At 35.3% G+C, this 144,179-nt stretch overlaps 5 protein-coding genes across 5 annotated transcripts; 3 read left to right on the plus strand and 2 right to left on the minus strand.

Moving 5' to 3' along the window:
* The first annotated feature begins 1,846 nt into the window (after positions 1-1,846).
* Positions 1,847-12,188, plus strand: LOC132545934 (ras-related protein Rab-5C-like). Its single transcript, XM_060209612.1, has 6 exons — positions 1,847-1,960; positions 4,446-4,739; positions 6,957-7,108; positions 7,368-7,490; positions 8,056-8,149; positions 8,857-12,188. Exons 2-6 carry the CDS (start codon positions 4,577-4,579, stop codon positions 8,967-8,969), a joined length of 645 nt encoding a protein of 214 aa, XP_060065595.1. The 5' UTR covers positions 1,847-1,960; positions 4,446-4,576; the 3' UTR covers positions 8,970-12,188.
* A 7,322-nt stretch (positions 12,189-19,510) lies between these two features.
* Positions 19,511-29,971, plus strand: LOC132545943 (uncharacterized). The gene is made up of 6 exons (XM_060209625.1): positions 19,511-19,706; positions 21,695-21,889; positions 24,080-24,231; positions 24,522-24,644; positions 27,098-27,191; positions 29,759-29,971. The coding sequence occupies exons 2-6, from the start codon at positions 21,697-21,699 to the stop codon at positions 29,860-29,862; spliced, it is 666 nt and encodes a 221-aa protein (XP_060065608.1). The 5' UTR covers positions 19,511-19,706; positions 21,695-21,696; the 3' UTR covers positions 29,863-29,971.
* Positions 29,972-38,831: 8,860 nt separating this feature from the next.
* LOC132545944 (uncharacterized) lies at positions 38,832-44,492 on the plus strand. The gene is made up of 5 exons (XM_060209626.1): positions 38,832-39,059; positions 39,413-39,564; positions 40,000-40,122; positions 43,129-43,222; positions 43,724-44,492. The coding sequence occupies exons 1-5, from the start codon at positions 38,885-38,887 to the stop codon at positions 43,855-43,857; spliced, it is 678 nt and encodes a 225-aa protein (XP_060065609.1). The 5' UTR covers positions 38,832-38,884; the 3' UTR covers positions 43,858-44,492.
* A 4,457-nt stretch (positions 44,493-48,949) lies between these two features.
* LOC132545948 (cardioacceleratory peptide receptor-like) lies at positions 48,950-100,372 on the minus strand. Its single transcript, XM_060209629.1, has 7 exons — positions 100,262-100,372; positions 66,717-66,852; positions 58,528-58,725; positions 56,871-57,028; positions 49,985-50,153; positions 49,491-49,631; positions 48,950-49,188 (listed from the first exon to the last, which is right to left on the minus strand). The coding sequence occupies exons 1-7, from the start codon at positions 100,370-100,372 to the stop codon at positions 48,950-48,952; spliced, it is 1,152 nt and encodes a 383-aa protein (XP_060065612.1).
* A 32,648-nt stretch (positions 100,373-133,020) lies between these two features.
* Positions 133,021-141,768, minus strand: LOC132545958 (uncharacterized). The gene is made up of 7 exons (XM_060209639.1): positions 141,654-141,768; positions 138,498-138,634; positions 137,882-138,014; positions 137,280-137,419; positions 135,248-135,322; positions 134,847-134,968; positions 133,021-133,651 (listed from the first exon to the last, which is right to left on the minus strand). Exons 1-7 carry the CDS (start codon positions 141,766-141,768, stop codon positions 133,456-133,458), a joined length of 918 nt encoding a protein of 305 aa, XP_060065622.1. The 3' UTR covers positions 133,021-133,455.
* Between the last annotated feature and the right edge of the window lie 2,411 nt (positions 141,769-144,179).

Here is a 144,179-nt window from a genome sequence, read left to right on the forward strand (position 1 = left end):
TAAAATGTGAACAAGTTTTGTATTACATGTGATGAAATGTGAACAAGTTGTGCATTAGATAACACATTAGAAGATGACCGCATTGTGCATTAGATTGACGCGTCACAATGGGAACATGTCGTGTATTAGATTGTCGCATTAAAATTTGAACATGTTGTGTATTAAATGCTATAAAATATGGACACGTTGTGTATTGCACTGACGCGTTAAAGTGCGTGAAATTGATTTGTATTAGATGTGATTAAATGTGAACAGGTTGTTTATTAAATTAAAAATTCAAAATGCGAGCACGTGTCGGTGTCATGACAATGGTCACATTGAGGATTCACCGTTTTGTGCTCTCATTTACAATGATCACGACTATTGATGTACCAGAATGGCGCGTTAAAAGTGAACACGTTATAGTCCATGCAGACATACTTGAAAAAATAAGAATGACCTATTAAAATGATTGAAACGTGTTTTTCAATACTCGTTAAAAATAAACACAAAAACACACGACTGATACAGTAATAGCAACTTATATGTACAATACCAGAGACGTACATATACGTCTCTGACAATACTGAGGCGTTCAAACGAGTTTACTTTAAATGTTAACACGTCATCAAGTTTGCGAAAGTCTGACGCGATAAAACGCGTGAACATGAAAAGTCAGTCATTATGTTCACACGCCAAGTTGTTCACATGAAACATTTAGTTTTGCATACCGTTGAACATTGAAAGTTCATTTTAACTTCTTTATTAACGAATTTCGCTTTATATTGGTAATTGTGCCCGAATTATTCTAACGGTCTATCGATTTTTTTTTCGTATGTCGGTCTAGAGTCGATGAACTCCGGACCGATATAAAAAGTCGATAGATCGTCAGAATAATTCCTAGGGGCTAACGGGGAAACGGGAATTATAAGCAAAGAGCAGAACATACTGTAATTAACTAAATTCGGCAACATTCATATTACAGACTATTTTGAGCATGATTTAGGTTGGATAAAAGACTGCTAGAAGTACAATAAGTCTATTTAAATTAAGTTTTGATAAACAAATAAGAGAGAGTTAGAATATGTGTTTTTTTTATTAATAAGTAACAGTAGAATATATATCTTGTGAACCTAGGGCTAAGAAGTTTGGGTACTCCGTGTAAAAACCCGTCTCTAATCACTACTGAATTCGTTGTATATAAATGATGAACTGATTAAAATTTTGTTAAAATCTTATGTCCATTACTACGAATGTGCAAATAAAAATGTTAAAGCTGAATGAAATTTCACTGTAGCTCATCGCCGAAAAATACGCATGCCTATAAATAGTGTTCGACATTTCAATGGTTTAACACTATGCAGAACTTAGTAATCTAATTTGCATGTTTTGATACGGTAGACTTACCAGATTTTTAAGTGTCTAGTTACAATTCTAGACGTGGGTATCTATATCAAGCACACGAGGAAAGCCTATGACCTTAACATGAAACATGCATTGAACTCTACATAAAAAGACTTTATCATCGTCAGACAACACAGGAGCTGTTGGTAAGGAGCCCGAGAAATCAATATACGGTAGAACGAGAAAAAAAGAAGCAGAAGAAACATTGACTTCCGACATGACGTCATTTCTATGGGGTGTCTTTTTGCTGCACATGGTAATTGTATTACTACGCATAAATACAATCTTAGAATGTAAATAATTCTGTCCTTTTGAGATGAAAGACGTTGGCAAATATCTTGTTATAATACATTCTGTGTCTCATATGATTGAAGTCTGTTAATTGTTTGATATTAAGGTTGATAATTTTGCACTAATTTTTGCAACGGAAGCGTATCCGATTTGTCATACAGCGGCTGCAACGACAAGAGGGTGTTTCTGCGTATATTTTTGACAGATAGAGGGATTGAGAGGACATTTTTAACCCTCTACATAATTATACGTCACAATTTGAAAGAATACTCTCTTGTCACTTGTGGTAAGGCATAGATAATTTATAACATTTTGAAACAATACAGATATTCCCCCAATGAATGGCACACTTACGATTTGACGTCAATGTAATGGCCGACAGTTTGGTCTTCCTTGTTTACAAAGTTGTCTCGGTTCGTTTGTTATGTGTATTGGTTTTCGCTTAACAGTTGTAATAAAAACGGTGTCGCCATCTATAATTTAAAAGATGTGTGGATTGTAAAGAAAATTATCAGAATTTAATTAAATCGCATCTATGTTAGCCTAATTATGAGAATTTCATTCTGCCCCAATTTCAAAAGACATGCCAGGTTTTCAGCTGACTGTGACTCATCTAAATTATTTTATGTAACTTTCGTGTCTTTGTTTACATTGTTTATTTTGTTTCAGGGTTGAAATGTTTTGAGCATGGTTTAAACATTTGGAATACATGTGAAATATTTTTAATGGTGTCGAGGAAATGTTACAGGCGTATCAAAGTAAATTGATTTTCTTATGTTTGTAAATGTCGTTGGAAACGAGATATAGTTTTATTTATACTGCTAAAGGTACCATCTCAATATTCATTTTCTTACTTCTATAACCCAGAAATGAAATAATTTGGCATCTAAAGACGTTCCATCATAATCATAGCAGTTGTGGGCTTGTAATATAGGTCATTATGTATTTCTTTGCTTACATTAAGATTCGAACCAGGGAACTCTGGCTTAGGTCTAGTCTTACGCTCAGTAGATTGAGCTAAAGAGATAATATGTCTAGCTGATCGCATGTTATTTATTACTTCTACCTCCCAGAAAGAACTTGTTCTCGGGTTACCAGGGACTACAGCAATGTCTGTGGGACAAAGCAAAGTTTTAATCTCGGGTCCCTGCATGTGTGCTTTTGGAAGAGAAGTTACTATTTTTTTCTCCACTAGGATTGGAACCCAGAAATTCTGGCTGACTGGCACTCAGCTGATCAAGATAAAGAAAGTATCTCACTTTTCAGACAGTATGTTGTGGCCAGTGTTTGTTGGCCAATGACATTTCAACACTTACATTACATGTATAGGTAAAGGCATTGATGCATGTTTGAGGTCTGAAAGTACACCACATGTATGTTGTTGATACTTGTGTTTGTTCTCTGTAATCGGGATCCTATCAATTTATAAGGAATGTTTTCAGAGCTGCATCACCTATGATAGTACACGTACATTAAACATTATGCCTGATATAATTCTTCACCTGTATTACTTATAGGTTAAAAGAAATAAAAAAATATATTCTGCCCCAATCAGACATGTACATCTTATCACTAGGCTAAACTGCTCCCAACTCTTATGCTACTTTGCCTCATTTAATGATATCAACTACAATCAAGATCGATGTTCTAAAGTTTCAACTTATCTGTGGCCACACAATTCCCTGTAGGCTACACTTGGTTTGGGAAATGGCTCCAAATTTGTAAGAAAGAAAAATAGAGAAAAAGGTTGCTCTCGGCTCAAACCTTTATCATATATCTTCCAGTACTTATTTTCAGAAAAAGTGAACTTGCTACTATCTGAAGCTGGTAAGACAGAAAAATAAGTGTAATTTTTGAACAGCATCTGGTAAAGAAAAAAGAGTAATGAAAAGAAATCTACTCCTGCTAGGTTGCATTTGTGAACCTTTTGTAGCAATTTGTAGTTTTGTTTTGAAGCAAACAGTCTTACTGCTATCAATATTTGAGCTAATTGACAGTTTATTGGTATTTCTCACAGAGATGATGTAACAAGAATCTAACTACAAGTTAAACATAACAAAGGTACAAAACAAAAATACAAAATTTACTTGTCTTGGCCTAATGACATTAGGAAAAGGGATTCAAACTATCAGATCTACACAATGCTGTATGTGATGCAAGAAAATCCAGACTGTGACATTGCTACACAGAAAAAAAATGACCCAGCCAATCCTTCTTCACCTGACCACTGAACAAATGGAGTATTGCGTTTGTTTCAATACTTCATTCGTTGTAGAGTTTAGCCTCCATTGAATTTGCATCCTTGAAATAGGGGAAGGCTTCCTTATCAGATAGACTTTGTTAAGACAGGCACTTTTTATGCATTATCATCATCTTAATCAATACACAGGTAGCTATAATTTGGTGTACCAGCAGCTGTTACTTTTAAGTTTTTTTGCATCAAGAGTTATATACACTGCTTTGCCTACAAGTGAAAAGCAAAGCCTCTGTTATTATAAAAACATTGCAATTACAATGATAGTTAAGAATTTCTTATTAAATACATAACTATGATAATGTAACTATTCGATTTATTGTGTTGAAGCCTAAAAGTTCACCTGCATCATTATCACCTACAGGCAGCATTAATATTCTGTACATTAATTTTAGGTAAGAAATGTGTGGTCATGTCCTTCACATCTAAATTCATATCCCACAAAATTTATATTCATGTGTATTGTATATTTCAGATTAACTCCAATGATTTTATATCAAATCTTTTTATTTTTCAGAAAAGGGGCAATAACGAATAATCCAGAGTGAATATCGTCCTATAAGGAAGACTATTTTGTTGTCAGTCTCTGGTCCACCAAGGGCCAGGTGTATACAGTAACAATACTGAAAACTCACACAGAACTCTGATATGGCCAACCGTGCTGGTGCACAGAGACCCAATGGGGCCACCCAGGGGAAAATTTGTCAATTCAAACTGGTTTTGCTTGGAGAATCCGCTGTGGGAAAATCAAGTTTGGTATTAAGATTTGTGAAAGGACAATTTCATGAATATCAAGAAAGTACAATTGGAGGTAATTGTTCTACTTTATTAAAGATATTCATATTCTGAGAGCAATGCTTTTTATGAGTGAATATTACAACACCATGTGGGGGCACATTTTGGGAAAAAGAATATTGTTTTCTTTAAAAAAAGAGACGGGCAAATATTTTTTTTCTTTTTAAAGAAAAAAGAAGGGCAAATGTCTAGCTTGGAACATTGTTTAGATATAATTCTATTAACATTGAAAAAGACATCTGCATTTTATGCAATGTTCTGATAATGATAAGCATATACAGGTTAATATAACATGTCTCTATAGATGTCAAACTAAATAATGCCCTTGTTACACCAAATAAAACATCTAGAATGTAGAATTTAATATATTGGAATTTGATTAACAAATTGTTTAAGATAACTACAGAAACTTAATGTATGGGTCTGAAAGTACATAATGATCATTGATGGTCTAATAATTTGTTCCTGGATAGGACTACGAATTGTAGACTGTACTAAAAACATGAAAGACACTGGAGATGAATGTCAGGGATTAATTTGACATCTTTTACTTCAAAAAGGGGGTAGTATTTCTGAGTGTTTTCCCCTCTTAATATTATTTTGACTGGAAATTTGTTTATAAACTGAAAACAATGGGAAGATTTTCTCAAAATAGAGCAAATTAGTATATTTTAACTGAATAACATAGCTTGAAATGATGCAGCCATGAAAAAAAACTATTGATCTAACATCAAAGTTGTTATATTTTGTCCATGTAATCTTCTTGAATGTCATATATTTTAACTCTATCCCTCTTTAAAATTCTGACTAAAAAGGCTCTCCGAAGTATTTCTCCATTTTTCAAAATAGACCAAAAAATTTGCTTTTTTACAGGATGGGTGATATTTGATATTGATATTCATCATTAGTTGGATGTTCCAGTGATTTTGGAGACTTGGATAATTGAGTCCTGAATACATGCTTTTCCTGTGGGACTCCCTCAAAATTTAAGCACTCACTATGTCTCTGTATTGTGACTCATCATAATTTCTAAATTGGTGTTCTAGACTCACCTGAAAAAATCTTATAAAAATGACCATATTCAATATTAATATTTATAGTTAGTTTGATATTCAAAATTGACGCATACAACTGCTTATAATAGCTATACATGTAATCTACGGACATTGACTTTAGAATACTGAGTAACATGCATGTAATGATAGCTTGGATATCTGAAGTAGAGAAAATTACGTTGTGATTCTATGTGTGTGTTGCAGTGTTTGATTTCATACACATGGGTATTTTAGTCGCTTACATCGGTCACAAATGTGAAAGGTTATCATGTTGACATTTGAAATTTATTGGACACTTCAAATCTGTTTCAATTTAGGTGATGGAAAATGGTAGTATATTGTACTAAACGTATATCTATACATAGTGTATATTGTAGATATTTTTACAACATTCTTTCAGATATAGTTAAATAATTGACATGATCTATTAGACAAGATGTACATCATTATAGTCCTGTTTTAGGAAACTTCTTCTATATGTTTTATGTAGAAAGATTCTCACTTATTTATATTTTTTGCTACAAATTTTAAAAAAAAAATAGTTAAAATCCTCTTAGATCTTTGTCAATTAAAAATCTTTTTCAATTCAAATCCTTGACTGAAGCTTTCTCACATGAATATTTTTACAAAAGATTTTTAGTCCATTGAAATCTTCTGTTAAGCTTTTATCACTTAAAATATTCATTTTTTTTTATGTCAGTTACATTCTTCTACTGAAGCTTTTATCAATTCAAATCTGTTACTGAAATTTTTCTCAGTTAAAATCTTCTGATATCAATTGCAAATTCACCCATTAATAAAAATGAAAGCCTTTGTCAATTGATATTTTGCTAGAAACATGGACTTAAAATTTACACTATAACACAATCTTCTGCTATAACATGTCTTTTGAAATCTTACAGTAGAGTCTTTGTCAGGAAAATTTGTCCAGTGTTGACTCATTGAGTGGATGGTATATACATCAGGTGTATTTTTTGTGGTTGGACGGTCACCATTCATGAGTCGAAGTCCCGATGTGTCAAAGTTTTCTCGACGATCCCTTGAACTTCGACACATCGAAGTTTTACTGTACTAAACAATGTTCTAGTTGTAATGCTTCAAGATGTAGTAATTATAGAAACTTGTCCGACTGTATAGATATATGATAAACAATGATGGTTATTTTCTATCTTTGACAGCTGCATTTCTAACACAGACAGTGTGTTTAGATGATACAACAGTAAAGTTTGAAATCTGGGACACAGCAGGACAGGAACGCTATCACAGTTTGGCCCCAATGTACTACAGAGGAGCACAGGCCGCCATTGTTGTATATGATATTACGAACCAAGTGAGTTATAAGTGACATATTGTCTTATTTACTAGATTCATAACCAATAGACTAATATTTCTGATTTATCACTTGCATTTGTGCAATTGTGTTGTTCATTTGTGAAAAATTTGTATTGATGAAAGGAACCAAATTATGAAAGAAATGTGAATATAACACAGTGACTTTTTTCAAAAATGTATTTATAGCATTTAAAGGAATACTTACTGCAGGACTGATAAAAGACATCCATAATTTGATGAGATTTGTTTGTTTGAAGGACACATTTGGAAGAGCAAAGACCTGGGTGAAAGAACTACAAAGGCAAGCCAGTCCAAATATTGTGATAGCTCTAGCTGGCAACAAATCTGATCTATCAAACAAACGAATGGTTGAATATGAGGTAAAACTTTTGTACTTTGTGTTTTTGTAGCATATTCCATGTTAAGAGATATTAATTCTATCATCAGCAACTTTCTACAATTTCTTAAACCTTCCTCGATTCCCACACCCACCCACTTATATATCCAGGAAGTGATGGGTGTATACATTTCTGTGCCTATCATTGTAACCTTGTCTACCCTGTATCTCTCATGTCAAGGTCAGAGGTCACACTTGACCATAGGTTTAGATCAGAAGAAAGGCTGTTGAAAATATGATGGAGTATTAAGTTGAGGCTGTATTCTGCTGAATGTATGAAAATGAAATTGTACTCGCTTTTACAATTACAAAACGTCTAACAGTGCTCTAGGTTTAGTAAACTCACTCTAACAATGAAGTTGTACACACTTTGTAAAAAAAAAAACCTGAACTGTTCTATCTTTGCTGAATAAAGTTGTATGAACTTTAATAAAAACCAAATACTGGTAATTTAAATCTTTATATACAACCTATCAATCTTCCAGAAAGTCTTAGATAATGCAAATAGTTGTCTGTGATGTATTTAAAAAGATTTCTTGGTATTTCAGGAAGCCCAAGCATACGCAGAAGAAAATAGTCTGTTGTTCATGGAGACATCTGCTAAAACTGCCATGAATGTGAATGATATTTTTTTGGCAATAGGTGAGTGATTTTCATTCATTATACACCAATTTGTAGAGATGATGTGGGGTCTGTATTTTATCCTTTTGTGTCAAACAATCTTGTGTAAAAGATTCATCATGAAAATCTTAAGATTTCATTCATACTGACACAAGATTGTACTATCAGGATTTTACACCGAAGTAGAAAGTTCAATGGTGAATTCAAATATGAACATATTGACTACCCATGCATTTTTTCATGATAGCATTTCAGAATTTACAGATCATATAACAGTATTAGAAAGATCAACACACTGAACTCTAGAAACCTGTCATTTTTGTTGATGTTGATTCCTGAAATTTGTATATACTATGAGTATGATCCTATATTTTACTCTGATGCATATGTACATTATTTTCTTGAACCTCTTACTCTCCACAACTTGTTTCTAATTCAAAGTATCACTAACATTTGTTACTAAAAACCACTTCAAGATTAGTGTGATGGAACTGCTGAACAGAATCAATTTCCACCTGTTATTTGTTTGAATCCTTTCCATGTTTCTATGTCAAGCAGACTACGAAAGAAATGGTATGTGTTGATATTGATTTAAGAAACCGAAAAGAGCAGAATTTGTATTCCTGGGTGGTAAACAGTAACATCAGAGTCAAAATAGAAAATGTCAACCTGGTCTACACTAACATTTTATCACTTTATTTTACATGATTGGTCATTAAATGTTACAGCCAAGAAATTACCTAAAAATGAAGGTGGGGGAGCAGCACAGCCGCGACAACAAGGGATGAAGCTAAACAATAGCGAAACGAGTCAAGCGTCAGAAGGTGGATGCTGCAAGTAACAAGCAATGTGATTGGACAATGCAATGGGACTAGACATATGGTCCAGTGGAATAACGGACTCCCAATGGGCTTTTTATTGAAGAATTATTTCAAATAAGATAAAGCTAAATGTGACCAAGACATAATGTCTGTGTAGCAGGGGCTTGTCTGTACCATGCTACGTGTTCAGGATTTTCAAGGTTGTCACGTTGTATTTGTAGGACAACAGATTGTCGAGAGGTCTACATTTAATTGAAGAAGCAGGATTTGTCACATGTTTTGAACTTAAATTTACGTTCGATTTTTGACAGTCTGCGGTTCTCAATCTGATAATTCAAATAAATTATGAGAAAATATCACATTTCTGGGTCTAGAAGATAAAAAAAAATTTCAAGATTGCCATTATTCATTCTATGATATATATCAAAGAAATTTTGTAGCATATTAAGAATTTCAGAGATGGAGGAGATGATGTGACCCTGATTTAAACTAGGGGATAGCTTAATAGAATCAAAGATTTTTAGAGGCATGTCCTATTAAGTTTTTCCTTTTCTGCTTTAACAGCAGTGATTATGAAAGGACATTTTTGTTAGGAAATAGTTTTGTGGCAGAATGTTGTTTCTGAAGCTGTTTTGTTGGCAGTTCTTCATTGTTGATATTTTTTCTCCCATTCTTTATCCAAAGTAATAGCATATGAAAGTCTAAATAAATATTTAAAAGAACAAATTATCATCAAAAAATCTTCTAGATGTACAGAACATAAATTTTTTCTCATCTCTTCCAAAATGGATTTTGTTGGTCTTGGCTTCTTCTTTAAGGCAGATAACCATAACTTGATTGGCAGAACTTGAAAAAGAAATCCATTAAACTTCTGAAAGTTTGTACTAAGATTTACCAGGTTAAGTATTTCTTTAAAAAAAATCCTGATATGTTTAAATTCCAGGTTTGGTGTGAAGGAATTGGTGTATGTAATATTGAAAAAATAAAATACTACTATGTGATTAGGTAAGATATTTGCATAAAATCCAAGGTTAACTGACTAAGAGAAAAGTCTGCTAGAATGATATGTTACATCATTTTGTATGAGAATTTTGCTTTGTATGGTCATATTTGCTAGCTTAAAAAGGTGTTATTCTTAGTCGGGAGATTGAATTCCTCAATAAGGAACAGTCTACAAAATGTCTATGTAGACCAGTAAAAGTGCATAAGACATTTTAACATCATATAGAAAGGTAATTCAACATGATGTTACTACACCTAGAACAAAGGGCATCATTGTAGAACATTTAGATAGATTTTACTGTTGTGTTTCGACATATTTATTTCAAAAATAATACATGTACAGCTGATTATTTGTCTGTTATAAAACCTGCACTTATTGTAGTGCATTAGTCTGGTTGGTCTGATAACTACAACACAAGGCACGGATTGCAGAGCGATCAATCTTTTTTCTATTAATGAGCTAAAGCATGTGGCACTGGTTGCAGTGCGATTGTTGGTGTATGTTATCCATTAATAAATTACAGCATGTTGCACCAATGGTCGTGCAATCATATGTGACGTTGACATAGATCATTGGTAGACTTTGATAGAGGGATTTAGGGGTGGGGAATGGTATGGATGATAGATGTTTTCACACTTGTTTGCACACATGCTGTATTTTTGTGTTTTTCTTGTTTGTGCTTCTACTCGTGTAAACATTGTTTTGAAAGGAAGAAATGTTTAAATGTGTATTTGTTCACAAAATAGTAATAGAATGATGTACTTTTCCTGGGACCCTGTTTTTGACAACACAAAAAAATGTAAACTTGTCAAGTCCTGAAATAATGTGCACTATTTGTTTTTTTCGGGAGAAAAGACTAGATGAGTGAGTTATAGAAATGATACTTGGCTGTGTGTATTTACAGAGTGCTTGTGAGAGTGGAATGATTTGTAAATTGTGTATATTCGGGAATGTATAGTAAATACACATTTAATTGGTTTAACTGTACCATAATATATTTATAACCATTCAAGTAAAAGTAGACTTAGTGATTTTTAATGAAGTAACCTACCCTCAATGCTACTGTCATTCACAAGTCCAGACTGGGATCAGTGTATTTTCATTGTTTTCTGTGTCTGTTTATCTACTGCAGTATTTTAAAAGCATGTGTAGTTAACTCTTCAAGATTTTTCCATCAAAATAATAAACAGTCTGCTTTGTGATTGATGCAAAGACCTTATTCTTTTGCCAAGTTTCCATTCTAAGTGTATACTGGAAAGGAAGATCAGATTTGTGAATTGTTTTGTATTTATTCAGAAAAAGGCATTTTTCACATTGTGTTCATTCTTTGGAAGCTTTCCGATAAGAACAATCTGCTATTTCACATGTTATCAGTGTGCATGTTTGAGGACAGGCTCTGTTTTCATGTCTATTTGTAAATCTTGGAGAGGCAACTGCTATGCTTTTGTACTATTTATGTGTAAATTCTTTGTCCATAAGGTTAAGCATTTGACCAGAAAGATAGTGATCATTCACATATTATCTCACTCCCATAATTTTCTGTTGAGGATCGAAGGTTTTTTGTAAACGATGGGATCTTATTAATCTGTACTTCAGTAATTCTTCAGGTTCTAAAATTTCAGCAAGTATCGCCAATAAATCATTGGATGTAAGGCTTAGAGAATGTACAAATGGTAACTACAGTTCTTTATTCTTAAATGTGTAAAGGAGACAGCAGGCTTTGCAGACAGTCAAACATCTGTATACATTTGCATTTGAAGTGTGTGTCTTAAAAACAGACAGTCTTGATTAAAAAAGCCTGGGATTATCCATAATTTATGCAGAACTACCACTGCACTATGAGTGTTTGTTTATTTCTGGTTGATTACAAGATCCACAGTGACTTAATAAAACAAAGGGTAGTTAATCTCCTCGACTAATGTACATAAGAAAAACTAAGTCAACATTTTATCTGATTATGGCTTCTATATATAGTGTAAACATTGACTCGTCATTGTATTTGTAAGAATACAGGTAGAATTTGTAAAAAGGTATTATAAAGATACATTGATGAAACACTTAAAATCATTTGTTGTTGTTAATTATCTAGATTTTTTTTTTAAACAAAACCATGCTGATATGTGACACCTTTCTTCTCCCAATGTTTGTGATAATGCTGTGTATGACTTTATGTTCCATAGAGAAATTATCATGATACAAATAATACTGAAATAAAAAATCTGATAATGAAAACCAATCTTGAGTTCAAAATTTAATCCTTGATTAATTGATAAATTGATGTTTGTTTTATGAAATAGCATACAGGTTTTCTTTCTTCTGCTGGGATGACTTAAGGAATAGCATTCAATCAGGTTTCCCCGGAGAAATAGTACAGTGAAAAATATCATTACATAAGTCATTCTTTGAAGACTTATCTGTGGAAGATGTCACCTTTACATCTATCAGCAGAGAATGAGATGTAAATGTTCTGTAATATTTCACCTATTTTGCTAGTTTCAACCTTTTACAGAATTTTTAATAATCCAACTGTTTTTTATCCATACACAAATATTTGTGGTGGGAGGTGGGGTTCAGCCAATATGTCAATGCTCATCAGTCACTTGTTTAGTAGAAAATGAAAGTTGATTTTCACTGATCTGACAAAAACTTATTTCCTGTCAATTACTAATTAATTAGCAGTAAATAGATAAACGTAATTTGAGGCTTTAGAGAGATACTGACACACAAAAGAAACGTATCCTCCATTTTTTATGTCTGTCAAAAATATATACGTGATGATTACGATATGGCGTTGTCAGTCCGTCCATTGTTAATTTTATTTGAATGCAAATCTTCCAGAAAATACAACAGACCTTTTTTTAACTCGGTGGGCTTTATCTCCATGACATAATATTCTGTTTTGCCAGAATGATAGTTTGATTCAAATATTTTGAAGAGTTACTGCCCCTCGTTTGAACTTGTCTGAAGATGTCCTTTCCTAATTTCCAATCTATTCCATTTAAACTCGGTAGGCTCAATCACCATGTCATGAAGTTATCTTTTATGCACAGTAGCTTGGTTCATCAGTTCTTTTAATGAGTTATTGTACTTTGATACAGAATTTGTCGCAATTTCTCTTCGTTGATTTAAATTCATTACATGAAATTCTATAAATTTGAGAAGAGTTACTGCCCTTTGTTTTTTCAGCACTATGTCAAGCATATAGCGCAGTTTTCCCTTTTGACATTTTGACACTTTGGCATGGGACGGGGGTTTATTGTTCTGCCCGCAGTACTCTTTGTTTGTAATATTTTTAGCTCACCTGGCCCGTCCGTTCGGCGTCCGTCAACTTTTCATTTGAACAATACCGAAAGGCGTAGAGATATCATATTTGGCTGGAAGGTTCCTTTGATGAAGCCAAACAAAGTTTGCAAAAAGAAATTACCTTGACCCATAATCAAGGTCACAGAGGTCAAATGTGATAAAACATTTAAACGACTTCTTCCAATATACCAGAAGGCCTAGAATCATTACATATGGCTGGAAGATTCCTTTAATGAAGCCAAACAAAGTTTGCGAAAAAAATTACCTCGACCCATATTCAAGGTCACAGAGGTCAAATGTGTTAAAACATTTCAACAACTTCTTCCAAAATATCAGAAGGCCTAGAATCATTATATATGGCTGAAAGGTTCCTTTGATGAAGCCCAACAAAGTTTGCGAAAAAATGACCTTGACCCATATTCAAGGTCAAAGAGGTCAAATGTGTTAAAACATTTAAACAACTTCTTCCAAAATACCAGAAGGCCTAGAATCATTAAATATGGCTGGAAGGTTCCTTTGATGAAGCCAAACAAAGTTTGCAAAAAGAAATGACCTTGACCCATATTCAATGTCACAGATGTCAAATGTGTTAAAAAATTTAAGCCACTTCTTTCAAAATACCGGAAGGCCTAGAATCATTATATATGGCTAAAAGGTTCCTTTGATGAAGCCCAACAAAGTTTGCGAAAAAATGACCTTGACCCATATTCATGGTCACAGAGGTCAAATGTTTTAAAACATTTAAACAACTTCTTCCAAAATACTGAAAGGCGTAGAGTTATCATATTTTGCTGGAAGGTTCCTTTGATGAAGCCCAACAAAGTTTGCAAAAAGAAATGACCCTGACCCATATTCATGGTCACAGAGGTCAAATGTGATTAAACATTTAAACGACTTCTTCCAATATACCAGAAGGCCTAGAATCATTACATATGGCTGGAAGATTCCTTTAATGAAGCCAAACAAAGTTTGCGAAAAAAATTACCTTGACCCATATTCAAGGTCACAGAGGTCAAATGTGTTAAAACAAAAACTTCTTCCAAAATATCAGAAGGCCTAGAATCATTATATATGGCTGAAAGGTTCCTTTGATGAAGCCCAACAAAGTTTGCGAAAAAATGACCTTGACCCATATTCATGGTCACAGAGGTCAAATGTTTTAAAACATTTAAACAACTTCTTCCAAAATACTGAAAGGCGTAGAGTTATCATATTTTGCTGGAAGGTTCCTTTGATGAAGCCCAACAAAGTTTGCAAAAAGAAATGACCCTGACCCATATTCAAGGTCACAGAGGTCAAATGTGATAAAACATTTAAACGACTTCTTCCAAAATACCCGAAGGCCTAGAATCATTACATATGGCTGGAAGGTTCCTTTGATGAAGCCCAGCAAAGTTTGCGAAAAAAATAACCTTGACCCATATTCAAGGTCACAGAGGTCAAATGTGTTAAAAAAATTTAGCAACTTCTTTCAAAATACCGGAAGGCCTAGAATAATTATATTAGGCTACTATGTTCCTGTTATGGTATCCTACAAAGTTGCTAAAAGAAATTACCTTGACCCATATTCAAGGTCACAGAAGTCAAATGTGTTAAAACATTTCAACAACTTCTTCCAAAATATCAGAAGGCCTAGAATCATTATATATGGCTGAAAGGTTCCTTTGATGAAGCCCAACAAAGTTTGCGAAAAAAATGACCTTGATCCATCTTCATGGTCACAGAGGTCAAATGTTTTAAAACATTTAAACGACTTCTTCCAAAATACTAAAAGGCGTAGAGTTATCATATTTTGCTGGCAGGTTCCTTTGATGAAGCCAAACAAAGTTTATAAAAAGAAATGACCTTGACCCATATTCAAGGTCACAGAGGTCAAATGTGTTAAAACATTTAAACGACTTCTTCCAAAATACCAGAAGGCCTAGAATCATTATATATGGCTGGAAGGTTCCTTTGATGAAGCCAAACAAAGTTTGCAAAAAGAAATGACCTTGACCCATATTCAATGTCACAGATGTCAAATGTGTTAAAAAATTTAAGCGACTTCTTTCAAAATACCGGAAGGCCTAGAATTATTATATTAGGCTACTATGTTCCTCTTGTATCCTACGAAGCTTGATAAAAGAAATGACCTTGACCAATCTTCATGGTCACAGGAGTCTAAACAATTTCTTCTGAAATATCGAAAAGCCTAGAATCATTAAATTTGGCCAGTATGTTCCTTTTATGAAGTCAAAGAAAGTAAAAGAAGTGACCTTGACCCATAGCCAAGGTCACAGGGGTCAAATATGTTAAATGTGGAACATATGTTGGTCATAAAGATCCATGTGAGCGATACAGGTTCTCTGGGCCTCTTGTTAATATTTCATTCAAATATATCGCTTAATTTACACAACGAATTGGAGATACTGTTGGTATCCCTTTTCTAGTGAATGTAGAATGTTGCGGTTACCATTGGAATTTTCCTACTTCAAAAATGAGTATGCAAAATTCTGCTATTCATCGAGATTTTAGTGGATTTGGGTGGTACCAAATGTGTTGGATATGTTCCACACGTGCTCTGCTGACCAGAGATTGGGACCGTACAGGTGCCAAGGTAACGTGTCCACAATGATCTGGCAATGATAGTCCATTTCACGTCACAAAACATGACACCGAGCATTGTCTTGATACGTCATGCTGAGGGATAAACAGTATGACACCTGACCCAGTTGCTCGAAATGATACAGAGTGTTTTCAATTTTATTTAATTCATGTTTGAAAATTTTCACTAACAACTGGTTATCTCTAATTGGTCTTGAACAATCGGGACCAGAATGCAGAACATTGTGAATGTATCGTTGAGCCGTCAAGATTATCGTCATTACCCTTTCTCAAAGGGGGAAGGGGGGGAAGGGGGGTGAAGGGGGTAATCGTCACACGGACAACTATGGACATTTGAGACAGGATATCCTAGTTTCATTAGTTACCTCTGATGTATTGAAATAACGTCCTTTTCTTCAGACACATTTCTATGATTTTGAATTCAAAACTAATTGATATTATTTCATTGTGTATGCTGATACATATAATGTATGTATGTGTAGTCGGCGGTGTTTACTACCTCAATGAAAACATACTGCAGGCCAATTTCATTTCATCCAAAAAAAATAAGGATGAAAAATCTTACCCAGAAACACAAAGCACGAGTACAGAAACTGGTCCGCTTTTCCTCTTCCTAAGATACACGAACTGTCAAGGTCAGAAGCGTTAACCAAGTTCCTTAGATCTTCACCCGAGGCAACGTAGGCTGAAAATTTACCAACTGAACTCAGCTATCACTGCCTCTCACCACTGGTCAAGTGATTTTTCATTGCCGTTTAGTTTTATAATGAAATTTCTACTATCAAAAATATAAAATTGACTTTGAGCTTCCGACCTAACGACATTAACATGTTATCAGATGACTTTCAATTTCATAATTGTTCAAACGGCATGGACTGAAAGAATGCACTTACTTATTTGACCTTGATGTGAAGGCCACAATGCATTGCGCATCGCCTGTTGGCAATGCAGCCAGATCAATTAATAATCAAGATATTTAACAATCCAAAAGTTACAGCTCGCACAAGGGTGTAGGAGAAGACTGACAGTAATGACCATGGCGAGAAAAACAAACTAAATACTTTGGAAGGGTAGAACCGTTTCCGGGCATATTATTACATAAAGATTCCGTTAGGAATATCATTACAAGTGTTTGTCACCGAAGAGGGGTGTTTTTTTATTTTATTTTTTAGTTCTTAAATTACGCCAATGATTTTCCTGAGGTAATAAAGAAAAGTATTAGACCCGGCAAACAAACGGTATGAAGATTTGAACACGAGAAACTGTTTCGGGGTCGGGATAACTGCATTTGATGAATGTAGAAAATGGTTGTTGAAAATGTGAAGAGGTCAAAGTGAGAACAGAGATAGAGACAATAAAATATGTGATATATTCAGTATCAAAAATAAACGACTTAGATAAAGCAAAATGGAGTGAAATAATGAAAGCGATGAACATTATTTCGAGTCTTCCTCAATCAGTAATTCAAAGCATAACTAACTTTGGAACGTCGATCATCGACACTTACACAGTAGAATCTACAGAGAAATGAGACAATAACGTTACTACAACCAAGGCCTTTATATAGTTCAAAATGAAATTCGTTACCGTGCCACATTCAAGATGGTCGACATGGCCACCAACTTCAAAATTTTGTTACCGATATTTCTACTGGTACACAGATATACATGAAACCTGTTAATACTGCATGCAAAATAAAAATTATCTCGTTATTCCGAGTTACGTTATCTCGTTTTTCAGTAACACGTTAAAACGAAGTAACGTAACTCGTAATAACGAGACCATTTTTAATGGTATTTATCGGCTTACACATTGTTCATTCGGCGATTCCGGGTAGTATACAGAGCCAAACGACCTAGTTCAGAATATAACTCAAAAGAAGGTGTACTCTTTTTAATATTCAAGATTTTGTTCAAAAGAAATCGGTGTGTACTTTTTCTATCTGATCAGCTGGGAGAAAACCCTAGACTTCACAGCTATGATTAATTTCGTAAGTACGCCTAGGCTACAGATCAGCTCACACGATACTCTTCAGTGAGCATATATACTTGCGTGCAGTTGAACTGATCACGTGATGTGTTTACGATCAGTCAATCATGTATAATAGTTGTGTAGTAAACACATGCACTTTTAGATATCTTAAAAATAACTTTTATGTAAGGAAGTTTGTTATTTTCAACGCCTCTGGATCTGCTAAGGATCGGAAGTGAGCGCAAATGACTTGGTTTTAACTATGGACCGATTCAGCTAGATATGTAACAGTTACAACTATATACATATTAGAATATTTGGATTTGCCACAAAGTCCCAACCCAAGGTCAATATAATTGTTGATATATATATATATATATGTATGGACCGTGGGTTGGGAATGCGTGACAAGTCCCCCATACCCCCGCCCCCTCCTCTCTCTCTCTCTCTATATATATATATATATAAATATCTCGATTTTATTTGCCATGTCAAGTGTTTGATTTCTTTATATACGATAAACAAAGTTTTTATCTTTTTTAACTTTATATCTATATATATGTAAGGACCGTGGTTTGGGACTTAATTTCAGGTCCCTGTGGATATTTTTATTCAATTCAATTCTTTTATTACTCTTGACATTACGACATATCAGTCAAATAATAAAATGAAATAAATTAAACAGTTTACAGCCTGCATGGTGTATACAAAACATATAGACCATATTGATATACTTTTAAGGACAATCGCGGTTTATAGAAAAACAAAAACAGGGGTAATTACTATTTTCATTCATTAATGATGTATTCCTGACCAAACACAGTTATTCATTCGCAGCTTTAATTGAAATATCATAACCCATCATTAACATATAACTCGAATATTACTTTGAGCGATCTGACAAGTAGATGAAGTGGTTGATCGGAGCCTGATAACATCGACATTACCTTCACTTTTCGGAGTTCGAAACTGTTTTATCAGAGGTAGAATATATTTCACTGTCAAATAGTACTTGTACGGTGTTTTATTTTTTTTCTTTTTTTTTTTAAAAGAATTTGCGTTTTATATTTTGAGCTCCTGTCTGAGACCATCTCTGAGTGGTGCTGTTAAACTCAAAAGGGATAAGAAAATACATCCGCAACGAATTTTTTCTATCTTTACACCTGTACTAAGGCTATTATTTGATATCACTGTTTATAGATCTGACGGCGGTTACACGTATGGGGAAATGACACTGATTAACACAGTAATATAACCCAGGATAGTCTGTGTAACTAACAAAAATATTTTTAAAAATCACTACTAAAGCATGACGACAAATATCACGCGAGTCGAGTTATCGTATGGTGTGGGTACTTTAAACATATATATGACACATATTAGTCTTATTCTCACGAGATAGGACGGTAATGTTTAAACTTAGCGTGTAAGTTAAGGTCGTAAAACGTTTTGAGACGACCCCTACAGAGCTGCAGATAACCAGAGACGACATCCGAGGTCATGAAACCGGAAGTGTGACAGTTTACCAAAGATCAAAGTTTTAATCGTCTTCTACATCTAAATGTGGATGAAGTGAAATTTACCATGGAATGAAGAAAAATTACACGTCACATGCTTTGATATTTATTACAAATTTGATCTTTTAAAGATATTTATATAATTCGCCGATTATCGAACAAGAGACTGAGGGGGCGTTTCCGCATCACACTGTACAGAGAGACGGAGGATAAATGTTACTGCATATATTTGCTATTTATGGATTCTAACTTTGTGCCGATAAAAACAGACGTTTTTAAACTGAATAACGCATGGATATGAATATCGACAAATATTTGGATTTGTGCTGCACTTGAATCTGAAGGAGATCGATCTTTGAGTAAGTATTAAACAAATTATCAGTTTATCTATACATTGTCTCATACTTAGGTTTATTCGGGTATGCGATCTAACAAGGGCAAACGTTATCGATTCTTTAATTTCCAGATCATGTTAAAAAGTGTATTTGGAATATAAGGATGCACAATGAAAGTAGATCTTTCATTTTGTTGTGATATTTATGTTACTAAGTGATGAATTCAACAGGCGTGTCAAACACTCATATAGGACCTTGGACAAATATTTCTGATTGTCTTGGAGAACCCCGTTAGTTACCAGGAAAATTTCTAGCGGTGTCAATCAAGGGGCTCAGTCTAGATATTTTAACATTTCGTTTTCAATGGATATAAATGAAACAAGAAAAGCAAATATTAAAAAACAACAACTCGTAATTCAATGATTTGTTAGTAAAGGCAGGTCGGACCTGCCTGTCTGCAACTGTTTCTTTCACCAGGAAATGTTTAAGTCTAGATAGTCCAGCAATAACTGGACAGATGTCTGCGTAACATGAGTGTTGACATAAAATGAAATTCATTAAACGAATTCAAATGTTGATTTGTCACGACTCTTTCGCCGGCGAGTGGCATAGCAAAATATTTAACGGGTTTAATATATTCCATGTCACATCGACACGAGTGTAAGATTCTATTTATCATATTTCTGAAAAACAAACAAAAAATAATTAAGTTTCGTTTAAAGACAATACTTATTTCGACTTGGACGGTATATTATCACTATCGCAATATTCAAGTGACGTCATGCCGGCATGACTTATTCATGACGTCATAATAGTGTTATTACACGTGTATCCAACAATTAATTCAAGACATGACACAACATGTCAGTTATGTGATGATGTCAATATTAACTACATGTAGACACTTTCGAGGATGTGTGTAAATGTTCTAGATTGGAAACAAGCTTACCTGAATCTCGATTTTATATATTAAACTTTAAGCATACCAGTCCTGTAATACATCAGATCAGTCATTCTCGGATCACTATCGGTCCATGTGAGGACGATAACACAGTTAAAGGTAACAATAGGGTATTGTCCGAGTGAAGATAACAAACACCTTGTAGCGTTATTACATATTAAAAAAACTGTTTACAATGTCACTATACGTACAGACACTATAAATATAGACACAGGAGTCTATATTCACGTAAGTTGATAAATTGATCAAGAACCTGAGGATCACATAATATCGGATGAAATCTTTGATAGGTTGGGTAATTATCACAGATTCTATTCTTCAATATACAGATTTTTGACTCCTATCATCTGTACACATACGGAATGAATGATCTGGTTGTACTTTTTCCCATTCTGATTGATATGTGCTGTTCACTTTTCAGTGACCAATGCCTCTTGTCATTTGGACAATCCTTATTTAATAAAGATAGAATACTCTGATAGTACTAACAGATGATACGACTGATCAGATCAGTCAGGGGCTTGCAGTGATAGACATTGGATACTAAGTAAACAAACACACGATCACATTTCAGTAACTCATTGGTAAGCTTGTTTATTTACTTCTCGTTGCCTCTGTAGCTGACCACTCTGTGTACTGGCAGGAATCAGTGACACAATGTGCATGTTCATATAATATATTAAAATTTAAAAAAAAAACTTATTTAGTGAAGCTTATGTAAAATTGTAATATTTTTTGTGAGTCAGGAAAAATTGTAATTTTTTTTGTGAGTCAGGACTCTAATGAGCCGGAAGTTTGGTTAAGTTTTTATTTTATTTTCTGCGTCGCTTTTAGAAATTTTGTATTTTCTTTCTTTCTTTCTTTCCAGAGATGTTTAAAAAAATCCTTACAGTGTACATCTGTAACATAACTTAAGAAGAAGGTGAATGCCGCATTCCGCATGATCACTAAACAATGCAAGGGTCATAATACAAAATCTGTCTTTTAAAACCGTCGTATATTGTATCAAAATGTTGTGAGTTGTGTTCAAATTAGTTATTTTTGTTTTCAGAAATGAACGACTGGAACACTTCATCTCCACCCAACAGTAGACCCGGAAGTAGTGGCGGTGGCGTTGGTGGAGGCGGAAGTAAAGCGAAACAAATAAAACTGGTGTTGCTAGGGGAATCGGGCGTAGGAAAGTCTAGCATAGCCCTGAGATTTGTACGTGGAGAGTTCAACGAGAACGGGGAGACAACTATTGGGGGTCAGTGAAAAAATATGTTCATGTTGTAAATATAAACTGATCCAAGCAATGACGAAAAGACCATAGGTTTATGAAAGTTATGTTATTGAATCCACAAATCAATGTAACATTAATTAAGTTTTACAGGAATACATGAATGAGAGAGAGAGAGAGACTGGCGTTTTTTTTGTAATTAGAGACAATGTAAAAAAAATATTAGATTTATATTGACAATTCATCTCACATGTCAAAGAACAAACGATTTCTTTATGTCATATTAAAATTTTTCTTTTGGAAAGAAAATGGAAAAATACCATATGATATCCCTTAGTAAAAGTCGACAGGGGCGTTTGCTCCGAGAAGTTTGGAGCTGAGAGTAAGGATCTGTCCTTTTCCGATTAGATGCTCAACGTTTCCTTGGGTCAGGTTATTATGAAGCCTAGGATACTCCCCACCATCCACTTCCTTATTTTGGAACGTAATGGCCTTGTTCCGGTTATGACAGAGCCTGGGACACTCCCCACCATCTTTTTTGGAGCTTTAAAGGCCTTGGTTCTGTTTTAACTGAGCCTAACACACTCCCACCGTCCACCCTTTTGTATATTTCTTATATCGGGTCCATAAAGTCGTATGTGTTGGTAAGCACTCATTTGCATACATGGTACACAGTTTCACTTGAAATCCAACGCACCTAGAAAAACCAACCAGTTGAGAGGTATTCGTGTTTAAAATAGCAAATTACGTTGCAATATTTTCACAAAAAAGTTTAAATATTATGAGATTTTGAAGCTATTGGGTTCATTTGCAACTAGATTTATTTCTACGGGATACCATGGGTTATGTCCCCTTAGCGCTTATCGAGTCGTAAGCTCGTGAGCGCACAGGTAGAATTGGGTCAGTCATGGATGAGTGATTTTATCAGATTTAGACTCGGAGAACCTTGCAGCCATGGTTATATAGAGTCAAGGAGACGAGAAACCTTCATCATCATCACCTACATAGCGGTTACACATCTACAACTCCGTAATAGTACGCTACATAACATGTCGATTTAGAATTTGAATCCGTGACAGCATAAATATTAATGCTCAAAATCACAAACAAATATAACCACTTTAAATGATTATTATAAAAATCAGAGTGTTACAATTCAGTTCAACAATATCTTATGAATAAAAACCTCATATTTTATCATGTGAGTGCAGATGGTCAGTTATTTCGTAGAACGCGCCAGTAAAACCCCAACTGAGAAGTCACGTGGTTTACCTGGACATGGGCTAATTTCTCATCGTCTGACTCTATGTCCTATATGATTGCACATTACTACAGTCAATATACGAAGAAGTCAGCTGATTTGGTCGCGGACGTATGATAAGCACCCCTGAATTTGGTTTTGAACAAATAAGACTGCGAAAAGATCTAGAATTTGAAAATATATTTGAATAGAAAAAATATATATTACAGTAGCAATTAAAACTTGAAGATTAACAACTCTTAATCAAATATCGGATTGGACGTGATCAACAACATCTACCGTTAACTATCACACTAAGGAAAGGAGGACAATGATTAGAAAGTGATAAACAACATTTTTAAAAGACATTTTTTCTCTACGTTGGCAATGATTCTATCTTGTATAAATACATAGTAGAGAGCAAATCTCGAATTCATTGAACTCGAACATTTTATTTATGATTTATATTATAAACAGCGATCATGTTCTTAATTTTCAAGCAACAAGTCCGTGATGCTTTTGCAAGTCCAATATAATGATATACAATGTGCTAAATGTGATACTAGCCCGCCAACATAATTAAATCTTTTAACCGAGTCTTGAAAGTCAACTATGTAAGGTAAAACAGAAACGTATTTCTACTTTTCTTAGTTGTTTCAATTGCTTGAAAATACATTTTGTATCTATTTTGATATTTGATTATTATGATTGTGAAGTAAAATGCTAATTATAACGTATACATTATATTTTCTGTACTATGATTGTATTGTGAGAGTGATAGAGGGGTGGGGGTGTTATAAACAGTAGTTATGTATGTAGGTGACAGTTACTTAAGGCATGACTAATTCCATAACTTTAGGTCACTAAGGAATTCCTCTCAAAAAAAAAAAGTTTTCTTTTAATAAAATGAAGACATGTAATGAATCAAATTCTGCTGTTTGATTCAGCTCTGATAATTTCTTATATTTGTACTCTAGCCGCATACTTGACGAAGACTATCAACTGTCAGGGTTGTCCTATAAAGTTCGATATCTGGGACACTGCTGGTCAGGAGAGATATCACAGCCTCGCTCCAATGTACTACAGGGGCGCTCCCGCTGCCGTCGTCGTGTATGACGTCACCAGCGTAGTAGGTGTTTGCTTTTTCTCATATCAAAACCAGTGTTCCTGGGCTTATTGATTGATTCGTCAATTATTGTTTTTTATCCTGTTAATTCTGTATTGTCAGCTGCATTGTTGTCTTTAGCCCAATTGAATGATAATTTTAAAAAATCATTTGACATGTGTGAAGGTTTTTATATCAGCATTAAAAATTGCATTTCTCGATTCCCAGTCAAGCATTTTCCGTTGGGATAAATGCGTTTAATTCAGCACATAGAAAAGATATTTCATGCAGTTAATCTTGACATGTTTCAACAGAATTCCTTCAACAAAGCCATACTTTGGGTAAAAGAACTTCTACAGCAAGCCAACGCCATGATGGTGATCGTTTTGGCGGGAAACAAAGCCGACATGGTAACGGAAACGAAAAGTACAAATGAGGTAAGTGTATAATGATGAATAATGATAATGATAACGTACTCGATCTCATAGGCGAGCGGAAATTGATTGGAATTCGATAGCACTTGCGATTCCAGGGGTTTTGAAAGGGGACAGGTTCAAAAACATGCTTACCAGAAAGACCCATTCCCGGAAAAAAGGGGACATGGGTTGTGGAGTATAGCATGTTCCTGGTTTGGCGAGAAAAGTCTATATCCTGTGGTTAAGCCGAGGTAAAGCCCGGTAGAGGGAAAGAAGAAAGTTACTGTATCCATATAGCCCTTGCCCACCCACCCCTTACCCTTTTCCCAGGAACTAACTAAATATATCGATTTTTATCGGTATATGATTTTTACAACATAGGCTTCGATCAGGAGAGAACGTGTCATACGTTCGGTGACAAACTCCATCCAGCTGTCATCTTAGCTTAGGCTGACACCAATGACTGAAACAGAGCTAGGCGAAGTTAAAACTGAGGAATAATCGAGATAAACCTTTATTTTTATATAGAGTTGATAAAGTGCAGATACTATATTCTGTTGACACGGATGATCAATTTTCTACACTGTCCTGTGTACTTGTTCATGCTATTTTACTTTCGTGTAAATGAAGTTAATATGCTGCAGTGAATCAATAACATTTCAATCGTCTGTATAATACAGTAAACACAGTAAGTAATGAAATCTAAGTATACAAACAAACACGGATATGGAACTACTTTCGATTTATCTACATATTGTCTTCCCTTATACTCTCTGGATCAGGTCAAGTACATCATCCTTTACTTCCAATAGGGGCCCTGATGCACGCGAGACTGATTAAATAATATACTAAGGTTTGCAAAAGTTATTTCACATTAAATGAATTTTACGGTTTTTAATGGAGAGTTGACAGAAGCAGGCTTTTTATGATCCCAATATGGCTGATAGTATAATTATTATAAGAGTCGCTTCGGGATTTTGAACATCTCAAGCTGAGACTAAGATCCATCACACGATTTCCGGTACGTCCTGAGACTGAGATCTATCACATGATTTCCGGTAAGTCCTTAGACTGAGATATATCACATGATTTCCGGTACGTCCTGAGATCTATCACACGATTTCCGGAACGTCCTTAGACTGAGATCTTTCACACGATTTCCGGTACGTCCTGAGACTGAGATCTATCACATGACTTCCGGTACGTCCTGAGACTGAGATTTATCACACGATTTCCGGTACGTCCTGAGACTGAGATCTATCACACGATTTCCGGTACGTCCTGAGTCTGAGATCTATCACATAATTTTCGGTACGTCCGGAGACTGAGATCTATCACACGATTTCCGGTACGTCCTGAGTCATGGAATAGATAACATCAACATCAAATATAGCTAGAATGCTGAACAAAATCTACTTACACGATTCAACGTACGAAGTTTTTATTATTGGAAACTTAAGGGATTTCTAACTTGACCCGAATCCGTGGCTGAGGTTCGCTGGTTACACACACCTTGGTCATAATAATGAATGCTTTATCTATATCATTGCACCGATACATTTAGAAATAAATATCGTTTTTATTGTTTGTCAAAATAATCTTTCTGATATATGGTGAGTCACTGAAGCCATATTTACGTTACTATATCTACCAAGTGTACCGTAGGGTCCCCACATCGCAAGTAACATATTTTCAAAACGATCAAAATAGCTACAGTAAAGCGGACAGTGATGTAAATCTAAGTATCTATTAGCGTTTCATTGCGTTTACGGTGGTATAAATGCAACTGGATAGACATTCAAATATGCAGCACATTAGAATATGCCAGTATCCCATTGCGTTCATTCTCCCGTGAACAATACATATATCTACATTGTTTTCACCGCATTGTATCTCATTGGCTCCATAAAATCTTGTTGATAGTGGCATGTCATCTACAAGTTTATCAGCTTCTTACTAAAACCATTACCTTGAATATATCGACATCTTTATACTCAAAGCCATTAAAACTCTGTTTGCGCTGCTTAGTAAAAATCTAAACCAATTTGTCCATCGGTCTATACTTTATCGTCACACAGTGAAACAGATAATGACGAAAAAACAGATATATTTCGACAAGCTCCTAATATAAACTATTCTTTTGTTCAAAGTCGACATTAGTATCATCAGTGCTGTGTTTAGTTTTGGTTTCACCTATAGGATTGAAGTCTAAAAGTCATTACCGATAAACCAGAATATTCCTGAAACAAACCATAGCCTTGTTTATTAAAGGACATGTGGTGTTATGGTTAGTTTCGGTTTCGTTTACAAAATACTTGATTCTTATTCGTTTGAAGTGTTGGAAATCTCATTTTATATTGTAATAGATGATATTTTACTGTAAGTCAAAGTCATGTTGTATTTCTTTAATCTTCTGTTCAATGATGGCAACAGGTTCAATCTTTACTATTTCCTCTGTTTTTTTCTTTTAACAGGAAGCTCGTAAATTTGCTGCCGAAAATAAGCTTATTTTTGCTGAAACGTCCGCAAAAACGGGGATGAATGTGGATGATATATTCTCACAGATAGGTAAGTGATAAGTACGAGAAAATAGTATTCACGTTTTCAGACCCCAATGGGTAGGCGGTAGATTGCACCTGATGTCACCAATGAATAGCTGTAAGAGACGATCTAGTTTACTGTAAAAGGCGATCTAGTTTACTGTAAAAGGCGATCTAGTTTACTGTAAAAGGCGATCTAGTTTACTGTAAAAGACGATCTAGTTTACTGTAAGAGACGATCTAGTTTACTGTAAGAGACGATCTAGTTTACTGTAAAAGGCGATCTAGTTTACTGTAAAAGGCGATCTAGTTTACTGTAAAAGACGATCTAGTTTACTGTATAAAGCGATCTATATTACTGTAAAAGGCAATCTAGTTTACTGTAAAAGGCGATCTAATTTACTGTAAGAGGCGATCTAGTTAACTGTACAGTGACACGTGTAGAATGGTAGTTGATGCTCTGTGCTGGGCATTCACTCGTTAATTAACTGTTTCATGCTCAGTGTTATTACAATTTCACCGGACGTCATGTCACCATAGTTCAGTGTGATAACACTTAAAAGGCAAAAATGAATTACCCCCACGACATCGTTCCCTTATGGCCTTAGCTGTTGCAGGGACGTAAATCTTCTACCGAACAATCGTTAACAATGTTTTGTCAGTAAAGTTTGGACAGTTAGATGACATCGCTTCGTAAATGTAGGAGGTGTTTACAGTAACTATCTTTGTCCGTTGATATCTTGAACCAGGATGGATATGGGGAAAATATGGCCTAAGCTGTTGCAGGGACGTAAATCTTCTACCGAACAATCGTTAACAATGTTTTGTCAGTAAAGTTTGGACAGTTAGATGACATCGCTTCGTAAATGTAGGAGGTGTTTACAGTAACTATCTTTGTCCGTTGATATCTTGAACCAGGATGGATATGGGGAATATGAATTTCAAGATATTGATGAAAATACTATTGGAATGATACTACAGACAACAGACGAATGCTTTCTCAGTTGGATTGTACGAAAGATATACAATAAGATCAAGATAAAGTGAAGCCAAATAATGAATTCAACTACGTCATGCAGCTGTTTCGTCATTCACGGCCTCTTCAGTGGTGTTAATCAACCTAATTCGAAAGCTACAAATATAAAGGGCGACAGAGGGGAACCAAAATTAAACGGAAGAAATGTTACGATGAAGTTGAGTTTTAAGGAAGAAATACCAACATATCAACATTTTTTTTTTATCCAAATTCAAACAATGATGAGACGAGGGTACATACGAACAAAAGAATGCTTTATTTAGAGACTTAAAAAAATACAACTATAATACATTAAATATTAAAGAATTGGTAGTGCATTCTGCTTTTGTGTCGATCCTCGTTAGTTTGCCTGATGGTTACGTTGTTGTATAAACTTTGTTCTCATTCGAGCACGTGACGTCATTTACTTATATTGATCAAGATTTACATGGCGGGTATCGTCGATGAAGAAGACGCTTACTCATCCGTGACCATTGGTCTTATTCTCCTTGTACTTTTTCAAGAGTCTCCATGTAAATCTTTATTCTTACACATTTTGCCCTAGTTTTATTGAATTTGAGTTTGGATTAGGCATATGTTGACATATTGGTATTTTTTTGTTATTTTATTCATAACGCACAAAGAAGTTTACTATTACTTCTTCAGGAAACCTGTCAATTGTTCTGCATTGTGAAATAAAAATAGAATGTTATGTTGTGATCAGGATGACAAACCTAAACATAGTGATCTACTGAAGTATGTGGATGTGAAGCTAGACATATGATTTATGTACTTAATCCTTTTCTTCCAATAAGTGGATTGTTTTCAGTAGCCACGTAGAATTTATACATACCCTAGACATTTTGTCCCGAAAGGTAAAACCCATGCTAATATACAACAGGGCTTGAAACTTCACAAGAATCCTTCTAAAGTGCGTTGAATCTTGAAGCCACTATATAAATTTTAGGAACATATTTTGGTTGCAGTATTTTTTGTTTGAAACTATATCTGATGTAATGTGCAAGAAAGAATTTAAGTTACCTTATTTTAGCTAAACTATAATAAACTTCTGACATTAGCAACAAGGACAAATATACCATCAGTATTTTTATTTATACTAAAGTGGCAGGAAAATAAACCCAGGCGTTCCGGAAAAGTAAGCATTTTCACTTTCATCGACAAAACAACTCGTGCAACAACATGGCGCTTCGACAGATGCAGCTTGAGGATGTTTTAGATCTTTACTTTAAGAAATTGTTCTAATTATAGGGTTGCTGTACCCGATTAATTTTTTACCTTTCTTTCGATCACTTTGGACTTTCCTCAATCCCCTCCTAGGCTTCAAATCTTAGGACTTTAGCAGCACTGATGAATCCGAGAAGTACGAAACATCTGTATGATGCAATTTAATTCATTGTTTGGCGCTACTTTTCTAACTCTAAATCATTAAAATGTGCTATTATCTTGTGTGACTTTTGTACCATCTTTATGATGGTGTTAATTATATCTTTGATATATGAAGTCCCATTCAAGAAACTATCAACAATTAACATCGCTCACTAATATGCTCTTTTGTACAGGAAATGTTATAGCGAGGCAGCAAGCACCGGTTAGTGATCGTGAGGGGCGTGGCAACGTGAAGCTCACCAATAAGAAAGAATCCAAGGAGAAGGGATGTTGCTGACGTCAACAGCACCAAGCACTCAGCTTTTGAACTCCAGTCTAATATTAAAGAAAATAACTGTGCAAAGCACTTTCAATGAATCTGAATCAAATCGGTTCATAAAAAATGATACAGAGGGCTTGTTTCATTCTTCTGTATCAGATTTAGAGAAGGTCACCGCGAAATTTGACCTAAATCACATCCTGTCACCTATTCAAAGCAGTTTCATTTCCTTTTTTGTTTGTTTTTTCCTGTTTTTGTTTTTGTTCTGTTTTTAACTAGATTATGAAGGATATGTTGATAACGATAAAATCACACTTTTAAATAAAATTTTAGGTTTGGACATAATTAAGTAAATCAATATTTACGCTTAACAATTTAATATTTGTCCGGAAAGGAAATTTATGTATTTCTATATCCATCAAAAGTTCTTGAACTATTTTAGTTTAATGATGCGTGTATTGTACATAATAGTTTTAGGAAATACAATATGTAATACTACCTTTTAAGATAACGATTATGACGTCATTCAAACATTTTTATGATGACATCAGCAATTTAGAAATGGTTCATAGACCAGAGAGTTCTATAGAACGTAAACTTAAGGTAATTATACTTGATGGTGACATCAGATAAAAATATCGGATGGAACAAACTAAATGACGGTACAGCCTTAAATGCCTTGTCCTTGTAGGGTCACATTGGGACTTTACTACTTCCGCAAATAAGTTATGATAAATGCCTGCAGGTTTGGGCTAAGTTTGGTAGGTGTCACAGAAAAAAAACATTGTTTGAAGATTTTGACTGAAAATAAAGAATTGTAAATAATAAGTCAACGTAGCGATGTAAGTGGTATTTTTTTTCATTGAATTTATTCCCTTTTTTATTTATGCTGTAGACTTAGTCAATTCCAAAGCCTTATATAAAGTCAGTAGGTCTGGATTTGATGTAATAGATTGATCATTTGGTAGACAAATATGCTATAGTTCACATTAAATTTCGGTTAATGAGGGATTTACACTGAAGTGAGTAATGAGGGATTTACACTGAGGCGAGTAACGAGGGATTTATACTGAAGTGAGTAATGAGGGATTTACACTGAAGCGAGTAATGAGGAATTTACACTGAAGTGAGTAATGAGGGATTTACACTGAAGTGAGTAATGAGGAATTTACACTGGTGCGAGTAATGAGGGATTTACACTGAAATGAGTAATGAGGAATTTACACTGGTGCGAGTAATGAGGAATTTACACTGAAGTGAGTAATGAGGGATTTACACTGAAGTGAGTAATGAGGAATTTACACTGAAGTGAGTAATGAGGGATTTACACTGAAGTGATTAATGAGGAATTTACACTGGTGCGAGTAATGAGGAATTTACACTGAAGTGAGTAATGAGGAATTTTTATACTGAAGTGAGTAATGAGGAATTTACACTGAAGTGAGTAATGAGGAATTTACACTGAAGTGAGTAATGAGGGATTTACACTGAAGTGAGTAATGAGGAATTTGCACTGAAGCGAGTAATGAGGGATTTACAATGAAGTGAGTAATGAGGAATTTACACTGAAGCGAGGGATTTACACTGAAGTGAGTAATGAGGAATTTACACTGAAGTGAGTAATGAGGGATTTACACTGAAGTGAGTAATGAGGAATTTACACTGAAGTGAGTAATGAGGAATTTACACTGAAGTGAGTAATGAGGGATTTACACTGAAGCGAGTAATGAGGAATTTACACTGAAGCGAGTAATGAGGGATTTACACTGAAGTGAGTAATGAGGGATTTACACTGAAGTGAGTAATGAGGAATTTACACTGAAGTGAGTAATGAGGGATTTACACTGATGTGAGTAATGAGGAATTTACACTGAAGCGAGTAACGAGGGATTTACACTGAAGTGAGTAATGAGGGATTTACACTGAAGTGAGTAATGAGGGATTTACACTGAAGCGAGTAATTAGGGATTTACACTGAAGCGATTGTGAATGGTGTGAAATATAAAGTAATGTTTCACCATGTTTGTAAAAAATTATTTATCATACTGAAAAATATTAAAATCTTTATTAAGACATATGTAAAACAATTCAAGGGATTATTTTTTCATGTTATGAATTTCATGGTTTTGTTTTAAGCTTATATTTTGATTCTATATGAACCACGTGTAATACTCATATCCTGAAACAACTTAGTATCACAAGCATGTCATCATATTATATTGTACATTGTGTATGTAGGGTACTCATTAGAATAAAGATGTTACATTATTGGGCGTGTATTATATTTCACTCCGTATCTATGGTAACTACCAAATTCACACATTTTCCATTTTAGGCCATTTTAGGATACCAACATGTCAACATTAATACAAACCAAACTCAACTTCAATAAAACTAGGGCAAAATGTGACCAAAAGAAAGATTTACACAGAGACTGTTGAAAAAATTACAAGGCAAGGTGTTCGGACAACCGCCAGATAAATGTTGGTCAATCCAAGTATATTATGTCAATTATATCGCGCAAAGAAATAGAATGTTTCTCAGTGAAATCACCGAAGCCACCGTAAGACTAGGCTCAAAAGTTTCATCATTCTGTATGTTTTTACACGCTGTGTCACGGGGTTTCCGTCAGTTGACGACTTATTTCACGAAAACCGTGATAATGGGAATAAGTTTTTAAATATCGAATCAACAGCGACATGTCAACACCATAGAAACTTCCTTAACAAGAGAACGTTCTCTCAGTCTAGAAAGAAACAAATGTTATTATTGAAGAATTGTTTTTTAGAAGAAGTTGTTGAAGATTGGTCAAAAGCTCTTTTGAGTTCCTAATGTCCACATACTATTCATTCTACTTCTTGAGTAAACAGTATCACTTATCTAAATTAAATTACTTTAACTTGAATTGTTTCATTTTTCATTGTACAGTTTTATCTTTTTGATGATTAGAAAAATATTTTAATGAGATGTAAATTAGGAAACTATATCTGTCACCAAGTTCTTAGTAACGTTTCATTGATAACATTTGACGGAATGAGAAAGCACCAGTGCATTTAAATCTCGTATGGAGCCTAAAGGTAACTTTTTCCCCCTCAAATATCTTGATGATAGTGTTCTTTCTCGTTGGAAAACCATGACCTTAAGGAAGATATATGTTTCTTTAATGGGTCTCGTTTATTAGGTTCAGCATTTATACAACTCTAGTATACTTGGTACGTTTTCATATATAGTCAATATACCTCCAACAGCAATATCATAACCGTTAGTTAATCTGCCACATGCAATTGATGTGTTGTAGGATATATCGCAGAGAGTAAAAATACATTTTAAATGCACACTCCGAACGTATTGCGGAATTAACAATATACATATAACAATATATGTGGTATAGAGAAACAGTTACTGTTAGGCCCCCATACCAGGTTTAAAAAGCGACCTCTGCCCCATCACACCGTCAAGTGTTAGCAAAAGGAACAGGAAGCAGAAACTAAAATAAGAATTGTACAATGACACAGGGATTTTAGCGCCCAAAAATGTTTTATTTGTTCTTTAAAAGGCGGATCTTTGTCCCGTTTTCTCTTCTTTTCCCTAGTTTTGCACTTAGTTATATGAAATTTAAAAATTCCTTATAATAAATAGCGACAATGATCTCGTCAAACCCAAGATGGTCGACTATCATCCATTTGTTTAATTAGTCCAAAAATCATAAGGGTCAACTAAGAACCAAGAGGAATTTACAAATGAAATTAAAAAAAAAAATCATCCAGTACGTAGAAATAGCGACAACAGACTATTATGCAAAAATCTAAGATGGCCATGTTGTTTCCGGATAACTCCGAAATTGAGCCAATACACAACCAGGGACCAAGGGAACCTACATATAAAATTCTAGAACGATCAATCCGGAAAATAGCAATTACACACTGTTACTGTCAAAATCCGAGATCGACGCCTGTCAACCATGTCATTTCCGGATTAGTGAGAAAATAAGACATTACACGAATTGTTTATAGACGGACAACGTAACACGTACACAGCGCACGAGTTAATTATCTCGTGTGTTTGAGTTAATATCTCGTAGCACAAGTTAATCCTCTCACGAGTACCAATGGTATTGATGCCTTGTGCAAGAATTTTTACATAACGCAAAAGACGGAATATTTTATGATAGGGACGTCATACACTGAAACACACCACTTTCTATCTACAATACATGGTAAAAGTATGTCGCTGTGACATTTGAAAAGGATCCAGAATGTACTGGACTCGGTGCGCGATTTAAAATTCCGGATTTTACTCCGCCGTCTCGTCATTTAGTAGTAGTGTGATAGTTCCTGTGTTATAGTTATCGTTTGGACGACGGAGTTGTTGTGCACAATTATTCAATAATTTCATTGTTTTTTGCCGTAAAAAAGCAAAATCTTCTTACCATCAATTGGCAACGATTTGGCAACAAAAGTAGAAAATTATCTCAAGGCACATACGCGTCGCACAACGTTTGTTTCGAAATAGTGCATTGTGTAAATTTAGGGCTTGGTGAATCATGAATAAAACGCCAATGGTTAACTATACTGTAGTCCACGTTTATCATATTGAAACTGGAAGGCAGTACACTGAATGAAATAGGACTACTTAAACGTGGAAATTTTCCAGACATAGCTGATGTAGTTAGCTTTATCAAAAATAAACTGAGGACATCTAGTCAGCTGCATGACTATATATAGATTGATGCATCTGAAATGTATTCAATCGGGATTAGTTGTTAGGAAGGAAGTCGTAACAACTCTTCCACAAACACGTGACCCCGATGAAGTATCCTTAAGAAGGTAAAGAAAGCTGAAGGGAAGAGATTAGATGCCAAGAGGACCAAAGTTCGTATGGCATTTTCTCTCATACGACAAGCTAAAGTCCTATGGAATATGCATAAATGGGCGTATCGATGGGTATTCTCGTCATATTATCTGAATGGAAGTGAATAAGACAATGATCCAGGCGTAATCGGTTCGTATTTTGCAAGAGCTGTATTGGATAATGGTTGTATACCAACATTGCATGAGAACAGAAAATTTTCTTGTAGCAGACATGCAAAGTACCTTTACAAGAGGAAACTGCAGTTTTATGTATGGTGCGAGTCAACATAACCAATGCCTAGATGCATGGTGGTGTATTCTACAGAGAAAGAATGGTCCTATTAGTGAACCAAACAACAGAAAGCGACATACCCGTGATCGATGTACTGAGGTTGAATTTAACTTAATATCTATAGTAGGAAACATTGGTCCTTCAGTAATGTTACTCCTCATAATATTTTTTCTGTACAAAAAATAGAGATAGAAAAAAATCTATAAAGATTATCCGCATTCCTACTCAGGTTAATGTATATAGACAATTTCTATGAATTAAATATTAATTAATTTATTTTGAAGAAATCTATTTATCTTTTTGACCAGCATTTTATATTTATAAGGCAAAATATCATCTGAATTTAATTGAATTTTTACCTAGAATAGCCTGGTTTTACAAATCGGTAATTGTTGATGACATAACTGCAATTGTAATTGATTAAGAATGAAACAGTTACTAAATATTTCCGTTTTCTTCTGTATAGTATCTAGAAAAAACTATAAAACGCTTACATGTATCAGGTGTGTGTAAGAGGAAAGAGGGTAAAATGAGATAGAAGGGGCTTCTTATGCCTCAGCCGGGGACTGAATAAAAACGAAAGTTGAGAAACTATGACTAAATTACATTACAAAGGCATGAAGAAGTGAATAAATTCAAACTTCTTTTTTATTAAGACGAGTGTTTTATCAAATCAAATTGTGTTTTAACTTGGAAACCCTATTATAGGAAGTATCAAACACATCATGTCACGAAATAACTATTGACATACTGTGTCATCGAAATTGAAACAACGGAAGGTGATGACTACACGAATATGCAGCACGAAAACAAACGAATTTCTTCAAGCAGAGAAGCGATATTTATCCAAACCATACATTTTATATATTTTGTTTGGTTTGACTTTCATTCCTTCCGATAACAGTATATTTTCTGATATACATTCTATGTTATGGATTATGACGCCAGGAGATATAACACATGTATTAATGTAGATAAACAACCGATAACGGCCGTGAACGATATTTAATGTAATAGCCCGCACATCCCAGGAAGGCGGAAATCACCCCTACACTAAAATATCCATATATATATTTCTCAGCGAGCGTTACTCCAGTGTAGACGTTTACAGGCCTTCGCATACAATACATGGACGTTTAGACTTTAACTGCTTTCACTACGACATCCAGTGTATCATCTGATGGTATTTAATCAAGAATGTAATGAAGGCAAGTATGAAAAACAAGAATTTTGTTGTACTATTTTTTATTCATTCAGAAGAGTTGTACTATATCTTCACCACTGCGTACATTTAAACTTTTCAGCTCTACTTTCAGTTTAGTATTTCCTGTTGCAGTTTCTTTAGTTATACTGTTGTGTATGTTGCAATCAATCTCTCCAATCGTGTGGAAATACCAACTAAACCAACAGTTTACTTTCAAAATAGCAGCTGTTACCCTTTCCAAGAATATTACTACTATTTTGGATATGAAGATAAATTTACTTTCTGTTTTTACTGTAAGCTGACAATACTCTTAAAACTAGTGTCAAAATGACTGTAAAGTTGCAATGCCAATAAAAGTTTTGTCTGCTGAATAAATCAAAACCTCAACATTTTCTTTATGTTGTAATATATTGTAATGTTTATTTAGCCTGGTAAATATATCGTGTTTGATGTTTAAATGTTGTCGTGAAAAGATAAGAAATTGGACCGCATGACAAGAACCCAACAGCGCCGATATACTGGGACAGTAAATAAGATTCATTATAAAACTATTAACATTATTTTTTGTATCAATTGCAAATCAATCTAACAGTATATATTAATCATTATTGCTATGTGTCTGAGACAACTTGAAGCTATTGTAAAGCTGACAATGGCATGTATACACATGAAGTGTATATATTATGGTGTCATTTTATAAGTGTCCAAAACAGAAATAAAATATATCAAAAATGACGCCCTTTAAGAAACCTAATGGAGACAGGAATAGGAGACAGGACTATGTATAGAGAAATTTAGATAAGATTTTACAAGGTGTTCTGTGTGTTTGCTCTACTTTGAATGAATAACACCTCCAGACAGATCGATATCATTCAGTGAGTATCGATCCAAACCGCTGATAAGATAAGACTAGATGTGCAGTTTTTCATTTAAAAGCGAGATAACTTGCATTTCATATCCTAGATTATAGTATCTGCTCTATCAGTATGTCATTTCTATTTTGAAATCTTACGACAACATTTTCAGTATGTTTGGCTAAATTTGTTCTGATTCAGTCAATGCAATTTTTGTAGGACTATAAGTATTTTATGCTATGAATCCAATCATGCCCTTTTATGAAAGTTTTATATACAAGCCCAGGAGTATGATGGTTACGTGTGTTCTAAATTTATACACTTACGTATGTCACAAGCATAGTTTAAATGCTGTCATATATCTTACGCTCACCAAAATAACTCGCAACATGAAATACCCGTGAGTGCTTTCTTTCGTGGTTTCGCGGATACCAGGTAAGAAATCTTATTTGTTGTATTTTATTTTTGCAGCTTTTTACATAGCATATCTTCATACATTGCAGACGTATCGGTTAAATGCTTACTATGTGTCCAAAGTATGAACGTTGTCAAGAAATATACATTCATCTACCTACATCTTATCAATTAATGTATATGAATGAAACTGACATATTTCAAAGTCGATTTCTAACCAGAAATTTTCATTTTGTCAACTCTCACAATTTGTTTGAACTCTAAACGAATATTTATCGTTTTAAAATGAAATAAGATAGCATTGCTTGGTGTTCAGTAGCTAAATACAAATGGAATTAAGAGTAAGGGTAAGTCTGTGCTCATTAACCTCTGAATATCATAATTCAAAACATGCAAACTTTGGATTCATGGAAATAAAAGCAAGTATTAAAATAAATATATTCATAGTGGCGTAAATATATATAGAAGATTACTAATGGACATCTGTTGCCGTAGTGAGTCAGCCTACAACACCGTATGTATTAAATGTATATCCACCATGTATTATAGCAGAACAATACATAGACATAGTCGTCATGATTTCCAATGAGAGAGAGAGAGAGCCAGAGAGACAAAGACAGAGAGAGAGAGAGAGAGAGAGAGAGAGAGAGAGAGAGAGAGAGAGAGAGAGAGAGAGAGAGAGAGAGAGAGAGAGAGAGAGATATTAATAAAGAACTTGTGTATTATAAGCAAAAGTTTGAATAAGATTGATTTCGAATTGCATAGTAGTGAGATCGAACAAGAAATGCTAATTATAAAAGTTTTTTTTCTATTTCTTAAATCTAACCAATCGAAGCTATTCTCAATAACGTTGTACGATATTCTTTTTAAGATTGTTTTTTCTGTCGACAGTGCCGTTTTATGATCGTAAAAGTTTCTTTCAAAGATGTGTTAATACGCCGATGCCTGCTTTCACTTTAAAAAAGCCTAACACGGAAATTTACCTGTGATACTTGTGGCAGTATAGCCAACGATAAATCAACAGAATAATCTAGTGGTGATTAATAATGTTATCTCCGTTGTATAAACCGCAGACGGGATATTCTATCATATTCACAAAATCTAATTTCAAACAAAAAATTGATGAAAGGAAGGCAAAATGTTAACAAAACAAATATTTACATAAATACTTTTGAAAGGAGATTGTCTACTTAAGGAAAGAACTTTGTGTTTGATGCAGGATTTTACTTCAACTAAATTGCCTGGCCTTTATATCATGTGACAAGTGCTTTTCAAGATAATCATAATTAATTCGTCATAACCTAAGTGTTTCTTTTCCCCTATCTAATTTCAGTGACGGTCTGGAAGTTATTACAATCCACAACAGGATGTAAATAAAATCCTTGAAAACAAAAATCAGCTTTCGTTTTGACACACTTCCTGGATTATGGAAAACGGTTTCTTAAATGGGACCGCTAACATTGTGGGATCAATTAAAGAATATCACGAAGTGATGAAAGTCAAGGTTGTTACCGTTGGAGACATGAACGTGGGTAAAACGTCATTGGCTGTCAGATATGCTAAACACGAGTTTATACCATCTTATAATGAAACGATTGGGGGTAAGTGTTAGAAAGAGTCACATTGTCGTTTGTTTGTGTATCATCAACCTATTCTTTGTATGGAAATGTCTTAAAATAAGTGTAACTTGCAATAAGGCACTAAATATCATGTCATATTTAGCCAGGATATCATTGACCTCTTCGAAACTTTGTCCCGGCGGCTGGCATCAGTTGATTGCTCGAGAATACCAAAAGTTCACACTACTTGTTGATTCACAATACCACTATGAGTCAAAGTAAAAGACCGGATCGTTAGAATTTATCATCGTATGTGTAATGAAGTTACTCGTTTCGTGTGAATGTTTATGTAACCAACCATTTAAATATATGCTTTATTTTCATTTTAATTTCAGCTAGTTTTTACGTGAGGTCCATCGAGGTATCTGGGAAAACCTTTTTGTTCCAGATCTGGGATACTGCCGGGCAAGAGAGGTTCCGAAGTCTTGTTCCTATGTACCTTCGAGATGCCAAAATAGCCATATTAGTTTATGATGTAACAAGCAAGGTAAACCAATAGCTTACAACAGTCCAACTTATTTTTATAATATAACTGTAACACAGCCATATTTTTAAAAATCTGTAACTACAGTTCTTTACTGCTTTTGATAATGAGGTGTGTGTTTTTAAGTGGCCTGTGTGATATATAGAATTTTGAACACTTGCAGATGTTTTACAAAAAAGTTATAAAATTGTCTCATGACATTTACCCACACTGCATCAAAATGAATTCGAACAAGGGTTAGACTGAAACGGTAAGTTAGAAAATTACAAATTACAAAGTCGCAAATATGTTTTGCGCGTACTGACACCTTTGTTAAAAGAATGATGGACACCGCACGACGGACTGTTGAGAGGCGATATTATTGATTGGTTGACTAAATAAGATAGAACATATGTTATTTTCTGCACGTTAGAAATCACGTGTTTTTATTTTCACCAGGAATCTTTCGACAATGCTGCTAACTGGCTGAAGGACCTATTGGCCAGTAGTCCAACCTCAGTGAAGATCGCTATGGTTGGAAACAAGATGGACCTGCCAGAACAACGGACTGTGTCCACTGAGGTCAGCAATGATAAAATATGTTTTATAAGTGTATTAATCGTATCAGACCACGCCTTTCCTATACAACGCGATGTTGATATCTAAAAATGATTATCAATTTCATTAATTCAGTTTTGATTTCTCCAAGCCGCCTCCTAAGTTTCATGAATTTAGGCCCTAAGCACCACTGACGAGTCATTGAAGGACGTTGCAGCTGTATGATGTAACATCACTGACGAGTCATTGAAGGACGATGCAGCTGTATGATGCAGCATCACTGACGAGTCATGGAAGGACGATGCAGCTGTATGATGCAACATCACTGACCAGTCCCGGAAGGACGAAACAGCTGTTTGATGTAGCATCACTGACGAGTCATGGAAGGACGAAACATCTGTATCATGTAGCATAACTTACGAGTCCTGCTAGGACGAACAGCTGTATGATGCAGCATCACTGACGAGTCATTGAAGGACGATGCAGCTGTATGATGCAGCATCACTGACGAGTCATGGAAGTACGAAATAGTTGTATCATGTAGCATAACTTACGAGTCCTGCTAGGACGAACAGCTGTATGATGCAGCATCACTGACGAGTCATTGAAGGACGAACAGCTGTATGATGCAGCATCACTGACGAGTCATTGAAGGACGATGCAGCTGTATGATGCAGCATCACTGACGAGTCATGGAAGGACGAAACATCTGTATCATGTAGCATAACTTACGAGTCCTGCTAGGACGAACAGCTGTATGATGCAGCATCACTGACGAGTCATTGAAGGACAATGCAGCTGTATGATGCAGCATCACTGACGAGTCATTGAAGGACGATGCAGCTGTATGATACAGCATCACTGACGAGTCATTGAAGGACGATGCAGCTGTATGATACAGCATCACTGACGAGTCATTGAAGGACGATGCAGCTGTATGATGCAGCATCACTGACGAGTCATTGAAGGACGATGCAGTTGTATGATGCAGCATCACTGACGAGTCATGGGAGGACGAAACATCTGTATCATGTAGCATAACTTACGAGTCCTGCTAAGATGAACAGCTGTATGATGTAGCATCACTGACCAGTCCCGGAAGGACGAAACAGCTGTTTGATGTAGCATCACTGACGAATCATGGAAGGACGAAACATCTGTATCATGTAGCAGAACTTACGAGTCCTGTTAAGATGAACAGCTGTATGATGTAGCATCACTGACCAGTCCTGGAAGGACGAAACAGCTGTTTGATGTAGCATCACTGACGAGTCTAAGAAGGACGAAACAGCTGTATGATGTAGCATTACTGACGAGTCTAAGAAGGACGAAACAGCTGTATGATGCAGTTTAATTTAATGTTTGACTCTAGTGGATCTATTCTATTCGTACTAAGATATTATTCATTTGTGTTTTTGTGACTTTTGTAAATCATTCTAAATTGAAACCCGGAAATTCATACCTGATGATAGCGCACATTATTATGTATAGTATATTTCAGTGATATATTTACGTTTATTATATTCTATACATTATATATATATATATATATTATATATATATATATATATTGGTTTAGATGGAAACAGCTGTATGGTGTAATTGAAGTTATTACTGACTATACAGTATTAAATCAAAATGTTCCATAGACTTGTCTTTTGTACATCATAATACATAGTGAAAGTTTATGTTGTTTGTAGGAATGTAGAGTAAGATGTTCAGATTTTGGTCAGCACTTCCTAAACAGACAAACCCTCTCATTCATGTCATTTATTATAGTTGGATAGTCTACTAAAATGTTATTTATTACAAATACATCTCGGTGCTATTCATCCGTCTTAAACTATACGTAGATGCTTAAGTTCTCATTTTTCTTCTGTAAACTAGAGTTGTCCCTCTTGATATATAACGCCAGATGTATTTTTATGGGTTTTTTTTTTTTTTTTTTTTGCACTTTATCTTCCTTCTATCTTCAATTGTGATTGGACAACAGACTAAACCTAAGATACATTTCAGAACAATAGGGAACCACAATAACGGGATTTCAGCATTTGTTTTGACGGCAAGTGTATCGAAGACTTTAGTACAAAAGTAAAAAAAACTAAACTTTCAATACAAATTTAGAATTCGACAAGGTGTAGCCAAACGATGAATTAAATTGCATCATTCAGCTGATTCTAAGAATTGTCAGTGATGTTATTAAGGAAACCTACGAGGAGGCGGATCCGGATGCAGAGAAATGCCATGTACATCCAAATATTTTGGACCGTGCTAGAATGAATTAAACCGTGATAGGCAGGTTACGGCGAATCATAACAACAACTTCTATGTAATTAACTATGGCTTATTTCATGGAGGTAACCTACTAATGGTTTCTAGCATACTAATATTTGTTTGATGTCGAAAGCAAATGCTGATTGTGTTCAAGTACTGATTGTTCCTAGCAAGGATAGCAGTATTCTGGTTATCATTAATTACCAGTTGATCCAGTTGGCTGATATCCAAGTTAAAGCTTTTTTGTTCATGGTGAATTAATACATAGTATAGAGAAGGCACACGATGAGTTCGATATTCGCAATGTCACTAAATTAAACAGCGTCCTGTACAAAATGTCATCATTAAAAAAAATTATATACCACTGTAACAATACTTCTGTCACGAAAACAAACGGAAATGAAGCAAAATAGACTCACTTTTGACACCAAATCGTGCATAATGATGTATTTTTTGTGCGATATGAAGTTTTGAAGCGTTTGATGGCAATTAACATGCCTGATGTTTTCGTCGTTATTTACCTTGTAATATTATGAGAACGTGACAATTACTTAATGGGGACCGACTAACGCGTACCTGACCTGTCGTCTATAAAGTAACATTCACCGATAATCTCTTTGTACGTTTTCCCCATGTAATATACAATTATAATGCGTCAACGAATACATCTTCAATCTCGCTTCACATTTATATATGAATTAATCACTTAAGTAATCAAAATAGAAGCACAAAAATAATTCTTTGTTTAAATTTCAGGTTGGGAAATGTTTTGCCTCTCAGAAAAACTTGGCTTTCGTTGAAACTTCGGCAAAAACAGGTGAAAACGTAGAGAGGCTATTTGCCATGCTAGGTAAGACGTATATATATGAAATGTACATATTCTACAATTTTGGTTAAATTCAACTTTAAGCGTAAACACACAAATCAATTGCATACGTTTGGTACCAATTCACCATATGCATTCAAGGGACAATATTCACTTTCTAATTTGGTTATATCTTATTTATTAAATATAGAGCTGTACGCAAGCTTTCAATTTTGGATGTAATCATAAATATCACACAAAAAAGACACAAAGCGAATAATACCTTTTAATACCAAACTATCAAATTCGTTTTAAAACAAGTTTAAAAAATTACAAAAAATATTGATTATGGGGTTATTTCACCACCCCGTCTAGATTTTGACTTGGATTACTTTCGATGTGCAATGGTATGATGAATTATACTTCATTGTTTGGTAAAATGAACACTGCAACCTCAGGTGAGCTTGTGTTACAGTAGCGACCTCTAATTTGTCTGCACGATTGAGTTGTTGATATCTGATGATTAATAGGTCTGTTTTTTTACAGCCGAGATGATGTTGGAGGAGGCAGATTCTTTGGACAGACAAACATCAACTGATACGACATTATCATCGCCCACTGTTGACGTCAGCAATTTAACGTCACCAACTCCAGGTCGAAGAAAATGCTGTCACTTATGATGTTAAAACAAAATCTACATACAATATGTATGTACTTATTTGTAATATATTTGTCAATGTAAAATTGAGTATGGGTTGTTATTCTAATGTTTATTATTAGGTATTAAGCTATATCATTTTAAAGGCAACGAGCACTGCATCATAATGTACATGCAATTGATAGCAATATTTCGGTTTTAACGTATTACAACATTGAATGTCGTCTTTTAATATCACATGATTTGGTTACCTGTCAAGAAATTCACTTCCAGTTAAGCCCTATATTATCGAATACCTTTCTGAAAAAATCTTGGACGAAGATGAAATTCACTACACCTATCGGTCAAAAATGTTAACGAATGAACATCACACGAGAAAAGAAAATTAATCTCTGTTGACATCACATATAAAAATGTATAAACAATGACCTACTCCATAGCACATGTACAGTGTTGATCACCTGAGCATGATTTACTTTCAGTAGTAGTTTACGGCGAACAAACGGATAACACTGTTGACCGATATTGTGTTCATAATAATTGGTGATTTGCAGTATTACAAAATGGCATGCCAACTAATTTATGTTGTATTAATTTATAAGAAATGGGTATTATTACGTAAGCCAATGTAATCATTGAGAAAAAGTCATAATATTGAGACAAATATGATAATCATTCCATTGTTTGAAATCATATATATATATATTGGGGTGGGGTGTGGAGTGAGTGTGTTTGTGTGGAGGTGAGTGGAGGTGGGGTTGAGATGTGAGTGGGGGTGGGGGTGTGGTTGTGGTGAGTGTGTGTGTGTTGGGGGCGAGTGTTTGTATTGCATATAACATGAATTTGTTATTCTATTTCAATTATCACACATGTTGATGTACAATAACTTTGGTAAAAATGTCTATTTCACATTCCATTCTAAAGGTAAATAATCTTCAGTTTAAATGGTGACTTCCACACCGTAATGAGCCAAATAATTGAAATATTTAACATCTGCACGTTAATTAGATGTTGCGCATGTTCATTTGATACATTTCTATGAACACTGTAAATCTCATACTTGATTAATTTAAATCAGGTAGCAGTATTAGGATCTTGTAATATTGTATGAATGGTTAAAGTTTCTACTCAAATCTTACTTGTTTATGCATTATTTGAATTCCATTCCGGTTTGTTTCCCTTAATACGTTATTTGTAAACAGTAATATTTTATGAATCTTAAAAAAATAATTGGAAAGTATAGGTTAATATGATGTAATCTGTATATATTGTGCTATCGTTATGATGTCATCTGTTTGTGTTATCTTATCGTTATGATGTCATCTGTTTGTGTTATCTTTTCGTTATGATGTCATCTGTTTGTGTTATCTTATCGTTATGATGTCATCTGTTTGTGCTGTCTTTTCGTTATGGTGTCATATGTTCGTGTTGGCCTATCTTCATTGATGTTGACGATTAACGTTGCTTGTCTATTTAATCCTCCATCACAGAATATTTCCATGGATACTATTAACTAGTTTGCGTCATCTGAAATTTTATGGACGTTTTCCAGGTCCTTCATTATTAAAATCCAGTTTGTATTTTGTCTATAGCGAATCTTATTTATGTCATGTGTTTTGGCTATGAGTATGAGCTTTATCATATATATGTACAAATTCTACTATACGATCCCTTGTGAAATGTAGAATTTTAGATACTATTACTATCAAGCAAATGCCTTGGTGACAGAAACCTTTAACCTTTTCAGGAACACTTTATGGTAATGTTCATATGCATGCATATACATATTTTATTATTTGTAGCTATCTATGCGTGAACTGATATATGTAAATCTCTAACTATTTTCTGCGTGAATATTATCAAAGAATGAATGTTAGATGAGAGAAGAGTAAACGTGATGAAAATGAATTAACGATAAAGGTGAAAGAGACCTCCTGCGAGAGGTCCCTTTATGTACTGGGGGATGAACCAGAGTTCCAATCTTGGCATCCATCCAAATTATTTTATGCTCGGAAATAACAAGATCAGTCTGAACCCTTAAAATGATTGTCCAGATAATAATCATTAAAGAACACAAAAATAAGCAAAAATATGTTTATTTTCACGAACGGCCTGTAAATAAAACTGACAAAATACAATATACAAGTTTTGAGCACATACAATCCTTATGCATCTAGAGGACCATAAGAGTTATGTCGCAGACTTTTTACATAATCACAAGATATATGGTAATAATCTTATACAGGAAAAGGGATGAACCTCAAAACTGTGTAAACGTGGAGTTAATCATCCGTCTTTCACACGGCTATATACAGCGATATGGCGAGTTAGATTTTTTCCAAATTAACGTAAATCGAAATCCTACGCAACTTAAAAAAACGATTGCCCTTCGGTCCAATAGCACTTTGATTCACTAATGCAATTGTTTAATCCATCAAATTGCCATGAAGGCCACACAGAATTGAAAAAATGGTTCATCGGGAAACCTTAGGGAAAATACGACCAAGGAATTTAAATATGTATTATCTATCTTTTCGATCGATTTAGGAGAGAACGTTATTCCACAAGAGTATACTAGGGGTTTTAAGACCTGGATAAGAGTTCCAATTGTAATTTGGTATGGTATTTGGAGGTACTGTTTGGTTACGTTTTTATCAATAACGTTATACTTTATTGGAAATGTTGAGATAAAAAACATTATAACGAAGATTGAAAGATGTTATACAGATACCTTGAATTCTTTCATCAAATAAAATGTTTCCCTTGAAAATGGTATCCATTTTACATTGTGCATGCATTGTTTCAAATAGTTCATAAGAGGTAAATTATATAACCACGCTAAAGCTATTTTGTTCATATCCGACAACATCACCAAACATAATTTCTTTTTCTAAAATGGACCCATGATACCACACATGCAGTACAGTTCCTTACCCAAATAAAACTTTATTCCGATTTCAAATTTGTTATACTATGTGCCATATACGACAATCTTGAACAATTTTCCTCCGATGTGATCGAAAGTAATTATGAAAAATGATTTTATCAAAAAGACATGTTACACTGAAAAAAACACCAGTAATTTAGTATTACAATGCCATGTTACACCGAAAAACACCAGTAATTTTAGTGTAACGATGACATGTTACACTAAAAAAACACCAGTAATTTGAATATTACAATGTCATGTTACACCGAAAAAACACCAGTAATATTAGTATTACAATGTCATGTTACACTGAAAAAACACCAGTAATTTGAATATTACAATGTCATGTTACACCGAAAAAACACCAGTAATTTTAATATTACAATGTCATGTTACACCGAAAAAACACCAGTAATTTTAATATTACAATGACATGTTACACCGAAAAAACACCAGTAATTTTAGTATTACAATGTCATGTTACACCGAAAAAACACCAGTAATTTTAGTATTACAATGTCATGTTACACTGAAAAAACAGCAGTAATTTTAATATTACAATGACATGTTACACTGAAAACCTCCCAGTAATTTTAGTTTTACAATGTCATGTTACACTAAAAAACCAAGTGATTTTTGTTTTACAATGACATGTTACACTGAAAAAACTCAGTAATTTTAATATTACAATGTCATGTTACACTGAAAAAACAGCAGTAATTTTAATATTACAATGACATGTTACACTGAAAACCTCCCAGTAATTTTAGTTTTACAATGTCATGTTACACTGAAAAAACCCGGTAATTTTAGTTTTACAATGTCATGTTACACTGAAAAAACCCGGTAATTTTAGTTTTACAATGTCATGTTACACTAAAAAACCAAGTGATTTTTGTTTTACAATGACATGTTACACTGAAAAAACCCGGTAATTTTAGTATTACAATGTCATGTTACACTGAAAAAACTGCAGTTATTTTAGTTTTGCAATGACATGTTACACTGAAAAAACCCGGTAATTTTAGTATTACAATGTCATGTTACACTGAAAAAACTGCAGTAATTTTAGTTTTGCAATGACATGTTACACTGAAAAAACCCGGTAATTTTAGTATTACAATGTCATGTTACACTGAAAAAACAACAGTAATTTTGGTATTACTTTTTTGTGAATTTCAGAATAATTATGATTGCAATACTTCTATCACGACCAAAAATACTACTTTTTGTACATGTTAATGGCTATTGTATACTCAACCCCAAAAATGATTGATTTCATGTCGAGGTCCAACGTTCCAAATATGAATTAATATGAATCATTGCCGTTTGCAGGGCTTTTTCCTGTCATGTTCTGTTTGTGCATATACAACACGAACACCCGTCGAATGCGGCGGTGTCTGGACTCCATTTGCAACTAAGATAACATTTGCCGCTTGTGTTAAACATTCGCGCAAATTATCAAAATATTCCATTACAATTCAAGTGTGAAAGTGATCCAAATCAAGGATATGTAATATCAGAAACGGACAATAATAATACAGGATTCGGGCAGTTTCTGAGGAGCGTTGGAAAGATTGTCTCTCAACCTTCAATTATAAAAGTGGTTATTCCCAAAGAACTTGGTGTGTCCTAAGAATGACAGGAGGTTAGAGAAAACGGAAATATAATCAAAGTGTCTTATTTGACAACCAGTTTAGAAAACGAAAAATCCAGTTTTCAGCCAAAGTCGTCCTTTTTCATTTTCACTTTTGTAAAAGTATTGGACTTTCAGGTAAGTTACTTTCACATGCCTTTACTACTTATATCATAGTATAAGAGTCATTGACAAAAAGTCTCAACCGAGATACTTTCCGTCAGTTGCAAATATCATAATTTATGTCTTGATCTGGTTGATAGTTTCTTATCAAATACATAATATATTTGGAGTATAATTATATCATCATATTATCTTATCCTACCCTATTCGTAATAATATTTATTTGGGATCAAAATAAGAATGCTGCATTAATTAATGTTCCTATGGTTTTAGAGAAGCAATATAAATGTATTTTACAATATGTATATATATATATACAATTCGTGTCATATTTCCAACATACATTCCTGATTGTCTGGATACTGACTCCGTCAAACTTATATCAATTCTTCAATTTATTTCACATTGTGAATATATGAATAAAATTCACACATGCGAAATGGAGGTTCTGGAGGGAGATTGGGTTCCATAGCTCTTACAGCAGTATTTTGCAAACATCTGAGTATTAAAGATAATGTATATGATGGGATTGGCAGCACTGTTAAGAGGGGCGAGACTCTGTATGAAGGTACTAACAGCAATGCTTTGTGGTGTGCCGTTCTTTATGTTACCATAGGCGTCCAACAGATCATACACGAAGAATGGGCTCCAACATAGTACAAATGCTGGAATTAAAGAAATAACATTAATCAAAAGAAATGAAGGTATTCAAAGATATAAAATGAGAAAATCTTATATTAATTAAATCAACTAAGCTATTATTGAAAATATTGAAATAATTTTTATTTTGAAAACCTCGTTATAATTATACACTGCATATATTTCTTAAGTCATTTGTACATTTGCATTATCTCTGTGACATTAATTGAAACATCCAAATATAATTAGGATGTAACATATTCCATACTTTTTTCATTGTAAACAATGTATAACATTTTTTTGTAAGTGATTTAGGGTAATTTATTACCTAAAACAATAACGAATGTTATTTTGATTGTTTTTATTCTAGCCCTTGGAATGATCCCCCTTGAACTCATGCCAATGTCAGCCCGATTGCCTCGTATAGGTGTGCGATGTAGTACTAAAGATGGGGTACCATATGTAGTTCCTGTAAAAATATAATATGAAGAAAAGATATGACTGAGACTCAGTGGAAATATAGAAATAACATTAGATATTTATAGAAGGATAATGTCTCCTTCTCAGTTTAATTGATAAACAATTGATATATTTGAACGAAATCACCGCATACAGAATTAACTGTTACATCTAAGTAACATAATTTTTATAATTCAGAGCACAACATCTAAACGAAAAAGATTTTAACGCATGTGAATATCGAAGTTCGTACCTATTCCTAGGTATTTCATTGCACTTATGTATTCGTGGGCATCTCAGTTAAAAAATCCACAGAAAACATATTTGAAAACTGGTGTTTATACTGGTATTAACGTGACCTACCATTTGCCGATGTAGTAGTAGTCAGTAGGTAGCGCTCACAGCTGTATTCGTGTGAGGATAACGCTGAACTGTTTTTTCTCCAGATTATACAGATGATGAACAGATACGAAAACATAATGATCAGGGCTGGGACCACAAATATTGCCATGGCTATAAGAGTGATGTAAACCTGAAATTATTGGACACTGGTAATGAAAAATCAATGTGAAATATTTATATAAAGTAAATCAGTAGATTTTCTACATTTTCAAATCTGAAATAAAAAAAAACCCATAAGTGTCAGTCATGAACTTATAACGGGTAGATGCCAAATCTAATGAACTGCACGTAATTTGATAACAAAAATCAGTTAAAATTCATACAAAGGAAATATCTTGAATCTTGTAATGTCATTAACGACAACGCGAAGTCAAGATTTTCAATATGTCTTCTTATACAGAGACAAGACATATTAACAAAGTCCAGAAAGTCAATTACAACATCCCGATATCGGGAAAAAACATCAAAGAGAAACATACTAAATTGAGCTGGCAACTGTTGACTTCAATGAGTCAAAACTTAATGACATAATGGCCTGTGTCTGTAACCAGAGTGTAAACATGACGTGGTATGTAAGTATTTTGTGTGCTACAGAATAATAAGTGAAGAGAAATTGTCACTGCATGTGCAAGAATAAGGGCTGGACCGTGATAATATTGACTGGCTGATTGTCAATCGTTATATGCCAATATGTGCTGTCATGTGGCAACTGGTGGTATATTTCAGCAGGACAATATTAAACTGCTAATGACGCGATTCACTAAAAATCTCCCTACGAAAACAATGTCCCTGTGTCACAATAGTCAACACTCTCACTATACATGGTGAGCCAGATGGTATTTAACAAACACAGAGAAAAAATTAATTGCCAGAAAATAATTTATAGTAAAAAAAAAAAGTTCAGTAAAATTGCTGTGTCTGTAAAAAAAAGCTTTAAATCATGTTTAGAAGGAAATCATAATATTTCATCTAGAAAAGTACAAAGAAAGTATCAATCATGCTGGTAAAAAGCGTTACAACATCAAGAATGGCGTATTGATGGCAAATTTATAGCCAAATACGGTGTGAGGTGATTTGCCTATTTCCGGTTTGAGAATAAATCTCATTTCTTCTTTTTCGCCATCAAATATATAACTATTTTCAGTACATTATTGACTTTCAACACGGAAGTTCCTCGTCAGGCAGAATAACTGCCAAACCGAAAAAATATTGGGCATGATGGATAAAATCGCGTGACTGATAAAAGCTGCCTGACAATTTTGAAATGATAATATAGTGATTTAACGAGTTATGCTGTCTCTGTTGTCAGCGCAGAGCTTTCATGAAACATCATGGTTTCAACATCGGTATCTCCACGCGCGCCGCTTAGCGAACGTAACGTATATCCTTGTAACTAATCTATTGCATTTAAGGATGATTGCATATGTGTGTTTCGGCAGGAAATAGGTTTGAAAAATGTTTAGTATAACCAGTCGCAATATTAAGATAAATCAACAAATATCATTAACACCCTCTTCAACACGCACATTAACACAAAATATTAGTTCTTAACAAAATGTCAAAAGATAATGTAAAATAAGAAAAAAAAGAGGAAATAAATTGAAAGCAAGAGGGCAATGGCCCTTAACGGTCATATGACAATCGATGAATGGATGGACAAACAATAGAATTTGCTGATGGGTGTCTGCGCTTTGGAGCAAAATATTATCTAACTTTCCCTGTTGGAGCCTGGACTCAGTCGCTAAGGATACATCAATTTTCTTTATCTAAGAAATTCATATCCACCCTCGATGATGTTTTGTACCATATTTGGTTGCATTCAAATCAAGCCATAAGGAAGTGTTGCTCTTTCAAGCAAATTAATTGACTAATTCTCCCATTTGTGACCTCGCTCCAAGGTCACTTGGGGTCAAATCAACCTTCTGAATTTAAGAAAGAATAACCCACCTGCAAATATTTTTGGCTGAAAGCTACCCAGCCATTAAGAAGGAGTAGCGTTTTGAATCAAAACATTGTCTAATTTCCATTTGGGGCCCCTCTAGCACGTCTCTAGGTGTCGAATCAACTTTCTAAATTAAACAAAAATTAAGACCCCCACTCTCAAACTTGGTTGAGGCCCTGCCGTAAATTCTCTCGGGTTTGAAAAAACTTTCTGAATTAAAGAAATGATTTCCCACTCCCAATGATGTTTCAGACCAAATGTGTTTGAAAACAATTCAAGCATTAAAAAAGAGTAACATTTTGAAGGAAAATATTGCCTTATTCCCCTTTTGGGGCCCTAGGCCCCAGTGGTCGTATTAAATTTCTGAATTGAAAATATAATTGTCTACCCTAACTGATGAATCAGGCAAAAGCTTATTGGAATGTACCCAGGCAGAAAGCAGGAGTAGGGTTTTAAATCTAATTTCAGCGTCTCCCCATTTGGGGCCCCGTCCCCCGACACCCAGATTGGTTTATCAAAATTAATTTATAAAATGATTATCCTCATGGACATGAAAGAGAAGTAGGGTTTGAAAAGCAAACGTTTACGCACCGCTGACGGCGCACAAGGACGAGCTATGCACGATAGCAAATAGGTCATCTTGACCTTTCGGGTCAAATGACCTAACAATCTATTGAGAATTACTTAACTTGCAGTACAGTGTTATAATATGGAGAATAATTGCATAAACCTTATAAGTCATCATTGGCAATTGCTGAAAGATTTTCACTTGCCAGATAGCTGTGATACTAGAAATTAACTTTTTTGTGATCCAATCAACGCTTGTTTACTGCAAAGTTTGAGAAGACGATGGCGGGAGTATGCTATTGTGTGACGGTCTTAGGGAATAAATGACATAAACAGTAGACAAAGCAGGAAGATAACACAGCTACCTGATCACTTTATATCTGACTATAATGGATCCACTTTTATCTAATTTCAACATGCTGAATTACATAGTCTAGGGATAGGATGTTAAAGTTAATCCTCGCGACCAGATGACGTCACAGCACAGCATCTGATGATCACTCTAACACAGACATCGATCGATCTTTGTCAGTTGTAAGAAACTGGATCACGGAGATCGTTTTTGGAATACGAGGCAGCAAACGACGATTTGGAAATATGATTGAATGAGCTTTGTAACATGTTCAGCGCCACAAGGAATCACAAGAGTCATCTGACGTTGGTTAAACACTGCTCAGAGGCATCAAGTTTAATACAAATGTATATATGATAATTGTAAATGTGATAATAAATTAAACGCAATATTGACATGGATTTTACTGATGGATGTTCGGTCATCGAGCAAATGATAATCAAATTCAAATGAATGGAAATCAAAGCTCATTCAACGTTGATTTTTATTTAATATTGGAGTTACTGAAATTTCCCATGTGGTTTTAAATATTTACTTTAACCACAGAAGGTCAAAACAGCTGTATCTAACACAGTTTAATTCACTATTTGGCTCTACTGTACCTGAAAGCGTATTCCTTCAATTTCACTTTCAGATATATTGATAACGACTCTTTTGATACAGGAAATTTACTAACCACGTTAATCGGATATGCCAGGGCTGTGTCAATACATACGCAAAAACGCGGTTGCGTACACATCGTGGTTGGAAAAATGAGAAAGAGATGGGGCGGGGAGGGAATGAACCCAGAGAGACATTTAAAACAAACGTACGGAGTATTTTTTACAAAGCATTTGTTTTGTTTATGAAATTTTAGCAGACATTAACATTTAATGCGCTATCGACTCATAAAAGGTTGCAACAGCTGGGGGCTGTGCACGTGAAATAATAAAATTCAAACGCATTGTACCCTTTACCTCATTCGTAAATGTCCCGGAACTGTAACAATGTTCTCCAGGGTATTTTTTCTCAAAATGTCGCCAACCTCACCAGTAGGAAATTTGGGGTAATTCAGGACCTAAACATCAACAGCCAGATATTATTTATATAGAAAAGCTTACTGATGGGATTGAATATGGTGTTTTGACAAAACATGAGTCGACGTTCGCACGTATACATTCCAGTTTTCCAAAGGATGGTTTACGCATCCACGTGGAGTTGCTCAGAGTCGTTGATCAATTTAACGCATGCTGTAGGTTGGCAAATAGTTAAAATTAAGTTTTCAATGGTTAGTTACCCTGGTACAATTTTTAAATACTAGTCACTTTCTGTCAATTCGGCAACAGTGAAATTCTCTTCTTAGACTCATTTAATAGAGAGTTAGTCAAAATAGGTAGAAAGATCCTGGGTTCGACTTCATCAGGAGTCATCAAAAATATTGACAGTGACAATCACCAGTTGGGTTATTTTTAATCAATATTTTCGGATTTAAATCCACACAGATATGTATACTATGAAGATATTCTATGTTACAATACTTCAGGTTTAAACACTTTTAGTCTTTGCAATCAAGGATAATTTTAACAACTGGCCCTAGCTTTTCTGTTTTGTATCACCTTTAGGCGATAGAGTCGAAAATTATTCACTTACAATCTATTTTCATTCATTTTCTTAAGATGTATTTTATCTGTTATTCAATGACGACTGAGAATGAGAATTAATGCAAATTAGTTGAATAAGTGTGAAAGAAAAAAGAAAAAGAAAGAAATGAAGGTGAATGAGCAATATCACGGAAACAGTAAAACTAACAACCCAGTCTCCACTGCAAACCGGTAATAGACCGGAACTGGTCAAGCTTGCTTAATCTATGGGAACTGGCTACAAATATACCTTCTTTTTTAGCTAATATTAATAATCACTGATGACCAAACAGCTAGAAATTTCCATGTACAATGTACAATTTTTTCTTATACATCATTTTCGTTCAGTTCTGCTCCTCAAGGACACGACGGACTCTTCTACATCGGTCGCTTACCTCGATATTTTTCCTAAAGAAACCAACATGGACCACCAAGTTGTATGATAATATGATGTGTGATGGTTGCAGTTTCTCTATTGAATTTTAAATATATGTATATATAATGTAACTATATATCGCAGTTGATTCGATATTTGGCCTGTTCCAATATTACCAGTTTCATGATATCACCAATTGACAGACAAACTCGCATCACAGGGTTTTCGGGAAATGCAGTTTGATAAAGATAATATTGTAGTTTGACGTCTATAACCTTTGAAGTTTATGAAGTTAGACTTGGTTGTTGCTTGTAAGCATGCCAAGTAGTTTCGTTTTTTTTTTTTTTTTTTGTTTTTTTGTTTTTATTTTTTTTTTTTTTGTTTTTGATCTTGTTCTCATTTGAGAACGTGGTATTTGCTTTCTTGGATTAACAATACTTTACTAACCACATGACCATATGTTTTGTTTTTAGTTGTCTCAGTGTAAACCTTTCTTTATATATATATATGTATATATTGCCAAATATACCTGAATCTAAATTTGAGCTAAGAATCCGTTGACGTCAGTATTATTCTTGTTATTTTAGTACTCATATTTCGAAATTAATCATAAAACAATACAAAATCCTTTTGTCAACTGATATAGGTCAAGACACTGTAACATAAAAGCAGCACAAATGTTAAGTACGGGACACAAATTAATACCTAGCGTTAAAGAGAGGTATGTTAAAGAGGCAATTTATTCATTAACATCTTAATGATATTGTGTAACAGGAAATTTACCTTACAACGCTTATAGGAAGAAAACTATGTGAAACACTTTAATCGTATGGAGCCATTTAGTTCCATACCACGCTTCTTCACATGAAGTGAATGATGACAAAGCACTTAGTTTGTATTACTTAACACGGTTCTTACAAAGGTATATCCACACAGCCGCTGAAGAACGGCACTGTTAAAGAAAAGTCAACGGTCTATATGTGGCCCAAGTCAGCGATTCATTCCCATGAGAAATAGACATTACATTGATTTTTTGTATTGAAATGTGCTTTTCACTTCTGTGTCTTTTGCACAGTCTATGAGATGGCAGATGATAGACACTGTTTTAGTGCCGGAACCTGCATGTCACGTTTTAATTCAATCAAACAGTGGCACAATTCAGAATGAACGCATGTACTTGACGGTCTTTCGAAATAATCAGACATATGGAAATTACGAAATATGTTGAATAGCAAGTGGACCCTCCAATCATTTGATCGATTTTGGTTATATTAAGTTGCACTCGCCTGTCACCGAGGAGTCCTGGGATCGATTCCACAACGGACGTTGTAAGTTATTGGGTGACCTGCCCGACCTCGTTATTCACGGATGCTCCTATTTCCTCCCCCTGTAAGACCCCTCTCGCTCTTGCATTTTGACCAACATGAGTGATTGATAGAATTGGTAATTTCACATTTTTTTTTTTTTTAAATGAAGTTGATTTCTTAGTAACAGACTCCTTAATGGATGTGAGGGCATCCCTATTTACCGACTAGGCTTCGTCACGACTTCGAAAGCTCTATGGAGGTAATGAATTTGCTGAAGCTCTATATATTAAAAAGCTCTATAAATCTCACTTATGATGTCTTGATTTATAAATTGATAGAATTATCAATAACCGTATAATGCAAGTACGTGAATGCGGTAGATATGATGAAAATTTAACGAAAAATCATTTTTTTTATCTGTATACTATAAGGAAAATCTCGCTGGAATGAATATTCAATTTTCTTTATATCATAATTCATGATGGCAACTGGAGATATTGGAAACTTCAGTACATTCTTCCGAATGAAATGGCTCTGCCGTTGATTTCATTGAAGGCTTTTAGATTAAGACAGGGTCGGATTGAATTGACATTTTAAACTAATGAACTATGTCTGGTTTAATTTGAAGGTAGATATTGTTAACGATGTGTTTAACGTGAGTGTATCAAAATGACAATAACATACCTTCCACATCCATGGCTCCGGAAGGAACATCCAGCATTGTACCTTGGGACCGTCTACGCCTCCGTCCACGACTTCTTCGTTGTACAAGTGAAGGAGTGGCAGCGAGAATAGGAAGGAGAAAAACCAACCAAGACTGATTAGCACCCGGTGATGTCGGTCTAGGAGAGAGACAATAAAGTTATCTTATATACCGTCGCTCGACAATAAGGCATCACTGAAGTCAATCTCCATAATAGAAGTTGTAGAAGCAAACCCATTGTATTGCTCTATTGTAACTCTAAAGTTTATTAAAATGCGTCGTTCACTTACGCGTCTTTGTTGCAATATGTTTGGAGTATATATCTATTAACAAATTATATCGACTGTCGTCTTATAAGCAGAAAACAGACGCATATTCTCCCTGTGCTTCGCATTTATTTTTTGCTCTCAGTTACCGCTTTTGGTTTTGGATTTTGTTAACCTGTTAGTTTTCACTTTTAAATGTTTAAGTACTTGAAAGGGAAAATAATTTTAAATATCAGAATGACATTCCGATTGAAATGTTCAGGAATTGCATTCTCTTATCGTTTCCATTTCACCTAATATCATATACAAGTCTCACGATATGATGCCAAAAAGGAATATCAGAAATCAGGTGAATACTTTCGTACATCCACTATATATGGACATATTGAAACATTTAACATTTTCCTTACATTTCGCGAAGATCGAAAGTAAAATTTCATTATGCGCAGCCACCTCGAATTACCGTTCCTTCTGACCTCCTCACCGACTTCCATGCTATTTCGATAACAATAAAAATGCACGCAATCCTGTACATGAAAATTCAAAAATAAATCCGAATTCTATTTCAAATTGCACTTTTGATTTCTTATGATTTCTTAAAAAAAAACTCTGTCAGTCTCATTTCAAACCAACATATTATAAGGGAACCTGCTGACACATTCTGATTATGACAATAATGATCTTCTGCAGTAAGGGAATCTGGCGGAAATTAACGTGAAAATGTCTATTTATCGCTGTAGGCTATCTTATTAAGTCTATGTAATTAACTGAAAATTTATAAGAAAACAATATATTTAGAATTGAATATGGTTTTGCTTGCTGCATGCTACGAGACCTTCCGATGGATACAGCCGTTGGTAAAACACATGTACTCTCGACATTTCTTTTATCTCTCTTTCCCTCTAAAGTTGTATTTGCTGTTATATCTATGACTAACGTATTGAAGTCATAATATAATCTGTGACGTCCTTTCTTTATCTTCAACAGACACCACAATAGTTTATATAACACGAGTTCATCCATTAAATTACAATACTTTCAAACTTTTCAAAATTCCTACGGGGAAAAGAGCGTGAACGTTTTATCATGGTTACATAGATAAATAAAAGTTACTACTAAAACTATGACGTTTTTACAAAGAGAGTTCCTTTAAAATTTTCTGATCTGTTCGGTAAGTAGTTCCATATAAATTGAGCAAATATCAGGGCTAAAACGACGAAGATTTTTTTTTTTATCAATTATTGATTTTTCAGCTAAAACCATCCCTTTTTATGATAATTGCTTTTTACTTATAAACATTTTGCTAGGCCAGCATTACCTTTCATTATGACCTCATTTGTCCACCGCCTTCCCTTGAATGTAGAGTACTTACTTCTTGTCTGCAAGTTCAACGGTTTGGCGATGGCTTCTAGTCGGTCAATGGTTAGCGCAACGAGTGCATAACTAGATCCGTAGATGACAAACGTCTGTGTGAACTTGATCAATTTGCAGACAATGTTCCCGGCGTGCCATTCAATTGTGATTTTCCACAATATGTCGGTCAAAATGAAGAAAATCCCAACCAGTAAATCTGAAGACAGAAAAAGGACATATTAATTCCCCTTTTCATAAATACCATTGACTGAAATATAGATTGAAATGTTCCTTCGATGAAGGTAGCCTATTGGGAAGATGAACGACACATTGACTGATATCTAAGTTATACGTTAACCTTTGATCACACATGCAATAGGGAATGCCCTTTCTGTAAAGATAGATTTCGAATTTTCTTAACAGATAAAAGCACGGATGTGTCTTAGAAGGATGGCAATACTTAATTGTACACTATACTTAAGGGGTTATGATCATTTTGCACCCCTCTGCACCCCTGGAACATGTCATGGCATAATTGAAGTTTCGATGTGCAAAACCTTGTGGCAAAGACGGAAAGACTGCTTTGATAATTTGTTGTATATCAAATGAGGTCGTATACATTGTAATGGTTTTGAAATTGGATGTCGCTCCTTTGTAATCTTCAAAAGGAGCATATTAGCCTATGATTGGTCAGTTTATCTTTCCTGTAACCAATCAAATTACATCGTTTGTGCTTCAATTTTACTGGGACATGTTTCAGGGGTGCAGAGAGCGAAAGTGATCGTTACTCCAGGGATATCGAAAATGCGATACGGCATATTCTGTCAATATTACATACATGTATTTATGCGATTCTCGTATTTGTATCGTTCGCACATTCAATGACAATGTGTCCATAACGATCAGCAAAGCGGAATATAGTAATGTAATATCAGTGATAAACCAATACAGTGAAGGTCGGGCAGAAGCTAGTTCCTTAAAATAACTGTCATTAGATCTAGTTTTTGTTATAACGAGGTCATACAATGTTAGGCGTCGAAATTTAATTTGTTTACTGAAATCAAATTCACTAGCGTCAATATACTAGACTATGAATGAGTCATTATTTACAATATATTACCATTCATTATCTCGGAAGAAATTTTGAGGTGGCAGAAACACTGGTAGGCAATTAGTTCCAGAGGTTTGCCGTAACTTGCATGCAACGTTTTAATTCATTCGGATAGTGGCACGCTTCTTGTTACGTTTTTTAAAACCATTTTACCATTTCGCCAACCGTTTTCTTCCCTAGGACACAGAATTATAGTACAGCCGGAACAAATAGTCGATTCCTCACAATCTCAATCACTACATACGTCAGTGCCAATGTCCATCACATTGGTCATTTGTCTGGTGAAGGTGCAAGTGCAGCTATAAACACGTCACAAGTAAATCGTAGATACCGTTCTATTCTATTCTGCTAGTGCAAACATCATTATGATTTTTATAGCATATTTCTAAAAAAATTGCACAAAAACACTTTATGTAAGAAACGTTTCACTTTCATTTCGAGAACATGGAATTACTTCAATTGATGTAGATTACTCTAGCGGTTTCGTGAACGATGAAGACGCTTACTCTTTCCGAAAAGCAGATCTTGTCTTGTCTTTAACCTCTTCTGCTTTTACAACGCGTACTGTGTAAATTTTAATTTTGTTTTATCTTTTCAGTAATTTTTAGTTAGAATTACAACTTTATTGACACGCTGATGTTCTCTAAAACAGCAAGTTGAGGGAATACATGGAGATAACTAAATAAAAAAACATTTAGGTCAAGGACAAGGTATTTCAAGCGGTCAACGCTGAAACCAGTAGATAATTGAACGAATGCAATTTCACGTAGCCATGACCCTACAACCCTTGCCTGTCAGTCAACTTTCTCATCAATCCAAGGAAGTGAGCTAAAACATAATTTTCTTTCCTTGAAAGCATGCTTGATGTAATGAAAAAGGATCCCTCTGCGGAAATACAAGATTAATTCATGAAAAAGGGTAACACATTATGTATTACATTATTTATTTAACACGTACCATTGTTATGGTTCTTTGTGATTCTAAAAGTCGTCTGGTTGATAAAACTTTTGAGCTTCATCATCTATATTTTATGCAAAGGTATGTCGTCAAATAATCTGCCGTATAGAATCGATACCTTTGAGAATAGTCTTTCATCGATTGGTCTCATCTCTCTTTTCAGTTGTAATAAAAAATACCGGGACCATCACCACCACCATCACTACCAATATCACTAATGACTACGACCACTGCCATCACCCCCAACAATTATATCATGGATACCAGTTCCTAGCCAAACATTTTTAAGCAAAGAAATGTCCACTACAATCTAAAGGTATATCATATCTTTCTGCTATTTGATATGAGGAATCGCTTAAGCAATATATAAATTCTTATGAAAAAAAAAAAATTACTTATTTTAATCACTCCTTTGTCTGGATTGAAATATGCAGTGGTCTTAATGTGAAAATAAACCTGAGTATCCAAGTAACTGTGGTTAGGAAGGTGATCACCATACCATTTCACGTCTGATCGGATAATCAAACTCTGGTCGACAGAGTGAAAGGCGAGTGCGCTACCACTGCGCCACATGGCTATGTTATGAAACAAGCCATTATCAATATAAACCCCTAAGTTATAAGAGATATTCAATGAAAAGGTAAATTCTTATACATGTAGCGTGATTCTATGATATTGTACTCCTTGTTGCCTTTGTCTAGCATCACGAATAAAGAAATAAACCGCGGTAATTGGTATATCAATCATTTATACGTCTCTCCAGTTAGGTCTTAGGAAAACAACATCAAGTTATTGATAGAGATGTAAATTTACGTAAATGAAAACAGTTTTAATTGTAGAGGGAACAATTATTCAGTTTTAACAGGCATTGTCGAACGCGTCTGGCGGGGATTATCGCCGGACAATACAGCAATACAGACAAGACATCACTGTATTTATAAAGAAGCTGCGATATAATGATGGATGTCTCACGGGAGCTCGTAGACTATCTGAAATGTTGTGGCGATACAGCAGTGACAACTCATTAAACACAGGATGGATAAGAATATAATCCTATATAACCGTAATAAGAAGGGCAGATTTGTTGTTGCTAATTACTTTTTCATTCGGAAAAACATAAAGGCTTTCTAGTTATGCAAGCCCATTTGTCCTCAATATAACGATTACCGTAAAAGATGTTGATAAGTTAGAGGGAAACATAAAATTCAGGATTTGAAGACCACTGGAAAGATTTATTGTCACAATTATCTCTTTGTGATGTGACATGAACCTGGACTTGTTTGATGCTCACCAGTTGTTTCTATTGTTATATGCCTTTTTCTAATTTGGGAACGTGGAATTACTTATTTCAACAAAGATTTACATGATGGGTGTCCTCCATGAAGCAGAAGACGCTAACTCCTCCGGAACACGACTTGTTCCCTTACGATTTTTATTCATGGGTCTTTCTATTGTTTATACCTTGCCCTTATTTAATTGAATTTGAGTTTAGATTATAATTATGTTCTCATGTCGGTATTTTCTTAGTAAGATGCGTCGACGGTGATTAGTATGCCGGATGTTTCCTTCTCAATGCAGAACGTCATAACATGCCTGGGTCGACCAATATTTGAACTTTGCGAGTGTCGTCAATGAAACGAAGATGTTAATTCTTCGAATGCCGGTCTTGTTCGTGTACTAATTGAACGAGATCTAAGTCATTTTCATTTGTGTTAATATGTTGACTACGTTTCATCTATTTAGAGTATTTAGAGTCAATAAAAAATGTGTTCAGGAAGAGTAAGTGTCTTCTGCTTCATCGAAGGTATCCGTCATGTAAATCTTTGTCAATCCGAGTAAGAAATGTTACGATCTCAAAACATGTTTGTGGGTGAGTGGGTATGGGTATGGTAGGCCTAATTGCACTGAAACTCAGAGATGAGAGAAAACAGTATATTACGAAACTGGCTTAGGTTTCACACACACACACACACACACACACCCTCACACACACACACACACACACACACACACGCACGCACGCACGCACACACACACACACACACACTCTCTCTCTCTCTCTTGTAAATAATTGGATTCTATGGTAAGGCTGTTGGTTACCAAGTCCAGAATCAACAGAAGATGTCAACGATATTACCGGATGGAAAACTACACATATAAATCATAGGACATTGAATCAACTCAGGGTAAAGGACATCATCAATACGGCAAGTATTCATTTGTTCTTGTAAGTCCAGGTTTAGGTGGTGGAGGAGAGCCGATGTTCCCGAAAACAACACCGACCTGTGGCCAGTACCTGGCGACTGTTCTACGTCAGCCTCGAACGCGCGACCCAAACATAGAGGGCCGTCAGACGCCTTAACACATTGACCTTTACAGCCTCTCGATTTAATGTTTAATTTTGTTGTTGTTGTTTTTTTTTTGTTTTTTGTTTTGGCAATATAATATGATATTAGATATAAATATAGTCAGATTAGGATGGAATAAAAGGGAAACAAAAATAGTCCAGGGCGTTAGTGCGTGAAAAGTCTCTCGTGTGCATTTCGGAAAGAAATATCAATACATATAATATATGGAACCTTGGGTTTCTGTAAAACATTGCTTTGCCATTTAAAGGGGTGGCCAGTGGAGTCATAAAGATGGCCAAATCACCAATAGACAAGTAAGAAACCTTACTGCACTGCCAATTTTCCTTTCATAATGTTTAACTTGATTAACATAGAACAAACACATATGAATTAATTTTTTGGAAAGTTGTTCAATATATTCCGACAATTTGACATCATGAAAATGGGGTTAAAGTTGAGATATTTTCACTTTTCATTCGGTCAAATCCGTATGATGATGATATTTAAGAATTTTACACAAAATTGTTATGATGTGTAATTGTTACGATTAACCACATTGCAATGTTCAGTAACCAATTACGACAGAAGGTCAAGAAAAAACACTAATCACACAGAAATTTTGCAACACCGACGCCACTGAGTCAGAGAGACTTGTGTGAAAGACAACGAAATGCTGAGAAATGACGACGGCGACAATGCATGAAAACAACCCTTTATTCAAGAAACTTGCTTTTAAGTTCTTAACAATGGATATTCACTGGTGCACTTGAGACCAGTATCACAGCGTAAAGTGATTTTAGATGAGCTATCCTTTTCTTCCAATTTTCTTACGGACGCAATACAGCAGAAGACAATTTCCATATTACAAAAAATGCTTGTTTAATGAGAAAGTTTATAGCCAAACTGAAAAGGTGAATAAGACAGTGAGAAAATCAAAGGAATTTCCACAGCATTAAGGACTAGAAATTGCGATCCATCTAAAGCTTTCGCAGGAAGTAGCTGATTGACAAGTTACACCGGTTCTCTCTTTTGGTTGGTTACAAGCGAAATCTAAGAGTTGTAAAGCAACTTTCTAATACAGTTATCAAATGATTACAACATCCCTTCATCCCAAACCTATGTTGTTTGCTACAGATGATCGATATTCCAAGGCCTGTTCTCAATATCACCATTTTCGTGCAAGATTTCGTCAACTGACAAACTCGACAGCAAAGAGTTTCAAGAGATGCAAGTTGATGAAAGAAAATTATGGGAAGTTTGTGATCATATTGATCCCACTGCAAAAAAATATTCAATTTCCTGTTGTTTCGTTGGTTCTCATTTGATAACGTGACATTACTCACTTGAATTATTCACGATTTACATGAACAGCCGGAACAACCTAGCTGAATAAGCGTTTTAGTACATCTAATTATTCTAAACGTTTAGTCTTTATATCTCAAAGAATCTTACAACTGATCCACTATTTCACAGAATCGTCCAATGAAAAATTACTTCAACTATGTTATTAAGATGATTCATCATTCTTAATAATCACCAACTTCAGGTATTTTTTCTTCATTGCCTAATATACAGGCGACTCTGGGGATACCTCTTTTGAAATTGGGTGGATTAAAAGAGGGAAGGCCAATGTTTTTGCTCATACTTCATTTTCTTAATATTTTCTTTATGGAATGAATGAAGTTTCGGTTACAATAGAAAAAAAATTATGGGTGACGTATGTGTCTACTGTCCCCACTGGAAACAGGAAACCCTGTGATTCAGTCTATCTATTCTATCTTTCCCGATCAGTTCGTGACTTTGGCATGTGTCCTAAATCATTGCTACATTGCGAAATGCATGATTTCTGCAAGTGAATAGACGAACGTTCTAAGATTTCCACACGACGCTTGGCTAATTTGAGTGGTTAACCCGAGTTAACAACTCAATTAATTTCCAGTAATTCTGCTCGTTCCTCCTCCTTCCCTGGAGACCACGTTGACATTTTTACTGGCACGTCTATAAACATTAAGCCTTTCCTTGGAATACTCCCATATATATTATACGATTATATACCATTCACTATTGTATCTAGGTTCGAAATGTGATCAAGTGTAATTATCTAATGACATTCGGAGTTCCTTAGAAATTATCTTTGTCTACTATTCTGGTCTTGATCTATTTTATAAAGTCTGCAATAGTTGTCAGTGCTCTGACCTACTTTAGTTAGACAACGTCAGACCAGAAATAATACATAAAATATAATTATATAATATCAGATTAGCAATTGTTTTGTAAAAATCAAAATCATACATTGTTCTTTAAAAAATGACAATGATCCTAAAAATGTTTTTTTTTTAACATTAAACTTCATTCTAAACTTCATGTTTTTTATTTGTTATTTGATAATTACTTCCAAAGACTACAGAAAACCTATGAGGCTTAGGGGAAAAATATTTTCATAATTAATTTGAAAAAACTTTTTACAAAGTATGATGTTTTGACAGAAAATCCGTAGAAAAAATTGTAAAGTTTGAGTCACATTTCGAAAATGCATTATAAATAGAGTAAAGCTTTATAAAGTTGATAACAAAGGCGAACATAGTCTGACAATGTGGCCGTGTAAATTGAAACCAAATATTGGGTTTATTGTCTGGTCATTCATGAGTCTAGAAGAACGACAGGTTGTAAAAAAGTATGACATTTTATCGACCAGAGGTAACAGAATTACTATTGTTAACCACTTCTTTTTCGTACCTAAGGTTTATCTCATATTGTTGATTGTCGTCGCTTGATAACACAAATTTCATGGACGGAATTATGTGTAGAACCTTTCATATTTCGATAACTATTTTACGTTATGTTTCTCGGCTAACAAGCATATTCTACAATTACACAGTCATATAATGTCAGTTTTAATGTCATGTACTGATATATTATTGAAATTAAAACTTTTGATATTAATATTTATTGCAATAACGTTCCACGACAAGATATTTGTTGACATGATCATAGCGATATGAAGCTGGACTTGTTTGTTGCTCGTTTAATCAGCCCGTTGGTCCCGTTGTTGTATACCTTATTCTCATTTGGGATTTAAATAGCGGCTGTCCTAGATGAAGCAGAAGGCTCTAACTATTCTGGAACACCATGTCTTATTTTCATTTCTTGTTTTTAAGGAGTCTTCGGGTAAGTTGTTCTTTCGTTCATAATTTGTCTTAGTTTTATTGAATTTGAGTTAGGATCACATGTTGTTTTCTTTTTTATTTATTCTATCGTAACCTGCATACCATGCATAAGTCATTGGAATAGCGACACGATTCAGAATCAGAATACACTTGTCAGATCAATGTAAAATCAGAAAAAATATCAAAGTATGCGGATAGAACTTGATATTACTTTTGATCAATTTTTGTGGCTTCAGTCTCGGTCTAGGTCTCAAAATGTATGTCCTAGAAGGACGATACAGCTATAAGGTCAATTCATTATTTAGGTCTACTGTATCCAATTCTTATAATCAAACTGCTTTTTACTTGCGTGTCTTTTGTACAATCATTGCGACCTGTTTTAAGAAGCTCTTCGATGAATCATCCTCGTATGAAAACAAATATAAGTCAATTTTTCTCATGGTATACCATTTGTCTGTTTGAACTCTCGACGAAGACAAAAATATTTACATATACAAAGAGAATACATGGTCAGTGTCTGAAACTTTAAGCTGTATTTTTGCTAGGGTGAAGACAGATATATTTATACAGTGCAAGTTGTAGGATAAAAATGTTTATGTACTTACCCATATAACAATTTACCTACCTGCACATGCGAGATTGGCGATAAACATATTCATTCTAGACTTGATCTTCCTGGATAAAAATATGAGGAATAAGACCAAGGTGTTTGTTATCATGGTGACCAGAAACAGGACGCACATGAAAGCGACTTGTGCCGTCTGAAAGAAATGAAATAGAATAACAATACATAGGTTATTACAACGAATTATAGTTTGGTGTCGTATACTCGCCTCTACGTGGGTTTTAATGTAAAGGAAACAATTGGAAAACACACCACAGGAGATAGCTTACGCGACAGAATATATAAAGATCGTTAAAAATCGATTATATTTCATGACGATTATGACACTATGTATGATCATTACAGAAAATACTTTATTATATGTATATATGTTTGTTCGCTGGGTTTATTGCCTATCAACAAGATAAGATAATGTAGACTATCGCTGAAGCTACCTAACTGATTGACATACGAGTCCGTCGTATGCAGTTCAGAAACAAAATGGTAAATATCTTGTTACACAATCCAACAGTACAGACGATCTCAATCTTCCGGAGAAACACAATCTGTCCATAATCGGGATCCCAACCCTTTTTATAGCCGATAAAACCAAGACATGCCGATGCGTTATAACTTCATTCTAAGTTAAATTTGGTTGAAATGAGAGCAATTGAGATGCAGAGACACATAAAATAAGGTAATTTGTTTCGTAAGGATAAGCGCTTCTACATTAATGACAACAATCTTATTGAACATGTGGGTTGTTCAAAGTAAGGAAGCGGCGACATATTGGAAGGGGATTTAAAATTAAAAAAAAAACTCATTGTTTCTTTCAAACTTAATATCAATTTGAAAAATAACTATACCATTCAAATGACTTCTTCTTAATAACTATATGGCCAAGGGGTGGTGATATTAGGCCTGTAGTAGTAATGAAGAGCTACCAACTTTATTAATATGAATTACCTTGACGTACATTCAAGGCCACAGGGGTCAAATTTATCAAAATTTTTAAACAAGTTATCAATGACCACAAGGCCAGTGGTCTTGATTTGGTCATGTATCATGTTTTTTCAACATGCAATTTGTCCGGGGAAATGGCATTTGTGTAGTGCATGTATAAAGAATAGGATTTCACCGACATCTGCTTAAGAAAGCCTTGATAACTCCATTCAAAGATGAAAGATAATCCCGGAAAACGAAGTCACATTTTGATGTCTCTGTAATTCCTAAACTAAAGCATTGGTATTCCTTACTTAGCGTTGAATCTAAGTCAAAGGCCAACAGAAAAGTATCTCAAAGAGAGACATTGAGAAGTAAAAAATAGATAAATAACAAAAACAAAATCCTGTTGTAAATATCATTCAATCATTTGAATATTTGATAATTTTTAACGGTGTTCGCCTGTCATCCATTTCCGTTTTAATGTTTATTCAATGAATACATTGAAAAAGGACAAAAGTTGCTAGCCGTGATATTTTTCAGCTTAATTGCTTACATCTGCCATGTTATGATGACTCCTAATGAAGTGGTTATCGAATAGATATTCTACTTATTTTCGAAATTCTAAGGACATTTGATTTTTTTTTATTTCATTAATGGTGGTTAAAGGATGACAAGCGATTTTGATACAATAATGTTTTCAATAACGAAAACAGAATACCACCATGTTAACAGAATCTAAATTTACACACAAATGTAAAGCAACGGGGACACAAGGGCAAACCACGAACAATTGATATAATTCAAAGGAGAATAAGACGAAGTGTTCTGAAAGAGTAAGCGTCTTCTGCTTCAACAATCATTACTTGTTCCATATCTGAAGCGATTTTGATATAATTACATATACATTTATATATACAAGATTTAAACTGTATCTTACAGCTATTTCGTCCTTCTAGGTCTAAATTATTGACACCTTTGAAGCAATGTCGAAAGATCCAAAAAGTACATATATATATAGATGTCAATAACAGCTGGATAGGTGCATTAATCGCAAAATTGACAAATTACGTTGTATACACATGTAGAAATTTTACTCAATAAATTGAAATTTTCCCTATTGACGTTATGTATTCTCAAATTCATAGCTGGGTGATTGCTCAACTAGTTGAATGAAATCTGGACGTCATTTAGAGTAAACCGTGTCAAGAAAACGTTTGATTAAAATGTTCTAGAAATACTACAATATCACCAGAGAAATATCAGCTTTCCGCTTGACAAACGCAACGGCAAGTGACATAAAATCAATTACGTGCCATGCTTGTTAACCATTTCCGTAAACTTAAAATAATGTTTTTCCGGTATACGGAAACTCTTAATGATGAATTATGGGCAATACAGTAAAGAAACAAGAATTTGTGATTCATTGCTCGAAATCAATGTCAAATACTCACGTGTGGTCTAATTCACAAAGTCAATGACACGTGAAAACAAATATAGTTCTTACTATTTAGAGGATTAAAAGACACAAGTGAATAAAATGTTTAAATACAAATTTAAAGTTAGAATTTGTTCCAAGTTTTATGGAGTTTGAGTTTAAATTGTGATTATGTTGCCATGCTTGTTTATTTCTTGATGTTTTTTTTATATATACTTTATTGAATATGTTGAACAAAGCATTTATCAAATTGATGTTTTATACTCTGATGTCCGATGTGTTACAGTCTTTTAGAACTCTTGGCCTGCAGGTAGGGCGTAATATAAAGTTGACCTCATTGGATGACCATAGTGACCGAATACGCTCAGAATATATATTTTTTCTCATTGAAGATAGTTTCTCATACTAGATAGTGTCTTTTAGTGTTTCTATGTTTAAGAGTCTGTATGTGTGTATTAAAATTGAATTAATTATCCTTAACTACATCACCCCAGCAACAGCGTTTTTCATTGTCTAGCAGCTCAAGGACACATCACACTCTTTCGCAGGTTATCGAACTCATTACCTTTCATTTAGAACAAATAACAATGCATCTTACGGGCCAAAATAGAGATACCACCAATTAGCATCAGGCACAGACGTATCCAAACGTTTCCATTTGGTTGTAATTTGACACGAAACATGAAAGTAAGGTTTTGAGATCATATTAATCACCACACACATCTTTATATATATGTATAAGTATTAGCAGTTTACTGCATCATTTTTATTGTGATGTGAACACAAATTCTCACTAAACGATATTGATGGTTTTAGAACTTCCAGCCTAAGATAATGACGGCGATGATGCTTGTTAGTTTGCCTGTTGGTTACGTTGTGGTATACCTTGTTCTCATTTGAGAACCTTATATTACTTACTTGAATTAAACAAGATTTACATAGTGGATATCGTCGATGAAGCAGAAAAAGCTTAACCCTCCGGAACACCTGGACATTTTACTTTTCTTTTGCTTTTTCAGGAGTTTCTGTGTAAATCTTTCTTTTGATCGTTCGTATTAAGGGCAAGTTCTACTGAATTTAGATTTGGATTTTTTTTCTCTCCATTGAAGGGCAATGGTCTTATAAAAACTATGTCAGCAAAACATCCGAATTAAAAGACAAGTCAATTTTATACAAATATGGGGATCATTTTCATCGCAGTTTTCTGATTATGTGAAAATAAATACCAGAAGATTTTTAGGAAAAATAAATGAAGTGGGGATGAGATTGTACTTTTCCTGTTTGTCAATATATATAGATATGGCAATTTCTGATATGAAATAGACACTGCCGGAAAACAATCACCGATGTAGACATATAATGTATATATCAATTTGAACTGCCTGTTTAATAGCGTCGCTCAATTTTTAATTCATTATTTTAATGGAAATTTCGTTTTAAGAAAATAAAAATAATGTTTTTGTAATGCAATACAAAATAACATTCCAATTCTGTACCTGCTGGCACACAACGGTTCTTTACCCTTTTCACACACAGACAGAGATCTCTAGGGAGTATAGCAAACATTTATTTGCAGTTACAGGAATGAATGAGTAATATAGGTGGAATCAAACTTTAGAGTTATATTTCTTGTACTGCCAACTACAGGAAACAAAAATCAAACAGACAAAAAAAATTAAATAAATAACAAATATTAATAAAGTCAAATTATATTGAAAAGCCAAAACTTGCAGTTTCTAGCTACTAGGTCCAATATAAAGGTTACTATAAGAATTTTAAGATAAATTAAATTTTTTAAGGATAAATAAATAACAAACGTAAGATGTCAAAATTAGTAATGTCGTCTTGCGGCCGTCATTAATATCAAACAAAGCTCAAATTATAGAGAACACAATAAGGACCAATACTATTAATGGGCATGATTGTTTTTGGGGATGGTGATTACCGTTAGATACCCCCTGTGGATAGAGGTTAGAATATATCCGCTGTGATAAAAGTCCACTGAAACGGGCAGCATATCTGTCGTGCGTTGCGTCACTTTAGTGCTGGGAGATAGGATCCTGATGGTTGAGGGGCGGTTACGTGTTTAGGGTTTTATTCTTCAGATATTTGCATGATCTTCCTCAATTCATCACTTTGGCCTCTATCTCAGTAAATCGGGTGAACATTGTGACCCTCAGTGATTAATCGGCTTGTCATGCCAAGCCCTGGGTCAACTGTATGTCTTAAGTGTTAGAATTAGAATTCTGTTTTTCGAGTATACTATATTTGTATCCTTGGCACTCGAGTACTGGAGGTCCGTACCGTTAGAAGTGTCCCCTTGTTGGACAGGTCGGTGAGAAGCACGGGTAATGAAATCTTAACACATAGTTATGGGCACAAAAAACCAAAATGAACGGCCTTGTCCTTCATAATCAGACTCAGAAGATGAATATGATTTCAGTCAGTTGATCGTAAAACGATCAGTGGGAAAGGCTAAACCAATGTCATCCTGATACCACCCTGTCAACATGCGGTACTCCAAAGAGTATTTAAAACCTTCTGATGGAAGTAATTCGCAAGTAAGAAGCCATGATTCTTTAAGGAATGACAATTATTTTGACAGAACTGTGCAAGCTGTCCCTCATTCCCCTCTGAACACATCAAACGGCGTTACATGTTGTTCATATCTTCAGGGAGAGAGTGAGGAGAACATACACAGTTACTCCGATGAAAAACAACAGAAGGTCAACCATGTTAAATGGATCAACGCTTTCTTTCTTACTTATAACACCTCAATTTTACCAAAACGTGTGAAGTTGGCTATGGGAGTGTTGGTGTGGAGGTATACATCCAAAATCCACTTCGATGCTTCTCTTGCCAGAGATTTGGTCATCATTCTGATAATGTAAGAAACAGAACGAACTGTGCTAAATGAGTAGTTGTGGGCCGCAAAGATGATTCATCTGATCGTGCTTGTTATGGACCTTCATGTAAATTACACCTACAACATTACTTTTCCTGAGACAAGGAAGATGGTTTAAACGCCTATATCGGGTCAATTCTATGCCAGTCGTGGAAAGGCTGGCATTACGATCATGCAGACCCGTGATGCTGCTACACAGACATGTGATGCAGGGACACAGACTGACATGGTGTGTAACAGTCATTTTGACCTACGGCCTTCTGCATCAAAGCCTTCTTCAACACAGTCATCGCAACCGCCACAAACACCATCAAAACAAAGTCAGAAACCTCAATCGCCAACAAAACCATATCTCAAGCAAAAAGGGAAAAACGAACCTAAGAAAAAAAATCAAATATCCTCAGATAGAAGGAAAAAAAGGTCTAACGACCCAATTAACACCTTCAACAAAGTCGGCTCTCTGGATATGGAGTACCAGGTAGCTACTTCCAAATCCTCCAAAAATCTCTTTTAAAATTGTCAAACCACCTTAGGTTTGAACAAGTTGTCCAGCTGATAATCAATGGTCCCCGTCTTATTTTCATTGATATTATTGATAATGGATACAATAATCAAATGGAACTGTAAAGGTCTTTGATCCAATATTAATGAAACTCAAGAACATTACCCTAGTGAAATCTGTCTTCAAGAAATGCTTACCAAAGCCGAAACAAACATCACTTTCAAAAGATGTTCATTGTTCGGTCCTGTTAGGGACAAAGCAACCGGAGAAGTCGGTATCCTGGTTGACAACCAAGTTCCTGATAGAAATATACAATTGAATACAGACCTCCAAACAACTACTGTTATGTTACATTCCATAGGACGCTTACAGTATGTTCTATCTATCTCCCTTCAAACACTGATTTTACGAACAACGAACTAGACGAACTCCTCTTATCGAAACTGCCTCCTCCATTCATGCCTCTGGTTGATGGTTTAATGATCATAACGATCTTTGGGGTTCATCCGACACAAATGACAGAAGAACAAAACTTAAAAATAAAATATTTTGGAAAATAAGCTTTGTCTTTACAATAATAAATGTCCAACTTATTGGCATCCTTCCCCTGGAACATTCACTCACCTTGATTTAACGTTATGTCACCTATCATTGTTACTTGATTACGAATGGACGGTACATGACGATTCCTGTGAAGCGACCACTTTTCACTATTTCTAAGCAATAGTGGATCAACAGAGAGCGATCGTGTACCTCATTAGAATTTACATAAAACAGATTGGAATAAATTTGAACATCTCAGTATCAGAATTCTAAACACAATAAATTTCCTTTATTAACGAACTTCTTGAGGCAGCAATAACTCAAACAACTATAAAATTATTAGGACAAAAGTCCGTTGAACTATATGATTACACAAAAAAATTAACTTAAGTGTCCGAATTAAATTCCACTACATCAACCAAAAAGGATAGGATTAAACGAATTAGCGGTCAATCATCCTTCCAAACGATGGGGCATCTGAAAACAAATGAAAAATTAGCCACATTGAAATTTGATACTGCAAATGCTTTAACATCTGCCTTTTTTAAAAAATCGTCTGCATATAATCATTTCAAAAACTTTCATGAAAATTAATACCTCTGAAGGAAAAATCTAAATTGAAATTCTCTTTCGAAAACAATCAACCTTCCTCAATGTTAGAATGCAGAAATCAACTGACTCGGCATAATTATATATAATTATATTTTTAGGTCGGCTAATGTTCCAACGTCATGAAAAATGGCAACTGTAATTCCTATTCCCAAACATAGTAAAGATACGAAAGATCCCTATATTTACCGCCAAATATCACTCACGAGTTGCGTTTGTAAAACTATAGAGCGTAAAATTAATTCAAAATTAATTTGGTATTTAGAATCAAATCATATTATATCACCCCTACAAAGCTGCTCTTGATCTATGAGAGGTACCAACGATCATTTAGTAATACCTGAATCCTTTGTGTGTGAGGCTTTTTGAAGGAAGGAGTACTTGATTGCGGTTTAAGGCTTACGACACATTTTTACAAATTAACGATATTGTCAAAACTTTATCTCCTTCAGTGAAGTGCGCTCTTTATGTCCATGACTTCATTATATGCTATCGATCTAAACGTATGAATACTATTAAATGACAGCTTCAAAAGTGTTTAAATAACTTTCATATTTGGGCAGATGAAAATGGATTTACATTTTCTCAATCAAAAACACTTTGCGTACTTTTTTGAAAAGACAACACGACGATCGGAGTCTGTCTCTTTGTGGTGTACCCATTCCAGTTGTTGAGCAAACCAATTCCCTGGTGTGATATTCGATAGGAAATCATCGTTCTTTCCACATATGCAATTCCTTAAAGCCAGATGCCTTAAGGCATTCCTGAATAGTACTGAATTATGTCCTACACCTGTTTAAGAGCTGATAGAAAAGTTTTGCTATGACTTCATAGAGCTCTCATTAGATCAAAATTAGACTGCGGTTCCATTGTGTAATAATCTGCTAGACATTTATATCTCAAATTATTAGACACTGTTCATCACCAGTGTCTGAAGCTCGATCTGGGAAATAAGACCACACCTACATCAAGTTTATGTGAAATAAATTGGCTAAATTCAGCTAAAGTCAAATACTTAAAATCCTTGTATTTAATCCAAAATATAATACCTCGTTTCAAAACAAAACAAAGATCATTTCAAAATCGGTTTTCTGGTTCCCGCTCTTTTACAAAACATAAATATTGATATTGAACAAATTCAGTCATTTCGATAGATAGAAATTCCACCCTGGCTCTCGAATTCACCTAAAGTTGACTTTTCACTTCATCAGACACTGACAGTTGCACCTTCTATTTACCTCCCCCTTGAACATATTCAAACAAAGAAAGTAATGAGAGTTGTAATCCATTCCGACTTTTTTTTGTACTTAAGTCTTAGCAATAGAGATATCGACAATACTTTCATTCGTAATACATTAATACTATATCATGAACTTGCCTCGTATTGTTTTTGCTCGGCTCCTGGGCACAAAGGAGCAAGGCAATGAAAAAGAAGATCATGCCGCAAAGACAGCTTTATCGCTTCCACCTATTGTTTTTAAACGTCCTATACTGATTTAAAACCATACTGACCTTTTTATGTGTTGACGGGTCGTTAAGATTGTGATAACAGTAATAATAAAGCCTTTAGATATCGGAAATCAAAACTGCGGCTAGCAGCCGATTTACATCCAATGAATTTGAATCTGTGAACAATTTTGCAGCCTTCTTTACAACTAAGGAACCTGGATATGAGGCATGTACAACTATGCACTATATTGAAAATGTCGTTCAAAGTCTCAAGGATATGACTTTGGTGCTTCTTTTGATAAACGAGAAATTGTTTACTGAAGGGACGGACGGACCACGGAAGAAGAGTAATATGAAAGGCCCATCAAGAAAGGAGACTCTTTATCAGTACAACGAAAAAGAAAAGCTAAAAACAGCAGATCATAAATAAGGAAAACCATGAAAGGACACCATTAGAAAGGGACAGCGTGTAAACAAGAAATCATAGCAAGAGGAAGACAAAAATAGAATAGCAGAACAAAATTTAAAATGGTGGAATCTCTCTATTTTGTTTTTTGGTTTGTTTTGTTGATGAAATGTTACAAAAACATGCCTGTTTTAAAATATCTTTTTGTTTTGTTTTGGTTTTTGTTTGCTCGTTACCGACTTTATAACAATTTATTTGGTAACACAAACATGATATTGTTACGTTTCATTTATAAAAATGAGACAAATCTGACTCTCTAAATTTTCTATTTTACAAGTTGTTTCTTGATATGCAATTTAATCTGATATATCATCTGACTTTTACTTGTTAATTCTTTAAATTTAGATATGTCATTATTTCACATTCCTAAGGCGCAACATCTAAAACCACTTGCACGCACACTTTTTATAAATATAGCAACGAGGTCGCATTAGACTGAAATAAGGTTTATTTTAATGAGAAACTATAAAATTTTAATAGGATGTCAATACATACAGCCCCTTGTATCACTGACGAGGGATGAAACAGTTGTAAGACGCTTTTTGCGTCATTATCTGTCTCTGCTGTATTTTGGATTGTAAATTGGATGTAGGTTACACCAAAGAATCATATGAATAGATCGAAACGTATTTGTTTCACCTTCAGAGTGGATTTGAAAGCAATAGGTCTATTATATCAAATTGAAAATATGTTTGAGTAGAGAAACGCATTTTATAACGTTGTCCTTGTGTGAAATTACAATATTATATTTTCCAGAACTTAGAACTGTTTGAATGCCAGTTAAAAAAACCAAAAACAAAAACAAAATATTCCCAAATAGCAACAAGAAGAATAAGACCAGGTGTTCCGGAATGATTAGCAATTTCTTATTCATCGACGACACGACACCTGTCTTGTTTATTTGATCAAGCCAAGTAAGAATTGTCACGTTCTCAGAAAACAAAATATTTATTTATATCACATTTGTTGCGTAGAGAGTTGTAGGATACAATAAGAAAGTGAAATAAAGCAATGACCTTTAACCCACGTGCATTAACGATTCACACTCACACATACTTCCCGTTATACAGGTTTGAAGGTTCGGAAGGAAGTGAATCATGACGAGCAGTTTATGTGTGTAATTTGGTAAGCTTGTTAACCAATCTAACTTGTCACTGAGTGCATCCTGAACAGCATCACTGTCAGCATTGAATCCAGTCATTATCCTTTAGTAGGAACTAACTAATGGGTTTTATTGGCACGTTCACTGTGACTGTATTATAAATGAGACTCTGCTTACAACAAGTAGTGTGAAACGTCTATTTAAATGGTTATAGTAATTGTACGTTTGAAGTGCGACATAGAGGACATTGGTCATTTCGTAGGACAGAATATTAGAATGAGTCGTGTACGAAATAAACCAACACGATTCTAGGCCATAGCGCTGATTGATCTGTTAAAATTATCGTACTGTTTGTATTGACAATGAACGGAAAGGAAGATCTAACAGAAAAGGAAGAAAAAAGATGAAGATACCAAGTACTACAATGGGTTGGAGGGTGCATTGTGGTCTTTCAATGTCCGAATGGTACAAAAAACCTGTCATGCAGTCAAGAAAATATTTTTTGAATGAAGGCATTGCGGAAACCACAACAGATGTCCCACAATAGCCATCGCTTACGACATTGGGTGAGACATAGCAGGGATATTATTTCCCCAAACTCCTGCAAGGGTCGTCAAGGAAAGAGTCATAGAAAGAATTTGAATATTTTGTGTCTGATACTGAATTAAATTGCAAGATGCTACTCACTTATCATTCGTATAATCGATTTACATGAACATGTGCTGATTGATCGTGTTGAGTTTAGGTTTACAAATCTTTATTGTCGAAAAGGGATTGGTGTTTATTTTAGATATATATATATATATATCTTAGTGGCAAATGCATTTGTTTTTTACGATTCAATTGGTTTTGAAAACTGTGCGTCTGATAAGTCCGCTCTTCAGTGCAAAACTTTCATTATTGTTTTTTAATATTGTTCGTAGGAAGAGATGGACATCTCTATGTTTAAGGAGAGAACATACATGGGCTTTGCTCATCTTGTCTTAAAAGCAATAAAATTTCATGAGATTGAAATTGAAGAATCTCTTTGTTTACTGTTGTTATATGTGAGTTACAATGTAGTTTCACACGAGCGAAATCAAATTTGCTGTTTCATCAGACCTCAATGGTATTTTTTGAATAACTAAATTAAATGTACCTCATTTTTTAAAACTTATATGAAAGTAACTGGTTCAATCCATGGTATTCTTACTCTTGTCTTAAGTTAAATAAGCAGTATTTTTAGGCACGTGTTTTAGTCTGAGAACTAAAACACCTGCGCCCGGTTGATTCCGCCCAGACAATCAGCCAAATGGTAGACAGAACTTGTTACCGAACACGCTGACAATATGCACACTGAGTATTGACTTTGTGACTTGTTTCATTTCATTTAACATTAACGGTGCTTGTTATCAAACGTGTCTACAATATACAGATGACAATTTCCAACTCAATATCTCATTACGCTATGCATGTGGATCCATATACTTAACTGGGTAAGCAAGAAATGGTAGATGACAATATATTGCAGATATTTTGTTGTGAAATATTAACCTGGTTTCGGTATCGTATTGATATAATGTACAAATTGAATCTTGGATTTGCTGGACATAGGAAGCTTTCCAAGACCAGGCATATTTTTCTCAGCTTCGTCTCAGAATATAGACCTGGCTCGTATTCATTAAGCCGTTCATATGCTCAAACTCAACTTTTGTGCTTGTACTCAAGCCACATCACCAGTGAGAACGTACTCAAACTTCGTATTCGTCAAACTTTCCGAGCACAGTAACCAAGTGAACTCTTTGATGTTTGGAGATTATTTTGTATCCCATACGAGATTTACTTTTATTAAACGTGCATCTTGTAGGAAAAAAAGTTGACAGAGTATGAGAACGAGTGAATGGCTTTGTCAATGACACGCGACTCAAAATAATACCTTCCAACGTAGATTCCTAACGATTGATTCAGGATGATTTAATAAGAAAATTTTGGTATTACGCTGCACAAGTGACGTCATTTCCTAATTGTTCAAGGTGAAGTTGCAAAAATATGAAATTTTGAGAATTTTTATATGGGGATAGTATAAATTTACGAGAGCGTGCTCTGCATGAAATCTGCATTCTCTTCAAATCCTTGTTTAGTCGTTATTCAGGGCGCACCTGTGGGAAAATAAAGGCCTCTTATAACTTGTTTCACAGTCATACTGTAGGAAATGAAGATACAATATCCAACCAACTCTGGTATTATCCCCAAAGTAGTGAAAATATGTAACAGAACAATTCTTCGTCTTATTGGTGAATAAATCAGTGCCTTAAACTTGAAGTGGTTTTAAAGTAAATGCGTAACTATATACTATAAGTATATTTTACGTCATAGTAACCAGCCATAACCAGCAGTAGAACACTTCTTCATAACGTTAGAGAGTTATTGATTATCTAGAAACACGGTATACCCTTGGCATTGTATTAAACTCTCTCTCTCTCTCTCTCTCTCTCTCTCTCTCTCTCTCTCTCTCTCTCTCTCTCTCTCTCTCTGGACAAGACCATGCTCAAGAAAATTGAGAACTTGTTCAAAACCTCGAACACAGAATTTTCGTTAATACGACTTGAGAATGAGAATAAAATAGGTGTGTACAAAACTTAAATTTGAAGCACAAAACCGTAAGTTCGACACTGATAATGGTTTCGTGAATACGGGCCCTGGTCTCTTGGCCTTACGTTAACTTTGTTTTACCAAAAACATGAAGAAAATACCAACATGACAACATAATCAAAATTAAAAATCAACTTCCATAAAACTAGGACAAAGTAAGAATAACAGAAAGACTTACATGGTGACTACTGAATCAAATGCTAGGAGAATAAGACCAAGTGTTACGGAAGAGTAAGCGTCTTCTGCTTCATCGACGATACCCACCATGTAAATATTGGTCAGTATATTGGTAAGTAATGTCACGTTCTCCAAAGAGAGACAGGCAAACTAACAAGCATCAAACACGTCCAGCTTCATGTCACACAAAGAAATAGAATATTTCTCAGTTTGATCACTATGGCGACCATAACATTTCCTTATAATTTTCATCAACCTGCATCTTTTGAACCTTTGTGTTATGAGTTTGTCTTTCAGTTGACGACTTCTTGCACGAACATCGTGATAATGGGAAGAGACCCTTGAATATCGATTCAACGGTGACATATTAATATCACAGGTTGGAGTTGCAATGATATTGCTATCCATGGACGTAGTCAATAAATTTCTTGTTATTCATAGACAATACCTCATCATTTTGTCTACAGGTGAAATTTAACGACTTGGACAGGTCTATGTGATCATTGTGGGCACCCAACTAGAATCATTTTATTTTCAACTGTTCATATTTTCATAAGAATGATACTTTCTGTACCTAAGTGATTTCAAATAATTTATTATAGAAACGTAAAACCTCTTCCATGTCCATATTCATTTCGATGTGGTTTCTTATGATAATGAACGATAATGAAATGTAACAAACCAGGACGTAAAATAGACAGAATGGACAATTTCTAGCTCGAGTGACGTATACGAATCCACTTGCTTGCATGATTTTCTCTTATTTTAGGTACATCAATGAAACATCTTCGTTTACTGTGCTCGCTAATTTTCGACAATTAACAAATTTGTCATACACAGTGTAAGGCAGTAAGAGTTTCAGTGAAATTTACATTAAAGTTAAATTGATTCGCTGTTAAGGATGCTTTCAATGTCCCTATGATGAACGTTCCATTTCTGGAGATCAGCATAACTGCATCCCCATTTGATTCGATATGCAGGGACATGCTCCAAACGATTTTTGTTCAAGATGTCGTCAACTGACATACAAGCTCGTAACACAAGGGTTAAACAGATACAGATTGATTAAATCAATGTTTAACGGTCGCCATAGTGATCCAAATTGAGGCACATTAATTTTTTCTGTGCGACATGAACCTGCATATTGGCTTTGTGATATATTTGATTTCATTTAAAGAATAATATATCATATATATGCCATATTAAGGGACAAGAAGCTCTATATAATAAAGTCAGTTCACTCCTACGTCACGCATACATAGAAACAGGAAGTCTTAGATGGTACAGCCAGTTCACTCTTACTCACGTCACACATACATAGAGACAGGACGTTCTAGATGGTACAACCAGTTCACTCATACGTCACACATGCAAGGAGACAGGAAGCCATAGATGGCATAACCAGTTCACTCATACGTCACACACGCAAGGAGACAAGAAGCCATAGATGGCATAACCATTTCCATTCACTTAATATCACGGATAAATAGCGACACGAATCCCTGAAGGGCATAATCTCTGCACTCGTTATTAATTACGTATGTACCAATGACAGGTTCATATTACTTCTTCCAAGAAATATTTTAATATTTTTAAATAATAAATCTTATTCATTGTTAAAGATCGGAATTCCTTGTTTTTACTTCGTACATAATTATCATGTGCCAAAAAATGGTTGTCTGAAGGCATTTTCTGTCGTGGAAATTCCTGATGAATAAAGATTGTGGTTTACAAAAGACTCATTTTGCATAAAATGCAACTAAGGATGGTTAAATTAAAATGGAAATGATGAAAACAATCGATGTTTTTTACCTCTGAAATTTACTCCGAGCTATTTATCTGACTTCAAATTGGATAATTATGCAGGAATCAAATTGGACAACCGGCAAAACATGTATATCAGTTTTACTAAACATCCATTACACAACTTACGGTGAGCTGAATTATGCAATTGTCTTACTTTTTTTAATGAGGCAACACTTCAGTTTTTTGTAGTTATATACCATGAGATTATGCAGCAGAACAAACAGTCGAAAGTCGATAGAACAGATTTGGTCAATACGCGTAAAAGACACTATCCGACTATTAAAATTCTAGCGGTAATTGTCTTGTTTGCTGAAGAGTAAGTTCAACTTCTTGTGACTGTATAAAATGGACTCAAAAATCGTCTCTCATCTGGTTATATAGCCCTTTGATTGCAAATACTATTATATTACAAATCTATTTCTGAATCCTATTTATATTTGTAATTATGATGTGCAATTATGACACGTAGGAAATAAATAAAATATGTTTAAACTAAATATGTTTAATTTGATATTAGTTTCTATAATATAACCCGATTATATGAATCTCCCTACAGGTCGGATGGGCGTATTCCGTCAATCCCTATTTCATAATTTCGGATCTGATCTGAAAATGATCCTACTCTGGGTTTGGTTCCTGATTGTTAAACATTGCATCACCTGTAACGGTCCTTTAAGAGTATACTGCCGAAGATCTCGAGCATGACAACCCACCCGACTGGCAACAGGTCGTAACTAACATTGTTTTGATCATAGATATTGATAAAAATCTCAGTAATATAAAACCAAACAAAACAGGCGATATGATACAAAGAAAACCGAAAAATACTTAACAATCTATATTTCAGTGTCACCTCGGGGAACTCGTGCTCGCATATCAAACACCAGACAAAATGTTAAATCATGTGATGTAGAATATGCCAATTTACCAGATCATGCACAGTTTATTTATAACAATTAGATTAATGTGCTTCAACACCATGATTTCATTCAGATTACGTCGTTAAATCAGATTCTGTAGAGCTTTTCCAATTAGGTTCAGTTTTAGGTCAATCGTTTAATGAAATTTTGTTGTTTTTTGTCACAATGACAGAACAATTCGGTTAGGGGACCTGCCGTGCATACACATCACAAAATTGTGTTGTCTTAATCTGTAAAACGGTGCTGGGGGCGAGATATTTACAAACGCCTTATTTCGTTTAAACAGAAAATCATTGATGCAAGTTTTTTAAAAATATTGTTTATAAATTTCAGAGAGCAAGTTGTGATAGAAACGTTTTAAATTAACTTTAGATGTAGAATGAAGGGAATGATGATTGATAATGTTCACTTATCAGAGCGTCCCTCAGACGGATAAAGGTACTAAATGTAAAAGTGCATGTGTTATTCAAATATGGGCTGTTTTTGATAAAACATTAAGTTAATTCAATTGAAATGCAATAAATAATTAAACAAGAACAATGTGCTTATGAAATCCTCTCCAGGCTGTAAAGAAATGCAAATAAATGAAAAGATTTGGCATTTACCAGAAATTGCAATTACGATTGTATTTAAAGTACATTTTAAATTAAAAAAAATTCCATACACGGTGCAAATCAAGTTTTATATATTTTCCCTTCTACCAAAAAATATTCTTCACAAATCTCTTGTCTATGAGAGGAACATTGCTGCTCCCTTTGCACTAAATCGCGAAGAAAACACTTGATAGCTGTTTCAACTAGAAAGCAATTCTCCTATCTCCGCCTAGATGAACATCGGGCGTGGGATAGAAAGGATCATAGTTAAACGATTCGGCACGTAGACAAATGTCTGTAATTGCAATCGAAGCCAGATACGTTATCAAGCATGCTAAAATTAAGCAGTCCATTCGAACTTGGCACTGTTTCCATTTACTATATACATGTTAAGTAAATAAGCTAATCAAGTTCAAAACACTGTCCGTTTTCCTACGTTTATAGAGGACAAGAGGACGAAATGTGTGTTTTGTGGATGGCTTAGCAACAGCATGTTTAAAAACAACAAATTTCCAGTTAGAATCCAAACAGGATTAACCACAGTGTATTGCAAATCACCTGCCATTTTGTTCTGCATGGTTAAATTATGAATCTGTTCCTACGTTTGAAGAGAACAAGAGGAGGAAGTGGGTGTTTCGTTGACAGCTTAGCAACAGCATGTTTAAAAATAACACATTTCCAGTAAGAATCCAAAGATTATTAACCACAGTATATTGCAAAGCTCCTGCCATTTTGTTCTGCACGGTTAAATAGTGACTCTGTTTAATAGCATTTTAAAGTATTGTTAATAACATGAAAATTTTGGAATGTTTATGTATTGTGGGAATGTCTGTGACCCTGGTAAACACTCATCGCGATACACTACTGGGCTAGAGAGAGATCGAGAGATATTCTATTTCGCTCGATCGGTTAAGTCCGAGACTAGTAATCTAGAAGTCCCGTGTTCGAATCCTAGCGGAGAGAGTGAAATGAATATTGACTTCTGCTACATGTATTTGAATATAAACAATCCTATACAGATTTCAGTGTTTTATACACTTTTAATGTCTAGTGAAACACTGGCTTATTTAGGCTTCCACATTAGTAACACGTAGACAAACATGTTCTTAAGATTGTGCTAAAGACTCTCAAGTTAATAAAATATTTCTGTTCAAATTTGCAATAAGGAAAACTAAATAACAAAACTGCATCATACATTCATATCTGTGTGCTGCCTTTTAAAAGTGTCACGGTTAAGAATATACAAATGTACTGAACCGTCTTTTGAAACTATCACGTATAAAAATGTACGGAATTAATCTGATTATTTGACTAGACCATCTCACCATCTAGAAATTGACATTTCTTTCGATCAATTTTGGTTTTCCTCAGACGCTTTCTAGATTTACAAAATTAGCATTATTGACGAACAGCTAAATGGTGCTCTTTATTTCATTATCTGTCTCTACAGAATCTTCTTCTAAATTTGTATTTTAAATATAGAAAGCGATTAAAGAAGCCAAAACTGACCGGAAGAAAAGCCAGATAATAAAATTAGCATACGTATTGGAACAAACTGTGCACCCTGTTGGCCTACTTTTGTTTTCATACGAGGCTGAATTAGTCGAAGAGCTATCAAAATAGGTCACAATGTCATTACAATGTCGTTTAATTTCACTTAGAGACTTAATGTCATCTTGTCTTCTATAAATAAACAAGAAATTTATTGACCACATCAACAAGAATTGGAAATCGAAGATATAACAGACTCTTCTACATTTCAAATTCAACTCGAACATTAAACTTTAACAGGTTTTGATTATGTGGGATTATGTTGACATGTTGGTATTTTATTATTGTTTTTCTTAGCTATCCGTGCGGCCACAATTAACGTATAACAAAAGATCCGTCGAGAAAAAATACATTGGATTTGAAAAATAGGTTCATTCTTGAATTAAAAAAAAAGTTGCAGGAAACTGGAGAATGTTCTTCTCGTTGTGTTTGTAAACATGAAAGTTCGCTTGGAATGAGAATGAGTGGATAAAAACGCTTGGAATGCGAATGTGTGGGTCAAGGAGCTCGGGATGCGAATGAGTTGGTAAAGACGTTCGGGATACGAATGAGTGTCTAAAGACGTTCGGGATGCGAATGAGTGCATAAAGACGCTTGGAATGCGAATGAGTGAGTAAAGACGCTTGGGATGAGAATGAGTGTCTAAAGACGTTCGTGATGCCAATGAGTGTCTAAAGACGCTTGAATTGCGAATGAGTGGGTCAAGACGTTTGGGATGAGAATGAGTGTCTAAAGACGTTCGGGATGCGAATGAATGTCTAAAGACGCTTGGAATGCGAATGAGTGGGTCAAGACGTTCGGGATGCAAATGAGTGCATAAAGACGCTTGGAATGCGAATGAGTGTCTAAAGACGCTTGGAATGCAAATGAGTGGATCAAGACGTTCGGGATGCGAATGACTGTCTAAAGACGCTTGGATTGCGAATGAGTGGGTCAAGACGTTCGGGATGCGAATGAGTTTGTAAAGACGCTTGAAATGCGAATGAGTGGGTCAAGACGCTTGGAATGCGAATGAGTTGGTAAAGACGCTCGGGATGCGAATGAGTGGGTCCAGACGTTCGGGATGCGAATCAGTGTCTAAAGACGCTTGAAATGCGAATGAGTGGATAAATATGTATCCTTTTTACTTTATCTGTATTTCGATTAGACTTTCAAACAATGACTGCAGAAACAGAAGATGCTATAATTTTCCAAATTATATGACATTCTGATTTTCACAATATTTTATTCTTTCGAACTGATTAATTGACCATAACAACTTTGACCTTCAAACATATATGACAATGTGAATCTGTTATATATAGATGATAAGTTTCATATGCGAATCTGGTGCTTAGTGGAGTCTATTAAAATAAAGAATTGCTACTTCCCTTGAATAATCATTAAGTAGGAAAACAAATATATGGTATTTTACCAAACGCAAGAATCGTCATTTAAGTTAAAAATGAAATGTCTGATATCATACTATTGAAGAACACGTATCACAACGAATTTGGGCACTGGCGGGGAAAAATATTTTATACTGAATTTGTTAAAAAGTTAAAAATTAAAAGATACATAGATATTTGTTTTTTTTAATATTATTGTTACCGATGCGTAAACCAGCCAGAAATTTAACTCTCTGCGAAAATTAAGTTTTAAAGTATATGTATTTCTTATAAAAGTAAGAATATGCATTGAAGGCGGTAAAGTCGATTCATTGTTGGAAGTAAAACATGGACATACCGTAACAATACGGAAAGACTTCAGTTCATGTTGTCATTGGTAAACCACGATCAAAAACTGAAACCTTCATCAGGAACTTAACAGCTGGAGACCGACATTCAACCCGTATGTTTTATTTTCCTTTTATGCAGCATCAGGTCGTTAGTCCGAAATAAAAATAACTCAATTCGTGACATCGAAGTGTATCATTTAAAAGCGAGTGAGATGGTGATATTAAGGTTTGAAATCGGATAGCGCGCGCTAAAGTACAGGACAAATTAGGTTTCACATTAGAAGTGTTGGACACAAAATTACAGCTTGTAAATTGTATCCCATTCATCATCTCCTATTCCAGGTGGCCAATGATTATAATACAGAAGATATCACGTCGGTATTCTTCATTTTCTATGATTTGATGCCCTTAGTGACAGCTCACTGCCAGACGTGAAGTAAATACAGATGTATCTATCGAACGTAAAATACCGGTTTTAGATACATATCAAGTGCCGGTACGGAGCCCTATCTTCAAGAGTTTAAGTTTTTCGTTTGCTGCTCATATTTCGAAGTGATTTGCCACAATAGTGATAATATGCCTGTATTGTGTATACCAGTGACGTAAATGAAATCAAACTCAATATAAAATGCATGGTGAATTGTGTTTACGTGCCTTCAGCTGTCTTCTTTGTAGGAATGTTCTCGTGGCGAGAAAACGTGACTCGCAGTCAAGAAAGCTTGTCAAAACGGCCGTTTAAACGAGGTTCGATCGCGAGTTTGGTGATGAAAGGGGTGGCCACTGGCTGCGTTAGACAGGTGGCTGTTAAATAAGGTATCATTAATGAGCAAAAACGATTGGGAGGGTCTGAAAACGGCCGTTATAAGCAGGTGGCCGTCTAACTAAGGTAGCCGTTATGACAGGTTAGTCTGTATCAGCATCTGCAATCTTACCAAAACGTGTCAATGTTGACTTCGAAAGTGTATACATCCTAAATCCACTTCGATGCATCGGTTGCCAAAAGTTTGATCATCATTTCAATAACTGTAAAAAACAGAAAGGTTTGTGCTAAATGTGGAGTTGCGGGTCACGAAGACGGGTTGCAGATGGTGCTTGTGATGGTCTGGCTCGCTGCACGAAATGTGGTAGTTGGACAGTATCCAGCATATTCCAGAGATTGCTCTGCCTGGCACGAGGAAAGAGACCCTTCGCGTCAAATACACAAACAACATTACCTTTCCCGAGGCAAGGAAGATTGTTGAAATGCCTATTTCGGGTCCATCTGATGCCAGTCGTGCAAAGGTTGGTATTACGACCGTGGAGACCAGTGATGCTGCTACACAGACATGTGATGCAGGTACACAGGCTGACATGGCATTCGGCCTACCGCTTCAAAGCCTTCTTCAACACAGTCACCGTGACCACCACCATCACCATCAAAACAGAATCAGAAACCCCAATCTCCATCAACTCCTGCTCCCAATCAAAAAGTGAAAAGCCAGCCCAAACAGAAAATTCAAATTTCCTCGGATAGAAGAAAAATGGTATGACGACCCAATTCACACTTTCAGCAAATTCGGCTCTCTGGATATTGAGTACCAGGTAGCTACTTCCAAATCCTCCTAGATCTCTATTAAAGCTGTCAAACCACCTAAGGTTAAACAAGTAGTCTAGTTAATTATCACTGGTTCCACACTTATCTCTACATATGTTAGTAATAATGGATACAATAATCCAATGGAATTGTAAAGGTCTTCTATCCAATATTGATGAAATTCTTCGACTGTCTCAAGAACATAACCCTAGTGTAGTCTATCTCCAAGAAATGCTCACCAGAACCGTAACAAATATCAATTTCAGCAAATATTCATTGTTTAATTGCGTCGGTCCTGTAGGCAACAAAGCAACCGGTGAAGTTGCTATCCTTGTTGGCAATCAAGTTCCTCACAAAAACATACCATTAAATACTCACCTCCAGGCAACTGCTGTAAGTGTTACGCTCCATAGAACGCTAACAGTATGCTCCATCTATCTCCCTCCAAACTCTGATTTTACGAACAACCAACTAGACGAACTCCTATCGCAACTGCCTCCCCTGTTCATGCCTTTGGGTGAATTTAATGGTCATAAGAAAAGGGTTTATCCGGCAATAATGACAGAAGAACAAAAATTGAAAAACTTGCATCGGAAAATTACCTCTTTACAATAATAAATCCATCTTCCGGAACATTCTCCCACATTGACTTAACGTTATGTCCCCCATCGTTGTCATTCAATTTCGTGACGATCTCTGTGAAAGCGACCACTTTCCAATATTTCTAAGGAATTGTGGATCCTCAGAGAGCGGTCATGTACCCCACTGGAAATCATATAAAGTAAATTTGAACATCTCAGTACCAAACTTCTCAACAAAATCCAGAACTACCTTTACTATAAAATCCAAACGAAAGTACAACAAAAAACCTTGGATTAATGAAGATTGTGATAAAAATATTAGAAATAGGAAAACCGCGTGGAGGCAATTTAAATATAATCCGACAAGCGAAAGAGTAAACAATTGTAAAATTATTAGGGCAAAATACCACCGTCTTATACGGTTACACAAAAGATTGTCATGCAGATCTCATGTGTCCAAATTAAATTCTAACACATCCACCAAAAAGGTATGGGATATGATTGAACGAATCAGCGGTAAAACATCATTCAGAGCAATTAGACATCTGAAAATAAATGTAAAATTAGCCACATCGAAATTTGATATTGCAAATTCTTTAGGATCTGCGTCTGCAAATAATCATTCCAAGCAGTTCAAAAGAAAAAAAAGAAAAAAACTAAGAAATGAAACATACAACCAATCTTTCTCAATGTCAGAACTTCGAGAATCTTTGAAAAAAAATCACATGACTCTGCAACAGGACGTGGTGATTTCACTGTTAGTTCCTAATACACCTACCACAATCATTATTAGAAAAAAGCTTCTTGATATTTTTAATGATATTTTATTAGATAGGGTAATGTCCCAAAGTCATAGAAAAAGCCTACTTTGATTCCTATCGCCAAACAAGGTAAATGATTCGACGGATCCCTCCAGCTACCACTGAATATCGCTCACGAGTTGCGTTTGTAAAACTCTAGAGCGGATGATAAAATCAAGATTAATTTGGTGACAGTAATCCAATCACATAATATCACCTCGGGGTACAAACGACCATTTGGTTAGTCTTGAAACCTTTGTGCATGAGGCTTTTCTAAAAAAAAGAGCACTTGGTTGCAGTTTTCTTCGATTTGGAAGATTTGATTAACACAACGTGGAAACACGGCATAATGAAAATCTGTACGATATAGGTACAAGAGATAACCTACCAAAGTTTCTGATTATTTATCAGATAGAGTTTCTCAAGTCCGGCATCGAACGACCATTTCTGAAGTTCATCAGCAGGAAATGGGTGTTCCACAAGGCAGTATTCTCTCGGTCGGTTACACTTTTTTGACTTAAAATTAACAGTATTGTCAAAACATTATCCCCTTCAATGGCGGGCGCTCTTCATGTCGATGTCTTCTTTACATGCTAGCGATCTAAGCATATGAATACCACCGAAAGACAGCTACAACCATGTCTGAATCGACAACAAATTTGGGCAGATGAAAACGGATTAAAATTTTCACAATCAAAAACAGTTTGAATGCATTTTTGTGAAATACGGAAACAACACTACGATCCAAATCTATCGCATTGTTGTGTACCCATTCCGGTTGTTTGGCAAACCCAATTCTTAGGTGTATAATTCGACAGGAAACTGTCGTTCCTTCCACATGTAAGGCACTGAATATTCTAAAGGTGGTGTCATACTCAGACACTGTTCATCACCAGGGTCTGACGCTCTCTCTTGGATCTTTTAAGACAACACCAGCAGCAAGCCTCTATGTAGAGGCTAACGAACCATCACTATATAGCCGTCGAAATAAATTGGCTTTGAAATATACCATTCAGATAAACTCAAATCCTTCAAATCCTACTTTTTCACCTGTATTTGATCCAATATATAAATCATTTATTCAAAACAAACCAAAGACCATTCCACCATCCGGTATTCGGATTTCGCTCATTTACAAAAAACAAATATTGATATTGACCAAATTCAGTCCTTTGGAACGTTAGAAATTCCACCATGGCTCTTGAATTCACCTGAAACTGACTTTTTACTTCATGAAATGGTTAAATCAGACACTGGCAGTTGCACCTTTCGTTCATTCTTCTCGAAATTGCAGTCAAAATATAAAGCATTTCTACATTTATATACTGATGGTTCAAAGGTAATGATAAGGTTGTCGCAGTCATTGTTACACAAGATGGAGTCTCTGAATGCCGGCTACCGAAAAACGCTACAATATTCTCTGCGGAAGCGCGAGCTATCTTCATCGCTATTGAATATAATCAAACAAAGTATTGAGAGCTGTTATCTATTCAGATTCTCTTTCTGTACTACAAAGCCTTGGCAATAGAAATGTCGAAAACATTTTCATTTGTGATACATTAATACTTCATCAACTTTAATATTGCCTTTTGCTGGGCTCTTTAGCACATGAGAATACCAAGCAATGAAAAAGCAGATCGTGCTACAAAGGAACCTTATCGCCACAACCTGTTGTTTTTAAACTTCATTTTACTGATTTTTAACCAATTTATTGATCAATTTTAACAGCTCAGTGGCAGGAGTAATGGAATCTATATATCAATGATAAATTGCACTCCGTAAAACCTATAATCGGTGAATCGTCTCCTTGTTATAGAGACAACCACCGAGACGGAGTTGTCCTTGCCTGTCTTCGGATGGGCAATACATACCTTACACATACATATATGTTGAAAGGCGAAGATAATCCTCGGTGCATAGGATATGATGAGCCATTCACCGTTAAACATTTTTTTTCATTGGACTGCATTGACCTTCTGTCTACTCGAGAATTTTTTATCGTAACGTTACAAGTCTAAAGACCCCTTTTGAAAATTTTGAGATTTGTAAAATTATAGGTTTTCTGATAAATGTTGGTCTACGTTTGTGATAATACAACCATTTAAGTTTTTTAGCATTTGTCTTTTATCTTTCAGTTTGTTTGATGTTATTTCCTTTTTGGATCGTTGTGTGTTTTACCGTTTGTGGCCCTAATGACCTTTTATGAGTTGACGGGCCGTTAAGAATGTAATAATAATGATAATAAATGTGCGACATGAACCTGGACGTGTTTGATGCTCGTTAGTTTGCCTATTGGTTCCGTTGAAGTATACCTTGTTCTCATTTGAGAACGTGACATTTTATACTTACATTAACCATGAATTTCAGTGTGGGTGTCGTCGATGAAGCAGAAGACGCTTACTCTTCCGGAACACCTGGTCTTATTCTCCGTGTACTTTTTCAGGGGTCTCCGTGTAAATCTTTCTTTTCTCTTATTTTGCCTAGTTTTATTGAGTCGGGTTTGTGTTATGACTATGTTGACGTGTTGGTAGTTTCTTGTCTTTTAACTTCCTTCAAGTACTAACAATCACCATATCTAGTACAAATTTGCATTTTAACTTAATATGGTCAAAATTGAGATCATTGATACCAAAAATAGGTTTTCGAACTCCTGGTCCTGCCGACTTGTTTTTCTGACAAACTTTCATGACAATTCATACACTTCCTCGCGAGCCTTATGGCTTTTGCAGGTATAAGTGTCGACCTCTTGGTTTCAAAACTGAGACCACTGTTTCTATTGTCGTCTTCATATTTCTTTTCCAATTGTCGTGAAAGCTTCACACAGGATCTCAAAACCGTCTTTTTCCTTCGAGTTTGCATCTCGACCCTCCTGAGACAAAACTGAAGTAACTTACTATACAAAAGATTTCAATCATTCTCGCTTTAACGACTTTGTTATCTAATTGTCATGAAACTTCATATCCACAGATGATTTTTTGTTTGAGTTCACGTGTTCACCTCTTTAGGAAAAGTGTCCCATTCTATTAGATGTTTTAATGCCAATAATATTTAGTAGAATCTATAAAATGTGATTATTTATTACAATTATCAGACATATAAGGTAAATATTTTTTGATGTAATGAATGTATTACCGATAAATTCCCGTTGTGGGTGCTTCGTATCGCCTATGACGTCATGTTAAGATATGACAATGTTTCATATATATTTTAAACACTATTTCTAATGAAATTTGTCAAATGATGGATCAGTGTGCCTCCCATTTATAACTTGCTTGTACTGAATTTAACTCGTCTTCAAGAATATCGTGAGGATCCCTTGTATTACTGACGAGCCTTAGCAGAAACCTTTGATGTAGTTTCATTGTTTGTTTACATTCCATTGATAAATATCTTTCTATAAAACGTGTTACGTAGAACCCTTCCACAGACATTAATATCTTTTCGTACGTGATAATGACAATCCATCCTGAAATAAATTGCTAAGAAATCAATGCGTAAATTGATGTATGGATGGGATAATAGACATTTCTTTTGTGGCGATAATGTCACTCTTAGATGTCACGTAAAAAGATGATTTAAGAAATATTTTTTGTATGAACGAAATTTGGAGAAAATGCGAACTTTCTAAGAAATAACGAGCTATTCAAGGAGAACGAAATATTGAACTACATTATGTAAATATAGAAACATTATACATCAAATGTATACAGTGCACAATATACCTCGTTATTATTGTCCTTATATTGAAAGTGTCGGCTACCTCAAGACGTTTACATTACAAGTAACAATTGTATTTGAGATTCAAAAAGAAAATCACGAAAAATGCTTGAAGATTAGTGATTTTGCAAATTCGTGTTGAATTGGCACTTTGAAATTCTGATAACGATGGAAAAACACGTTATAAAACATTGTATGTAGATAAAACATGATAATTCACGAACATTTCCCATGGTAGATGTTTCTGAATTATTAGCAAGGAAACAAGGTACGTCGCAATAGTCAAACTGTGTTTTCTTGTATTGAATTCCACATTATAAAAGGGTATTGCTGCTTTTCATAACTTTTTAATAGGCTATTTCATGGTAAGTATTGGCGGTGATGCTTGCAATGACATATCACGTGATTGAACTTAATTATCTTGTTTGACATCAATAAACATGTGACAAGTAATGAATAGTCCCTGTTATCACGTGATTAAAATTATTGCTATTGTTTGACATCAGTAATCATGAGATAAGTAATGAAATATCTCTGCTATCACGTGATTGAAATTAATGCTCTTGTTTGACATCAGTAATCATGTGATAAGTAATGAATGCTCCCTCCTATCACGTGATTGAAATTAATGCTCTTGTTTGACATCAGTAATCATGTGATAAGTAATGAATGCTCCCTCCTATCACGTGATTGAACTTATTGCTCTTGTTTGACATTAGTTATCATGCCATAAGTAATAAATGGTCCCTCCTATCACGTGATTGAACTTGCTGTTGTTTCTTGGCACTAACTATCATGTAATATTTACTGTTGATGTTCTTTACTATAACATCTGACAAAAACTGTTGTTCTTGATTCGCATCAAATATCATGTGATCATCACTGTGTTTGAAATTGTTATCAAACATAAATGAGAATAACCATCTTCTTAGAAGTAAATACTACGGAAGCGTATTCCGGCCACGTTGTGTTTTATTTTAACTCGAAATTTCCGAAATTTTGAGTTAATAAGTCGGAATTTCGAGTTGTTCGACTTACTAACTCAAAATTTCGGATTACTAGCTCGGAATTTCGAGTTGCTATCTCAACATTTCGCGTTGCTATCTCGAAATTTCGGGATAAGATCTCAAAATTTCGGATTACTAACTAAAGATTTCGGATAACTTACTCGAAATTTCGAGCAAAATTTCGAGTTAAAATAATACACAACGTGGCCAGAATACGCTTCCGTAAAATACTGATTCTAAATGAATGAATCTTCTGTATAATATCGACCCCCATGCAATTAGTACATGCTGTACACAATACAGTTGTAATGACCCGCTTCGGAATTTTGTTGCAACTGGGGGCATGGTGTTTCATAAACGCATCTTGTTGATAGCAGGCTAATATTACTTATTGGAAATAGACACATTTCAATATCGATTATTTATCGTCTGTAGCAATATCTAATATATATTTTCATTTATGAGACTGGCGACATTGAGTCTAAATATAGCTCATTTGTTCATAAAACGGTAACATGACATGCCATGATAGGACACTTCGTACTTGTTAACCTTACATGCTCTACTTTCGGTTTCCGTTAATGATGTATGACTGATTGCGTCCGATACGTGGCATAAGAACACAATTACATGATTTTTTTTCAGAAATCCATTATATAATCGGTAAAGAACAAAATATTGTTTTAATACGCCATTACCCGGAATGTGTCATTTGAATAAAACGCAAGGTGTGCCATACATTTCATTCATCCAACACACTGTTTCAACGCCTGGTCACAGAAGCTACTAATACAACTTGAGAAGGGTGTGGTCATATAGCTTGCACTGCATCTTTATTAAAACAATGGTCGTTGGTCTATTTTAGAAGACTGGATAATAGTGTTTATTCTCAAAAGATCTGTCAGATGCTGTCCTCCGGATATTAGATTGGACAACTGCTGGGATGTGATTAACAATAAGTGCCCTATTAGTCCTGTCTTCTCCTTACCATTACATCCAAGTGGGGGTTAAATGTCTATCCTCGATAATTTTTTTTTTTTTTTTTAGTAACCACGCTGAGCTTTCTCTTACAAATGTCCTCTAAATACTAAAATGCGATTTTTTTTTTTGTAATTTGTCCAAATATTGCAAAAACGCTAACTGACACCATGTAGTATTCGAGTTACCAAGTTCTCGGCACAACGTGGGCAGTTGTTATTTACATCAATATTCGGCGTTCACTGTTTTGATTCTAACTATGTTCGACCCAAACATCCACAATTTGAAAGAGTTATAATTCGTGTCATAGAGTTATTTGTTATCACAATCGCAGTTCACATTTTTTTGTTGGTGTTTTTTTTGTTTTTGCTTGTTATTATTTTTCACCACGGCCGCTGTAACATGTGTCACTGGACCCCATGGCCAATATTAGAAAAACAAATCTTAGTCACAAGTTTATTTTAAAAACAACTAATATGTTAATATTTATCAATGATTACGTCGTTTAAATAATAATAATATATTGAATTAAAGTAAAGTCCGGTTGAGGTGAAATGAATATATGGTTGAGAATATACATATGCACAAATAAACATTGCCACATTTATTTGATAAAGGTACCATCACACCGCCTCATCTAAATGTTGACCTTTTCAGTCACTATTGATTTTACCCATAGGTTTCAAGAATAAGGCCCTTTCTATCACAGACAGGTCCTAGAAGGACGAAAGCAGCTAGGCACTTCTGTATCTAATTCTAAATTCTGTTGGAAGGTACTTTCCACTTGTGTGGCTTTGTTCAATCTTAAGCAAACGATAAAGTATAAGTAGACTGTGATAACATGCTAATATATTGATCAATTTTAAAATCAATTATTGCGTAATGTCCAATGCTATAACTTTGTTAATTTACCAAAAAAGAGTATTTTTCACCTTTAAGATGTTTTATGGTAACATGATGTATCGGTTCTTCACCAAGACCAATCCTCTACCAACCTAGTATTGATCGTTTTAAATGGAATAAAGAATTCTAATCTTGAGATTCCGCCGTTAGCAGTGTCTGAGATGTTATATGATGTGGAAACAGATTAAATCAGAAGTCCTCATTAGCGGTTTCTTTGATCTCCCAATTGAGAGATGACAGTGGTTAATTTGTCTGACAATTTTTATCATTTATCACAGTTTTCTATCTAGCCTTTTTTATCCATGTTAGATACAGGTTACTGACCACTAATGCGACAGTGTTATATTACCATCAGCTGGTAAAGAAAATCTATGTCGTGACCATCAAACGTTGACCAAACTACTTCAAAAGACAGTATATAATTTACCAATGAGATATGTAACAAACAAAAAAAAATAATGAAATATGATATCCCTGATCTTCCGGAACACAAGGTATTCATTTTCTTTTGAAAATGGTATGTATTTATGTCTTTCTTTTACTGGTATCTAAAAGATGCGAGTATATCTTTATTTTTCTTCATCATTTGTTTGAATTTTTCGTTAGTTTCTGTTTCTTTGTTTCTGAATCTTGTTTGTTTGTTTGGCTGTTTTTTCTTTGTTTTTCAACAATTGTAAAAAAAAAAGAGTATAACTCCCCTGACTGATATTTTGGGGAAGGAGGGGACTTTACATGACAGATGACCCATTGTCTTTATCATGTTTCTAAGTGGCAGGCGATGATAGCATACTAAAGTTATGATATTTCAGGGTGATGACACTTTAAAAGTGTCCTTCAATAGACCAATCATGTGTGAACATCACCTTCCTATGATACCTTCCTATGACCTTTGAACCTGGTTGTTAAGGAGACGTAAATTCCCAAATAAACTAGATATCCGTCAGAATACGGACCGAGACTCGGTTTCAACTAATCACTCACACTTAGCCATCATGGCCGCACACGCCAACCATTTCCTGTTTTAAACATTTTTCGTTTTCAATTTTACTAGCTATAATAAAATGCCACACCTAAATTAAGACGTGGTTTAGTTGACAAATCACGCGCTGACGTTTTATAACAACTTCAGTGTGCTGTTTTCTGTTTATCTAACGGAATGCTTTCTCAAAGGAAGTGTACGAATGTCGAGAGGAGAAAAAGACGAAAAAAAAAAAAAAAACTACATCGAAAGCTACATATATTCTCATATCAGCGAATTTTTCTACACGGTCTCATATACAAGCCTAAAATGAACTCATATTTACAGGCAGGTAAAGACTATTCATTAATAAAGTGTAATTCATTCTCAATGAATAACAGGGTGACAATAGGAATTGCATTTCAATTGTTCATATTGTAATGGGATTTAACATATCTGCATTTGTAATCACCATTTATACTTCTCAATCTCCCTGGGTTAACACCACAGTTAAAAGCTGCATCAATGTTAGTAATCGAGATAAATGACAAAATTAGATATCCATGCTGTGTGAAAATGAAAGGTCTCCGGACGTGTCTTTAGGATGTCGATAGACAGACCTTTTAAAAAAGACTTCTAACAATCTTACAACTTATCAAAACTGCAAAGTGGCGCTAAAAACTGAGATCTAAGCACTTTAAAAAATATTGAATATCGACGGTAATGAAGGATTTCCAAATCATCCCCAGACTTCAACGACCGAGTCCAGGTGTTGTTGGAAAGTCATTCTGATACGAAATATCAATGATTTTCCGAAAACGTCGTCTCAGATGTAAATGTTGGGTTTGACTTCACCGACAGAGTATCACGTGTTTGCGAAGCCATATATGCTCGAACTTCTCCTTGCATTTAAACAATAGCAATAACCAATAGTAATTTGGCAGTACTTATATCGCCTTTATTAGTCGGAGTATTCTCCGACACTTGTACTGAAAATGCAATATGAGAAGATAGAAAAGGTGTACCTTAACTAGTCCCTAAAACGTACAGTGTACCTTAACTAGTCCCTAAAACGTACAGTGTACCTTAACTAGTCCCTAAAACGTACAGTGTACCTTAACTAGTCCCTAAAACGTATAGTGTACCTTAACTAGTCCCTAAAACGTATAGTGTACCTTAACTAGTCCCTAAAACGTATAGTGTACCTTAACTAGTCCCTAAAACGTATAGTGTACCTTAACTAGTCCCTAAAACGTATAGTGTACCTTAACTAGTCCCTAAAACGTATGGTGTACCTTAACTAGTCCCTAAAAGTATAGTGTACCTTAACTAGTCCCTAAAAGTATAGTGTACCTTAACTAGTCCCTAAAACGTATAGTGTACCTTAACTAGTCCCTAAAACGTATAGTGTACCTTAACTAGTCCCTAAAACGTATAGTGTACCTTAACTTGTCTCTAAAACGTATGGTGTGCCTTACCTTGTCCCTTAAACCACATTAGGTACAGCTTGGTACTAAACACCAGTTCAACCACAGTAGGTACAGCTTGGTACTAAACACCAGTTCAACCACAGTAGGTACAGCTTGGTACTAAACACCAGTTCAACCACAGTAGGTACAGCTTGGTACTAAACACCAGATCATCCACATTAGGTACAGCTTGGTACTTAACACCAGATCAACCACAGTAGATACAGCTTGGTACTAAACACCAGGTGGACCACATTAGGTACAGCTTGGTACTTAACACCAGATCAACCAGATTAGGTACAGCTTGGTACTTAACAGTAAATCAACCACATTAGATACAGCTTGGTACTAAACACCAGATCAACCAGATTAGGTACAGCTTGGTACTTAACAGTAAATCAACCACATTAGATACAGCTTGGTACTAAACACCAGATCAACCAGATTAGGTACAGCTTGGTACTTAACAGTAAATCAACCACATTAGGTACAGCTTGGTACTTAACACCAGATCAACCACATTAGGTACAGCTTGGTACTAAACACCAGATCAGCCACATTAGGTACAGCTCGGTACTAAACACCAGATCAACCAGATTAGGTACAGCTTGGTACTTAACACCAGATCAACCACGTTAGGTACAGCTCGGTACTAAACACCAGATCAACCAGATTAGGTACAGCTTGGTACTTAACAGTAAATCAACCACATTAGATACAGCTTGGTACTAAACACCAGATCAGCCACATTAGGTACAGCTCGGTACTAAACACTAGATCAACCACATTAGGTACAGCTCGGTACTTAACAGTAAATCAACCACATTATATACAGCTTGGTACTAAACACCAGTTCAACCACGTTAGGTACAGCTCGGTACTAAACACCAGGTGGACCAGATTAGGTACAGCTTGGTACTAAACACCAGATCATCCACATTAGGTACAGCTTGGTACTAAACACCAGTTCAACCACGTTAGGTACAGCTCGGTACTAAACACCAGGTGGACCAGATTAGGTACAGCTCGGTACTAAACACCAGATCAACCAGATTAGGTACAGCTTGGTACTTAACACCAGATCAATTACATTAGGCATAGCGTACTTTTTAAAACAAGACCAACCACGTTAGCACTTTAGGAGCAAACATTGAAACAATCTGTCTAGGCGTTTTAAGACAGTTCGGACCTAAAACGTCACGCAAAAAAAATCGATATTGTCTTTTTGGAGGCAGTGCATTGTGAAGTACATATACACTAAAAGGTTAATTTCACAAACAGCTGTCGTAGTTGCTCTGATTTAAAACAGATTCCTTTACTCTTTTTAACGTGTCATCTGAAATTTAGATATTTAATAAGTTTCTATCAATCACAGTTTGTATTTCGTTAAATTTAAAGTTTTAAAACAGTTTTCTATTTTTATTTGTGTTAGATGTGTTTTTGTTTAAGTGTCCTTCTCTAGTGTTCTTTGGCCATCGATACCTCTTATTGTCGATGCCCTGTAACATTATACAAATCATTCAAACATATTTCGTAACCTTAGTCATCTCTTTCAAAACATCATTATTTTCTTATGTCAGAATATCATTTAATTTATGACTTGTTAAAACTTAACAACGGGAATAGAGGTATGACCTCGTTTGGCCAAGCAATTGCTTTTTTCGTTCGCAGCTTGGTTTTCAATCTTTTTTTTTTTTCATTATGAAAATTTTTAAGTTATTTTCGACAGACAATAAATAAGTGATCATTTCTAAAGCTTACTGGTCAGTGTTTTATACATACTGCTATATTAGTTAGTCAGTCAGTCAGTCAGTCAGTCAGTCAGTCAGTCAGTTAGGCAGTTAGTTAGCTAGTTAGTTATGTAGTTAGTTATGTAGTTAGTTAGTTAGTTAGTTATGTAGTTAGTTAGTTAGTTATGTAGTTAGTTATGTAGTTAGTTAGTTAGTTATGTAGTTAGTTAGTTAGTTATGTAGTTAGTTAGTTAGTTAGTTAGTTAGTTAGTTAGTTAGTTAGTTAGTTAGTTAGTTAGTTAGTTAGTTAGTTAGTTAGTTAGTTAGTTAGTTAGTTAGTTAGTTTTTTGTTTTCAAAGTTATTTTAGGTAAACGATCTGGAAGCCAACATGAACTTCAGTTCAGTACTTCCGTGAATTAGCACTAAGAAGTCGGCTTCAGTTCCGCGCTATCACAAAGAACTTAAACTATAATAAATAATTAAAAGTTGTGTACATACCTGATGAAAGTAAAACGTCGGGACTGAGTTGTTGGTTGGCGGAAGATGTCCGATGTCCGTTGGAAGGACGTCCGGCTGTCCAATATCACCTCCGTTATCCGTAATATTCATGTTTTGTACTGAATCAGAAATGCCGCATACAAATCTACCTTTATATTTCGCCTCTTTATCAAATATCTCTGCGGTTAGTTTAATGTTAAATGAACATAATGTCCACCATCCATCTAGATCGTCATCAGAACTTTTGTTAAAGAACAGCGCCAGTCACTGCAGGTACCACTATAAGAATGTGCAGTTCACTAAATCCACCATTTAAACACTGTCCGATGCAGTAAAGAAGATCACGTGATCACTTACGTTGTCATGTTCATGCCCAATTAGTTTGATTCCCTCGTATTGAAAAAAAAGTTTTGATTAAATTGATTACGTTAAGAATGTTGTGCTTGTTGGTATTCTTAGTCACGTGCAGTTCCATGCGTAACGACTTGATTTTTTTCATTTTTGAAAGTTAGAATTATCTAGAATGAATAACTTCATTGTGAAAATATTGCTATTGCATAATATTTCTACTGATATTCATACACAAATTATTTTCTGTCTCCAAAATTGGACTCAGCAAGTTAATCTTGTCGTCCAAAACTCCTCATATTTCTAAAATAGATATTATTCCTGCTCTGAACTACTGTGGTATTTGGTATACCGTCGTGTTTTATCTAGATTGTACCCCTGACGGATGTCCACCCACCACGGCTCGTTCTGGAGAGTGAATGTAGCCGTATATATTGGCACCACAATAAAATATTCCACCTGGAATCGGTGAATCCGGGTCGATATCTCGGAAACGGTATTGTCCAAAGGGACCGTACTGCTCTGTACAGACACTGCACAGCTGACGTGGAAACCTTTATATTGTTTTCCACAGCTAATAACAAATTTAAAACACCTGTAGTATTAAATATGGAATTTGTTTAGTGTCTTATTTCATGTTGACTGTGTTTCGATAAAAATTACACTACTCGAAAATAAGCGTTAGAATCTTACGTCAACCGAAATTAATTCATTGTTCTATGCTACAGTTGAATTTAATATAATTCAAGACTTGGGGACGGTGCTGTCAGAATGTTTGATTTTAACAAATCCACAATTCTGAATGAATAGAACTCTATACGAATGTAACGTGATATGACTACAGGATTAAAAGAGAACCTTAGGCAATCTGCCAGCAAGTCTCCATAAGCGTCCACACTATAAGAGAATATTCTATTGTGTGACGGTGAATGTTGTTATTCTGTTGAAAATACCACTGTCTCCGTTTCATCTTAATCCTTTTAAAGGGGTATGCTAAATCATTCGTAAGAAATCAGTTTCAATAGGGACTGCAAATAATTTTCTGTTATATCTGAATGTTCTAGGAAAGGGAAAGGTCTTAAAACTAGTCCTTCTTTATCAAATAGAAATATATACAAGCCCCTAGAATAAATTCTCCTAACCCAATGGGTTTGAGTACCCTAAACCACAAATGGGCATAAATCTTCCAAATTTAAAAGAGATACACAGGACTGGTTCTAAGGAGAGAAAACACTTCGATAGGTTGGGAATTCCCCTATCTATCATACGTAATGAAATCTCACCTTCAACAAGGTCACATTTTTGTAAAATATACAGATAATAAACTATTTAAAACTAACAGTCATCCGGGGGTTGAGTGTACCCTACCAACCGGATAGATAACCCCACAGGGAATGAACGTTAAAACACTACAAAAATACAGGAATACCACGGTCTGATTATTTTATTACCAGATAGTGTTCACGTTCTCTGTTAGCTGACTTCGACCTCTAATACCCACAATCCCTATAAGGACACCATCTCTGACCTTGACATTCGACTCCCGCACTGACGAACTTTGTTCTGAGCAGCTTTCTTAACTGCGACAGTACGAACTGCCCCGTTCGTGTATTCCACCTGCTCTCGTAGTTTACCTACGTACGAAAATTGATCGTCTGCCCATTCATTGAACTCAATGCCTAGAAAAGCGTTCATTGACAATCGAGGATGCCACCCAAACGTTAAATAATGGGGTGAGAAGCATGTGACATCACTTGTAGTCACATTGTAGGCTTGAATTAGGGGTGCTAGGTAAGTTTTCCGGTCAAAGGTTGCTAACATCACGAGGAGGCTTTTGTTAAATGCGTCGTTGACCCATTTCCCATAGGATGGTAAGGGGAGGTCTTAGTTCTTTTCACTCTAGCTAACAGAGCACGTGTATAGCCTGACGTTCGAAGTTCCGGCCCTCATCACTATATTACCTCACAGGGAAGCTGTAAAGGGCGATGAGATGATCAAACGAAGCCTTAGCTATTGTCAATGGACTTGTAAGAAAGTCGATACACACCAACTCAAGCGGCCTGGATGTACAAATAAGAACTAGCTAAGCGAAGGGTTGGACTGGTGTCTTACGTCGTAAACAGCGGCCCCATGTCTCCAGTTCAGTGTTTACATCCCTCTCTAGACCCGGCCATAGTGTTTACATCCCTCTCTAGACCAGGCCATAGTGTTTACATCCCTCTCTAGACCCGGCCATAGTGTTTACATCCTTCTCTAGACCGGGTCATAGTGTTTACATCCCTCTCTAGACCCGGTCATAGTGTTTACATCCCTCTCTAGACCCGGCCATAGTGTTTACATCCCTCTCTAGACCCGGCCATAGTGTTTACATCCCTCTCTAGACCCGGCCATAGTGTTTACATCCCTCTCTAGACCCGGCCATAGTGTTTACATCCCTCTCTAGACCCGGCCATAGTGTTTACATCCTTCTCTAGACCCGGCCATAGTGTTTACATCCTTCTCCTGACCCGGCCAGTAAAAGAGTTGCCTTGCCAACCATAGGGTTTTCCGCTGTCCCTGGTGACCTTTATCGTCATGCATACCTTTTAGAGCTAGGGAATGGTACTGCCTTGGTCAGACAATCTGATATACTTTCTTGTCGTCCAGAAAATCGCCTCTCTGACGGTCAGGAAGTATTACCATCTTTCATTTACAATGAAAAGAATTCTGAAACTTAGATAAATCGGTATTCTTAGCAGTCATTGCAATGGTCATTGATGTATATTACTTCAGATTGGCAAAAAAGTGTAGCCGAGTTGGCTACAGTACATTGTTACCATCTTGTGTAGTCCCCCATATAATCTGTCTACCATCTCGTCACACTATTTACGACCTTACTGTACAAAGGATTATAGCACAGCCTATTGATAGCAGAAATATTTCAGTATTGGAATTAATGTTATCTGATAGAAATTACGATATCTTAACAAACTTCATTAACAATTGTGAACCCATTGGGTAAGGTTTGATCCGGATTGCATTGTTTAACGTCCTATCTAGAGTCAGGGAAATCTCAAAACGACGTCCCAATATATGTGGAAAGAGTGTATGTATGGAGTGTTGTATCTTTGGTAGGTTTCGATGTGTTCGTGTAAGCATCCTTGTGACAATACGGAACTGATGTCTCCTTGTGACGATACGGAACTGATGTCTCCTTGTGACAATACGTTACTGATGTCTCCTTGTGACAATACGGAACTGATGCCTCCTTGTGACGATACGGAACTGATGTCTCCTTGTGACAGTGCGGAACTGATGTCTCCTTGTGACAATACAGAACTGATGTCTCCTTGTGACAATACAGAACTGATGTCTCCTTGTGACAATACGGAACTGATGTCTCCATGTGATAGTGTGGATCTGATGTCTCCTTGTGATGTTGCGGAGCTGATGTCGACTTTATAGTGCTGCCTCACTGAAGTACACTGCCGAAGGCCCCAAACAAGACAACCCACTCGGTCAGGTACAGTATAGCCAAAAGATAGGGGTTTATTTAGGAATTCCTAAAACAAATCAATATGACCGAAAGCACCAATACCCTTTTCGTCCATGAAACGGGAATGCGAAATTAAGATGGGTAAAGAAAACACTACACGAGTTCACGGGCGAAAATAACCTGGGCGGCATTATCCTTTGGAAATATCTATGCCTGTGATCAAGCGGAGTTTCTTGGTAGAGAGAGATACCAGTCCTTAAAAGTGAACCTGCAGCTTAAAAGGGATTGCACTGTATCCTAGAAACACAGCGGTACTGGTCCTGAAAAACACGATGTAATCAAACAATATTTATTCTCTTCTGTGGAATAACAAAGAACCCGGAAGCCTTATTGTTATTTATATAAGCAACAGGAAACCGGTTTTTTGTTGATTTAAGCGACTTCTGAACTCTTGTGTTATTATAGGCGATAACAAAACTGTTTTGTGTTGATATAAGCGACAGAGAAGGTCCGCCATTGTGTTGACGTATGGACGGGAAATTAAGAAGAAATGTAATCTGTTTTCCATTACTAGATAAACCATAAATAAATAATGAACAACATGCCGGTATTCCACAGAATTAGAATTATTCCTCGAGTTTGTAAATTTGTCTAGATCATCAAAAAAGCGGTCCCTTTCTTTACAGTCAGTTATGTCAAACGCTGCTATTGATATGGTAACACTGAAACAGACACGTATTGTCATACAAACAATACAAAAATGTCACGTCATGAATTTGTCACAAGTCCAACATTTTTTATGTACAGCGTACAGCTGCATATATGTAACGCATTTGAATTTTTCATCATAAATTTCTATTCTGTTAAGTAGAAAAATCCTTGCCGTGTTTTATTGCTCGTTAAATATTTATTCTATGTGAAGGCGTCAGTGGATCGTTCAATAACTCATGCACTATTTCTGGATTGCGTTTTCACATCCAGCATGATTGTAAAACATGAGGGAGAAAATGACGAAATTAGTTCGTGTTGATAAATTTGATAACTTGACAAGAGATGCCTATTATCGTGATATTTTTTTTTAAAATTCTGACAGTCACGGGTCAAAGCTTTATCCTGGACTTAAGTATTGTGAAATTTACATAATACCGGTTTGTCCTTTTCTGCCATCGCAAATTTATGAACAGGAACCAAAACTTTACAGGATGTGACGTCAGAGGGAAAACGTAAAAATCGAAAATTAAAAAAATAGTAAACATCATAAAATGGCGCTTCCATATCATGAAAAAGGGCGGGGCAAGATATCTCCCATCGTATCCTAAAATCACTTATATACGGAAGCATAATCCGGCCACGTTGTGTTTTATTTTAACTCGAATTTCGAGTAAGTAATCCGAAATTTTGAGTTAGTAATCCGAAATTTTGAGATATTAACCCGCAATTTCGAGATAGCAACTCGAAATTTTGAGTTAGTAAGTCGAAATTTCGAGTTGCTATCTCGAAATTTCAAGATAAAATAAAACACAACGTGGCCGGAATACGCTTCCGTACGTATATACCAAGTTCGTTTGTATAATTGTTTGACTAACGTGATGTGTAGTAGTTTCTGTTCTGTCGTCTTACTAATTTTAGAGACACAATTCAATGAAATGCATTTTCAATACTGACGTGCAATCCATATATATATATAAAAAAAAACTTACTCTCTGTTTGTTGGAGAGGTAGGTTTGATAACACACTCTCTGTTTGTTGGAGAGGTAGGTTTGATAACACACTCTCTGTTTGTTGGAGAGGTAGGTTTGATAACACACTCTCTGTTTGTTGGAGAGGTAGGTTTGATAACACACTCTCTGTTTGTTGGAGAGGTAGGTTTGATAACACACTCTCTGTTGGAGAGGTAGGTTTGATAACACACTCTCTGTTTGTTGGAGAGGTAGGTTTGATAACACACTCTCTGTTTGTTGGAGAGGTAGGTTTGATAACACACTCTCTGTTTGTTGGAGAGGTAGGTTTGATAACACACTCTCTGTTTGTTGGAGAGGTAGGTTTGATAACACACTCTCTAACACACTTTGTTGGAGAGGTAGGTTTGATAACACACTCTCTGTTTGTTGGAGAGGTAGGTTTGATAACACACTCTCTGTTTGTTGGAGAGGTAGGTTTGATAACACACTCTCTGTTTGTTGGAGAGGTAGGTTTGATAACACACTCTCTGTTTGTTGGAGAGGTAGGTTTGATAACATACTCTCTGTTGGAGAGGTAGGTTTGATAACACACTCTCTGTTTGTTGGAGAGGTAGGTTTGATAACACACTCTCTGTTTGTTGGAGAGGTAGGTTTGATAACACACTCTCTGTTTGTTGGAGAGGTAGGTTTGATAACACACTCTCTGTTGGAGAGGTAGGTTTGATAACACACTCTCTGTTTGTTGGAGAGGTAGGTTTGATAACACACTCTCTGTTGGAGAGGTAGGTTTGATAACACACTCTCTGTTTGTTGGAGAGGTAGGTTTGATAACACACTCTCTGTTTGTTGGAGAGGTAGGTTTGATAACACACTCTCTGTTTGTTGGAGAGGTAGGTTTGATAACACACTCTCTGTTTGTTGGAGAGGTAGGTTTGATAACACACTCTCTGTTTGATGGAGAGGTAGGTTTGATAACACACTCTCTGTTTGTTGGAGAGGTAGGTTTGATAACACACTCTCTGTTTGTTTGAGAGGTAGGTTTGATAACACACTCTCTGTTTGTTGGAGAGGTAGGTTTGATAACACACTCTCTCTGTTGGAGAGGTAGGTTTGATAACACACTCTCTGTTTGTTGGAGAGGTAGGTTTGATAACACACTCTCTGTTTGTTGGAGAGGTAGGTTTGATAACACACTCTCTGTTTGTTGGAGAGGTAGGTTTGATAACACACTCTCTGTTTGTTGGAGAGGTAGGTTTGATAACACACTCTCTCTAGGTTTGTTGGAGAGGTAGGTTTGATAACACACTCTCTGTTTGTTGGAGAGGTAGGTTTGATAACACACTAACACACTCTCTGTTTGTTGGAGAGGTAGGTTTGATAACACACTCTCTGTTTGTTGGAGAGGTAGGTTTGATAACACACTCTCTGTTTGTTGGAGAGGTAGGTTTGATAACACACTCTCTGTTTGTTGGAGAGGTAGGTTTGATAACACACTCTCTGTTTGTTGGAGAGGTAGGTTTGATAACACACTCTCTGTTGGAGAGGTAGGTTTGATAACACACTCTCTGTTTGTTGGAGAGGTAGGTTTGATAACACACTCTCTGTTTGTTGGAGAGGTAGGTTTGATAACACACTCTCTGTTTGTTGGAGAGGTAGGTTTGATAACACACTCTCTGTTTGTTGGAGAGGTAGGTTTGATAACACACTCTCTGTTTGTTGGAGAGGTAGGTTTGATAACACACTCTCTGTTTGTTGGAGAGGTAGGTTTGATAACACACTCTCTGTTTGTTGGAGAGGTAGGTTTGATAACACACTCTCTGTTTGTTGGAGAGGTAGGTTTGATAACACACTCTCTGTTTGTTGGAGAGGTAGGTTTGATAACACACTCTCTGTTTGTTGGAGAGGTAGGTTTGATAACACACTCTCTGTTTGTTGGAGAGGTAGGTTTGATAACACACTCTCTGTTTGTTGGAGAGGTAGGTTTGATAACACACTCTCTGTTTGTTGGAGAGGTAGGTTTGATAACACACTCTCTGTTTGTTGGAGAGGTAGGTTTGATAACACACTCTCTGTTTGTTGGAGAGGTAGGTTTGATAACACACTCTCTGTTTGTTGGAGAGGTAGGTTTGATAACACACTCTCTGTTTGTTGGAGAGGTAGGTTTGATAACACACTCTCTGTTTGTTGGAGAGGTAGGTTTGATAACACACTCTCTGTTTGTTGGAGAGGTAGGTTTGATAACACACTCTCTGTTTGTTGGAGAGGTAGGTTTGATAACACACTCTCTGTTTGTTGGAGAGGTAGGTTTGATAACACACTCTCTGTTTGTTGGAGAGGTAGGTTTGATAACACACTCTCTGTTTGTTGGAGAGGTAGGTTTGATAACACACTCTCTGTTTGTTGGAGAGGTAGGTTTGATAACACACTCTCTGTTGGAGAGGTAGGTTTGATAACACACTCTCTGTTTGTTGGAGAGGTAGGTTTGATAACACACTCTCTGTTTGTTGGAGAGGTAGGTTTGATAACACACTCTCTGTTTGTTGGAGAGGTAGGTTTGATAACACACTCTCTGTTTGTTGGAGAGGTAGGTTTGATAACACACTCTCTGTTTGTTGGAGAGGTAGGTTTGATAACACACTCTCTGTTTGTTGGAGAGGTAGGTTTGATAACACACTCTCTGTTTGTTGGAGAGGTAGGTTTGATAACACACTCTCTGTTTGTTGGAGAGGTAGGTTTGATAACACACTCTCTGTTTGTTGGAGAGGTAGGTTTGATAACACACTCTCTGTTTGTTGGAGAGGTAGGTTTGATAACACACTCTCTGTTTGTTGGAGAGGTAGGTTTGATAACACACTCTCTGTTTGTTGGAGAGGTAGGTTTGATAACACACTCTCTGTTTGTTGGAGAGGTAGGTTTGATAACACACTCTCTGTCTGTTGGAGAGGTAGGTTTGATAACACACTCTCTGTTTGTTGGAGAGGTAGGTTTGATAACACACTCTCTGTTTGTTGGAGAGGTAGGTTTGATAACACACTCTCTGTTTGTTGGAGAGGTAGGTTTGATAACACACTCTCTGTTTGTTGGAGAGGTAGGTTTGATAACACACTCTCTGTTTGTTGGAGAGGTAGGTTTGATAACACACTCTCTGTTTGTTGGAGAGGTAGGTTTGATAACACACTCTCTGTTTGTTGGAGAGGTAGGTTTGATAACACACTCTCTAGGTTTGATAACACACTCTCTGTTGGAGAGGTAGGTTTGATAACACACTCTCTGTTTGTTGGAGAGGTAGGTTTGATAACACACTCTCTGTTTGTTGGAGAGGTAGGTTTGATAACACACTCTCTGTTTGTTGATAACATAGAGAGGTAGGTTTGATAACACACTCTCTGTTTGTTGGAGAGGTAGGTTTGATAACACACTCTCTGTTTGTTGGAGAGGTAGGTTTGATAACACACTCTCTGTTTGTTGGAGAGGTAGGTTTGATAACACACTCTCTGTTTGTTGGAGAGGTAGGTTTGATAACACACTCTCTGTTTGTTGGAGAGGTAGGTTTGATAACACACTCTCTGTTTGATGAGAGGTAGGTTTGATAACACACTCTCTGTTGGAGAGGTAGGTTTGATAACACACTCTCTGTTTGTTGGAGAGGTAGGTTTGATAACACACTCTCTGTTTGTTGGAGAGGTAGGTTTGATAACACACTCTCTGTTTGTTGGAGAGGTAGGTTTGATAACACACTCTCTGTTGGAGAGGTAGGTTTGATAACACACTCTCTGTTTGTTGATAACACACTCTCTGTTTGTTGAGAGGTAGGTTTGATAACACACTCTCTGTTTGTTGGAGAGGTAGGTTTGATAACACACTCTCTGTTTGTTGGAGAGGTAGGTTTGATAACACACTCTCTGTTTGTTGGAGAGGTAGGTTTGATAACATACTCTCTGTTGGAGAGGTAGGTTTGATAACACACTCTCTGTTGGAGAGGTAGGTTTGATAACACACTCTCTGTTGGAGAGGTAGGTTTGATAACACACTCTCTGTTTGTTGGAGAGGTAGGTTTGATAACACACTCTCTGTTTGTTGGAGAGGTAGGTTTGATAACACACTCTCTGTTTGTTGGAGAGGTAGGTTTGATAACACACTCTCTGTTTGTTGGAGAGGTAGGTTTGATAACACACTCTCTGTTTGTTGGAGAGGTAGGTTTGATAACACACTCTCTGTTTGTTGGAGAGGTAGGTTTGATAACACACTCTCTGTTTGTTGGAGAGGTAGGTTTGATAACACACTCTCTGCTTGTTGGAGAGGTAGGTTTGATAACACACTCTCTGTTTGTTGGAGAGGTAGGTTTGATAACACACTCTCTGTTTGTTGGAGAGGTAGGTTTGATAACACACTCTCTGTTTGTTGGAGAGGTAGGTTTGATAACACACTCTCTGTTTGTTGGAGAGGTAGGTTTGATAACACACTCTCTGTTTGTTGGAGAGGTAGGTTTGATAACACACTCTCTGTTTGTTGGAGAGGTAGGTTTGATAACACACTCTCTGTTTGTTGGAGAGGTAAGTTTGATAACACACTCTCTGTTTGTTGGAGAGGTAGGTTTGATAACACACTCTCTGTTTGTTGGAGAGGTAGGTTTGATAACACACTCTCTGTTTGTTGGAGAGGTAGGTTTGATAACACACTCTCTGTTTGTTGGAGAGGTAGGTTTGATAACACACTCTCTGTTTGTTGGAGAGGTAGGTTTGATAACACACTCTCTGTTTGTTGGAGAGGTAGGTTTGATAAATTATGAACGAGCGTCGATGTTATAGTCTATGTTTGTCAATGTACTGCCCTCTTTGGAGTTTGTTTATGAAGAATATCCTCCGTGTTGTTGCGACATACGGTCTATGCCTGGCGTGTCTGACACCAGCGACTTGATCCTGGGCGCGGTGAGAACAAGGTTAGGAGCTATGTTAACTTGTGAATGTTGATTGCTGAGTGTCTGATCATTGAACACACTGTTTTAGAAATACAACACCAGGAATACCGTTCAGACAAAAGAATCTTAATTCAAACACATTTCCGATAAAGCTAAGGCAATATATGAGCAAAAGAAAGATTTAAGGGATACTTAAAGAGCCAGACTCACTCCTCAACCGGTATTATTTTATATTAAAAAAAAAATCATGTTTTTCTATTTTTCTCGGGTAGCAAAAGTTCTGACTAACCCTGTAATACCGCAATTTAAAAGTAAATCGCTACCAATCTAACGTACTGAATAGTGTTAAAAAAGAATTCGAAACGACTCAGTGCTAATTCATAGTTATGCGGGAAATCCTGGCCTCTGACGCATGCGCAAAGAACTGTAAATAAATCTGCCGTCTTCCAACATGGCAGGGAAGCGGGGAAGAAAACGTGTTTTGACGGACTCTGAGGCGAAAGGAAGGAAGATTGCGCGAGACCGGCTGGTTCATACTTTGTATCGCTCTCTGTTTGGCTCTCTCGTGTAGTATTACTCTAAAATCATATTCATAAATACTCTTATCATCGAATATTCGCTTTAGATAGATCAATTTTGCGATGTTCTATATGTTCGTTACCGTATCGTAGCCCCCATTTGAGGGCTTCTTTGCAGTTAATCTTACTTTTTCTCGTGATCTGCACGTTTTTGTGTCATATCTAAGCATTGAAAGATGTGATCAATACATACGTTAGATGATTTCCATACAGGATATTAGAGTACTGATTGCATTTATCGGTAAAATCTTTTTACAAGCGATGTCACATGGACGTACTATTCACCTCTTCCTCCATTTTTGTTTCGGTTCTGACCGCGTCTGAACGTATCACGTGACTTTTCCTCGTCAATATTCATATCCCTGGTTTTGATTAATGAGACTAATTCCGGCACCGATATCTCCGATACCCTTTCAATTTCTAGTTCGAAATTTTATACAAGTCTTTATTTAAATATTATCTATTCCCGTCAATAAGATATGAAAAAAAATATCTATAACAAAGTTGGTTTGGCTACGAATACGAGGAGAACTAGACAGGTGTTCTTGAAGGGTAAGCGTTTTCGCTTCATTGACGACACCAACAATTTAAATATTGTTCGATCCAAGTAAGTAATGTCACTTCAAGATAAGAACAAAAGGAAGACTTACAAAGAGACTCCTGAAAAAGAACAAGGAGAATAAAACCAAATGATCCGAAAGGGTGAGCGTTTGTTGCTTTATCGACGATATCCGTCTTGGTTAGTCCAAGTTAGTAATGTCATGTTCTCAATAAAGTACAAGGTAAACAATAATGCAACTACTAGCCATATTAACGAGCACCAAGCGTATATCGAAAACAAAATAAATAAATAAATAGAAAGGAGAAAAATGAATAAATCAATAAATTAAAAAAAAACTGAGATCAATTATTGAAATAGTAAATTGTAAATTTGCAACAAACACATCAGGCGGTATTAGTTTAACAGCTTTTCAGCAAAAACGAATGATGAAATAAAAGCTGGTCTGTGTATACTGGTTTATGTAGCATAACAAAACCCAAGGTCAGAATAAAAGTGTGACATCCCAGAGGTGAATCTGTCTGAAATGGAAATTGTCCAAATTACTGTTTGTGATAGCTCGAAGGCCTCGTACAATGCTGTTTCTGACAATGATGGATATCAATTTGCCTGTTTTTTAAGATATGTCAATTCCATTTAATATTTCACGGAACATGGATGTCAGATTCATTGCTATTTTGAGAACAAAGGCAGATGTTTACGAAGTCAAAATTCGCCGAAAAAAATATGACATTTTTTGTGGAGCGTCAAAATAGGATGATTTGGCCAATAAATAGAATTAAAAGCAAGCGATGCATTCTTTTATTATCTAAAACATTTAAAAATTCGTTTCGAAGCTCTTACAATAACTGGTTTCATGCTTTGCAGACACGAGATTCAAGAAACAGAAGACTTGATGAGATGAATAAAGGCATTCAGAGATGAATTCTTCAGTCTAATTGCAATCGCTTTGTAGTTCCTCACGACACGATTTTGAAATACTGACGAGGACCATGAGGCTGGACCTAATACAGAACCTGTCAGTCTCAGTATTCTACAGGAGAAGATGTCGACACACTGACAATAGAATCTCGATATCAAGATTCGGCCTAAAGGGACAGCCAGCGTTACCAATAGGTGAGAAAAGTCGGTTTAACCCTTGGGTTAAACTGACAATTACATCAATCAAAGGATTTTCCCGGACACCGGGATTATAGCAACCTAAAATGAGAAAAAGGAATCGGTAGCCGCCATATTCTAGGAATCCTGTTTTTACTTCAGCTGTTTTGGACCATTTGTCAATATAGTCTACAATGATATCTGCTGATCAGTTAATGAAAGAAAGCAACTTCCATTCTTCTAAAGGTCAATCGCTCTCGATTGCCGATTCACACTGATAACGCTATAATAGTTTCGTACTTAACTTATAAAAGGTTATCTTAGATTCAGTGCTTCAGAAGGGTTAGCGTCCTTAACAGAAGACCGCTTTTTCATGAAAGATGTGGTGTGGTCCGGATAACAATCAATAAATACTGGATAAATTAAAACCTCTAGAAGAAAATTATCTTTAATCTGGACTCTATATCTGAAAACATGTTTCTTTCTATGATCTGTTCTCACTCTTCTATGCTTTCCTCTTTTTGATTCCGAAAATCTTGCCGAAAAATGAGTTTAGATATTCTTAAAAGCGATTTCCAACATGTGCATTAAGCTGCTGATGGATACACAAATTAGACTTCTTTATTGTTAAAATCTAACGCAATTTTCGCAATGGAAGAATTCCTTATCCGTTGAACCTGGCCACCTGCCGAATATTCGACAATGGTTACCTTGGCAACGTCCAACACATGTCCTCTTGGAACGCGGAAATCTTAAACAAGGCATGAATAAGACGGAGAATTCCAATGAAGGTCAATTATCATTAGCCAAATGAAGTAATTGATGTTGTGTTTCGGTACCTTAGGCAAAATAATAGACTGTTATTTTTTAACTCGATCAATACTTCACAAAACGTTATTATTATCATTTCTTTTTTGTGAAGGGGGGAGGGGTGTTGTTGCTGAGAATAATGTTCTGATTATTCAAGCTATTTTGGATGTATCCTACCAGATTGGAGATATTTGTTATCAAATATCATTAATTAGAACTTGCTTGGCTTATAACCCATGCTACGTTCCATATTTTCTGTAAATTTTATGACAAGGATAGAAGTAACAGACCGGACGTGGACGGAAGTGTAAAGGAGACGGTCACATCTGTACTACTTATGAAGCCATATGGAATTTATACTTTTGTGTGTGAACTTGAAATGGGTGCTACCTACTCTTCGGGGTATTTTTGAGAAAAATACAAGCATAGAAAATCAAAACCATTCCATAAACTAAAATCTGCTTCATCAATTTCATGCATCAAGCCTTTGTAATACCGCAAAAAAATTAACCATCGAAAAAAAACGATGTCAATATCATCAAATATTATCATCAGCAGTTAGGAGTTTTTAAATCATTCAGATACAGAGTTGATACTGCAGTCTTATTTTCTGTACCAAGCTCATCCTTCCTTTTTTAGATTTTAGACCAGTTTTCATTGGCTTTGTTTTGCGGATCGTGATTTAGGTCTCGGCAAGCAGGAAGCCATGTTATACAAATAAGATATTGCATATAGATGAAGCGTTATTATATTTTATAGATAAATACTAAACTGGTGCCCTATTTTATTCATACCAAAAATACGTTCACAAACCGACGGAGCTTTACATTTATTTTATCTGTTCCAAGGCCGTAGATAGAACACATGTTTATCGATCGACAGCGAACTTGAAACACGGCGTGATTAATGTAAAGAGGTTTTTCTGGTCAGTAGCTATGTTGACCAAGAAAACCCTGCTTAAGTACTTAAGTGACGTTCTATATAGAAATACCACTTGCAAAAGACGTCGATGAACTGAGTAAATAAAACGGACGAATCGATTTTCGGACATTTGCATCGGTCTGGAAACGCTTGTCTCGTCCGATAAAATCTTCAGTAAACTAACATTGCTTTAACAGAAGGATCAGAGTGAGTGAAACAGCTTGAATAATCACATATAGACAAACCCTATACAATGAGATATTAAGACGTCTTTATTGTATTTCAGTTTATATAATGTAAACGTACCGTTCAATTAAGTTTTTTTTCAGATATATACATTGCAATCATCTAGCTGTCCGCCGAAAACAAGGACATTTCCTGGAAATATTACGGATTGCGGATTTTTTTGTAAGTGATGCTATATTGATAAGTACATGCGTCATAGGATTTTACAAGAGGCACACAATTCAATACAATCAGAAGAATTCGTTACAGATAAACAAATATTGAATTTATCCACAGCATATAAGTACATGTATTTGTCTTTCTTTACCTTAATGTTGAAGGTTAAAACTGTTTGACACCTCGGAGACGACTGAAGAAATTCAGAATTAAGATTTCCATAAGCTATATTCATACTCCAAAATCATCAATTTTTTTTTGTTTTTTTGTTTTTGTTTTGTTTTGTTTTTTGGGGTTTTTTTTGTTTTGTTTTATTTCTTTTTACCATTTCGTAGTCTTGTCTATTCTTTGAATGCATATAGATTAATAAATTCACTTAAAGAAAATGAATTCGTAAATTAATGAGACAATTAACAATTTTACGGTATTGTAACAGTAGATTCACTATACAAAACATGGTCCTCATCTGATAAGTTTTGACAACATCGGAAGAACGTGGAATTACATTAAGCAGATCGCCCATATTGTGTTAAATGAAATTAGTTCTACTTTCTTAAGTTATATCCTTTCACCAAGGGCACGCACAAGCTATATCGGCTTTCCTGGGTTATCTTTAGATTCAAAATCGGAATCTAATTTCTTAAGCTTTGGGCGACGGATTTCTATATATAGAGCGGAGCTATAGATGTGTTCAATGAATAAATGTGGCCTTCATTGTAACAGTGTCATCGTGTCGGAGTGTTAGAATCAGAGGTTTGATGACTGAAACACGTTTTTCATTATGAATAAGAACAACGGGAAAACGATTACTTATACGGCCAAACCTCGTTATCTCGAACTTGTATAACTCGAAGACCCCATTTCATTCGAAGCATTTTGTTATCCGGCTAAACATTTCACAAAACATTCGATCTCACTTAAATTGAAAACTTGGATAATTCGAAGTTTCTCAACGGTCCCGCCGACTTCGAAATAAGGAAGTTCGACTGTAAGAGTGTGTATATATGTAGAAAACAGAAATGGGATGTAAATCATACTAACGTTGCAGTAGAGCATAAGAAAACATTTTCTTTTCATTTTTTTAAAAAGTAAACCTCCAGTCTATAGAAGCTAATTAAATTGTATATTTAATAAGTTAAACAAGCGTCAGTATGTAATTTGGAGGCTAGACATCTGTTTCCATATCATCGTCAGATTCAGCCACAAACATTTACAGCATGTGAACATCTGTACATTATTGTAGAGTAATAAACAACTTTCCATTTCATCTGATGTTATTGATATTAATATAGACAAGTTTAACGTAGCGTACTATACGAGTTTCACAACGTTCAACCGGTATTTTTATTTGAAGTGTAGCAGACTGACATTTATAATCATAATCACTGGGTTTTATTACGACATTCTATCTCACGGCTGACGTTCTGAATTTTATGATCTGATGGTAAATGATTAAGAAGCACAACGTTTCTATTCTATGGGGGTGAGTAATATCAACGTACGAAAATAAATATAAACATCATGGTCACTCAGACGTTTGAGTTGAAATTTTTACATGAATCTTGCCGAAATGCCGGTGTTGAAACATGGTAATTCAATAACACGCGCTTGATACTTTTTTCTATATATAGATACAACAAGAGTCAAACCTGGTGCTGTGGACTTTCGGTAACCCCTTCAAATAATTATAATGGAGTTATTCCAGACACTTTCTAAATCGATCGCTTTCAATAAAGAATGTCCGAAGAGTCTTTCTTTGGTTTCATGTGCTAATTTTGCTGACTGTAAATTATCTACTCTGTTTCTCAAGATTAAGAGGGACGAGGCCGGTCTACCTTACATCGACTAATGATCGTTATGAAAGCACACCCCGGTCCGTAGGATAGCTTATTTCATTGGTTTGTATTTTATGGCTATTTATAGATTTCCAATCTGTATCTTAATCTTATTGTTTAAAATTTAAACAGAATCATTCCCAAACGCACAGTGTATCGTCAAAAAAGTATGCTGAAAGATTGTACAAGAGTGATAAACACCTTTACATACAAATTAAGAAAAAAAGACTTAATCAAATTTCAAACTCCATAAAACTAGGGCAAAATACAAACAAAAGGAAGATTTACGCGTAAGCTCATGGAAAAGTACAAGGAGAATAAGACCAGGAGTTCTTGGGGTGAGATAAAGTAGAGCCACAGAATTGATAAAATAACATCATACAGCTTTTTCGTCCTTCTAGGGCTTGTTAATGATGCCAAGGGCATACTTTTTTAAACCTAGAAGTCGCCTTAGGAATGCCAAAATTGATGGAAAGAACTTCAAAAGTGTAGATGGCGTGGTGCACTCGTACCATAATTCACGGAGTAAAATCTGCATCTCCCCTAAGTTAGACAATTTTACGTCTATAATTGATGACAGTTACTCCAGGGCGTTTTAAAACCTGAAAACAATTGCATGGTTAAGAAGATAACAACAGTTCTCTTATTTCAATAAAAAAACATTTTTGATCGTTAATTGCAAAAAATTGTAAAAAATAACTTTTTCAATAAGACTTTTTGTGATATTCACCACAGCATCACATCACAATCGTATGATGTAAAGTAGAGTAGAATATCAAGCTTGAAAAGGCAACGTCAAAGACAAGTTATTTTAAGCAGCGTTGAACAATGAAATGACCTTGGCACTTTTATCTTTTTGCCAACAGCCGTGACGAAACAGTCGTCAATTGATGCGATCTGATCAAGTAATTATACAAAATGATGATAGAGGTTGTCGGACTTGTCTTTTAGTGTGGTCCCCTAGCATCACTGACAAGTCCAACTAGAACACATCCCACACCTTCCATCTCAAATTCCCTTGTGAGACACAAGGTCACGTGACAACAATGGTGACGTCATGGATTCAATCCTAATATCATTTACACGCTGTTATTCCACAAACTGATGACAGGAGAGTGAAATAACTAAAGAAAAACATAACCATTCTACTTTATCAAAATATAAATGATAAATGTTGAGATAAATTGCGTTATGATTGCATAATTCATACAATAAATACTGACAAACTGATAGCATGTCCTTCGAGGAACTGATTTCATTGTCTGATATACAGATGATACAGTCAAGACGTTCATTTGTTATTGTGCGTGTCTCTGTGTGTGTTTTTCACTTTATTCTAGGCGATGAAATAAACATGTCATTTTGTTTAATTTGTTTCCAAGGATTTTACAGATTTTTAAATGAGAGAATTCTTAAAGGTTTAAGCAATTTTTTTTTATAAAATTCGTGAGATAAGGCCTCATCTTTATCGTGAAATTATTTAACCAAATTAAATATATACACACTAATGGGAAAGTTTGTTTGCTATCACATCAACCCTAATAAATTCTTCCGTGGCTGTCTGACCGAAATAAACAGTATTCCTGAATTCCGTGATTATGTTGTCTATCGGCCCATTTGACCTTAGTATCGACAGGGACGTATAATACAGACGTTCCTGGTATCGACGACAGACATCGAATGTAATATTGTTTAACATGTGTTAATTTGATTGAAGTTAGATCCAAAGTTTAATTTCCTTTACTAAGATTATACATACTAGAAATATAGCTGTTTTGATGATGACGTTTTATTCAGAATGCAGATAAATCACTAATGTTGGAAATGTAGCTACTAAAATGTCGTTTTTAGCATTTAAGTGTAATTGGGTTTTTTTCTGTCCTTGACAAAATCATGTTAAACAAAGAGTTCATTTTGTACAGGAAATGGTCCTATCATATTCCAAAAATAGCATTTCCATACATGGATGAAAAATATCTCGGCCTTATCTCTACCTTCCTTCAACACTCCTTTCTGACAAGAAACATGTTACGGCGTAAATATTAATACATTACATTTTATTGAAAATCTATACAGAATACAACATGCCACAAAAGAACCACCATACAGGACAAACGGAGATATAGGATGTTCAAAAGGAAACAGGCTACAAATGAACTACCACACAGGACAAATGGAGATATAGGATGTTCAAAAGGAAACAGGCTACAAATGAACTACCACACAGGACAAATGGAGATATAGGATGTTCAATAGGAAACAGGCTACAAATGTATCAGCATACAGGACAAACGGAGATATAGGATGTTCAAAAGGAAACAGGCTACAAATGTAACACCATACAGGACAAATGGAGATACAGGATGTTCAATAGGAAACAGGCTACAAATGTACCACCATACAGGACAAACGGAGAGATAGGATGTCCAATAGGAAACAGGCTACAAATGTACCACCATACAGGACAAACGGAGAGATAGGATGTCCAATAGGAAACAGGCTACAAATGAACTACCAAACAGGACAAACGGAGATATAGGATGTGACAAACGGAGATATAGGATGTGACAAACGGAGATATAGGATGTGACAAACGGAGATATAGGATGTTCAAAAGGAAACAGGCTACAAGTGTACCACCATACAGGACAAACGGAGAGATAGGATGTCCAATAGGAAACAGGCTACAAATGTACCACCATACAGGACAAACGGAGAGATAGGATGTCCAATAGGAAACAGGCTACAAATGTACCACCATACAGGACAAACGGAGATATAGGATGTTCAAAAGGAAACAAGCTACAAATGAACTACCATACAGGACAAACGGAGATATAGGATGTGACAAACGGAGATATAGGATGTTCAATAGGAAACAGGCTACAAATGTACCACCATACAGGACAAACGGAGAGATAGGATGTCCAATAGGAAACAGGCCACAAATGTACCACCACACAGGACAAACGGAGAGATAGGATGTCCAATAGGAAACAGGCCACAAATGTACCACCATACAGGACAAACGGAGAGATAGGATGTTCAATAGGAAACAGGCCACAAATGTACCACCATACAGGACAAACGGAGAGATAGGATGTTCAATAGGAAACAGGCCACAAATGTACCACCATACAGGACAAACGGAGATATAGGATGTTCAATAGGAAACAGGCCACAAATGTACCACCATACAGGACAAACGGAGATATAGGATGTTCAATAGGAAACAGGCCACAAATGTACCACCATACAGGACAAACGGAGATATAGGATGTTCAATAGGAAACAGGCCACAAATGTACCACCATACAGGACAAACGGAGATATAGGATGTTCAATAGGAAACAGGCCACAAATGTACCACCATACAGGACAAACGGAGATATAGGATGTTCAATAGGAAACAGGCCACAAATGTACCACCATACAGGACAAACGGAGATATAGGATGTTCAATAGGAAACAGGCCACAAATGTACCACCATACAGGACAAACGGAGATATAGGATGTTCAATAGGAAACAGGCCACAAATGTACCACCATACAGGACAAACGGAGATATAGGATGTTCAATAGGAAACAGGCTACAAATTTACCACCATACAGGACAAACGGAGATATAGGATGTTCAATAGGAAACAGGCCACAAATGTACCACCATACAGGACAAACGGAGAGATAGGATGTTCAATAGGAAACAGGCCACAAATGTACCACCATACAGGACAAACGGAGATATAGGATGTTCAATAGGAAACAGGCCACAAATGTACCACCATACAGGACAAACGGAGATATAGGATGTTCAATAGGAAACAGGCCACAAATGTACCACCATACAGGACAAACGGAGATATAGGATGTTCAATAGGAAACAGGCTACAAATGAACTACCATACAGGACAAACGGAGATATAGGATGTTCAATAGGAAACAGGCTACAAATGAACCACCATACAGGACAAACGGAGAAATAGGATGTTCAATAGGAAACAGGCTACAAATGAACCTCCGTTGAATTTTTAACGGATCAAGATTGATGGGCGCAAAGAGAAAGCTTAATACAAGATGTGATAGAGGATATTGGGTACCCGGTACATGAGGACCTGGTTGAGGTTGAGTAGAGTAGGGATCAAGATACAGACAATATAAAGTATGTTTCAATACAGACAGTAAGCGAGTAATTGCAAACTATCTATTATCGCTATTTGAAATCACATCCGTAAAACAGGTTGAAAAAAATCGATATTATGAATTCATTGATCACCAGGGAATACGTTGTCGTGTTTTATCGTCTGTTTCGTTTCGTTTTTCTGTCACCTTATCCCAGCCAATACGTGTCAATTGATATTTTCTCGGGTCCATTTATCGTACGAGGGTAATTCATACCATTCTATATGTGTCAGCCATAAAAACTCACGTCTGAATGGTTAGACCTTGTTGTTTTTGTCGCCTCTTCATTTACGAACTATGAGTTAACACTGATAAGATTCTTTGTCGTTATTCGGGATGATGTCGATGTGAAGGAAATATTCCAGAATCTGTTCTGATGAGTAAAACCATTAGTCAAGTCGGTATTGCTGAACTTGATCACATGAGGTTGAATCATGTACCCTTCCGCGTTTAGCGCTAATTACGCTTCATCTTTTGTCCCTCCGCCACAGATGGTTACGTCACTCAGACGCCAAAATTTCGAAAATTGAACTTTACCTCTGGTGATAATTTTGGAAAGGTAAGATGGTAGAAAGTAAGAGTAATACAAAAAAAAACAAAACAAAACAAAAAACAAACAAACATTTTGGTCCTAAAATTCAAGAAAAAGTTTCCCCGAGTCATTATTCCAATATTTGAAATTTATGATATGTGGTGATATCCCATGCAAAATTCTGTTGATATCTGCTCAAAACTTACACACACAAAAATGACCATAGAAAAACAACTTGAACTTGTTGACCTTCAAAACCGAATCTGGACGCCAATTACGTCATCACAAAATATAGTCCACTGGAAAAAATATATATTACGTCATATAAAGCGCCCCAATTTGGCCAAAAAAAATGTAACTTTGGGTAACAAAGCATTTCTAAATGTAAAGTTTTCGTTGGAGTTTATAATGAATTATGCCCTACTTCCTGTCTAACGTGTTTCATACATCATTAACACTCCTCGTATAGTCAGTTCTATTAGATTTTTCAGTATTATTTAAATCTGTAATCGTCATTTTAAGTGTTATTAAAATTCTTAATCGTTTCTGATATTTCCTATCCACTGTCAGTTATTTATAGAGGCATTCACACGTTGCTGAATTTAAACTTGAGCCGATTACAATACAATAAAAATTAAATTGCTTTCAGAAAATTGAAATTCGATTTATGTAACTAAAAGCATCGAACATTCATCATCATGAAAATAACATCATATTAACATGAAGTATATTGAAATTTCACGAACCGTTGTAAAATAAGATATTTTCCCCATTAGTATCATGGTCTATTTTCAATACTTAATTTAATGGGGCCAAAGTTTGAATATAATTAATCATTTTTAATTTTCTCGATGACTTCACGACTTGGTTTGAAATATTAAATGTATGGACAGACAAATTAGAGATGCACTGTTATTGTACAGCTGATCGATTAAACAATACATGTACATTGTGATAAACACTGACCCTGCATTGCGACCAAGAATTTAACGATGTGTCGCATTTCTCATCAGGAGCTTTTAAATCATTGAATGTACAGCTTCCATTATGCACTATAGTACTTTAATTTCTTTGACGACAGGAATATTTTTATGTGTTATTTATATCCTGGTAAGGTAATTATAGAATATTTCCGTTCGGAAAGTTCTTAATTATGGCAGTAATTTAAAAATGATAATATTGTCTTTCCGGAGAGAAAAGTTTCACGCAGAACAGGAGCTGTGTCTGCGTAATGATATTATTTGTTTCCGATTTAGGACAGAAATGGATGATAGGGAATATTTTGATAGCATATCGTTAATATCAAGAGCACTGACATGTCAAGATAAATAGGATTATCTTCGCTCGTACAAAAATTAATACTATCGTTGGCAAGAGATACAGCAGGATATTAAGTTAAATATGAGTGTGCTGAATGGTGTTCACCCCGGTACAATGTTCTGCGTCTCTTCTCTTTTCAACACTCCCGTTATTATACCTAACAACTTTATTTTGACACGTTAAACATATTCAAAATTCTAAAAATTGTTGGTCTGTCAAGTTTTCTACATTCCTGTTATTATACCTAATCAGCTTCATTTTGACACATTAAACATATTCAAAATTCTAAACGTTGTTTGTCTGTCAAGTTCTGACTGATATTTCCGTACCTGTACTCTTTCATCTAGTGTCAATGTCTCTAACTGCCTGTGTAAGACGCTGAAAGACAAACACCATTTTGCTATAGCTGACATTGGCTTTTCATAGTTGTTGTTTGGTGTCGTTTAATCTTATACTTTTTTCGTTCATTTCTTGGTTCTGATCACCTCTGTGTTGAGGGTTCATTAGCAATCCTTAATCTATACTGCCTCGCCAATGACATTGTACCACTATAAGGTGGTTAACACCCACTGTCTGCGTCCCACCATTCTATAACTGGTTGCTGAAAGAATGTCTTTAGCGGACGTAAAGACGTCAATTTCTTTCTGTTTGCTCAGCAAATTTCTTTATTAGTCTCCAAATTGATTTTTTTTCGCTGAATGTTATCCTGATGTTTCTTCAGTAATTAGTGGTTATTCATATTTAGCGTTTGTTGTCAGTGTCCTTTTGAGTACATTACAGAGAGTGCTTTTCTGTGCTGCAAATGCACCTCTGTCGATCGATTTTTGTCCTTATTGCCATCGTGGTTCTTCCCTTCAGTAAATATTTTCTGTTTCTCTCTGCTTGGTATATTGTGATCGTAGTTAAATTATCTCATTTTTGATTTCAAAGACGAAAAAAAAAGAAAAGAAAAAAAGTATTCTCCTTTTATATTTTGCGTATAAATAATGACAATTATTAAGTATTTTTCATGGAGTATCATTTCCCTTCCATCTGTATTCATACAATATCAGTACCTTTCTTACGGAGAACATTTGCTGTTAACGCTGCTGTGGAAATTCATCACAAGCTTATCATAAAAAAGTGTTTCTTGTGTCAATTGTAACTAAGCCTTTGTCACATTCTGATGTCCAACACAAATTACAGTTTTCCTTGCGAACTAGTACCCAATATACTTTATCACGTCCTGCATATAGCTTCCTCCGAATTAATCTCCATTTGTCCTTTTTCATTAAAGGTGATAACAAAAAGAGCTTACTGTGTTTGAATATGAACACGTGGCGTTATATTAATGGAGAAAATGCTCACACAACAAATCCTATCAGCACACGACAAAAAATATACAGAGATTTTTTTGTGATGGCATCAGTTTCATTACGGGATCACCATGTCTACACACCTGCCTCATCACTGGTAGATGATTAACAGATGGCTGGATGTGTGAGATATGTTTAATTAATTCATGATCAATCGATAGCCAACAGGAACTGATGAGCAACTCGAGCGTTCAGGTAGCATATGATGTTACTAAATAAGTCTGTATCATAGTGACAATCACGTGGTCACGTGTCTATATTTCAATAGAATGGTTTTTTTTTTCAAATGCAACTTTTTTCACTTATCAGAAGAATGCTTACTTATCAATAGATTGATTTTTTCAGCTTTAATCGAAGTTCGTAGAGTGCTTACTTAAATTGCCAATATGGTGGTTGTTTGCAATGAAATTTTTACTTTTCATTTTCTAAGGTCACTGCGTTCATTTTTCATTCTACTTTATCCGACCTTTCTTCGTTTTCTTCTCAAATCAAGATTTAAAAAAATGGTATATTCTGTGTTTTGCTGTGGGTCGATATTCTCGAATTCCAAGCCGCTTCTTTGTACAACCAATAACAGTTTATTGACCATTTCACTACGAAACATCCAAGCTATTTCCTATAGATGTTTGCTCTATAATTTTAATTTAAACAATAATCAATCAAAAAGAAAATAGATCTGGAATCTACCAATGCAAATTAACAATTCCAGGATTCTTAGTCGGGATGGAACCCGTTATAATGGTAAGTATGGGTTTTTGTTAAAATGTACACTTGTATGTTATTGGTTAGCTTCCGTGAATTCATCAAAATAGGTGAAGGGTGTTCTTAGCAACGCTTTCTTTTTGCGGTTTTACTAGAAGCTCGAAAGAAAGATATGTATTTTTATTGAAGTTACAAAACGCATTTTCAAAGTATTTATTTTTAGTTTCGTCACTTTGTAGAAAATAACGAAAAATAGAATTAAAAACGAACAGCGATTGATATCAACACCAGAAAGCAAGATAACAATGTTGATTAACTTAGTTAATAGAAGGTTTATCAAGTGATACGATGAACCATGATACCCTCATCACGGCTGTAGGGGGTACCAGTTATCGATCTTGTGAGAAATAGCATCATCAGCCTGAAGTCTGTTGTTGAAATCATATTAGCTTAATCATCCAAAAATTAAATGTTCCCAAGATTTACAAATAGTTCAATATCCGTTTCGTAATCTGATTACTTTCCTCACTATTACTATATTCAAGGTTTGAATTTTCTGACGTTCAAGCATAAAATCTTTGTATGTTTTTTTTCCATATTTTACTAAACTTATACAGGATTATAATTATATATTTAACTTAGCGACTTAGTGACCGACTGTATACAATTAATCCCGTTTGTAACTGGCGCTTAAAAACTACACTGCATATAGCGTGACCTTCGACCTACCTCTTTTGCCAAGAAATAGGTATGGTGACCGTTTCTGTCAACACTTAGCATATTTAATCAATGTTAAGTTATTGCGAAACAAAACTGATGCTGAAACACTTCTCGAATCTGTGATCTGAAACAATAGCAAGAGATCCAAGGAGGATCTTTGCGCCCACCATTGTTTGTTCATAATTCTTTAAAAGCTGGATCTTTTCCCATCTATCCTCTGTTTTTGCTGTAAATGATACGGAATTAGAAATTCCATATCAGAAATACCGATGATAATATTTAACTGTCAAATCTAAGATAACAAATTTTACTAGGTGAAATCCAAGATGGCCGTCTCTTCGCCATTTTTGTTTATCTGATCAGTCCCAACATTAAACGAGCACAACTAGGGGCCAGAGCGGAACCTACATATGCAATATGAGAAAGAACCATAGATTACTTCTAAAGAAATTGCGATAACAAACTTTCATTTTTGAAATCAAAAGTGGACTCATGTCGGCCATTTTGTTTTTTTTCTGACCAGTCATTAAATCGAATGGACACAATTAAAGATGAACGAAAATCTACATACGGAATTTGAAAAAGATCCACCCAGTACTTCTCAAGAAATATCGATGACAAACTTTCATTATTGAAATCCAAGATGGACTCCTGTCGGCCATTTGGTTTTTCTTATCATTCATAAAATTAAACGGACACAACTAAAGCCAAATGGAGGGGAAACTACATATGAAATTCGAGAGAGGCACCAATTTTTTCTTAAGAAATAATGATAACAAAATTTATTGGGCGAAATCAGTGATAGCTTTCTGTCCGCCATTTTGTTTTTCTTCTGATTCTGATAAGTCCCAAAATCGAAAGATCACAACAAATGACAAAGGGAAACCTCCCTCTGAAATCTGAGAGATCAACCCAGTACTCCTCAAGAAACCGCAATAAGAAACTTCATTGCAAAAATCCAAGATGGCCGACTGTCCGCCATTTTGATTTTCATATCAGTCAAAAAACAAATGGACATAATTATGGACCAAGCTAACCTTCATCTGAAAGGTGAGAAATCTATCAAGTAATAGTGAAAACAAACTTCATTGTAAAAATCTAAGATGGCCGCCTTTGGGTCATTTTGTTTTCTCTGATCAGTTCCAAAATTAAACAGGTAGAACTTGGGACCAAGGAAAGTCTACATATAAAATGTGAGAGAAATCTATGCAGCACTTTTCAAAATCCGTAATAACATACTCCATTGTAAAAATTCCAAGATGGCCGCCTTTCAGCCATTTGGTCTTCTGATCAGTGACAAAATCAAACAGACACAATTATGGACCAAGGGGAATCTACAGTTGAATCTGAGTATGATCCATAAAACATTTCTCAAGAAATAGCGATTACACAATTGTTTATGGATGAATGGACCACGGACGTATGGTAACTTTAAATTGTCCACCATCTGATGATGGTGGGTTAAAATCACAACACAGACTTAATGAGATATACAAACATCTATTGATATAAAAGTATACAACAGTACAAAACATGTTTTGATAGGATATAAGGAACGAGGTACAAATGACATCATTACACATACCCTAAACACATACAAGTCTGACACAAACCTAATCTCATACAGTGTCAGGTATATATCAATAACATACTGCACATAGTTTCTACTAAGTTTTAATCTGAATATTTGCCAGGTGAACCCATATAAAATATTGCTTACATTCACAGATGTCTATTTTACATAACATTTTAAAACTTTGCTGGACAAAGTTTCAGGTACTTTGTCAATTTTAATTCTTTTCTCCATTATGCTGGAAAGATGATACCATGTAAGCAAAGTTTAATGACAAAACAATACAAATTGTACACAACTCTGCAATGTCAATATTCATTGATATAACATTTAGGTATGATAGTATTATGTCTTTTCTAGAAATATTGATATTTGGAACTAAATTGTTGAGTGTGTATTACAAATGTTCATCTACCAGTAACTTGCTAAAAACATATTCATGTCAGGGCAATCTACTGTTCTGATCTTTATGAACCAGTTAAATCTCATACTAAAATTTGAGTCAATAACCCTTGTCATTTTTATGAGCCAGATAATTTTCTAATTATTACAGAATTTGTATGAGTAACTTGTCCTTGCCACTTTTATGAACACGATACAAATTTTATATTACTACATGGCCCTCTAGCTAGTCACTTTTATGAACAAAACATATATAGTAATATTTTATGAGTCACTGACTTTTGTCACATTTTTGAACAAGCTGTATTTCATACTACTAAATGAGTCATAAGCTCTTGTCATGTTTTAGAACAAGCTGTATTTCATATTACTAAATGAGTCACTGGCTCTTGTCATGTTTTAGAACAAGCTGTATTTCATATTACTAAATGAGTCACTGGCTCTTGTCGTGTTTTAGAACAAGCTGTATTTCATATTACTAAATGAGTCACTGGCTCTTGTCATGTTTTAGAACAAGCTGTATTTCATATTACTAAATGAGTCACTGGCTCTTGTCATGTTTTAGAACAAGCTGTATTTCATATTACCAAATGAGTCACTGGCTCCTGTCATGTTTTAGAACAAGCTGTATTTCATATTACTAAATGAGTCACTGGCTCTTGTCATGTTTTAGAACAAGCTGTATTTCATATTACCAAATGAGTCACTGGCTCTTGTCAAAGTAATGAACCAGATACATTTCATTGAATCACAAGTCACTGTTTCTTGTGTGTGAAATAGCCATCAACTATATTTGACCGATCGTTTACAAGCGTACTAATTTTGATTGATGGTTTGATGTTAGCATAGCAGTGGCAAAATAAATGTCAGCATAGCAAATAAGAAAATCTTCAAAAGCTATCAAATCAGCACTAAGTAAGGGAAGTATGACAAATAGTCATATCACCATGTATAGATCAATAATATCTAGAATTATCAAATTTCTCAGCTGGAAAAAACGGTGTTATTGTCACGAAAAAATAAAATTTAGCTACAATGTATGTAATTAAGAGCGTAAGAATTAAGGAAATAAGCTCTATTTTAGGATTTCCTAGGGTTACATGGTATAAATAACATTTATACTACACATTAAATAACGAAGTACAACAAAACATGAAGAACAATAATATATAGTTTTGGTAAAACATTCCCTGATTAGAGTATGAGAGTTTGGAAAAAGGTGATTTTAAATTGAGCAACATGAATAGATCTATTTTTACACAAGTAAAAAAAAACTCACAGATGCCTTGTTCATCTTTCTGTAGACACTGATTTGTTCAAACATTTTTATTTCCTTGTCGCCCTATTGAAACAATGAGTATTACAGTCTAATAACCATGAAGACAAAAATTAAATACGATAACCAAACTTCTATAATATCCAATAAATTTAAATTCATTTTTAATTTGATTATTCGTCTATTTTGATGTTAGAAAATTTTGTATTGACAAGATGGCAAAATTGTCGTGCAAAAGAATGTGCTGGATTCGATAACGAAAATATGAATTCAAACACTCTGCCTAATGAGCAATATAGTCTCCAGCACTACATCTTCATCAGCTGAATTATATTGTAACAATAACTGCATCAACCAGGGATCAAAACAAAATAGAATAAAACCATTCAAATCTCAAATGATACATTTTGAGTTAATTCAGGCAAACAAATACCATCATGGATACAATATGACATTGTGAATTAACTGGTACATCAACACTTTCTAAGTATACCCGAGTAAAACAATAATGGTATATCGGTGTAACTGATGTAATTATTGATACAACATGAGTATAAGGTAGTAAAAATACAATTCAGTATGAAAGTCTTGTTTCTTAGAAAAGTACGACACACACCTGCATGTTGCCCAAGCAGTTGAGGACATATACCAATTACTGGGATCTTATTGTATTAACCCTTTTTAGTAAATTCACAAAATGGACCCCTTGCAATTTTAGCATATATAATTATTTTGCGATTTCATCATCTAAGAAATTTGAAAGGCCTCTTTTGAAGTTTCCGAATACTTCTAAATGGACATAGCTTACATATATACCAGTGTTGATTCCAACAACATCTGGAGATCGAACCAACCAATTATACCAGATAATAAAATTACATACTGATATATATTTACAATAGAAGTAATCACGACCAGAAAATGTTCAGGTGTGTGAAGGTACGTTAATTAATAATGGGAAAATAACTTCTGCATTTACAATAAAGAAAACATACAAATTCTGTGATTTTTCTATTGTGATTTTGAAAGGGTCACTAAATTTGCAAAATAAATTAGATACACGCAAGAAATCCTGACATAGGCATACCGGTGTGTCCTGTACATGTAGGTGTAAGTTTTAACAGAATGACATGAGAGCAAGCATTTTTTGTAAAAATATACAAATAAAATATCGATAGACTTAAAATGCAAATTACACTTAATGGCAAAAAATACATAAAAAACGTAAAGCAAATATTGGAAGGATTGTCTTCGTTGCTATGCAGAGTAAATAGTTGCAATTATTTCCTTTTTGTAAACATGTACTTGTATTCCTTAAAAAGACCTTATCTCAGTATTTTCATTGTGATGAACTTTCAGTTTTATGTTTCAAAATTTTTTGTAACATTTCATTCATCAAGGCTAAGAATAAGATTGTGAAACCGGCATCAATAGCTTTCATTGCTACAGCACAGATTGGTACGTAATCCAAGTGATTAATAAATAACAAAGAATATATAGAATTTTCTCTAAACAAAAGTTTGATAAATCATAGTGAAAAATCTTAAATAGTACGAAGGCATGAGGATGCAGTCAAAAGAGAGTGAACTATGACAGAATTTCTGTTTTGGGTTAAATACAGGCAAAAAAATGTGTGTCACTTGCCTTATAAAAATAAACCCTTTTTTAAATGCTGGTCCTTCCAAGTTTACCCTCTAGCTAGTTACCCGCCAACTCCACATATCACAGGTGAAAGTAAAGTTCAAAGATGATGATAGAAATCAATGAGTTTTTATGCCACAATATAAAACCCAATAATGAGATATCCAATAATATCCAACAGAGAGGATAGCACAGAAACAAATGCAAATAAATACAGGAAGTACATGTAAAGTCATGGAAAATTTTCTATCAAAAACGTCAATGTAAATACATATCTGGTCAATCTACAATACCTCTTCCTCAAAAAATAGAAAAAAAATTATCAAACAAGAGGCCTAAAGGCCTTAACAGTCATCTGACTACAAAAACTTCAGCAGGAAGAAGGGTTCTTTTTTTTCTGTGAATGAAAGCTTACTAAGAAGCTGTTTTCCTTGATGCAGATGGTAGTTTTGGTGAGGAGTAGGAAACAGTAATGAGTGTTATCCATTTTTTGACAGTAAACTTGCAGCTTAATCCAAGTGGTGAAACTTGAGAAAAAGTTTGAAATAGGTGTTGCACAGGAAAACCATGAATGCGCAATCATGTTAGAAAATGGCCACCCTGGCTGTTGTATTGAAGTTTTGACAAGGTCGAAAAATAATAACACTTTGTTGGCTACCTTTCCTTTACATTTCCACCAATTTTTAGCTCAATGCCACCTGTGGAACTGGTGAAAACGTTTAAAATATGTTTTTCAAGATGGCGGCCATGGCGAGTTTGAGCTCAATCCCACAAGTGGAACTTGAGAAGAAGTTTGAAAAGTCAGAAGCTTATGCATGGAGCACAGCGGACAACAAAGGACAAAGCATGACAGCTACAGGTCATCATGACCTTTTGGGTCAGATGACCTAAAGCCAACTCAGAAGATGAAATCAAGGCCAATTATCCTGGTTTAAGTCTGTCATGATGGGCTGGATTTCACAAAAAGGCACAAGAATATTGAACAATTTTCCAATGGAAAAACATCTGTGACTTTTACAACCTTTCATACCTTGGTTTTCTCCTATAAGCATAAACATCAATATCAACACCCATACTTGTGTGTGTTATAACATCAGGATAGAACTCATGGACACTTTTACAAACAATCGCTACACCCTGTTTTACTCCTTATGCATATAAACATAAAATTCCATACCATTGCTTGTATGTGTAATAATATCAAGAAGGAACTCGTGGGGAGTAGCTAACAATATTTGTTGGAAAGTTAGAGACATTTATATTTTACAACATGATTAATTAATTAATTTTTTTTCAATGTTATTTACTTGTTTATGCTAAACAGTATTACAAAGTTAAGGGTAGGTACCATAGATTATGCTTTAATCATCAATTCAATGACTAGGTTTTACTTTGTACTTTCAACCAAAATAATCACTTCAAACAACCGTTAAACAAACTACTTAAATCACAAATATTTTTTATCATTAGGAAAAATTTATACATGGCCATGAAGCATGTGTATATCAATTGGTATTGAATTTAGTAAACAAGGCAATTTCATTATAACCTTTGAAACTTTATAAATATTTGTATAAAAAACACATGCATTTAAAAAGAAACTTTTGAGTTCAAAAATATAAGTATCAAAAAATAATTTTTATTGCATGAGTTGTAAAAAGTAACATAATGGAAAATTTGTTGTAACAAACTTCATTATGTACTTTAGACTGATATTTTTTATCTATCATTCGTTGTTAGTTGCTTTTACTCAAATTTGCTTGTATTCCTTTCGGAAGCGTTAGTTTAAAATGAGATATCACAAAAATCAGAGTACCTATAAAAATCAAAGCCCCAAGTCAAACTCCTGTCCAATATACTGGTGTAGTAACTCTCACCCAATATACTGGTGTGGTAACTCTCACCCAATATACTGGTGTAGTAACTCTCATCCAATATACTGGTGTTGTAACTCTCACCCAATATACTGGTGTAGTAGCTCTCACCCAATATACTGGTGTGGTAACTCTCACCCAATATACTGGTGTAGTAGCTCTCACCCAATATACTGGGTGTAGTAACTCTCACCCAATATACTGGGTGTAGTAATCTCTCTCACCCAATATACTGGTGTGGTAACTCTCACCCAATATACTGGTGTAGTAACTCTCACCCAATATACTGGGTGTAGTAACTCTCACCCAATATACTGGGTGTAGTAACTCTCACCCAATATACTGGTGTGGTAACTCTCACCCAATATACTGGTGTGGTAACTCTCACCCAATATACTGGTGTAGTAGCTCTCACCCAATATACTGGGTGTAGTAACTCTTACCCAATATACTGGGTGTAGTAACTCTCACCCAATATACTGGTGTAGTAACTCTCACCCAATATACTGAGTGTAGTAACTCTCACCCAATATACTGGGTGTAGTAACTCTCACCCAATATACTGAGTGTAGTAACTCTCACCCAATATACTGGGTGTAGTAACTCTCACCCAATATACTGGGTGTTGTAACTCTCACCCAATATACTGGTGTAGTAACTCTCACCCAATATACTGGTGTAGTAACTCTCACCCAATATACTGGTGTAGTAACTCTCACCCTATATACTGGGTGTAGTAACTCTCACCCAATATACTGGTGTAGTAACTCTCACCCAATATACTGGGTGTAGTAACTCTCATCCAATATACTGGGTGTAGTAACTCTCACCCAATATACTGGTGTGGTAACTCTCACCCAATATACTGGTGTGGTAACTCTCACCCAATATACTGGTGTGGTAACTCTCACCCAATATACTGGTGTAGTAACTCTTACCCAATATACTGGTGTTGTAACTTTCACCCAATATATTGGACTATGTATTTCTAATCTACGTGTAGGATGATTTAGCTGGACTCTGCAGTCCGATATGGACAGGATTCTTAGCATCAGCAATAACTCGGACACCCAGATATGAAATGAAACCCTCCATTGTGAATCCCAATCCAGATGAACTGAGAATGAGTTCATAGGCTTCAGCTTCTTTGTTGTACTGATCGATGATAGCATTGGCTTCAGAAATTGCACTGAAATTAACAGAAATTAAGGAATATGAAATGAGCTCAGTGGTATACGATGGATAAAATGGTGAGCAGGAACGTAAAAGGAACAGAACATTACACTGTTTGTATACAGTATATTATATTGCGCCTGAATGTAGGAGGAACAGGATATTATACTCTTCATTAAAGAAGTAAGAACAAAATAGTGTACTATTTGTGAATGTATAAGAAACAGGATATTGTACTCTTGAATGAAGTAGGAAAAACATGATATTATACTCTTTGTGAATGTAGGAAGAACAAAATACTATAATGCTAGTTAAATTAGGAGGAACATGATATTATTCTACTTGTTACCATAGGAGGAACAGGATATCATACTCTTGATTGAAGTAGGAGGAACAGGAAATTATACTATTTGTCAATGTAGGAGGAACAGAATATCATAATGCTAGATAAAGGAGGAACAGGATATTATACTCTTCATAAAAGAAGTAAGAACAAAATAGTATACTATTTGTGAATGTATAAGAAACAGGATATTGTACTCTTGAATGAAGTAGGAAAAACATGATATTATACTCTTTGTGAATGTAGGAAGAACAAAATACTATAATGCTAGTTAAATTAGGAGGAACATGATATTATTCTACTTGTTACCATAGGAGGAACAGGATATCATACTCTTGATTGAAGTAGGAGGAACAGGAAATTATACTATTTGTCAATGTAGGAGGAACCGAATATCATAATGCTAGATAAAGGAGGAACAGGATATTATACTCTTCATTGAAGCTGTAAGAACAAAATAGTGTACTATTTGTGAATGTATAAGAAACAGGATATATTACCCTTGAATGAAGTAGGAGAAACATGATATTATACTTTTTGTGAATGTAGGAAGAACAGAATATTATAATGCTAGTTAAAGTAAGAGGGACAGGATATTACACTCTTGATTGAAGTAGGAGGAACAGGACATTATACTATTTGTCAACATAGGAGGAACAGAATATTATATGATACTGTTATTTTTATTTTGTATTATAACCTTCATTCCAAACAAATTACAGAAAAAATATTTTGAAGCATTATTAGATTAACATCAGTGACTTGCCATATGTAAGTCAAGAGCACATTTAACTGGATTTGATGTACAGAAAAAATGCTCTCTGTGTTTACTTTTTAAATAATGCACAATTACTGATTAAGCACTTACCGATTTTCAAGAATCCTTGCGTCTGAGTTAGCTTTGTCCTTAATGATTTGAGCCTGAGTCTCTGCCTCTCTCTTTCCTGTGTCTGCTTCAGTTAGGAGTCGTGGTCTCTCATTCAATGCAACCTGTCAGTGCAAGGATAATATATAGCAAATTGCCAACGTATGGTATATCTACATCTGTAACTATGTACATCTCAGTCTCAGAGGCTTAATCATTATTATTACATATTGTACTCAAATTTTAAAGCTCTCATCAGTTTCGATTTTACACACTTAATCATTCTGATTAATAAGATTAGAATAAAAGTTGGGCTAAATGCAGAAGTTTCATGTATTTTGGGGAAAATTCAAAACAGGGCAAAAACGTTTGATGGTGAGAAACAATGTATGTAATTCAGGTACCTGGATATCCTCTCGTGCCCGTTCTTTGCTGCGGATGGCACTCTCATACTCAGCAGGACGTGCAATGTTGCTGACCTACAAAATATTATCCAGCATAATATCGTTTAGTTGCCAGTACCTGTATCTGCATTTTTTCAGTTGTATATCAGGTTTTAAATAAACAAAATAAATCTGTATTTCAGCTTCTTAACAATGACATAGTAAACGTATCTAATTCAGCTTCTTAACAATGACATAGTAAACCTATCTGAAACCACTCAATATCTACCCTAAGATAACAGGGAATCAAATCAAGTGGACTTACAATGACAGCAATCAGTAAGATCATTGGTAAAAGAAATCTGGTGGACTAGTGGTGACACAAAGGTGACACAAATCTGGTGGACTAGTGGTGACACAAATCTGGTGGACTGACTAGAGGTGACACAAATCTGGTGGACTAGTGGTGACACAAATCTGGTGGACTAGTGGTGACACAAATCTGGTGGACTAGTGGTGACACAAATCTGGTGGACTAGTGGTGACACAAATCTGGTGGACTGGTGGTGACACAAATCTGGTCAACTAGTGGTGACACAAATCTGGTGGACTAGTGGTGACACAAATCTGGTGGACTAGTGGTGACACAAATCTGGTGGACTAGTGGTGACAAAAATCAGGTGGACTAGTGGTGACACAAATCTGGTGGACTAGTGGTGACACAAATCTGGTGGACTAGTGGTGACACAAATCTGGTGGACTAGTGGTGACACAAATCTGGTGGACTAGTGGTGACACAAATCTGGTGGACTAGTGGTGACACAAATCTGGTGGACTAGTGGTGACACAAATCTGGTGGACTGACTAGTGGTGACACAAATCTGGTGGACTAGTGGTGACACAAATCTGGTGGACTAGTGGTGACACAAATCTGGTGGACTGACTAGTGGTGACACAAATCTGGTGGACTGACTAGTGGTGACACAAATCTGGTGGACTAGTGGTGACAAAAATCTGGTGGACTAGTGGTGACACAAATCTGGGTGACTGACTAGTGGTGACACAAATCTGGTGGACTAGTGGTGACACAAATCTGGTGGACTAGTGGTGACACAAATCTGGTGGACTAGTGGTGACACAAATCTGGTGGACTAGTGGTGGCACAAATCTGGTGGACTAGTGGTGACACAAATCTGGTGGACTGACTAGTGGTGACACAAATCTGGTGGACTGACTAGTGGTGACACAAATCTGGTGGACTAGTGGTAACAAAAATCTGGTGGACTGACTAGTGGTAACACAAATCTGGGTGACTAGTGGTGACACAAATCTGGGTGACTGACTAGTGGTGACACAAATCTGGTGGACTAGCGGTGACACAAATCTGGTGGACTAGTGGTGACACAAATCTGGTCAACTAGTGGTGACACAAATCTGATGGGCTAGTGGTGACACAAATCTGGTGGACTGGTGGTGACACAAATCTGGTGGACTAGTGGTGACACAAATCTGGTGGACTAGTGGTGACACAAATCTGGTGGACTAGTGGTGACACAAATCTGGTGGACTGGTGGTGACACAAATCTGGTGGACTGGTAGTGACACAAATCTGGTGGACTGACTAGTGGTAACACAAATCTGGGTGACTAGTGGTGACACAAATCTGACGGACTGGTGGTGACACAAATCTGGTGGACTGGTAGTGACACAAATCTGGTGGACTGACTAGTGGTAACACAAATCTGGGTGACTAGTGGTAACACAAATCTGGTGGACTGACTAGTGGTAACACAAATCTGGGTGACTAGTGGTAACACAAATCTGGTGGACTAGTGGTGATGGAATTCAGGTGGATTAGTCGTGACATAACACTGGTGGGCTAGTGGTGACACAAACAGGCAGACTAGTAGTTACACAAAACTGGTGGATTAATGTTGAGAGATATATAATAGGCTAGTGTTTGCAAACATCGGATGAATTATGACAGAAATAATTTCTGAAGCTCATCAATTTTATTTTTCTTGTTTTGAAAATTCCATGTCAACCCTCTTACCTGTAAGTCAGTTAGGTCAGCATTCAACTCGTCATATCTGACCTGGAGTTTTTCTCGGACTGTTTCCTGGAATGCCCCTCGTTCCGCCTGGAACTGAGAGGTGTTGAACTGACTACATGCCTCATGGAGAGCTGACTGACCTATAAGGGAAAATCCTATTGTAATCACAACACTGATAACATGATATCCAGCAAGATCTTGTGCATGATCAGGTTGATCCTGTCTTCACTTTTACCATCTTTCCTTCAAACCATTTGTTGTATTTTAATTTGTATCAATATTAATGATATAATTATATATGACACAATACATTATTTTTGTATATTTTGTGGGTAGTCTTAGTCCATATGTCCTTGTAATGATCAAAGTTCACAATGACAGAAAATTTGTGAATTCTATGAGATCCTCAAATATGAACTTTGCAGAAAGTTTAAAATGACCAAATACAAAATGCCACCAGTGCTATCTTGTATACCACATCAAAACTCATAATGTTGCATGTACATTTAGTCATAATGAACATGCATGCGTCAAGTAAGATCCATTCAGTTGTAATACTGTACAAAGTTAAGTCTTCATAAATTCACTGTTGTTTATCTCACCTGCATACTTAAGAACATCCTTGTAGCCATCGTAGTCACGGAAGTCAATGATCACTTCACGCAGCTTCGCAGCCTTAACTTTGTACTGGTATGTCACATCAAGAACAATTTGTACGCCATCTTTGTTGAGACACTAAAATTCAAAGAAACAAAAAACCCTCAATAACAAGTGGCCAAATGGGCCTGCATCGTTCACCTGGTATTCAATGCTCGTTAAAAACAGAATCTGTGTTTATAATAAACATATTTACTCGTTCATCATCCGATCAATTTTAACCAATTTCCAGAACAATTAGCTTCTAATGCTCAATTCTTCACAGTGACAGTTACGACCTGGTAAACGTCAGTTGTTGTTTTTTTTTCTATAAAATTTGTCAGGCTTAGACTTAGAAACACCTTTCCACCAAATATCTTGCTTCTCAGTCTTATACAGGTTTTGAGAATTTGCCCCATGACCTTGAATAAGGGTCAAGGTCATTGTAAATTTCCACCTTGAACTATTGATATACATGCATAACTTCAGACAACAACAAAAGATACTTAAGAACATATTATATCGAAGTGTAAACCATATTACTTCAATCTTATCAGTCAAAAGTGAAAAACAACAACATACAGTGAGGTCACTGAAGGTCATGGAGCGATAGACACTGGGAAAGATGATGAATTCAAATCCTGGAGGTCCAGTGTGCAGTCCTTCTTTTCTGACCTCTGTGTCCAGAGACTTCTGAATTGTGTCATATTGGACACCCACTGAATGGTATAACAAGTTCTGTATTATGGTACAGGATTCAACTTTACATTTCATTACAGATATTCAAAACTAATATGCATATTCTTTATGTTAAATTTTCTTATAAAATCTTATTAAGAAGAAATATAATCATGTTTGGAAATTATATATAATATATAAGGAATCAATAATAAATATCAAAATGTGGTACATACACTTACATATGTTGGGTTTTTTTATCACTTCCTTCATTCAATTATTTTACTTTTAAATACTTTTAAATATGTTTGAAGTTATATGTAAAGCTAATGTACATGTATCATGTGTAACAAATATTTTTACTACAGTTTGCTACATATTCTGCACTCCCAACAAAAATGATGGTTAATTGATCAGGGCTGTGAACATTAGTTAGCAAACACCAGATGCATATGGTGTAACATGCAAGTAATGCAAATAAATTGTTAGAGGTGAAATTAACATTAGGTGAATTTTACAGGTGAATTAGGCCTTGTGGAATTTGCATTATGGATGAACAAAAATCTTATAACTGAATTAAGCCAAAGGTGACTAAATAATATATGAATATGAATTTTACAGGTGAATTAGGCTTTGTAGAGTTTGCATTATGAATGAACATAAATCTCATAATTGAATTAGGCCAAGGGTAACTTAATACTACATGAATATGAATTTTACAAGTGAATTTGACGGATGACATAATGAAAGTTTTCTTATATAGAGTATTCACAGACTTTTGTTTATTGTGGATGTAAATTGAAGGTAAAGCTGATCAAATCAATGACAAATTCACAATTGATTAAAATATTAATTCCATCCCAATGAGGTGACAACCCGATCCAAAACATGGTCTATCAGAATTCCAAATGAAGTTACATGCATAAATCCAGGAGATAAAAGTCATAAAAAGTGCCAATGAAAATGAAAACTAGACACATGCTCAAGTTTTGTTCTACTGATAACTTCACGCTTGAGTTTTGATACAGATGACTGGTAATGCGGGGACTTACATAGACATACCTTCATCTGAAGCTAACTTCTTCAGAGACGATGCTACTATACCGATTACAGTTGCTATGATAGCAACCACAATGATACCAATGATAAAACATTTCCTTTTTTGTTTTTCATCTAAAGCCATTTTCTAATACAAGCAGTTTCCGACGGGTATTTAGCAAGTATACGTGGGATGTTTTTTCTGCAAAATTGGAACAAACACAAGCTATACAATTTGCATGCTTCTATTCAATATTAATTCTAAGATACATGTGAAAGTATTACACAAAATGCATTTTGAAAATCAAACTTCATCCAATCAAAGGCCAACAAGGACAGGTATTGTGCAACACTGAAGCCAGATTAGCATTAAATACATATAAACAAGTATGAGTATATATCTCATCATATAAGCACATTCCATTTGGTTTAAGTGAAAAAATGATGTAATTTAAAAATAATTAAATATCTATTGTCCAATCAAGGGACATAATTCTGTTTAGTTTTGGTTAAAAATGACATAATTTGAAAATAATTAAATATCTAAGTCCTATCAAGGGATATAATTTAAGTAGATTTTGTCAGCCATGTATACATGCATAATATTGGTTAAACACTGGTATTACATATTGTAGAAAAGGTGTTATATATATATAACATGGCTGAAAAGATTTTAATGGAATGTGGCTTATATATCAGATAAATACATCATCAACTGACTACAGTCAGTGTACTCTTATTAAAGACATTTCTTTAGACACATAACATGCTGAAGAGGGGCCCCAGAATATAGTGTTTAGCATTACATTGTCTCATTCCAAATTAAAGTCTTGAAAATATCATAACAGATATTCCACACCATTAACTTCTACATATACCTTTGTTAACACCATAAGGTTTGTATATATGGTACATGTATGTGTATACAGTATCATGGAAAAACATGCAGAATGTTCAGATGAAAATAATTTCCATGACAACACTTTAAGGTTTCCATGACAACTCTTGAAGAGTCAGTAAGCACCCACAATTGTGGATATGTATCATTGATCTCCTACCCCAATCCACCCCGGATTTACTCACTGCGGTAATTCTAATTAGTATCATACATCCTCCACCTGACACACAAACAGTACTGTATTTATCCAGCAGCAGACCTAGGGAGCCAACACATAACTGCAGGATGGGGATCAAGTGGACTTATTCCAAGTTTTTTTTTTGTTTTGTTTTTTGTAAAATAAAATACCACTTTTTTGTATTTCTGTAAAACTGAACGAGACATGGGTGGGCTTATTAGCAGACATAGACCTAGTGCTGGATAAATACAGTAGAAATGCACTAGCACTTTGCAACATGCATTTACAACAGAACTTAAAATAGATTGAAAAAAATACATACAGTGATCAGTCTACAATTTCTTTTCACAAGTCCCTTTCAATTTTATTACCAAAAACAATGTGTCCCACAATGTAAAATGTAAAGTATTTTCAGAAATTTGTGGAATCACATCAAAATTCTAGGAGTACAAGACTTGCATGTAGATTTATCATTGTACATATGAACAGGAATCATTGTATTACTGGGATTCAAGCACCATTATAATAACACATTCATACAGAGATTAGTCTGGATTTTTGGGTAAGAAACTTTTTTGGACAAAGAAAGAAAGGAATGCGTGGGCATTATATATGTTTTCCCAACATAAATTAATTTCCAATCAATTGATTGAACTTTTTATCAGAATTGAACAGCGAAACATACTGCTGCTATTAACAGTGAATTAAATTGACATATCCTTCAAAACATACACTTTTAAAAATCTAGAAAGATGATTCCTTCAACAAGGATGTGCAATATATGTTCTATTAATTAATCTATCTGTAAATTTTTACAAAAACAGGTTTTCTTTTAATGTTACAAAAGAAAACAATAAATGAAGGGACAATACCCACAAATGGAACAGACTAATCCCTGTCATACAGTAATGCATGCTGTTCTAAATCAAAAGGGACGAGAATAAACCTTCATCGCTGGCAAGTTTTTTCAGTGACGTGGCGACTAGACCAATAATTAAGGCAATAATAACTGCTATTATTGCCAAAACTACAAAACATGTCCTTGAGCCATTGTCGCCCATTTTCACTTCTGATCCTTAAAACTTCAGTGGCTGAAATAAACACTTTCTGAAACAAAATGGAAGAAATTAATTTTTATCCTTTATGATACAGATAATACACATAACAATTCATTATTATGAAACAAAAGACAATTTTCCTTTTTACTAACCATGGCATATTATCAATAAAATCTGTACACTACACTCTCTTTTAAAGATTGATTAAAATTTTCAAGGAGTTTTGAGTTCATCAATGTTTTATACCGTATATGGTGTCCCTAGAGGCTATATGCCTCCATATTGTTCAAGGTATCAAACATTTTATATTGGTTGAAAAAGTTACTATCACTTTTGTAGGGAAAAAAGATCATATAATAGAAAGGAAGATTGATGTTTAAAACAAATTTCTATATTGTATCATTTCTTATATGATGATGTAGACATGTTAAATATTGATTTTTATATATGTAAAACAATAATGTCAGCACACTGGTGCACACGCTGGCCATGGGATTGTTAGTCACTCTTTCAGAATCAATATTTTCATGAACCAGGCTTACAAGTATGCATGATTATGTAAACGTATAGATTTTCATATAATCAAACTAATCAAAAATGGTCGGCTATTTCATATCTTTGATTTTTCATTATATATGAATATATTAGTAGAAAATTACTTTATTTTCAAAAATCATAAACATCACACCAAGAGGTCATATAGTTCAACTTAAGCCCCAAGCTTCTAATCATAATCACTAATCTGGAATCTGGTAAAAAAAAAAAAGAGGAGAAAAATCAGATCAATTTTAAAATGGTTTCGATATCAGATTTCTTCATATCATATTAATTACAATTAGTACATGTATGAAGATGTCATCAAAATTATTATTTTAATTTGTAATAGCAGGTAAATACACTGCAGTAAACCTCTGACCAGTTCAAATAGGCAGGTAGTTCAAAACTTTTTCAATAAGTTTGAACACTTCTGCCTTTGTTTGACTAGCAATTTGAATTTTTCAAACATGTCATAAGATTGTTTGTGACTTGATATCTGTATGCCTTTTTGTTGTTAGTGATATTGGTGTCGCAATAATCACTCAAGGTGGTCACCACAAACACTGCTGGAAGCGGGCTGTAAATGACCATCGTAAGCAATGAATATTGCCAAATTATACACGCAATAGACATCACTTAATGTCACAATTTCAGGCCCGAACTATGCATTTCAGGTGATCAATATGCTGAGCATGGATTTTAGGCATATTTATTGTTAAAGAGCAACGCTGTTTTCTTCAGTTTGATTAGACAATCATGTCAAGGCTATACCTATTTATCATGTCAAATAAATAACTGGTGGATTCATAGATATGCTTCATAAACACAAATGAAATTATTTCAAGTAACATTAATTCATAGCCATAAGTTTCAATCCGCACTCCTCCATTTACTGATATGTCAACACTACCTTCTGCTAATACACAAGTAGACATAGTTCTTAGGGGTTTTTGAAGATAGAGATGGGGAGGAAGGGGCTAATATGAGTTCTTCACAGCAATATCTAATGTGAAAGGAGAATAAAATGTAACCTGTGATTTCTTACAGTCAAACAGTCAATTACATGTAAGTGTTTCAAAAGATAATCATATCAAATATGCCATACAAGTCATTATTGATTGGCAATTTCCTTTATTGCTAGCTAGGTAGCTAGCTCTGAACGTAACAGGAAGAAGTTTGGAATACTGAAGTACAATAGGCCAGAACTGCACTTAATTATTATTTTACCATAATTTGAACTGCATCTCTGAAGGTTGAAACCGTGCACGAAATTTTAAGTAATTACCTCTGAACATAGATTCAAATATCTTCAAAACTGCAATATTTTATTTGAGGGAGGGGGGGGGGGGGGGGTCCGGAAATGCGCCATTTAGTCGTACTTCAGCTGAGTGTATTATTTCTGGGGCTTCCTGCTCGATCACACGTCAAAGCCGTCGCTGTATGAAACTGCGATTGTCAAATAAAGGAAGTGGGTGCTCAAAATGCAACTTAAATACGTGACTGCTGAGATAAAATTATTTGTGTTTGAAGAGACGGATTTTCAGCCCTAATCGCTTATCAACGACATAATAGGAAGTCAATTGACTTCTTTCAGAAGGCCTAGGCCTGCTGCCAGCTGACTACAGAATTTCGTAATACCTTTTTCAACATTTCAGGGTGTTGGTACCTTACCTTGTATCACATCTGATAGGCAATTAAAAATCTAAATATTTGACGTTATTGCTAATCTTTGAACATCGTTATTTGAATATTCTGTCAATAATGCATTTCTTGGGCCGAATAAAGCAAACAGTAAACGAATATTACAGAAACTTTTAACTTACCCTTTCCACTTCCGACACTGTGTTTCTTGTTTCCTGGCGAAACAAATTAACCCT

The sequence above is a fragment of the Ylistrum balloti genome, unplaced genomic scaffold (genome assembly GCF_031769215.1).
Source record: "Ylistrum balloti isolate Yb309-2 unplaced genomic scaffold, AGI_CSIRO_Ybal_v1 Utg369868, whole genome shotgun sequence".
In the NCBI taxonomy this organism is placed as follows: domain Eukaryota; kingdom Metazoa; phylum Mollusca; class Bivalvia; order Pectinida; family Pectinidae; genus Ylistrum; species Ylistrum balloti.

Excerpts from the sequence above, each read along its gene's own strand:
- LOC132545943 (XM_060209625.1), top strand. The coding sequence starts at position 21,697 with ATGAACGACTGGAACACTTCATCTCCACCCAACAGTAGACCCGGAAGT. Across the intron at positions 24,645-27,097 it reads AAACGAAAAGTACAAATGAG|GAAGCTCGTAAATTTGCTGC; the intron begins GTAAGTGTATAA and ends TTCTTTTAACAG. Across the intron at positions 27,192-29,758 it reads TGATATATTCTCACAGATAG|GAAATGTTATAGCGAGGCAG; the intron begins GTAAGTGATAAG and ends TCTTTTGTACAG.
- LOC132545958 (XM_060209639.1), bottom strand. The coding sequence starts at position 141,768 with ATGGGCGACAATGGCTCAAGGACATGTTTTGTAGTTTTGGCAATAATA. Across the intron at positions 138,635-141,653 it reads AAAACTTGCCAGCGATGAAG|TGGGTGTCCAATATGACACA; the intron begins GTTTATTCTCGT and ends TATACCATTCAG. Across the intron at positions 137,420-137,881 it reads GGATGTTCTTAAGTATGCAG|GTCAGTCAGCTCTCCATGAG; the intron begins GTGAGATAAACA and ends TTTCCCTTATAG.
- LOC132545948 (XM_060209629.1), bottom strand. The coding sequence starts at position 100,372 with ATGAATATTACGGATAACGGAGGTGATATTGGACAGCCGGACGTCCTT. Across the intron at positions 66,853-100,261 it reads CGACGTTTTACTTTCATCAG|ACGGCACAAGTCGCTTTCAT; the intron begins GTATGTACACAA and ends CATTTCTTTCAG. Across the intron at positions 58,726-66,716 it reads CGCCAATCTCGCATGTGCAG|ATTTACTGGTTGGGATTTTC; the intron begins GTAGGTAAATTG and ends TTCTGTCTTCAG.
- LOC132545934 (XM_060209612.1), top strand. The coding sequence starts at position 4,577 with ATGGCCAACCGTGCTGGTGCACAGAGACCCAATGGGGCCACCCAGGGG. Across the intron at positions 4,740-6,956 it reads TCAAGAAAGTACAATTGGAG|CTGCATTTCTAACACAGACA; the intron begins GTAATTGTTCTA and ends TATCTTTGACAG. Across the intron at positions 7,491-8,055 it reads AACGAATGGTTGAATATGAG|GAAGCCCAAGCATACGCAGA; the intron begins GTAAAACTTTTG and ends TTGGTATTTCAG.
- LOC132545944 (XM_060209626.1), top strand. The coding sequence starts at position 38,885 with ATGGAAAACGGTTTCTTAAATGGGACCGCTAACATTGTGGGATCAATT. Across the intron at positions 40,123-43,128 it reads AACGGACTGTGTCCACTGAG|GTTGGGAAATGTTTTGCCTC; the intron begins GTCAGCAATGAT and ends TTTAAATTTCAG. Across the intron at positions 43,223-43,723 it reads GAGGCTATTTGCCATGCTAG|CCGAGATGATGTTGGAGGAG; the intron begins GTAAGACGTATA and ends GTTTTTTTACAG.